At 31.6% G+C, this 110,915-nt stretch overlaps 4 protein-coding genes and 1 long non-coding RNA gene across 9 annotated transcripts; 2 read left to right on the top strand and 3 right to left on the bottom strand.

The window, feature by feature from the left end:
• Nucleotides 1–1,919: 1,919 nt before the first annotated feature.
• LOC134707272 (uncharacterized) lies at nucleotides 1,920–5,952 on the bottom strand. The gene is made up of 2 exons (XR_010105695.1): nucleotides 4,782–5,952; nucleotides 1,920–4,724 (listed from the first exon to the last, which is right to left on the bottom strand). It is a non-coding gene; the product is annotated as an uncharacterized LOC134707272 (long non-coding RNA).
• Nucleotides 5,953–9,017: 3,065 nt separating this feature from the next.
• On the bottom strand, nucleotides 9,018–71,389 carry LOC134707271 (transforming growth factor beta receptor type 3-like). Of its 4 annotated transcripts, none has more exons than XM_063566898.1 (17): nucleotides 71,300–71,389; nucleotides 70,363–70,535; nucleotides 45,338–45,559; nucleotides 42,887–42,990; nucleotides 28,164–28,344; nucleotides 27,534–27,657; nucleotides 26,268–26,463; nucleotides 23,704–23,878; nucleotides 23,193–23,344; nucleotides 22,697–22,846; nucleotides 17,967–18,194; nucleotides 16,133–16,301; nucleotides 15,533–15,611; nucleotides 14,772–14,964; nucleotides 14,199–14,343; nucleotides 13,263–13,427; nucleotides 9,018–12,561 (listed from the first exon to the last, which is right to left on the bottom strand). In XM_063566898.1, exons 2-17 carry the CDS (start codon nucleotides 70,427–70,429, stop codon nucleotides 12,467–12,469), a joined length of 2,445 nt encoding a protein of 814 aa, XP_063422968.1. In that variant the 5' UTR covers nucleotides 70,430–70,535; nucleotides 71,300–71,389; the 3' UTR covers nucleotides 9,018–12,466. The 4 variants fall into 4 exon arrangements, with proteins under 4 accessions (XP_063422968.1, XP_063422965.1, XP_063422966.1 ...); XM_063566895.1 differs by lacking the exon at nucleotides 71,300–71,389 and adding an exon at nucleotides 70,937–71,208; XM_063566896.1 differs by lacking the exon at nucleotides 71,300–71,389 and adding an exon at nucleotides 71,097–71,171.
• LOC134707270 (MATH and LRR domain-containing protein PFE0570w-like) lies at nucleotides 52,353–55,392 on the top strand. Its single transcript, XM_063566894.1, has 2 exons — nucleotides 52,353–53,426; nucleotides 55,115–55,392. The coding sequence occupies exon 1, from the start codon at nucleotides 52,387–52,389 to the stop codon at nucleotides 53,422–53,424; it is 1,038 nt and encodes a 345-aa protein (XP_063422964.1). The 5' UTR covers nucleotides 52,353–52,386; the 3' UTR covers nucleotides 53,425–53,426; nucleotides 55,115–55,392.
• Nucleotides 71,390–75,916: 4,527 nt separating the features above from the next.
• LOC134707269 (cyclin-dependent kinase 9-like) lies at nucleotides 75,917–80,970 on the top strand. Its single transcript, XM_063566893.1, has 4 exons — nucleotides 75,917–76,122; nucleotides 77,591–77,675; nucleotides 78,658–78,748; nucleotides 80,111–80,970. The coding sequence occupies exons 1-4, from the start codon at nucleotides 75,944–75,946 to the stop codon at nucleotides 80,953–80,955; spliced, it is 1,200 nt and encodes a 399-aa protein (XP_063422963.1). The 5' UTR covers nucleotides 75,917–75,943; the 3' UTR covers nucleotides 80,956–80,970.
• Nucleotides 80,971–88,418: 7,448 nt separating this feature from the next.
• Nucleotides 88,419–109,056, bottom strand: LOC134707268 (endoplasmic reticulum mannosyl-oligosaccharide 1,2-alpha-mannosidase-like). Of its 2 annotated transcripts, XM_063566890.1 has the most exons (12): nucleotides 108,962–109,056; nucleotides 104,005–104,164; nucleotides 102,610–102,861; nucleotides 101,850–102,032; nucleotides 100,205–100,283; nucleotides 99,007–99,198; nucleotides 98,278–98,426; nucleotides 97,363–97,551; nucleotides 94,572–94,759; nucleotides 93,057–93,180; nucleotides 92,412–92,606; nucleotides 88,419–91,566 (listed from the first exon to the last, which is right to left on the bottom strand). In XM_063566890.1, exons 2-12 carry the CDS (start codon nucleotides 104,095–104,097, stop codon nucleotides 91,234–91,236), a joined length of 1,977 nt encoding a protein of 658 aa, XP_063422960.1. In that variant the 5' UTR covers nucleotides 104,098–104,164; nucleotides 108,962–109,056; the 3' UTR covers nucleotides 88,419–91,233. The 2 variants fall into 2 exon arrangements, with proteins under 2 accessions (XP_063422960.1, XP_063422961.1); XM_063566891.1 differs by lacking the exon at nucleotides 101,850–102,032.
• Between the last annotated feature and the right edge of the window lie 1,859 nt (nucleotides 109,057–110,915).

Here is a 110,915-nt window from a genome sequence, read left to right as displayed (position 1 = left end):
TGCGTATTGTGGTCACCGGATTTCTACGAGATGAGTCACACTGAGGTCACCTTGCATACGGAAAATATATCGGGGGAATTGCTTGCTGTTGTTTTTTATTTGGTCGGGTTGTTGTCTCTTTGACACATTCCCCATTTCCATTCTCAATTTTAAACTTCTTCTAAATATGAATAAATTAAAGAATTTTCTTCAGAAAAAAGTATATGTACATAAGTTTTACAATGAAAACTATCCATTGAGTTATAAAAAACATATGCATTATTTTTTTTTGATTTGAGGTTTTTTATGACTTTCCCCCATGTCAGATTTGCTCTAAATGCTTTGGTTTTTTAGTTATAAGCCAAAAACTGCATTTTACCCCTATGTTCTATTTTTAGCCATGGGGGCCATCTTGGTTGGGTGGCCGGGTCACCTGACACAATTTTTAAACTAGATACCCTAATGATGATTTTGGCCCTGTTTGGTTAAATTTGACCCAGCAGTTTCAGAAAAGATTTTTGTCAAAGTTAACGACGACCAACGCAGGACGACGACCGACGCCAAGTGATGGGAAAAGCTCACTTGGCCCTTTGAGCCAGGTGAGCTAAAAAAGAAATCTTTAATTGCACAATATGGTGCAATAGATTTGTAAGATCTTGTCATTTATTTTGTGTCAGAAACTCCTATTATGTCAAAATTTTTATTGCAATCCAAATTCAGAGCTGTATCAAGCTTGAATGTTGTGCCCATACTTGCCCCAACTTTTCAGGATTTGACTTCTGCTGTTGTATAAAGCTGTGCCCTGAGGAGCACCTGGTTTGTGTGAGTTTTCTCATGAATCAGCTTATAAGTTTTCTTTGGTATTGTTTCACATTTTTTCATCCTATCAGGCTTTTAATAGGCCTCTATATTGTACTGTTTTTGCTTATTGTTGGAGCTCTAATGGTGACTAGTAGTTGTTAACATCCATATCTTTTAGTCTCTGGTAGATAGTTGTCTTATTGAAATCATTTCATTTTACATAATTTTTGTAGAGCTGAATAATCTATATGGAAATGAGATAAACTCATTCTAGGTTCCAGTTGATCAAAGGATTTCCATATAAAAATATCATTACTAAGATAGCAGGTTTCATAATCCATGTGTAAAAGAAAATGAGAAAACTAATGCATAATTGCTTAGTTTATCTCTGTACATGTATTATGTATAAGTTTCATAACATTTGGTTGAGGCAAACTAAAGTTAAAGACAGAAACGAAAAATTCAGTAATCTTCCAATTGTAGAGGGGCACAACTCTGGAACAGTAAAAGTGACATGACCAACATTTATACTTGATCTGTGTGTTGTGGTAATAAGCATTGTGTATAAGGTTTAGTCCTTGTTTTCAAAATTCCAATAGGGAACGTACTATATATAATTGTATAAATAAACCAATTTTTCAAGACGTTTCGACCATTGGCCTTCTTCAATTCTTTATTTTTCCTCTCAACTACATGGCTGACATTACATTTGTATTTCTTTTTCAATCATTCATGTAGTTGAGAGGAAAAACAAAGAACTGAAGAAGGCCAATGACCGAAACGTCTTGAAAAATTGTTTTATTTATACATTAAATAAGGTTTAGGCCAACAAAAGTCATAGAAAGGATACCAACTTTGGGTTTTATGGACATCAAACAGAGGGACAATGGTAAATTTTATTGCAAACCCTATCGTAGTTTTCCACAGATTCACCTGCAAGTTACATGTCCATTTAAACTTTTGTAAGGTAAATTAATCAATGAGTGATAGATTACTCCTAGAAAAAATTTAAATGTCCAAGTGAATAAACTACACAGAAAACAAAAGCTAGTATATTGATTCAATGGGACAGGTAAACCTGGTAATTGGAATCATTCAAAATGTACTCAATACATGTACTGGCAAATTAGAAATAACAATTATCATTCTTGTACTTTTTAATATTTTTTTATACATATCATTTCAATCTTTTTTGTTTATAAAGATACATGAAGAAAACAATGACACAATGACTTAAATGAATATAATACAATGATTACGACATGAGGTAATGACATTATATACTCTTAATGATGAAATAATCCCTGAAAAAGAGTATATATCATACTATTAAAACAATTCTACATTTGTCTCAAAATAATGAAAGAAAATAGAAAACTTGGCCAATGGTTTTAAGATTAATATGAAACAGCAAATAATAGCTGAGGGAGCCCAATTAGCAACATAAAAAATGCTGATCTTCTTCTTCATTCAAATATTTAAATGCCTCGTAATCATCAAATTAAACTTGAGCAACAGATTGATTTCTATCAGATGCAGAAATAATTTTACAAGTAAATCCTATTTATTAAAATGTTGAACAAAATAAAATTACATTTAGAAAAGTGTTTCAAACCCTCAGTTTATATATATTATATATATGTATGATTCATACCTATATTTCTGATGGTAGTTTATGAAGCATTAATGTGAAAAGTTGGCTTGATCAAAGACAAAACTTGACACAAATGTAGAACTGGTTTAACAATCAAAGACCTAGCCAACACTGAGAAACTACTACTATAACATAATGAAAGCTTAAGAAAACAATATCGTTCTTTGACACAACTTGCACATACAACAGAATTCATTGCAATTATTAAAAAAGAAATTCATGGTTTTACTGCATCAGAAAATATGTAGCAAAAACAACAACAAAAAGAAACTTGAGGCCCAAAGAAGCTTGTACTGCTCACCCGATGACTGTGCTTAGTACTTACTCAATCAGAGAAATATTTTCTAGAATGGGACCATAACTAAAACATTTATCTAAATTTGACTCATTTTTAATGTTTATAAAAGTTTTCATCTCACCTACCTGAAGTCAAATCTGTTTTAATGTGAAATTCAAATTGAGATTCAAGAATATTTATGCTTAAACTAGTTTATATTAGTAAGATTTCTTTAAAATTTCCTATGATCTATGATTTTAGGTGAGGCATTTTTATGAAAAACTTGATTTGAAAGAAAATCATTGGAAATCAATCTTGTAAAACTTAATAAAACTGAAAAATTATGTATAAATAGATTTTTTTTAAAATTCCAAAAAGTTTCTTACATACTAGTAATAGAAGTCACACAGCTGGTTTGTCAGTGTTTTCCATTGGATAAATTTTTGAAATTTTTAACACACAAAGGATGATTAAAGTTACTGATTTCAGAAAGGTAAATAAATTGAAAACGTTTATGGACAGATGTCAAGAGATAGCATTAACTCATTTTGGCTTTGTAACCAGAGCTAAAAATGTTTAAACTAAAAATAATATTTCTTACAGTAGCTATTTTCATGTAAGCAATTATACATAAGAAAAAGAAACAGGGTTAAGTGATTCAGAGTTTTAATTTTATCATGAAAATGCCCATTGTATTAAAAAATCAAATTTAAATTTGATTTGAATTGAAAAATTTCAATCCATTATTGTGTGCCTTATTTTAAATAATTTAAATATTTTTATTAGAGAGATTGTCCTTGAACAGTTCATAAATAGGACGGAACGATACTGTCTTAAATAATGGCTTTCAACTGGTTACATTATTTGAGGTAGATTATGAATGCATCTGTTTCTTTGAGCCATAGTGTACTCTGCAATTGGCTGAATATTATATGTATGCACTTTTAATACTGAATTAATGTCTTGAATTATTCTATGATTGGAATTTGATACTCAAAAATTTCAAAGCACAATATTAATGCTCTTTTTTAGAGATGTCTAAAAACATATAACACTGTGTTTCATTTTAGTAAACTTTTCCTCTATTAAAAATATCATTGTTATATAAATCTTTCATGATATCAATGTTCTAAAATTCTTTTTGATGCTACAAATTCACAAGAAATTGTCGATGGTGTTCTTTGTATAAATAACACTTCTTTCCGTTTTTAAACATGATTTTTTTTGTGTGTAATACTTGAATATTATAAACAGCCAATAGCAAATAAATTTTACCATACAATCAAATGTATAAATTTTATGAATGATTTGATAATAGGTTACAAACGACATTTGTAACAAGATATTGTGTAAGTCAATTTAATTTTCAATTTTTTCTTACCATTTACAATTTCAAAAATGAAAAATGACATGCAATTCAATGTTGTATGAATTAAAAAATATGATCTAATGCCACAGTCCTTATATACAATAAAGGAAACACAAAATTATGGCAGTGTTCTGAAATGCTTTACAAAATATTCAATGCCATTGCATTTTAAAGACAATAAGCAAAATATGAGGTTGGAAATTTAGCATAAATAATCATTGTACATTGCTTTTTCTTTTTCCTATCGTTCCAAAAACTTTAACAGGCTAAAGATATTGATGAAATTAAACCAAATTTTGGAAAATAAATATGACAATTGAGACATTAAGTCTCCTATGATTGATAAAATAACAGTAATATAATTTCCTGCCATGGTAACGTAAATAATCACACTGAAAATATATCCCTTATGTATAAAATGCATGTAGTTCTGTATTTCTTGTATGTGCTTGTGTAGCAATTCAAACAAAATAAACAACTATACAATACACTATATAATGTAACAAATGAGGTAGAAAGTCTGCTCGGTCACTTTTACAGGTTAAAGGAAATTAGTTTTTTCATTGTTCTTTAAATCATTCATGTTTCTAAACAATGTAACAATATATAAAATTGATCAAAACAGTAAGCAAACTACATACAACCTTGATGGTAGCACTGTGCTATCTTTTGAGTATGTAGGAAGAACAACTGCATACAACCTTGATGGTAGCACTGTGCTATCTTTTGAGTATGTAGGAAGAACAATTACATTACTACATACAACCTTGATGGTAGCACTGTGCTATCTTTTGAGTATGTAGGAAGAACAATTACATATTTAAGGAGCCAACTCTCAGAAAATAATTCTTTGAGTTATTTCACATTTTTAACATTGTTTAGAGACACAAAATTAAGTTATATTTCTTAACAAATAGAAAGTGAAACAAGCAAATAAGAATGAAAACATGACAACAAGTTAGACAACCTTTACAATAATATATATATATCATACAAATAATACATTCACCTCCAGGAATCATGTGAGGTCATCAATATTCTATCAACTACAGACACACGTTTTAGGAAGCTAGATTAAGATAAAATGTGTACCTTTTAATTATTACTAACATTCAGAATATTAAGTTATATAATTTAAAACTTGATTATTTTTCACAAAGTTATTTTGAACCTTAAATATTTCTTTTTCTTCCATGTATCACATATGTCATCTGAAATGAGTTCAATCTAATGCATAATAACATACCGTTATGGTGTGCATCAAAATTTACAATATACGAAAAAATGATAATGCATTGAACACGACCTCTATTTAGTTGGGAGATACCTGCTTCTAGTAAAAGGCTTCATGTGTATCGATGCTGCCTTATGAATGAATTCTCACACATCCTATTTTGTTTTTTCAAATAAAAAAAAGTAAATAATCAAAGAGCAGAATGCTCTGAGGGATACGATTGCCATAGTTTTCATTGACACATGTATAGCAGTTCTGCCAAATTTTCATTAAACAAATGCATGAGATTTGGCCAAAATTGAGAGATCAAAGAGGAAAAAAATAGATCCAAGAATACTGTTGCAAAAAAAGCATGAACATGCGTGAGTCTCAAGCATTTTTGGCCGGTAACCCTGGTACAGCTGGATAGTATTATTCTCTAACTAATTCAACTGCACATGCAAAATGTAACAATCTGAATAGTCTCTCAACTTAAAGAATAGCCAATCCCCGTTACAAGTGTATGAGCCATGTACTTATTGTGTTTTATCGAATTAAAGTTATCCTGTACCATTGTAAACTCGTACCACTAAAAAAAAAACTTGTACCAATGCAAACTCGTACCATTGCTAACTCGTACCAACTTATTTAAATGCATTCAAATGGTATTAAATGATGAATATACATGATATACATTACTTTTACTCAATACCTCTTAAGTCTGTAAAATGTATATAATTTGAAAGTACAATGACCAATTTGTAGCTTATGTTCCTTGAATATTGGATAGAAAATACTGTGGCAGATGTAGATAATTAAGGTATATACAGTTTCACCTGAAGAAAATTTTTCATGAATAATTAAATCTTAGGAGTTAGTCAAAATGATTGCCAAAATTATTTTTACTGTCTATAAATAAATCATGTAACAATGAAATTTAACTGATTCCTGTTAAGGGGGTCCGCATTTTCCCCGCAAAAAAAGCACATGCCTTTCAACAATTGTAAACATAGCATTCAATTTGTGATCATGGATTACAGCTTTAATTATCTTAAATTGGATATATACATATTCAACATGTTCAATTTTAATAAGGTACAGTTAAAGCAATGTTTTAACTTTCCTCTGGATTAAGTTCTACAGTGGCGGATCCAGAACTTTTCCTAAGGGGGAGCCCGCTGACTGACCTAAGAGGGGGCCCGCTCCAGTCATGCTTCAATGATACCCTTTATAATCAACCAAATTTTTTCCACAAAAAAAGGGGGGGCTGGATCCGCCTATGTTCTAGTTTGAAAGATCAGTTAAAACATTAATGTCTTTAGTCTTTAGTCATTAATGCTTTAAAACATTCTTTATTTTTGTCTAAGTTTTCATTTAACTCCTGTGTAAAATTCAAGTAATTCAACTTTATTTCTATTATTAGTTTACAAACAGAAACCCATAAAACATCATATTTTTTATATATTTTTCTGAATGTTACGACTTCCCAGTAGTACAAGTTAACTTTTTTGGTTCCAATGCCGTGGTTAACTTGCTTCCGTATCTTATCACCGTAATTCTAGGAAGAACCCTAAACTGGACCCCTGTTGTGTTCACTTATCGCTACACTGACCTTCGGTGCGAAGCTATATATAGAACGGCGGACCAGTTTAGGAGGAACCACATTTCTTACTCTTTAATTATTGAAGTTCCTATGGGTCAGAGGGCATGACTCCTTTCCGTTCACACTCCTCGGTTTACATTGAGATCGTCCTTAATATAATACGACGTTTACTGGCATTAACGACTGTCGAGTTAATTCTTCTTGACGAATACTTCGAAAAGGGAGACAACTCGAAACGATAACATGGAAGATTCCATTTCTGCTGAAGGGGTGTTATAGGTAATTTTTACGATGAAACATTTATTTTAATTTAAATTATGCATGTGATTTACAATTATGCAACAACAATAGCCCTCCATATGCAGACAGACATAGAAAGAATCCCATGAGTTTCAAATTAATCAATGAAGCGGGGAATCACTCAATCTGATACCCCTTGAAATCAGGAAAACTACACGCATGTGGGGTCTCACTAATTAGCGACAAAAAGCGTCAAGAAGCGACAAGAAGAAAAATAATAAGTGACAAAAAGCAACAAGAAGCTATTTAGCGACAAGAATACATTTTGTTATCACATACATTAAAATATTTTTTTAGGATTATATTGAAAGATGAAGAAATAAAAAAAAATCGATGAAGAGATTGTGTACTTTTTATTATCATATTGATAGATGTAGAAATTAAACATGTGTAAGAGCAAAGGAAATGTAAACGCTATAAAATGAAAATAAAAACAAAGATTTGTCACCTTCCTTTTGAAGGATTTAATGAAACAAAAACATGAAATATTTCCTTCCTAACTGTACAATTAATTTTTCCTGATAGGACCAGCATTAGCTGTGGCTTCACTCTAAGGTAATACACAATTAAGAGCAACAAATGAGATTAACTAGGTGCGTGTCCTTTGTTTTATTGCAACAATAACATTCATTAACACCTTCATCAATTACACGCACCAGAATATACAATTATTGTACCGAATAGTGAACACCTGTTGAAAACTCAAGATTGCCATCAGTTTCCTTTAATCTTCAATCTATATGCATAAACATGATAAATATCGTTAAATGAGACAATACACTAAATAAAATGATGAAAAATATTCACATTTTAATTATGTTTTCCTCTTGTTTGATTTCAGTTCTTAATTTGTATTTCACAATTTGTGTATGTATTTTCTGGACAATTATGCACAAATAATGCATTTTGCAAGTTAATTATATATTGTACAAAAATGGTTTTAAAAACATATAAAAAGACAAAATATATTATTGTTCTAAAACACAAGTAAAAGTAATACCATAAAACGACAGGGTAAAGGTAATACTTCCTGTGATACCCTATAAAATATCATGTAAATAAATGTAGCAACTGAATTAGATTTACAAGTTTCATTTTTTCCCCTATCAAAATTAACTTTCCTGTCGTTGAAATTGTTTTCTTTTGCATATTTTTTTAATATTTATTTCGAATAAGTAATATAAATAAAATAATGTTTTCTTGTCGCTAAATAGTTTCTTGTTGCTAATATTATTCTTCTTGTCGCTTCTTGACGCTTTTTGTCTCTACAATTCTTTTTGTCTCTAATTAGTGATACCACGCATGGAAACAAACCGCGACTTGCGATTTGGAACAAGAACGTTTATTAAATGATATGATGAATGGTTCTCCATTTCTTTATGAGAGTACAGTATCAAATATCAGTTTCATAACGGTAAAATATAGAAATACTCCACTTCAGTTCTTGTGACAGAAATAGAATTATCGATCGGCTTTCAGAGAACTCTCGCAAGTTATCAAAATTTAGGAATTCCCTCTGACGTGTTTCTAAATTTATAAAAACACTAAATATAAATACTGTTTAATTCTGATTTTCCGTATTGTTAAAAACACGCATATAAGTCAAGGAAAATATCACATATGAAGATTATGAGTAAAACATTACAGGAAAGTTGTTTATGTTCAATTGTTTTGCTTGTTTTTACCTTTTAAAGCAAGACAATCATAAGAATCTGAGATGTTGCTGAATGTTTAGAATAAAACGAATGACGTGAGGGAGTGTATCATAGGGTCAATGGTAAAAATCTACAGATTGCTTGACAGCAATCGTATCCCAAAAATTGGACAGAACAATATTTCAGAATTTCCACAATTTCTAAAAAAAATCAGCAAGATATGGCACAAAGAAAAAAACTTAAAATTAAAATTTTGTAGCACTTCAAAGGGTTTTAGCACTTATAGATACATATATACACAAAAAATAATAGTTTTCATTTCAGAGACAAGAAGTTTACAGTCAACTTTGAATATTAATTTTATAAAATATGACTATTATTATGCATAGATGTAAAATGTAGAAAAATTAACCAAAAGTAAATAGTGGTTAAATTTTTTAATTCTCAAAAAAAAACTAATTGTTTAGAAATCTTTCCTTTACAAATCCCAAAGCCAAATATAAGGCAATTCATTGTGTTGGCAAAATTGTTTAAAAAAAACAATAATTTAAACGCCAATGCCTGTGAAAATTAAAAAAAAACAAAACTTGCATGCATAATATATTTTCTTACATTCAACAGTACAAATCACACATGAAATTGTTTTATAACACATACACCAAGGCATAATACATGTATTATAGTATTCCCATATACATAATACATTTACAAATGTAGTCATGTATACATGTATTTATTCATATTATACACAATACATGCATAAAAGTACACGTTCACACAAAGCATATCATATGCATGAATGCATACAATGAGTAAAATTGAACAGTACACATGTATTTAATGTATTCAAACATATGAAAATACCATATTAAATGTATTAATACAAACATACAATATTAAAACATGAATAAGTGTACATTACATAATACATTAAGAAATGTATTAACTTGTACACCTATACATCATAAATGAATCGTCCTGAGTCAGTTCAACCTATAATAACAATAAAACACAACATAGTATTTACCGGGATTACAAGAGATTAGTATGTTATGGACTTTGGACTTTCATAGGTAATTAAAACATTTTATTCTCTGAACCAATATCAATTCTATGACACATATGTGTGACTTTTATTTTTATGTATACTTGTAAACCTAGCTTCCCTAAAGTCGTAATTCCTAAGAACTCTCATTAATAACTTTATGAACAGGGGCTGCATTCTCTATTATAGCATGCCCTTGCATGATTTCTTACTGGGACAGCATATGGATTGAAGGAAAAGTAAATTTCAATGGCATTTACAAATTACAAAGTCACATAAAATTTTTCATTGATATTTTTTTATAAAATGATGTCATATTCCAAGGCTAGGGAATAAATTATACATGACACCACTACCACAAAAGTTTAAAAATTCATAACACACTGATCAACAATAATTAACATTATTTGACAATAATATCACATTCTAAAGCAAAACTGATGACCAAAAAATCTAAAACAATTAATATATACAGCTAAATATTTACAGCTCCTCAAAAACATTACAAATCTTACAATCAGATCTGTATTAACAATTCTCAGAGTAAACAATGATAAACAATTATCCAAACCAAAACAAAGGTACCAGTAGAACAGAAAGGAAGTAAGGATTTCTTTTTTCTATTTTTAACAATACTTGTATTGTTGGCCAATGATGAATCAATAGATATTAGTTTGACTAAGGACTTCCAACTGTTTCAATCTTAAATATAGCATACTTGTTAGAAATAATTTGAAAGAAAAAAACACAATGGTAATATTAAAATGATTCCAAACAGAAAATAAACTTTTTAAATTTTTTAATTAAAAATGTGTTTTTTCAATATTTTGTTTTGGAAGTCCATCACATAAAAAGCACTTCACACTGAAATCAATTTCCAAATACTATACTGTTCTCTACAATACTGTTTTGTTTTACAGTTAGATATACAACACAGTCTTCTTAGTCAATATTTTGGCAATAGTTTTTTATTTGTCAAAATCAAACATTTCAGAGAGGTGTCTTTATATACATTATATAAACTAAGTTTTAATATATACTTCGAATGATAATGATGAGAACACAGAATTCCATCTAAAGTCAACATATTTAAGTAATATCAATCAACTGTAAAGCTGTGTTAATACAAAGATCACATATACTGAAACAACAATATATTTTGCCATGATGTCCACCAACAAATACAGTAAAAATATTCCCTGTTCTAAACGATACGCTCAAAATAAATATAACATGAGGTAATATCTAAACAATAGTGATATGGTTAGCACAACAACATAAAGCACCAAAATAATAGGCCATTCAGTTATACCTTGTAAGCATAACAAACAACCAATATAGTTCTTCCTGAAGAAAAATTAAAAAAAACCAAAAAAAAGCCCTATAATAAAAAAGCAAAACTGGGTTTAAAGCTTAACTTTTAGATTTGTGAACCTTTCGGAATACACATCACCATTTCCATGAGCTGCCAAATTTGAGCAGGCACATCATTGTTTTTAGTTATGTCTTGTTTTATTTTGTCATTCTCACCTCAAAGAGAAACCAAAGCTTATTTTAGTTATAAGAAATCTATCGCCCATTCATAATATAACTTGGCAAAAATTTGAACTACACACACCGTTTTTTAACATTTAGATAGTAAACTACTCATAACAAAAATGTCTCCTTAAACTATTCCCAATAAATGCAGATTTTGTTTTGAACCACTGGACATTTTTTAAAATAATAATAAAATGAGCATTGCCAAAAGATGAAAATGACATAATAATCTGAATTTAAGGCACATTGTGTTTTGATTTCAATATTAGGTTTAGTTACTTTTCCTAGTTCTTTATACTTCTTAAATAAATCATCATTTCTTCTCTTAAATAAGTTTTAATGAAGATCATCCTATTCTAATTTTAATGTCTGTCTCAGTCAACCAATCACAAATAATATACAAAAAAGTCTGTTGATGTGCATAATGCATGAGGTAAAATTATTTCTGATTTCTGTACAAAATGTTAAAAAAAACTTTACACAACTAGTTTTTCTGAAGCACTATAGTTTTCTGCAATAAAACAGATTTATTTTTTTCACTGATAGAAGTCTAAAAAAAATAATAAGTACATTAAGTTTGACAATGATCACATGCCATTTATCACTGCTAAAAAAATAGCAAAAAATTTAAAATAAAATATAAAATCTGAATTAGCTCTATATGCAATACTGCTTGTAGCACCAATTTATAAATATTTAAGCCATGCACTGCAAAAGAACTAAACTAGATGCCATTTTAAATTCTTTAAAAAAAAATAACTGTAAAATGACTTCAAATGAGTCAAAATAAAAATGGTCGTAATTTAACGTGTAAATTAAGCTAATATAATACAACATAAAGGTTGTGCAACAAAAAAAAAATATTGAGATATGTCAAACAGACTTTTAAATAAAGTAAACATACAATCTGAATACTTAATAAAAACATTATTTCTTCCTCCCTGGGAATGAACATCATGGACTACCCGTTTAAAGCTGCAGTAATTGTGCAGAGTATGTTTCAGTACATATGATACTTTGTATAACAGACACTACGTATTCACAGCAATAGGTGCTGTTGACATTGGCGTACTTTCACCACTACCATCAATACCCATTTTCCCTGTATCTATACGTTTTGAAGGACCTGAAAATGCAAAAACAAATATTTTACACAAGTTCCTATGGCATAAAAGCAGAAGTTTTCTGGTTGTATTGAGAATTCAATTCTTTTTTTATTTATTTCTTTGAGGTGTTAAAATGTTGATAGATGAATAAAAACCCTTCATACTTTTAAAAAATGTGTTCAGATTTCTGGAATAGTTTGAAACTTCTATGTAATGAAACTATTATGAAATAGTGACATTCAGTAAAAATTAAATAGCAATGCTTTGATCACACAATACTTTCCAAAGATATGATGACATGATCCTATTTTATTAATGTGTCGGAACAATATAATTTTTTTTCTGACAGATGCAAATATTTATTTTGTGGGTTGGATTTTAACCAAGATCTTGACTACAAACTTCTTTGCATGGTTTTCCTCCCTGTGCATGACGCACCTATAAGGAGTGGGTATTGACATTTAGAAGGCAGAAAAGATTTTTGATCATGTGCACAAGGAGACTTTAGTTATTAATTGTTTTTTGACTTTGACTTTCACTGTTGATGTTTCATTGTTGTACATAACACATCTTCAAGATGTGATGAATAACAGAGGTCAAATTCTAATACCTAACTCCAAGAGGTTTAAAAGCTAGAGGAGAAAAGATTGGCAAAGAATGAACAGACAGACAAGATGATAACTATTAGCCTTCTGACAATTAATCACCTTAATTAACCTACCTGTATGTGTATGGATGAACCATAAAGCTGCCATTAATAATACACCAATAAAAAATGCTGCAAACGCAATACAGATGACAGTCCCTGATTCTAGTCCATCGACAACGACACTTTGTTTGCCTCCCGCTTGTTTCTCTGTATCCTTTACTTCATCTTCAACACCAACTGTTATAAATAGACCAGACTCGGTTAAACAGCAATGCATATTACTATCAAAACTCAAATACAGCCAAGGGATTATAAAGTAAACTGGGTGTGAAGTCAGTCATTGCTGGTTTCAACCATATGGAAACTGTAGGAAATTTGCACTATGTTGAAATAGTTTTACAAGGCCTTACAACAAATATTATACATACAGAAAAGCCATTTTCTTAGATCGCCTAGAGAAATAGTTCAACTATGCTTCACAATTCATATTGTACATATGGTACTGCTATTTTCAATATTTTAACCGCTTTACTATGCTTTACAACTCTTTTTCTAATGCAACATTGTTTGATAAGTTCATTTTGACTGATAACATCACCGATTTTCATGGCATCAATTCACAATTGACAAATGACAAATCTTAAAAGTGTGTGTTACAAGTTGTTTTCTTAAAGTTTTATTATAATGGAGAAAAAAAGTTGTATTTAAAACTCCATCAGCATTTATTGGTGATTTGATGGTCACAAATACCCATTTAATGGCTCTGTCAACAAGTCACAAGTTAACTTAATTTGCCACCATCAAATCATAAATTGATGCTGCCTTTAGCTTAATATACCATACAGTTATCTTCTAATTATACATGTAGTACAGCCATTTTCAACATTTTAACAGTTTTACAACTAATATTGTACATTTTTACTGCCATACTCAATATTTTAACAATTTAACAAGGCTTTATAATTATAACTCATATTTTATATCAGTACTGTCATTATCAATATTTACCATTAAGCTTTGGTGGAATCTGTACTTTTCTACTACCAGTATTTACAACCTTCATTGGTCCTTTAGTTACATCAGGATGGTTAGGAACTCTGGGACTATATGGTGGTAGTCCATTTCTACAAACCTGATCTTTATTGTCAATACACTAAAAAGAAACGTCAGAAAACAAACTTGTATAATGGCATTGGTAAATATAAGCTTGATCTTACAGTGTATTGTATTCTCTGTGGTTAAGTTTTAAAGGTTACAATAAATCATTGAAGGTACAATGGCTCAGTTAATAAATACTCAACAGTGCCCAAAATATATTTTATCATAATGATTAACTATTTACTCATAGTTCAAGTTATATTACACTAATTACTCAACGTTCAAGCTCATTTTATTTTTTTTATTTTTTAGATAGTTAAAAACTTCCAACACAAGTGTGAACACTTCTAGCACCTCTAAAAAATGTTTTGTTTTTGATCATTTTTTAATTAACCCATTTTCATGAAGCTTGCAAAGTTTTGAGTGTATTTTCCATACTTTTTCAAAAGTTTTGGCAATGAACCATTCTACATTAGAACCTACCTGTGGTATGAATTCATTGTTTGTTGTTTGATAGTTCCTACACACTGTTAAGTGACAGCTGATATAAATATACTGGTTTAAATACTGGGACAAAATGTCTGCTGAAAAACTAAATCTCTGACTCTGGGTTACAGATCCCATCAATGGCTTCCCTCTCACAACTGGTTCCCAATTGGTATTTGAATTTTTACATCTGTAACCAAATAAACAATTGGATTTGCATATTTTCATTTACAAAATAGTAATTTAAATGATAGATCAATTAAGAAGATTTTATATGCCCTTCAGACACATCATAATCACAAGTTCAATTTCTGTATTCAATGAACCTTGAAACCCTTTTTTGACATATAAAAGTTCACATCATAATGGACATGTGAATAGCAAACCCAAAATCCTTGTTTTCATAAGTTTTCCAAGTTTCAAGTTGACTGACCACTACTTCATGGTAGACAAACTTACCAAGCATTCAAACAAATACAGGAAAAACAATGATCAGATGAACCAATGGTTTGAGGCAGATCAGACAAAATTTACCTATATTATAGTAAGTGAGGCACAAATATATATATAATATTGTTCTAACTAAAAGTTTTCTTGAATCATAGAAGTATTTGACAGAATGTGAAGGTATTATTCCTAAATGTGAATAATGAATTTATAAATCCAATGAAATCCCCCCTTAACCCCCTCTTTCTCCAATAATCAATATGAATTTACAGTATGTGAATCTCAACATATTTCATGAAAATAATACATACCCGTTTTGTATCAATGTCATAACAGGAGTCTGATCTTTCATTAGATGACAGGATTTAATCTGTACACGCATCGACTTATCTGTAAGAAAAAATCAAAAGTTGTATTAAAATCATGTTTAATACCAAAATGACATAGTTACAAATTCATTCAATATCAAAATAAGACTTTTTTCATTTCAATAGAGTTCAGCTGTAAAAAAAAAACTTTTTTTTCTTCTGAAATTAAATGACATCTCTGGAGACTTCATATCCTCACAGTTATAATACCATTTTAATATAAAATGTTTTATTTAGACATATTTTAGCTGTATCAAATATGATAGTATATCATTTACATAAGAGAGAAAGTAAATGTAATTTGCTTTATACATGATTCATTAATGATTACTTTTATGCAATGTTATTGGTTTTGACGTACTCATAATCACGATACTGGCCCACACCAACATTAATACACATTGTCGTTTGAAATAACAATAAGTGTTCAACAAGTTTACAAGTTTTTGAAAGCTCACATGCTGAAATTATAAATATATTCACTTTGAGAGATGCAATATTATACTAGAAAATAGACGAAATGATTTATCAGCCTATACTTGCCTCCTACAATAGCTGCATCCACAAACACTCTTGAGCCTAAGGAGATATTCATTGGAAACAGGTAGTTGGCATCCAAATATAGTGGTGATTTGAACAGTTGTAAACGAAACGATAGATCCATGTTGTGTTTAATTTTGGTTGATGGAGGTGTCATAGGTTTAATATTATCCTAAAATCAAAGCAGAATAATCTATATTAATTATAAACCAGATACAACAATACAAATCTCAATCCTTTTCTATCATCTTTTTTTGTTCTGGATCCTTGTGACCACTGTGTAGTTTCATCAGAAATTACCAGTACCCAAAGGCTGTTCCATTTAAACAAATTAAGTAGATATCATAAAAATAACTTTCATACTGACTGATCACCTTAAAAGTGGGAATAGTATTTTATCAGAAGACATGTTTTTAATGTTCAAGTTTTTAATTTATTGTTTTTAAAACTAGTAAACATTAGGTTGGATGAACAAGCTTTAACGACAAGACACAATACCCTGTAAATGAGAATTTCTTTCTTACAGATAAAATTCATATTTTATTACTATCAATTAAGAAAAATACAGTTAAGTAGTTTACAATAAATATCCAGAAATAAGTCACCACTTTCCAACCTGGTTCTACTGATTGTTTATCAGTATGATTTGAAATAGTACTGATTTAGCAATTTTCTTCCTACAGATTTAAAAGGTTAAATATTTTTGTACTCATATTGAAGTTTATTTCTGAGATTCATCAAAAGACCCCGATTTGAAACAATTACTTTCGATATTTCATTAGGGCCCAATTTGTTTATGTAAGTTTTGTCAACTGAACGCAAGTACTTAACTGTTTTAGTTTACTTAACCGCTTTAACTACCATAAAATATGAAAACTAATTTAAGCATCAAAAGTAATGTGTTTCTTTCCAAACTCAGTGAACAATTTTCTGATTGACATTCTAATTTTCTAAAAATATACTCCCAGAGTATTATCCCAAGAAATGCTTGTTTATAGAATACACATAAAATATGTTTATTTTCAGCACATTAAACGCACACCAGCCTGTGACCTAATCTGTTTGAGTAACATCCTGCTACATTGTAATTCTGATAATTCAATATCAAATACATACTTTCAAAAGGATATTGACCTAATTATAAGTTGCACAGTTTGTTTTAACCTAAATGTTTAAATGATTCTTCATAACCCAATTTTCTACTTATTATATGGACAAAATACCATTGCTTTTATTAATTGATGTTTGTTTCTTTTATTGTATCTTCCACATGGATCTTACTCAAATAAAATATCTTAAATAAAGTTATGAATCAACAAGAAAACTGAGTTCAAAGAACACATTGGGAGTATATTATTGTAGAAATTTTTGCTAAAATAATACAAATCACATGACCCCTACATCAATTTGACATTATATTTGATTATTATCACACTATACTTACACCATGTGACAGTAGTTTTATCACTGCAATAATGTAGACGACGTATAACATCACTTTTTATTGGAGAATCATCTGTCACATGACCCCCTAGACCTACTTTAGGTTAGATTAGATTACTATACTTACACCATGTGACAGTAGAGACTAGTTTAATCACTGCCTTGCTCTAAATGACAGCTTACATCACTTTTTATTGGAGAATCATCTGTCACATGACCCCCTAGACCTACTTTAGGTTAGATTAGATTACTATACTTACACCATGTGACAGTAGAGACTAGTTTTATCACTGCCCTGCTCTAAACGACAGCTAACATCACTTATTATTGAAGGATCATCATGTCACATGACCCCCTAGACCTACTAAAGGTTAGATGAGATTACTATACTTACACCAATGTGTGAAACTGTAGTTTTATCACTGCCTTGCTCTAAACGACAGCTTACATCACTTATTATTGGAGGATCATCGTGCCTATAATCCTCATCATCAATGTAAGTCTCTGTCACCTGATTCAATGAGCCTGACCCTGAGATATTCAATTCATCTTCATCAATGTTGTCATAGTGATATCCACTTCCTGCTTCTATTGCATCGACAGGTGAACGGTGGATTAAAAGCTGAAATGTTAAAGTTTATACTTTGTTTGAAACATTTATACACTGAATTGATTAACTCAAAGTTATAATAATAATCAAAGTACTTGTAAGACCAGAAGGGTAAAGATTGTGTTAATTTATCAGTGGGGAGTAAAATCAAATACAGTAGACTCCGGCCAATCGGATACCCAAAATGTCAGCTAAAAATATTCGATTGTCCGATATATTCAATTAGCCGATGAACGTATATTCCTCCAAGTTTGTTTTTTTAAATTGACAGACACAACCCTAAGATACCAATAGCTATTGTAGTTGCTTTATTAATGGAAATTTGTAACTAATCTCAATGTTTTTTTCAGGTACAAGTTCGGATAATTCGGTTGATTGAGTATAAAAGATCGATCAGTTGATTATAATGTATTTTGTATATCTGTCAGTCTATTGATTTTTTTTTAATTGTGTGTTGATTATCTGAATAAAATATGTACCTCTTAAATAATGAGACTTGTTGTTTTTGCGTGATTTGTTTCATTTGTGTGTTACAACAGGTAAAAGCTAAAAATAGCTATGAATTCTCCGAAGAAGGCCACAGGTAAATCTATTAATAGCTACGAATTCTCGGAAGAAGTTAATGTACGGTAAAACCTGGATCATACTAAGTTGAAATAAGTAGAGGATGAATAATAAATAAAGAAGAATGTAAATGATTCAATTTATTAAAGTTATAATCATTTATATATATGTATAACAACAAGTTTAACAATTACATAATAAGCACCAAGATATCTTTTAAGCACTACATAATTGGCTAACGTTCACAAGTTCTTTAGCACTAGATACAATAGTTTAGAGTCATAATGTTTATGGGATCCACTGAACAAACTCTGTAATTACTGATTGTCTTTTCAATGACTGTAGAAGGCTGTTAACTTGGTCCTCCACTTTATAATAATGTGAATATTCAGACACGTTGCTGAACTCCAAACCTTGACGAATAGTTGACAGAGCATTCAGGAGGTCTAATGATGTTGGACGTACAGCTGGATGTACTTCTTCGTCGTCGCTATCGGCGGGCTCGAAGTCACCTCTAGATTCGGCTCTTTCTGCAAATATCTTCTTGTGAAGGCATGCCAGTGGCTGGGAGGTCTAAGTCCATGTCTATGAATTGTTCGAATTCTGCATCGGTCATCTCGGGTGGTGTAAGAGTAGTTGTATCTTCTTCAATCTGCTCTTCTTGTAAGTTGTGGTCGGGTACAACAAAGCCACCTTTCTTGAAGCAGTTGATGATGGTAAGTGACGTGACACAACTCCAGGATTTCTTTAGCAGATGAACTGCATCTAACAATGTTAGTTTGCGAGCAAGAGCGTTTGCAGTGAGTTTAACCTCTGATGCTTCTACTATTCTTATCACCTTTCTGATCATGTTACTACGGTAGTAGGCTTTTAGGTTGCGAATAATACCTTGATCACATGGCTGAATGATTGATGTAGTGTTGGGTGGCAGAAACTTCAGCACGACGTGTTGGAGACCAGCACCAGCTGACTCGGGATGAGCACTGCAGTTGTCAACCAGTAATATGACATGACGACGTTGCCTCTTCATGTCATTATTAAATGCGTTTATCCATTCTTTGAAGAATACGGAAGTCATCCAGGCATTTTTGTTGGCTTCGTAAGTGACTGGTAAATGTTGTACACCTCTGAAACAGCGGGGCTGTTTACTTTTGCCAATGACAAGTAGAGGTCTTTTATCAGTTCTGGTCATGTTAGCTGCAACCATGACTGTGATACGATCTTTTGACTTTTTGCTGCCTGCAACATCATGAAATTTCTCAGTGAGTGTACCATCTGGTATTGCTCGGTAGTAGAGGACAGTCTCATCAGCGTTGTATATATCATCAGGGTTGTAGTTCATGAGTATTTCTGGAAGAACATTTTTAATCCAGTCATCTGCTGCTTCAGTGTCGGCGTCTTTTTTCTCCCCATGGCATTTCTTGTAGACTATGTTGTTGCGGCCCTTCCACCTTTCAAGCCAACCATTGGTGGCGACAAAATCATCTTTGCCAAGCTGTGTTGCAAGTTCATTGGCTTTCTCTTGTAGTATTGGGCCTGACAGTGGTATGTCTCGCTCTCTAGCATTCTTAAACTACTCTAGAAGAGCTTTCTCAACCTCGACATCTTTGCCACTGACTACTCTTTTGCGTTTTGTGTTAGAGTTGGACTCTATTGATTGACGTATTTCGTCTTTCTTGCCCTTTATTCTGGATACCTGGGCCTGTGATATGTTAAGCAATTTGCATATCTCTGTTTGTTTCTGCCCTTTTTCAAGTAACTTGACTACCTCAAACTTGTCGCCAAGTGAGAGGTCATTGCGTTTACGTTTGGCGATACTCATAGTTAGACTACACTTTTTAGAATAACAACAATCAGAAAAGAATTTATATTTAAGACAAATAACTGAGTACACCAAGCTTATAAAAAATTTCACAGCTTTGCATAATTATCAAGCTGAGAAATATTTCATATAAGGATCAAACAGGTCGCTTTCTTTAGAACTTTTTTTGAGTAATTATGATTTCAATTACGATGTTAACGAGCCCTAATTATGTTTTAATCAACATGATGATATATTTTTAACTTTAATTTAAAACATTCTTTTCTTTATTTTTTTTTATCTAACTGTAAAATAATTTAAAGATTTTATACGTTGGCAAAAGGATAAAGTTCACAAAATTATTTTTTCACTGTAAACCATGCCGACTATAAACTTCTAACTGTAATCGAACTTGGATCTAATTTTCTACAGTTTTTTATTTATGAAACACATTTTCAATTTCAAGTAATACAACTATTTTTATGATTATAAAATAAGACATCAAGATGAGTAAAATTAATTTGCTTTTCTATCTAATCTGTCGTGGTTCAAAATAAAAGGCTGAATATTATGTAAATTAGGAAAATGGCGTACTTGTGTACAAGTTACATAATTCTATTTCACCTGGGATATGCTATTGACACACAATTCCTTATTTTTACACGGGACTTCTGTATATATTTTAATAAATTGTTGAGAAAGAGGTACATTTCATTCATATTTATTAAACATTGATGAATATCACGCACAGTTTATCATTTCTATCGTATCCTTGTTTGTGAAGTAAATGATAACGATCACATTTGGATAAACACACAACAAACACATCTTAGGCGAAATATAATATCAGATTCATAAAATAAACAAGACAACAAGAAACATTATTTTTTATTTGACTATAAAAGATCGTCTTTATTAGTAAAAGGAAACATTTCTGTCCTGAAGTTTTCTTAAACTTCGTTATTTAACATGTTTAACTGCAACATATATAGTGAAAGCAGAATGCAATTTAGTGTCACAGGGTGACAGGAACATTTAATTAATTGTATAGTGAGAGTATACATATGATAACCGTGAGAGTGACGGAGGATTAATGATCTCATTAGAGGAATTAAAAATAATAATAATTTTAATTCTAGGATCTATATCTTATTTTAATAATAAGTAGCTCCCCAGACGATTAGGTGGTGTTTCAGTACAAAAATTGAAGAACAGTAGTGGACTTATTACGTTGTATAAACAACGGTTCTCCAAGATAGTGGAGGAATACTACAAAAACAGAACAGAATGGCGCAACTTCCGGCTTCATTTCCTGTCAAGAAAAATATGAAATTATTTCAAAATATTCGATTGTACATGGTTTTCACACATTTTTCCCGAATATTCCTATCCAATTAGCCGATATATTCTAATAACCGATATTCGATTATCCGATGTATTTTGACTGAAATGTATAGGGAATGGTTCGGTGTTTTGAAATAATATTACAATAGCCGATATATTCGTTTAACCGATATCCGATTAGGTGGAGTCTACTGTATTGTCAATAAAGCATTGAACTACAATTCTGGACAATGGTAGATAACTTCAAATTTTAAAGATGACTTTAACAGTGACAATTAATGACATCATTTATATTTTTAGAACAAATATTAGATTCCTGCAACTTTCAAAAGTTATGTAATTTTCTTAACAAGTTTAACATCTTTTTGTGACTTGAATATCTGAGCCCATATTACATAGTTAAATTTCTGGAAATGTTCATGGATAGGATGTATAGAATGTTATGATCAATGCACTATATTTTGTGTAAAAAAAAGGTAGTGATAAGCCTTGGAAAATTTAGATATCAAGTCAGTAACATAGGGTTTTAGTTGCATTTTATCCATTTTCACCCAAAAAATCATTTATCATATTTATTTATACCATAATTAATAAGGCTACTGCTAACAAAAGCTCCGTTTTGGATGATTATTGGCATAAACTATATATTTTTACAGATTTATTTATATTATCTACTCTTTTTTTGTATTCTTCCATACATTAGCAGTGATATAGTTATACATGCAAAAATATCACTATTAATCTACATTCATAAACTATTGATGACATTAAAGATATATTTCTGTGACATCTAAAATATACATACAGCATTGTGAAGAGTTGTCTGCCCATCCTGTACTGTTTTTCTGGTTTTACATTCTCCTACAGCAGACTCCCAGATAATATGTGATGCATTCTGGGTAGCAATGCATGTAGGACTTATCAATGACATTTGATATAGATCTAAACCATAAGTCTGCAAAATTGTAAATTTAGTGGTTAATTCCTTGTTATTATTCATTTAATTTTTGAGAACATTGCTTCAGTAGTAAAGAGTATGGTATTTCCTGAATCTCCTGTTTAAATGTCTAAAAGTAATCTGCTGGGTTCTCTATTTGAACCGTTCCTATAGACAAAATTATCTATAATATAACAGGATAATCATCTTTCATCTTTCAACTTCTTTTGTTACTTTTGATCCTTATTAAGTATACTAATTATTTAAATAATTTTCAAGTTCACATGATATTATGACTTTTTGTCTTTACCTTGATATTTTTTGAACAAAAACTTACGGATTGTCTGAAAATAAGCATTCTTACCTGGTATACAGTTTTACTTAAAGAAACTTTAATCACTCCTGGGCTTATACATTCAGTTTGTGCATTCCGATTCAAAATTTTCTTTGTAAATGGTATGTCATCAAAAGGGTCGTTCAAAATCTGAGATTTAATCTTTTCTTCATCATCAGTATCTACAATTAAAATACACATATATAGAATATAGGTCATCTAACTCATTAAAGGAAAGGATGTCAATAACAGTATTTATTTCAATTCAGCAGGCGAAAAAAGTGGCCTCATGATATATTACCCTTTGCTCTAGTATATACAATTGGCATTTATTATGAATGCTTGAAGTGTTTTAAGTTAATTCCTTCTATTCCCAAACCTATCACCATTAATCAAAGGAAACGTGTTTCTCAATGGTCATAAAAGTTAATTAACATGTTATTGAAAATATGAGTGACTTTTTGGATTTAATTATTATTAATTATTAAATTGCTGTATTGTTCCCATATGATACAACCATGGTTAATAAATCAAAACTCACCTGGTATGACCATTTTTATCTTATTAGCTGAATGTATAGCTGTATACATAGCCACTTGACCAACATATTTTTCGACCCACTTAAGGAATTTTTCTCCCGTTTCTTCTGTGAAATCTTCTATCCTCTCACTAACAGGATCCATCTTTATTCCTGATATATCTATTTTGCTGTTGGACTAAAAAATATATAAAGCGTTTGGTTATAAGACAAAACCAGATGCTCCGCAGGGCGTAGCTTTATACGACCGCAGAGGTTGAACCCTGAACGGTTGGGGCAAGTATGGACACAACATTCAAGCTGGATTCCGCTCTAAATTTGGATTGTGATTAAATAGTTGACACAGCATAGGTTTCTGACACAGAATGAATGTATTCAAATGAACTTAAAATTTTTGTTTTCTCTTCACTATGCTGTTGAATATTAATCCTCTCAAAAAAATGTTTGAAGAAATTTTCTTTTTATTTATGAAATTTCAAATGAGAAAAATTTAACCGAATTTTTTATTCACATCCCCCTTTCCCTTATTCCAAAACTAATTTCAATTAAAATATTCTAATGGAGTTTGCAACAATTACTACTCATTTAAATACATGATGTAAAAAAAACTGCTTGTTATCACTGAATGGTAAAGATTATTTAAATTTATCAGTTGGTAGTAAAAAGTGAATATACATTGTATATTGTATATAACAAAGATTTAAGTTGATTCTGGACAAAGAAAGATAACTCCAATTAAAAAAAATTCTTGCAGATATTTCTTGCTTACTATACTGGACAAAGAAAGATAACTCTTAATTAAAAAAAAAATTGCTATTTCACAATATTGTGAAATTAGATATTTCTTGCCATTGCACAATACTGTGCAATTGAAAAGACTTGCTATTGCACAATACTTAATATAATAATTTTAGATCCTGATTTGGACCAACTTGAAAACTGGGCCCATAATCAAAAATCTAAGTACATGTTTAGATTCAGCATATCAAAGAGGCCCAAGAATTTAATTTTTGTTAAAATCAAACTTAGTTTAATTTTGGACCCTTTGCACTTTAATTTAGACCAATTTTAAAACTGGACCAAAAATTAAGAATCTACATACACAGTTAGATTTGGCATATCAAAGAACCCCAATTATTCAATTTTTGATGAAATCAAACAATGTTTAATTTTGGACCCCGATTTGGGCCAACTTGAAAACTGGGCCAATAATCAAAAATCTAAGTACATTTTTAGATTCAGCATATCAAAGAACCCCAAGGTTTCAATTTTTGTTAAAATCAAACTAAGTTTAATTTTGGACCCTTTGGACCTTAATGTAGACCAATTTGAAAACGGGACCAAAAATTAAGAATCTACATACACAGTTAGATTCGGATTATTAAAGAACCCCAATTATTCAATTTTGATGAAATCAAACAAAGTTTAATTTTGGACCCTTTGGGCCCCTTTTTCCTTACCTGTTGGGACCAAAACTTCCAAAATCAATACCAACCTTCCTTTTATAGTCATAAACCTTGTGTTTAAATTTCATAGATTTCTATTTACTTATACTAAAGTTATGGTGCGAAAACCAAGAAAAATGCTTATTTGGGTCCCTTTTTGGCCCCTAATTCCTAAACTGTTTGGACCTAAACTCCCAAAATCAATACCAACCTTCCTTTTGTGGTCATAAACATTGTGTTTAAATTTCATTGATTTCTATTTACTTTAACTAAAGTTATTGTGCGAAAACCAAGAATAATGCTTATTTGGGCCCTTTTTTGGCCCCTAATTCCTAAACTGTTGAAAATAAAACTCCCAAAATCAATCCCAACCTTTATTTTGTGGTTATAAACCTTGTGTCAAAATTTCATAGATTTCTATTAACTTAAACTAAAGTTATAGTGCGAAAACCAAGAAAATGCTTATTTGGGCCCTTTTTGGCCCCTTATTCCTAAAATGTTGGGACCAAAACTCCCAAAATCAATACCAGCCTTCCTTTTATGGTCATAAACCTTGTGTTAAAATTTCATAGATTTCTATTCACTTTTACTAAAGTTAGAGTGCGAAAACTAAAAGTATTCGGACGACGACGACGACGACGACGACGACGACGACGACGCCAACGTGATAGCAATATACGACGAAAATTTTTTCAAAATTTGCGGTCGTATAAAAATGAAATAATAAAAAATATTTGAATCTATTAGAAAGTATCTTTTATATGAGATTACACAAAAATATACAAAAGAAAACCTCAACAAAAAGCACCTTTTCAGTAATTTGGAGAATGAAAAATCAGGGGGATTCAAAAAGTGAAAAAGATAGAAATAAATGTTGAGTTACAGATCTGATTTTTAACTACTGAGCAAACAAGAATGCACATGCTAAGGGGTATAATTATTGGACAACTGATAATTCAGCTGTTGTATTTTAGTATTTAACTATATGCAAAAGCTCATTAATGATACCCCCGCTTTTCCCTTTTATAAATTGTAAAGTATTGTACTGCTCAAAACACTAACATGTACTTACTGCTATTTCAGCATATACTTCTAACCTTTTAATCAGAAACTTGTACTTACTACTATTTCAGCATATCCTTCTAATCTTTTGGTTTTAACTCTCCAAGTGACATTCTTCCATGGAGATTTTAGGACAAGATAAAAATTTCTATGTGTTTTTCTTCTTCTTCCACTTTTGATTTCAAGCTCCACCTCCTCAATTTGTACCTGTTCTGTATTTTGATCTTCCTTTTCCAGTTCTATCACATAAGCAAGTCTGCAATGTAAACATGAGAACACATATCCTTTGGTTAATAGTGTTGTTGGTTTGCTGTCTCTCTGACATATCACATGTACTGACATCTACTTTTATACTTATTTGTATTCTGTATTTTCAGCAGTGGCAGAACATATGATTGGTATCACCTCCTTTATCCTAGGTTGGGAACACCCTTTGACCAAGGTGATCAATTCATATAAATTTAGATTTTTATAATTTTCAAATCAGATAAATGCCCTCATAGTTACCAATTATATGTAAATGCAAGCAAATAATTAGACTCTTAAACAAACAAAATTATTTTAAACACTGTGAATTTCAGAGAAACAATTCTTTTAAAATAACAATTTCATTTATTTGGAAAAGAAGTTGACGTTATATAAGACACATATGAATAATTTATATGATTATGTAACAATAAATATACATGAATTGTAAATATCAAACTATATGATATCAACTTTGTAATCGACATGTTTATTATGCAATTTCAGCTATATGACATATAATGATTTCAAATTGAATTCACTGCTTTCTGCTGAATTTTTACTTTCAGTTTCAAAATGTTAATTACATTCTATAAATTTTAACATTGGTAAAAAATTATCATTTAAGTGCAATAACTCCTATAAAGAGATGTAAGATATCTTTTTAGGTAACTGGAAAGTAGAGAGATTTTGACGTTCTGAGTATTTTCACTATGTCAGATTTTTCTTCAAAAGTGAAAGCTGGCAAAATCTTCTAAATTCATTGAAATGGTAGGCTCTGCATGACTAAAAGTTCTGAAGCATCTAAAACCATAATTGTCATACTGTCATAAACTTCAGTAAAGCAGTGAATAAAATAAGGTCATAGCGATGCTTTGATGAGAGAGGAACTCATTTTATCTTCTCCTTCATCTTAACTCTGAAGTAAAACTTAACATACACTAATGATCAAATAATTATTTATGAGACCTCTCTTAAAGATATATAGAAAGGGCTTATTCATTTACTTGTGTCTTTAAACCTTCATTTTAAAATAAGAAGAAAATTAAAAAAAAGTTTAGCACAGAATTTTAAACAAACCTTTCCATAATGTTTGACCTTGGAGGAACCATACATCCTGCAAAAGGTTTTGGCTTTTCATAAATGGCATCAACTGTCTTTGCTTGAGAATCTTTTACTTCACAAACACTTGTTGCTGTGTTATCTAAAAGTACAAAAATATAATATAGTGTCTAAATAAACTAACACAATCCTAGAAATAGTCAAAATATATATGGAACAAAGTTTGGGACCACGTGAAAACTTCAACTTATCCTAAATTTTGAGTCAACCGAGTTCGAGACAACAAGAGTTAACTGTATTGTATATACTGAGTTATTCAAAGGTGGCAAGTGAGAAACTCCCTACTTATGTTGGTTCAGGATGCCATTTGTTACAGGTGATTTTATTCTCATTATCCACTAGTTCTCATAAAAGTTATAGCAGTCCAATAGGAATGGGTCAGAATACCTTACATTTAAAATGTTGAAAAAGTCCATTCAAGATGATCAAGTCCAGATTACAAGAAACCATTTTTCTGTGCAAAGGCTGCATGTTGAAGACCGTACTTTGACCTATACTGTTTTACTTTTATAAATTGTGACTTGGATGAAGAGATATCTTATTGGCACTCATATCAAATCTTCTTACATCTAAATAAATGAGCATTACCTGGCCCTACGTGGAGTGTGATCTGGTTCCCTTTATCTAATTCTGCAAACGAGGTAACAGCTCCATATCTCTGTTTTACCCAATCCAGAAGCTTCTCTCTTTTCTCTGGTAATTGATTAATTCTTCTTACAATTCTACGACTATTACCTTTCACAAGTTTAACACTCGAGTATCCTGGAATCTGTAAAAATAAAAAAATAAAACCTAGTTCATTAATCTGAAACTAACTCATGAAAAATAAAATGTAAAGCCCCCTTCAGTACTGCAATGGCATACAAATTGTCATTGTGTAGACATTAATGCAATATAAGGACAAAATAGAAAGACTTATTCCACAGCCATTGCATAGAAAAGAAAAGAAAAGAAGCGACACATTCAGCCATTGCATAAATGACTTAGAGATTGATAATGGAAGGTCCATATATCTTTCTAACCACAATTAGAAAGATAATAATCAGCAGGGTCCACATTCTGAAATTTTTGGGGTATCTGAAATGTTAAGCCTGTTATTAACCTATTATAGACCTACTATAATTATTTTAGAAATAAATCTATGTTAGTCCTCCTCAGTTGTATTGTGTTCTAATGAGTACACAAGCAACAGCAAACTAACAATGTTTTGAAAGTAATTGACATGAATAAGTATATATGAAATCTAAAATTAGCCCTAAAAATCTAACCAGATGCTCCGCAGGACGTAGCTTTATACGGCCACAGAGGTTGAACCCTGAACGGTTGGGGCAAGTATGGACACAACATTCAAGCTGGATTCAGCTCTAAATTTGGATTGTGATTTAATAGTTGACACAGCATAGGTTTCTGACACAGAATGAATGTGTTCTAATGAACTTAAAATTTTTGTTTTCTCTTAGAGCAATTCACTATGCTGTTGAATATTAATCCTCTCAAAAAAATGTTTGAAGAAATTTTCTTTTTATTTATGAAATTTCAAATGAGAAAAATTTAACCCAATTTTTTAATCACATCCCCCTTTCCCTTATTCCAAAACTAATCTCAATTAAAATATTCTAATGGAGTTTGCAACAATAACTACTCATTTAAATACATCATAAAATATTAAGATGTAAAAAAACTGCTTGTTATCGCTGAATGGTAAAGATTATTTAAATTTATCAGTTGGTAGTAAAAAGTGAATATACATTGTATATTGTATATAAAAAAGATTTAAGTTGATTCTGGACAAAGAAAGATAACTCCAATTAAAAAAAATTCTTGCAATAAGATATTTCTTGCTTACTATTCTGGACAAAGAAAGATAACTCTAATTAAAAAAAAAATTGCTATTTCACAATATTGTGAAATTAGATATTTCTTGCCATTGCACAATACTGTGCAATTGAAAAGACTTGCTATTGCACAATACTTAATATACCTAGATATCATTGAGATGAAAGCCATCTCTGTGGGCCCCGCTGTCAATAACGTTGGGTATATAAATATATTATGACCCACCAAGTATAAAGTATGAAATATTAACGGTTCTCGAGAGGTAGAGCGGACACAATTTGTTAAGAACAACGAACGGATGGACAGACTGACAGACTGACCTTAGACCTAGGATGCATACATTATGACACATTCTCTGGTGTTGGTTTATATATATGTTAAGTTGAAAATGTTTGTCAGGTATAAAGTATGAAATAATAACAGCTGTCCACTCAAAATATAGTGTGGATCAAATTTGTTAGCGATGGACAGACCAACAGACAGACAGACCTTTGACTTAGGAAGTGGTACATACATCATGACACACCCTCTGGTGTTGGTTAAAATGGATGTCAAGTATAATATTTGAAATCATAATGGTTCTCAAGATATAGAGCGGACACAATCTTCAACACAGGACACAGGATTGTCAACTGAAACCAAAGTTTTTTTGATGTTGACCTTTGACCTAAGAAGTTGTACATACATCATGACACGCCCTCTGGTGGTGGTTAAAATGGATGTCAAGTATAAACTTTGAAATCATAACGGTTATCTAGATATGGAGCAGACAAGATCTTCACCACAGGACACGGGGTTGTCAACTCTAAGCCAAAGTTTTTGACCTTGACCTTTGACCTAGGAAGTTGTACATACATCATGACACACCCTCTGGTGTTGGTTAAAATGGATGTCAAGTATAATATTTGAAATCATAATGGTTATCTAGATATGGAGCGGACACGATCTTCACCACAGGACATGGGGTTGTCAACTAAAACCAAAGTTTTTGACTTTGACCTTTGACCTAGAAAGTTGTACATACAACATGACACACCCTCTGGTGTTGGTTGATAATCATGTTAAGTATTAAGTATGAAATCATAATGGTTCTCTAGATATAAAGCGGACACGAAAGTGTTACGGACGGACGGACAGACGGACGGACAGACGGACGGACGGACAGACGGACGGACGGACAGACTGATCACTATAGGGCGACCCGACTTTTAGTCGGGGCCCTAATAATTTTAGATCCTGATTTGGACCAACTTGAAAACTGGGCCCATAATCAAAAATCTAAGTACATGTTTAGATTCACCATATCAAAGAGGCCCAAGAATTTAATTTTTGATAAAATCAAACTTAGTTTAATTTTGGACCCTTTGGACCTTAATGTAGGCCAATTTGAAAACGGGACCAAAAATGAAGAATCTAAATACACAGTCAGATTTGGCATATCAAAGAACCCCATTTATTCAAGTTTTGATGAAATCAAATAAAGTTTAATTTTGGACCCAGATTTGGAACAACTTGAAAACTGGGCCCATAATCATGAATCTAAGTACATTTTTAGATTCAACATATCAAAGAACCCAACCGATTCATTTTTTGTCAAAATCAAACTAAGTTTAATTTTGGACCCTTTGGACCTTAATGTAGACCAATTTGAAAACATGACCAAAAGTTAAGAATCTACATACACAGTTAGATTCGGCATATCAAAGAACCCCAATTATTCAATTTTGATGAAATCAAACAAAGTTTAATTTTGGACCCTTTGGGCCCCTTTTTCCTAAACTGTTGGGACCAAAACTCCCAAAATCAATACCAACCTTCCTTTTATGGTCATAAACCTTGAGTTTAAATTTCATAGATTTCTATTTACTTATACTAACATTATGGTGCGAAAACCAAGAAAAATGCTTATTTGGGTCCCTTTTTGGCCCCTAATTCCTAAACTGTTGGGACCTAAACTCCCAAAATCAATACCAATCTTCCTTTTGTGGTCATAAACATTGTGTTTAAATTTCATTGATTTCTATTTACTTAACCTAAAGTTATTGTGCAAAAACCAAGAATAATGCTTATTTGGACCCTTTTTTGGCCCCTAATTCCTAAACTGTTGAAACCAAAACTCCCAAAATCAATCCCAACCTTTCTTTTGTGGTCATAAACCTTGTGTCAAAATTTCATAGATTTCTATTAACTTAAACTAAAGTTATAGTGCGAAAACCAAGAAAATGCTTATTTGGGCCCTTTTTGGCCCCTAATTCCTAAAATGTTGGGACCAAAACTCCCAAAATCAATACCAACCTTCCTTTTATGGTCATAAACCTTGTGTTAAAATTTCATAGATTTCTATTCACTTTTACTAAAGTTAGAGTGCGAAAACTAAAAGTATTCGGACGACGACGACACAGAGGACGACGCCAACGTGATAGCAATATACGACGAAAATTTTCTATTGTTAGTAAATGAAAGACAGATTTTTCACAACCAAAAATTTGACAGCAAAGGAAATCTTTTAAATTTTCCTTTTAGTTTTAGTTTAAACATATTTATTTATAGTGGATTGGGAAACAAGTTTTGCAACTTATATTAATCCCTTTCCACTTTGCGGGTGCGAGTGCTGCCTTGTAGCGGCATTAGCCTACTCTTTTTCGAAATCTACAAGGGTGTCTTTAACGTGCAAGAGATATGGCTCTCTCTTAACACGGGTCAGCCATTTATCGTCCCCGTCTGACGGACTATCATCATTTCCTCAAGACCATACTCGCGAATGGTGTCAAGGGAGAGCGGAAAATTGAGTTCATGAAATTTTCATCCCAAACGGGAATCAAACCAGGAACCTTTGTGATAGTAGTCCGATGCACTAACCACTACACCAATTTTCCTTACATTTGTTATACAAATATCATCAAAATATCAGAATTTATGGCAAAAATAATAAAACAGGTGTGACTTTTATTACATAATAAGTGATAAAATTTTAAAGCTTAATAGCTTCAAATAGCTAGCAAGCTATAAAACTTTTTTTACTGAGACTATTAAATAGAATATCAAGGGACAAAGTACACTTAAAAATGTAACCCAGGACATAAAATTATGCAGTAACATGTTCAGGGGTTATATTCTACACTACTGATCTCTACAGGAGTTTTTGGTTCTAAACTTTTTTACTGATTAACAAAGAAATTATGAAGCTTAGTTCCTTTTCAAACAAAGTAATGTACAATGAATTCCTGCACAATTCTAAATTAATAAGATATTGCATCATAATTTCACATCACAATTTTAAAAATTTTGACGTCAAAATTCAGACAGAACTAAATAAATGATCACAGATGACTATGAAGGCAGAAAAAAAACCAACAAATCATGTACTGAATTTCAAATTGAATGTGACCTGTAGTTAATGTTTCATAACTATGTGTAAAAATCTAAAAAGATTGGTTTAAACAGTACCCTAATTATCATTTGGAAACCACAAAAAAATCTTTATATTTTATGATCAATAAGGGGAATGGATAACTCTTTAATGCAAATGATCATAACAAGACAATGTTTCTAGAGTTGTACAACAAGTAAAGTACAGGAAAGAATATACATGAACAATGAAACAGACAACACCAAACTGAATTAAGGTAAGCATGATGTCTGAAATTTATCCAGTCTCAAAATAAAGATACTGTCAGCCACCAATACTTGCAAGTAATCTGTAAAGATTCAGATCACTTACACATATTTTAGGGATATTTTTCATTGCTTGGATTTATGTCTGCCACCCATGTCGTGAAAATTAAGAAATCTGAATTATCTCATTAGTGAGCAGGAGAATCCTTGAAATATGTTATTTATCATTTGGTTTCCATGTTCCATGAGTAAGCACAAGGTTAAACTCTTAATTAATAAAAAGCTGATTCTCCAAGTTACAGATTGATTAAATATCATACTAAACAAATCACATTGATTAACAAGAATTTGTCAGCTCATCACTTTAAACTGATGAATTCAAAACTCTCTTGAAATGCTTGACTCTTGAAAGAATTTTGTTACATTATTGTCAATCTTTTACTAACATCAAAACATGTAACATTTGTGTTTTATACATCTTATTAGTTTACAACTGTGAACATAACAATTATGCTAATATTTAGGATCATCTATTCCAAAAAGTGAAATGCAAACTTCAAATTTCTGTCCTTATTGTATGTTAGGTTAAGACAAAACAATGTTCTGATGTCCTTATTCTTGACAGCTACATTGTACAGGGTAAAAGTGAAAATCTTCCAAATCAAATTTAAACTCCATTTTGTCGTTTAAAATTACAACAAATTAAACTTGGAAAGCTTTGTTGAACTAATCATAAGTTATTGCACCAACATCGTTGGCAGCAGTTAGCAATCCAGCACCCCATACTTCAACAAAATAATATTGGGAATTTTCCTTCAGAAAACCCAGTTAAACAATCCTACCGCTGTGTTCCTAGTATTGTTTACATACATAGTGTTGCTTCTGAGTCTGACATTTAACTTAAATAGCACCGAGTTCAGATATTAAAATAAATGAAATTCATCAGCACAAAAAAAAACAATTTCAAACATTATGAACTATAAATATTTTGTTCTCCATTTATTAACTTTACTTCAGTAATCTTATGCTCATATTTCCGATGTTAAAAAGAGTTGGGAGAACATTAAATCTCAAAATGGTTTCATTGTTAATCATTTAATACTTTTGAAATTTTAATAAAATTAATGATATGCTTATATTTCCAATGTAGGAGATATTCCAGCTGCCAACCAATTATTATTAAATGAAAAAAACAGTCACCATCTTAAAAATAGTAAAAGTTGGCTAAAACCTAGTTGAAAGGTTATACAATATTCTCATGTTTAAGACACCATATGTTTATCTGTCTTGGACATCAATATATGTCAAACAGTCAGATTAAGCCATTTTCAAAGCAGCATTAATAGTTGAAAGTTTTCTCTAAGCAAAATAACATGATAGCCTGATTTTATTTACTAGGATTGTTACCTTGTGACCAAAAGAGATGTAAACAAGAGTGCATACACTGAAATGTTTCACCTGCCTCATTAATTATTACTTAATAGTATGTTGACATCCTCGCACTTGTAAATAGAAGTTCACTAGATGTATTTAACATTGATCCAGGAACTATAAAATGAAATGTTAAGGTCAGGCGAATCTTCTTAAACGGCCTGAACACCTTACACTGATTTCTAACAATAACATTTGCCAATCAATCACCCATAGTAATAATGAACTGACCTATTGATGATTGATTGTTATCTTAAAGCCACTTTTAAGCAATTTTATTGGTGGAAGAAGCTGCTTAGCCATTTTGGATGGAGAAAACCACCAACCTTTGGTAGGAAAACTGATAATCCTAGTCACTTTAGATTGGAGTTGAGTGCACCTGCTAGGGCAGTGTTTGAACTCATAACCTCAATGTTGACTGGCTTGTGATTACAAAAGTAGAACTACCTAGACCACTTGGCCACTGGGGCCCCTACATATTGATGAAAATAGAATTCTAATATGATGTTCTTAAAACGCTTTGAGTATACACCCATGGTAAAAAATAAATATATTGTTTGGGCTGTTCAGATCACTCCCACATTTTTCCTGAATGTGTAGATGACATAAGAATATAAGCATTTTAAGCAAAAGTTTTCACAACAAGAAAAAAACAAGAAGGTGTCCAAAGTACACGGATGCCCCACTGGCACTATCCTTTTCCATGTTCCATGGACAGTGAAATTGGGTAAAAAAGTGTACTAAGTTTCAAGTGGATTGGACTTCATCTTCATCAAAAACAACCTTGACCAAAAACTTTAACCTGAAACTCACACTTTCATTTTCTATATTCAGAGGACCGTAAAATTGGGGTCAAAAGTCTAATTTGGCTTTAAAATTAGAAAGATCATATCATAAGCAACAAGTGTACTAAGTGTCAAGTTGATTGGACTTCAGCTTCATCAAAAACTATCTTGACCAAAATCTTTAAACTGTGGACGATGAACGGACGGACAAACGAACAAGGCCACAGACCAGAAAACATAATGCCCCTCTATTATCGTACGTGGGGCATAATAAACAAACAATGATAAAATGTGTTATAAGCCATTGGAAGATCTAGAAATTTTCATAAGTAAGGGCCCACTGACTTCCTTAGAGGGGGCCGCTCCAGTCACGCTTCAATGATTCCTATATAAGCAACCAAATTTTTTCCTAAAAAGGGGGGCCTGGACCCCTTGCCTCTCCCCCCTAAATCTGCCTCTGTAAGCTATTTTATTTTTACATACAAGTAAAATTATCATTAAAACCTATCTAAATACATTATTGTAATAAGTAAAGCCTTTTTCAACTGAATTTTATAGTTTGTTCTTATGTTGCACTGTACCCCACTGTCCCATGTAGGAAGGGGGATCCTGCCACATTCTTTCTGTATTATATATGTGCCTGTTCCAAGTCAGGAGTCTGTAATTCAGTGATTGTTGTATGTTGCTGTGTTACACATTTGTTTTTCATTCATTTTTTTGTACATTAATTACGCCATTTGTTTTCTCGTTTGAATTGTTTTACATTTGTGGTTTTGGAGCCCTTTATAGCTGACTATGGGGCATTGCTCATTCCACAGATGGAATGCAAACCTGAAGTGACTGTCCACTTTTCCGGTAAGGGACTTATATTAAGAGGAAAAATCACAAAATAATACTTTTGAATGGAAACAAAACCATTCAATCAAACAATAGGAAACCATAACTAAATTTGTGCCATTCTAAAAAGTAAGAAACTTTTATTGTAATATACAATGGGTATAAATTTTTGTGGTTTAATGATACATAAGTAATAGTTCATAATTCATGACATTCCTGCCATAAACTCAAATAAATATGTATCTATAAGATGCCTGGAGGAAGTTTGTGTATATTTAATACCAAATAGTTTTTTTCTTTTTCCTTTGACATTTTTCATCCATTATGGCTATGTCCAGAAAAAAAAACAAAAAAAAACTATAAACATATTTGCATACTAATCATTTTCTATACAAAATAGGTTTAAAAAAAAATGTGTTGAAGTGTGACTGTCCTAACGGCACATATTTTTCCTCATTTTCATAAATACTCTTATCAAATTGAAATGTTTTGGGCAAATGGCTTATTTTCCCAAATTTTACAATTTGGATAAATTCAGGAAAATATTACTGATTACAATTTGATTCAAATTTTCTTACAACCAAGACTCAAAAGTACCGCTAGTAGAGCATTTAACCCAGTTCCTCTGTGTGAGGGATATGGATCCTGGCATGGAAGTTTGTTTCGTTGTATTATTTGTTTAATTATGCAGCCAGGAAAGTAGCATGGAGATTTTAAAAGACTACAGTTTGCCTGAAGTAGTTATGTTATGTCATAAGCGCTTAGAGTAATTTTAGTTTTATATAATGCGCTGTTATAAATACTGTATAATAATAATAATCATCACGGACTGTGTTGCTCACAAAAATTCTACCGCTCTGCAACATACCCTTCTTTTCCAGTGGTAGAAAAATTTCTTGCCCTTTATGCTGGTCATTTGAAATGAACAGAATTTTACTTGACCTCTCCTAAAAGCTTCCTATTTTTGACCATTTCAGCATTTGATTTAATTCACATAAACTTACTACTAAATGAATGGCAATGCTTAAATAGTTTGATATCTATCATGTTTTACAGATAATAACATCTTTTAAGTAGCAAAAGTTTCAAATGCAGACATTCTGAACATTATCAAAGAACATCCAGGGTGGTCGTTTTCCCGTAATCATCCCACTTGACAGATTGGTTCTACTGTAATTATCTCCCTTTTCAAATTGCTTAGTCTATCAATCATCTATAAGCGCTCAAGTTTTCTCTTAACTTCACAATTTTTTATCCATTATTAAATTTTGTTTCGTCTGTTTGATTCTTTTATAAATACATTTAATTAAAGGTAAAGCATGATAATAGTTATTGTAATTTAAGAGTTAAGGCAATAGGTATCCTTTTACAATTATCAGGTCTACTTTAATTTTTGACAAAAATAACAATAAAACTTTTGACAGTGTATTTTTTTTCTTTCAATGTAACACCCTACAATTTAATTCCTGTAAACATTGGTCCTATAGGTAATGATTTCCATTGAGCAGACGCACTGTAAAACCTCTATGTTGATGTCCCATCTTTAATTAACTGGAATGAAATCTTTGCACTTGAACTACTTCAAATATTTTCTGAGGGCATTTGTAGTAAAGTACCCTTTATAAAAAATGTGATGGGATTGGCCTCCAACATATCTTACAAAGACACAAAGGAGCCACACTGACAATTACCAAGGTCATCAAGACCATCATATTTTACAACTTAAGGTGTACTATTTTACTGATGATTAGCATACAAAAAAAAGTTACCTTTAAACATTATGACTGATTTTATCAGTAATCAAGGAAGATTTCAATCTTTCTGTTTATATCATATAACTATCATTCAAATACAAGCAAAACATTTGCTAAGAGGGCTGACAAAACAGGAGAAAAAAAGTGTTCATGATTTTTTCTTATTCCCATAGTAATATTATAATGTACCTTTACTAAAAATAAGGAAATATGTGTTATGATTGCCAGTGAGACAACTATATATAACTACTAAAAGCAACAGACAAATGTAAACATCTTTAGGGCACTGTACGGCCATCAACAATGATAAAAACTAATACTGTAAAGTAAGCTATAAAAGCCCTGGCATGAAAAATATAAAACAATTTTAAGGTGAAAACACTTGCATCATTTTTCTTAATTTTTGTTGTTCTCTGTAAAATACATGTAACTTTAATACATCATTATAGCCAGAGGCACTGAGTTAAAAAAATAGAGTGAAAAATACATTAATTTGTTTGTCAAGGTGATAGGTTGTTGTTAGGTCATGTTGGATTAATTACAAAAAAAATACATCTAACTTTCTGTGAACGCTTTAATTATTTAACAACAACAATAAAAGTCATTTTCACACATTATGCAGAGCTTCTTTTTTTTTACAGAAGTACTGAAAAAAGTGAAAAGTTGGATGGTTAAATTCACAAAATCAAAACTTGATGAGATCGTTTAGCAAAATAGAGTATCACCTCTGTACAACAGGAGGATACACACCCTTCAGGGTGGTATAAAGACAGATGTAAAACTTCCTGTGCCGAATTAATTTAAATCAATTCTAATACTTAATAGTAACAAAGCATGCAATATGTTCATAAATTAATTCTATAAAATATAAGTTGGTTTTAAAATCATGACAACTGCTCATTTATAATAAAGCTCTTTATAACGCCACAATATCCACATACAGAGCAGTTTAAAATTGATTTATTTTGTTTTCTCTAAGTTTTTCTCTCTTTTGTAATAATAGAAAGAAAAAAAAATCCATATTACTTTCATTCGAGGGAGCTTCTTACTCCTGAAAGTCAAGGTTATCTTTTAAAGTTATTCACTTGCTATTTGACCATATCCTTCTTATCAAGCTGATTCTTCCCTTGCAGAAGGAAGGCGATAAATAAAAGCTGAGGGCTAACAAATACACCTCTAACTTTACATTATATCATCTCAGTAAAATACAGGCATAAAAATAGATCTATAGATATGATGTTTGATTGAGAGTTTATGTTAATGCTACTTTTGGCACTTGTGGCTACATCATTGCAGCCAGTTTTGATTGGTGGAGGAAGCCAGAGTGCCAAGAAAGAACCAGCTAAAGTGCCTGGGAAAGGACCATCAAGAGTGCCTGATAGGACCAGCTAGAGTCCCTGGGAAAGGACCTTCTAGAGTGCCTGGAAAGGACTATCTAGAGTGTCTGGAAAGGACCAGCTAGAGTGCCTGGGAAAGGACCATCTAGAGTGCCTGGAAAGGACCAGCTAGAGTGCCTGGAAAGGACCAACTAGAGTGCCTGAGAAAGGACCAGCTAGAGTGCCTGGGAATGGACCAGCTAGAGTGGTTCGAAAAGACCAGCTAGAGTGCCTGGAAAGGACTATCTAGAGTGGTTCGAAAAGACCAGCTAGAGTGCCTGGTAAAGGACCATCTAGAGTGCATGGAAAGGACCAGCTAGAGTGCTTGGAACGGACCAACTAGAGTGCCTTGGAAAGGACCAACTAGAGTGTCTGGAAAGGACCAGCTAGAGTGTCTGGAAAGGACCAGCTAGAGTGCCTGGGAAAGGACCATCCAGAGTGTCTGGAACGGAACAGCTAGAGTGCCTGGGAAAGGACCATCTAGGGTGCCTGGAAAAGACCAACTAGAGTGCCTGGGAAAGGACCACCTTAAGTGCCTGGGAACAGACCAACTAGAGTGTCTGGAACGGACCAGCTAGAGTGTCTGGGAAAGGATCATCTAGAGTGCCTGTGAAAGGACCAGCCAGAGTGTCTGGAAAGGACCAACAAGAGTGCCTGGGAAAGAACCAGCAAAAGTGCCTGGGAAAGGACCATCTAGAGTGTCAGGAAAGGACCAACTAGAGTGCTTGGGAAATTACCATCTAGAGTGCCTGGAAAGGACCAGCTAGAGTGCCTGGAAAGGACCAACTAGAGTGCCTGGGAAAGGACCATCAGCAGGAAAAGTGTCATGGTTCGAAAAGACCAGCTAGAGTGCCTGGTAAAGGACCATCTAGAGTGCATGGAAAGGACCAACTAGAGTGCCTTGGAAAGGACCAACTAGAGTGTCTGGAAAGGACCAGCTAGAATGCCTGGAAAGGACCAAATAGAGTGCCTGGAAAGGACCAGCCAGAGTGTCTGGAAAGGACCATCTAGAGTGCCTGGGAAAGGACCATCAGCAGGAAAAGTGTCATCCTAGTCAGTTAAGATTAAAGTTGAACACACCTAGACATAATGCACAACTATGTTACAAATAAAAACATGTGATATAAGTCCATTCTCATCAAGACACATCTCTATTCTAATTACAAAATATTTACATGAAACTTATACAGAAATCAAAGTAAAAGTGTCCTCAAATTTGGCTGTGTTCATTTAGTAAAGATGAAATGTGGTTTGAAGATACAGTAGTACAGATGGACAATTACCTCACATGCTAAATACTATGTCCCAATGCTTAGGTTACAAATAAAACAGGGGAAAAGACATGCCTAGCACAGCATTAATATCTTGTCTTTTAATAAAAACAACCAGAATTTGGACAAGCCTGTATTAATGTACCTTTACAGATATTAGTATTATAACAAAAGCATTACTATAGCTACATGACACCATTTACAAATCCCTGAATTTTCAGCATTCTTGGCAAAGAACAAACTAGGGAGGTTCTTTATAAACAAAACAATTGTCTTACTGTCACTCTTAACATTACAACTTATTAAGCAGTGCCAAAAAGAATATATTTTACAAGTAATACAGTAATAATAGTATACAATATAACCATGATAACAAGGATAAGAGGAATTACCAAACTATTAGGCAGAAAAATCATCACATGACCTGACCATTGGCAAAATACTCAAAGGAATTACCAAATAATTAGGCAAAACACACACCACATGACTCATCTGGGAAAACAGACCATATTGGACTAAGTGTTTTGAATTAAAATTGGAATTATTTAGAAGCAATATTGTTTTAAATGGTTTTGCAACTCTGGCAAAGAATTCACTGTATAACATACAAAATACTCAATTTAATAATAACTTATAGCAATACATGTACCATTGACATCAAAATAACAACATTCTAGTATTTCAAATGCAACTTTACAGCCATACTCTTATCTCTCCTCACAAAGATTTTTTTTTACTTATTTCCCTTAAAAGACAATGCATTCTAAGTGATTGGTCAATTGCCACCAAATTACATGTTAAAACAAAATTTGACCTTCCTATCACGCCTGGGTTCAAATTGTAAAAAAAAAGAAAAAAAAAAGAAAATCTTCAGCATTTTGACCAACCAATGAAGCATAAAATTGGTTATACATTGTTGAAGCCTATTTCATGTCAACTTATCTAATATAACAGCACTGTTGATCAAATTGCCAAATTTTGTCTCAATCTGCTTCATGATGATAAAAAAAAAGTATTTATAACTGATAAAGACATGAAACCAATAAATTTCAGGAGATTCACAACGGCCAGGTTATCAACAAATTAAAAAAAAATGTGAATATACAAATATAAAATTATTAATTTTAGGTGTTTAAAGAGAACATTTAATAGCTCAATTTTCTTACAAATTTGATTAAATGGTAGGCGAAAATACCTTTAATGCAATAAACATTAAAAGTAAAATAAGTTTTGCTATCAATTTTACATTAAATGGAGAAGTCTTTGATGAAAAGCTGTAAACATGTAGACTCTTGACATTCACTCTCATATCAAAACTACTTTTAAAACCTGTGACTGAACACAAAAGGCTCTTTCTCAACAACAACAAAATCACAAAAATATCAATTTTCCCAGGCAATTACAGACAATGGGACAGCTCAAAGGCTAGCACAATAGTTGCATTTATAAATATATTGTTTTCTAAAGACTCTTATATTTATATACAAAATGCTCTACATGCTTGTTGAAGTCTGTTCTGGAACTTCAAAATAAAAACATCACAACCAACAGAAGGACACATCAGAATTGTTGAGGAAATTAAAAATCAATTATGATCTTTAAACTCATACATTTCCATTTAAGAAATTCTCAATTTCTTTCAAAAAGGTTTTAAATTTGTTCATTTTATTTAATGATTTGCTCACAGATAAAGTAAATATATGTTAAAGGACAATATCTAAAGAATTATGTTCATTTTATCTTTCCTGTAATTTAATGGATTTAATTCACTATTTCACTAACTTAATTTATTCACGGCTTCTGATATGTTTGAATTCCTACATTTTAATTTTCTTTTAAAGGCATTTTTATTGAATTATCCTTCAGATTCTCCACTATTTACTTTAATTGTAACAGAAATAATGAAAAAAGGCAACTATGTAAGGTTATCTGAACATACAAGGTATTACAGTATCGAAATCATTGTAACATTTTAGAACTACATGTACAATATTCAAAATGAGTATAAACTAATCAAATTTTAAAATGCAAGCTAAGAGTACTGTGTCATGCATAAATGATAATGATTCTTGGTTGTTTTGTTTATAGAATGAACATCAGTATGGCGTTCATTATCACTGAACTAGTATATATTTGTTTAGGGGCCAGCTGAAGGACGCCTCCGGGTGCGGGAATTTCTCGCTACATTGAAGACCTGTTGGTGACCTTCTGCTGTTGTTTTTTTTTATTTGGTCCGGTTGTTGTCTTTGACACATTCCCCATTTCCATTCTCAATTTAATCAAAATAAATATGACACAGATCTAGGGAAAACTATAGTATTAAAGAAGCTTTTAAAATAATTCTAATTTCTACTTAATCTTTCTTGAAACAAGTACTTGATCATTTAGACTTATAGAAAATCTTACCACAAATATGTGTTTCTTTCTGGCTGGAGCTAAAATCTCTGTTCTAACTCTCCATTTCACTGGGTTAATGGAGTTCAACACAATTATCAATGGCTCCCAAAGAACTGGAGAAAAAAAAATCAACAATTATAAGTCAACAAATATCAATTCTGATATCTATCTTATGAGGCTGATACAAATAATATAATGGTAAAAAAAGTATGAATTAATTTCAACTGACTTAAGGAGAAGATTATGACTCTGAAATTGAAACCATTTAGAAACTAGATTTAACCACAACACAACCATATAAGCTAGTATTAAGTCTGCATCTATAAGTGCAGATATACATCAAATGTGTAAACCCTGCCAATTTCTTTGTGCTTGTTCTCAAATGAATGGTGTTGGTAGCTGTCTGACATATGTTTTGTTGGTAGCTGTCTGACATATGTTTTGTTGGTAGCTGTCTGACATATGTTTTGTTGGTAGCTGTCTGACCTATGTTTTGTTGGTAGCTGTCTGACATATGTTTTGTTGGTAGCTGTCTGACATGTTTTGTTGGTAGCTGTCGGACATATGTTTTGTTGGTAGCTGTCGGACATATGTTTTGTTGGTAGCTGTCTGACATATGTTTTGTTGGTAGCTGTCTGACATATGTTTTGTTGGTAGCTGTCTGACATATGTTTTGTTGTTAGCTGTCTGACCTATGTTTTGTTGGTAGCTGTCTGACCTATGTTTTGTTGGTAGCTGTCTGACCTATGTGTTGTTGGTAGCTGTCTGACATATGTTTTGTTGGTAGCTGTCTGACATATGTTTTGTTGGTAGCTGTCTGACCTATGTTTTGTTGGTAGCTGTCTGACATATGTTTTGTTGGTAGCTATTTGACATATGTTTTGTTGTTAGCTGTCTGACATATGTTTTGTTGTTCTCTGTCGTATCAGGTCATTGATATTCTTGTTTGAATTGTTTTACATATTGTCATACAGGGGCATTTTATATAGCTTATAGCTTTATGGTATGATGAAGAAGTATGTGTTTTGCATGGTTGATGGCAGTGCAATGGGTAGCAATGATTTCACATCATTGTCCATTGTTCTGTGTGTATACTTTTATCTGACAATCATATCACATCTCCTTATTAAGGATACTTTTGAGCTTGTGTTGGCAGCCTGTATGTAGATGTTTCCCAGAAATGCATCCTTTGATTTTCATTCTTGTTGGTTTTCTGTCAAAGTAATATTTGCCAGATATTCTTTTACCCATGTCATCTGAAATGATCCATGTTTGTCCATAGTTCCATTTTCTTTTTTTTTATTTCAACAAAGAGAAAATGAAGTGTCAGATGTTTTTTAGTCATGTCAATCTGATAAAAAAAAAAAATCCAAATCAAGGTAATAAAAGATTTTGAGTAGGCAGCTATTTTCTGGGTAGTAGGGTTAGGGGAAACATACATATTCTTTTTTATAGCCCAACTCATTATAAGAAAAGCTTGGAAAAAAATGTTCTATTGCACTTAGCCATATATGACTGTTGCTCATGCTGTGCTGAATTACTTCTTCAGGACAGACTATGTCATTCTAGGTCAAATATGTCAATTAGACATGTTTATGACAAGTTGTTGACATCATAACTAACATTTTAGCACTAATGTGTTATCTCATTTCTTTATTTTATATAAGGTAAATGTAATTATAAAAGGAATGACAAATCCTATTTTTTTTGTAATTTCAAGGACACTGGTTGTTGCTATACTTATTTCAGTATTTCTAATAACATTCTAAACGGAGGAATGTTTTGAGCAGACTTGGTATTGTTTGACCCATAAACAAATGATAAAGTTGCAAAGTGTAAAAATTTTAATCCTTGCAAAATTATATTTTTTTTGATACCTTAACAGTTTGATAAATGTAAGCGTAGTCCCTTTACTGCAGAAATGGTAGTACATCTACTATAATCATAAATATGTAAACAGACTTAAAATTTTACAGCATTTGGAAATATTTACAACATAGTTCTGTTTGAAATTAAATATCAGCAACAATTTAACCCAATGATAAACTTTGCACACATCAACATATTAGTGTGAGACATCTTTTATCAAAATGTATTTTAGGGCAGGTTGTGCCAGGCTGGTGATCTTATTTCTAGATCTAAATCTCAATCCAAATTTCTTGGAAGTTTTTAAATTCTTGCTTTCAAATAACCCAAATATTGGAAAAGAGAATGCCTATTAAAAGCCAATATGAAGTTAAAATTTAAAAAAATATATATATATTATCCGACATGTCTGATGTCTTGTGAACATCTGAAGGATGTTTAAGATCAAAACTTTATGATTTTCAAATTCAAGGGTATAAAAAATAAGCCTTAGCATACCTTGTCATCCTTACTTATAAAATCTACAACAACTAATAAAATATACAACATTCAATGAAGAAGGTAAACACATTCTTAAATTTTTTTTCAAATTACCTTCATCATTTCTCGACTTGACAAAAAGGTGGACCTCTGCCACTTCATTTCTATACACTGCCACGCTCTTCTTCAGATTAATGACATGAACTTCCTGGTTGGTCTTGGTGGTCAAGTTGGTCACACATCCTACCCCAACGATCGGCTGTTTGTAAAATACGGAGATGTGTGGGTTAGTAAATGGAAGCTCTATCTGACAGGGTAAGGCAGGTGAAGTTTGACCTAGAAAATAAAATACAAATTTCATGTCATTCCAATATAACATTCTTGAAGTAGTACATAGTTGATTACAGAAGAAAGAAATAGTGGTCATTGAGCTAATTTTTTAACCTTGAAATAGAAAACCTAAGCTTGTTAAATGCTGGACGTTACATGTCACTTTCATGGTGCTAAATTATGTTGCAGTGTATTCTTAATGCAACATTTTAGTAAAGCTTTAGAGACATACATCAATGCACAATTCAAATTACTGTCATACACAAATATATTTGATAATAGAAAAGTAAACAGCCATGCTTTCTCAGTACATGTTTGTTAATCACTGTCTTTGCAAAAACACAAATGATAAGAGCCGTGTCAAGAAATACTAATGAAAAAAGTTCTATGCTGCCGTTTATTTTTTTAAACCTACATGCATACTTTTTGAATGAAATGGATACCCAGACTAACGACCTGTACACTTAAGATTGTACTATTTCAAAACAAAATATTCACCATGAATAAATTTGAGTAACAATAGGTAATAAGGCCAGTACAGTATTTATGTGCTCTGGTTCTGATGTTGACAAATTTAAAGGTTTCATAAAATAGGGTAAAAATGTTTTAATAAGTTTTAATATAGTTTAAGATTTATATGTAAATATATTTAGTAAGGAAGTTCTAATATGAAATTTGAAAATTAAAAAAAAATCTCTACTACTTTTAGCAAGATAAGTTGGTTAAGAAAATAATGGTGAGAATTCATATGTTTATTTTATAATTAAATTATTTCCCTCTTTCTTCTTTCTTTCTATGTCATGTAATGGAAGACACTATTTTGAGAAAAACATTACAAAATACTTGTTTAGATTGTTAACAACAAAGTATTTAATGTGTTTAAAACATTACATTGTTACCATATAGCAAAGACTTTGTGTTCATTGAGAAACAGGTAGTCATATTTGTTTATCAACAGGTCATAACCCAAAGTAAACAGAGACATAAGATGATATAGCTTTGATCCAAGGGCCTGTGAGGTGCACACTGAGAATAGTCTATCTAGGGTAACTGGTCATTTATAAATAGTATCAAAGTTATTTAGAATATACATGCCAGCTGAGGACCACCTCTGGGTGCGGGGTTTTCCCTCTGTGTTAAAGACCCATTGGTGTTATTCGGCTGTTGTCTACTTTTTGATCCAGTTGTTGTCTCTTTGACATATTCCCCATTTAATTTTCATTCTCAATTTTATGAATGGTAATTGTGAAATTACTGAAAGTATTTTAATCCTACCAAAAATGTACATGATAATGATCTAAGTATTTAAACAGAGGTAAGCTGATTTAAATTCTAAATGTAGTCCATAATACTTTACTTAGTACTGGCAGCTCCAAATAAACAAACATTTCCTATCATAGACAAATTTGTTTGGGACATTTCTCTTAATTTAAGTCTTTCATCTACTTTTTACATTATAATTGAATTGAAATATTGGCACTCATACCACATCTTCTTATATCTATGCCATGATTTATTATTCCTTATGTTTTTATAATCAGACCATAAAATTTCTATTAATTTGACATGCAAGAGCAGTGCTAAAACTATTGCCCTCAAAATCTCCCTTAGAAACAAAAAGAAATATTGTATGCGACTCTGATCCTTTCCTTACTGCATTATTAAACCAGTGTATGTTCTTTACATAAGGACGGTTAGACATAATATTACATTAAGGTCTGATAGAATATATTCTATCCTTAATGTTCAAATTACATGTGTAATAAGTTCCTCTCTTGATTTTAGAGGATAGATTTCTGTTAAGGGCATATGCATTCAATATACCCCTGAAGGCTTGGTTTCATTGTTTAAAAAAAATCTGTACTTATATTATTTATCTGCGATACACTGTGGTAAGCTAACATTGAAATATTCTACAGACATAGGAGGTAGCGTTTAAGGTTATATAAAATATAAAAAGATTGAAGTTATAGCCTTTTTAAAAAAAAAATCATTGTAAAATTATATAAATACATTGTACTACAGGAAAGTATGTTCTAAGTTACAAATATAATGAAAAGTCATCAAAATGTGGTCAAAAAATGGCATAGATTGTATTTCCTTAAAACGAATTACTAAGAAAATGTTTTTAGTTTTGCTTTGCAATATCTCAGAAGTTCTATAACAAGATTTTTTTCAAGCTACATGTAGATTTTACATGGATCTAGTGTCTATTAAATGTAATGGCAGACGGTAAAATAGACCATATTTCTATCAAGTTATTCTCTATTTTATTGAACAATAGATGACTTAGAGGCTTCCACGAGAGAACGGAAGTTCGTAACTACCAAAGGTCATTACGGTCACGTGACGCCACTGGTCAATTCTTATAAACAAATCTCCAAAGTTTTTTTACAATAATTACTAAATAAACAGTTTCGTATGTGTAGGAAAATAATATAATTAGTGCAGGAACTAACAGTGTTTCTTTTTAAGTGAAATTTACGCGTGGATGTATTTCTAAACGAAAGAATTAATTGGATTTATTTATGAAAACAGTTACGCTATAATGGCGACGGCCGAACGAGGCCACACAGTGGCGGATCCAGAGGGGGGGTTCCGGGGGTCCGCACCCCCCCTTTATTTTGGCCGATCAATGCATTTGAATCGGGACATATGTTTGCACCCCCCCTGCACCCCCCCTTTGCCCTGGGCTAGCACCCCCCCTTTCGAAAATTCCTGCATCCGCCACTGGCCACACGTCCGAGATGGACAATTCTCCTCGAGATGAGGAAATGATAAATGCAATAAAGAGAAGAACTCGTGAGATTTATCGAGTTAAAACTGGGAAAGCCAGCGAAACTCCACAAAGGCCTGTGCAACGAGATGTTGATGAAACAGGACCAAGTGATATTGTAGTCTCGATCATCCAGCCGCTTTATTTTTTAAAGTAGAGCGTCTGGATGACAAGTGATATAAAAATGGTAATTTATGACATTCGGAATAGTATCGGATTTTTTAGCTTGCATTTAAAGATTGTGTCCAAGACGAATAACCAAGAAGTTGGTTATTGACTTCGGAAGAAATTATATTACGATAATACTATTGAAAAGCCCGAGTGTACCGATTGTTGTTTAAAGCTATTTATATTTTTCTGTGACGACATACAAGTCGTGGAAAACACCAGACAGCATGGCTTCCATCACCGCAAAGGAAAATAACAGCACATCAAACTTTGGTAAGATATAATCATGATACAACAACATAAACTGTTACATAAATTTTAATACAACCTGAAACACCGAGTAGTTATATTCTTTCATGTATGTCCGTGCTACGCAAGCAAGTTAATAATATAATAATAAATGGCAATTTTTGTATTGACTGGGACCACTCGAACAGTCGTGTGTACGCTATAAATACATTTTGTGGTTGATTTGTATTATCTTTAACTTTATAAATACTTTATTGAAAGTGCTATGAAATATGAACTTCGTCCAGGATAAGTTTGTGGTATCTGTCTGCATTGTATGATGGAGTTCGCATTTTTTGATATGTGTAAAAAAAAAAAAGAGGGGGAGGAATGATGCGCAATGTTGTACACATTTAAAAGACGGAACGCAATCCAAAACCATTAGCAGAAGAAAATTAAACAAAGTATATCTAGAAGATGCACAGGCACTTGTCTCAGAAAAAAATTTCCTATATACCTTATTAAAACACGTGTTATAATAAGGTATATAGGAAATTTTTTTTCTGAGACAAGTGCCTGTGAGAAGATGCCAATTTGAACATACACCAAACGGTGTAAATGATTTGTGCTCGATTTTTTTTAAACAAATGCATTTAGCTTATACAAACATTTAAGAAGGGGGCTAAGAAGTGGGACACGTTGTTATAAAAAGTAATTTAAATATACTGTTAGTAAACAAAGTCTGGACTGGTCAACTGGACAATACTTTTTTTGCACTTTTAAAAGGCATTTTTTCCACAGTAAAAAAAAATCATAAAAGAATACATGCAATGTTGTCGGTGAATATATACCAATTGGATTTCTAAACCTTAAAATAAAACCATGGCATGAGGAAAACACTGAAAATTAGATTTTATGCAAAACAATAGACCCAGCATCAATGAAAGGAGGTCTCAATGAGGCAACAACCGGTGACTTATCTCTTACCAAAAGTAGAGATCAACATAATTAAGAAGACATACTGTTGACTTAAACAAAAGTTGAGAATAAAAGTACCAAAAGGTCAACATTATACAAATAAGAAGATGTGGTATGAACACAGGCACTTGTCTCAGAAAAAAAAAATCCTATATACCTTATTATAACATAGGAATTTTTTTTCTGAGACAAGTGCCTGTGGGTTTGAATACCAATGAAACAGTTATCCACCCAAGTTCAAACAAGGTGGATGTGAGCACTTATAGGCAACGGTATGGCCTTCAACAATAATAAAAGTTCATGCATGATTTTGATAGTGAATACAGACAGGGAATGTGTCAAAGAGACATCAACCCGACAAAAGAACAGGAAACAACCCAATGCCACCAATGGGTTGTGTCATCAACACAGCGAGATAATCTTGCATGTCGTAGCAGGATTCAGCTTGCACCAAGACATTTTAAAATGTATATTTATATAATGATGTTTTTCCAAACATTTTGTTTTTCATATATGCTATACTGGTGACAAAAAATTAATATGATTTTAACATTTACTTTCTTTTGTAGACAAACCAATGAAGATTTCTGGACACAGATATTATGTGTAAAATGTGAAGAATTAAAAAAAATGTATAATACTTGAATTTTCCTTGTATCATAAACAACTCCAATTTTATAAGAAAAAAAGATTCTAAGATTTGTTTTGAATTACTGAAGCTGCCAGCAATCATTATAATCACAGTATAAACATTATTCTGACAGCAACCATAAAGCGAAAAAAGGCACACAGACATTCATTAAGTAAATAAAACAAAAATCAAGAATCACATTGTTGTCAGATATGTCGGAAAAATTAAACAAATCAAAAATCATATAAGAAATTTTACAGTTTTCACGTTTGAATTGTATCTCATTGCATGTCTGGCCCTTCTCAGTTATTTATATGGTATGGAGTTTTCTTAATATTGAAGGCCCAGCAGTGATTATAGTTTGCGAACATCCATGTCATTTGAACTTTGATAGGTTGTTGCCTCATCAGCAATCATACCAATCTACTTATTTTATATAAAGGTTCACATGTACAGGATAATTTTTGTGAAGCTGCCCTTTAATACATGATGGATATTGGAATCAAATTCGTATTACGTGTGAACTCAGCATAATAGTTTGTAGTAGGAGAATACACTTTTCAGTTGGGGTTTTTTACAAGTTATGCAGTATGGGACAAATCCCATTCCATCTTTTCCATGTGATTGATTCAAACATGTATTCAAAGAGTATTAAATTGGGTTTCATGAATGACTGGTTAACTTATGTATTTCTTCATGGACACGGAGACTGACAAAGTGGTATTGTGTGAAGATTGGTCCCTAAATGTATTCTTCCCAAAAGGATAAGCCGATATAGATTATTGTGAAACATTCAGACTATTATCTCGTTTGCAATTTTAAGATCAGTTAACTTGTAAATAAAAAGTTGGCTCATTGTATGATCTCACTGATCTGCCAGTAATAAGTTGTTATGGAGGATTTTTTACATTGAAATCTTAGTATTTGTATGAGTTGTTTTTTTCTTTCCATAAACGTAACTTGATGTGTGCTTTTCGAGTTAGGTAAGTGCGTCAGATATCTGAAAGATTATATAAAAAGAAAAGCATAAATTATAACAAGGATTTACAGAAATAAGAATAACGAGACAAAACTAAGAAAAAAGGGGGAAAATAAAGAATACGGACTAATGTGGATACAATATAGATTAATATACCGATTGTTGGTTGCTTATAACGTCAAGTGGAAAATATTTCATAGAACATCTAGTGTATGCTATAATACAAACATATAGAAAAATGACATTTTATAGTATGAAGATGAGAGAATATTAAACGTGGTGTATTATAATATACAAAAAAGATTGATTTTGGGTTGCTTGGTTATCGTCTTGTGGTAAATATTGGTTATTAGGTATCAAATGTTCAGGACTGAAAAAATGACAATAAATATAAAGATGAGGTCCTAGATTATAGGCCGTTCGGGATACATGTCGGAGAAACTATAACTCGCCAGAAAATTAGGATATATTGTATGGCTTTATGTACAACGGTCCACCTATACGGATCCCTGGGCTCTCTTAGCGCATAGCGGAGCGTGATTCCCCCTATACACAACCAGTGGCTGATCCAGACCTTGTTATAATGAGGGCACTCTACAGTCATGCTACATTGTTTCTTAATATAATCAACCAAAGTTTTCCCACGAAAAAAAATTCTGTCTTAATTCTTATTTTTTTATGTTTTTTTTTTTTTTTTTACATGTGTCACAAAATTCAGGAAAAAAGACCACCGCTATTAATTACAGTTTTCGATCGTTCTTTTAAGTTTGCCCATCTGCAAGTTGGGAAAAAATAGGGTCAACTTCAAAATGTCAGTTTTTGATAATCACATAACTTTTATACATGTAACGTTACACTGTTTACTGTTTGTAATCATTGTTTTTAAATAGAATGGTGATACCGGAAGTGCTATTTATAGATATGTTCTATATTTAACTATTTGTTACGCCCCCTATAAATATCTGACCAGTCCGGTTAATCACCCCAGACGCTATATTTAAATATGCGTCTGGGTTATCGAGACTAGTGATATTGACAATATTGGAGAGGGGTCAACCGGAAATGACCTTACAATGCAAGCATTGTGGGATAAAATATCTAACATGGCCGATGTAAACAAACGGCAGATAGAATCCCATACAGAGATTATTGCCAATTTGGCTGCCAATATGCTTACCGTGCAAGACGCGGTTACCAACAAAAATGTCCAGAAAACTAAAACAAACAATAATACGCAAAAGGACAAAGCTGACAACGAGGTTAACCTCATAAACAATAACAATCAAAGTGATCTGTCAGATAATGGTCTGGAAGATATTTCCGACGATGACGATGATGAGTTAAACATCGATGATATTGTTGACGCAAATGACGATGCGGAGAATAAAGCTTTTCTAGATGAACTAGAGAAAATGTACGAAGAGCCTAAGAAATTTGGTGACAGTATAGATAATCAGATGGCAAAATTGGTAGATCAGGCTATAAATAAGCCAATGAAAACAGAAACACTAACAAAGTTAGAGGAACAGTATTTAGTTCCAGAAAACTGTAAACGCCTTCAGGTTCCCAAAGTTAACAAAGAAATTTGGAGAGGGTTCAAGAGTAAGAAACAAAGAGATCCAGATTTGGCACTACAAAATGTGCAAAAATGCATGACAACTACTCTTCTAATGGTAGTTAAGTCTTTAAATGTTATGAAATCTGGAGGGGACATGAATGAGGTTAAAAACACAACAAAAGACATGTTTAAAATGTTAACCCATGGTATATATACATCAAATAGAAAACGCAAACAGCTAATAACGCCAGGAATTCCTAGTAAATATAGAAGGGTAACAGAGGTGGACACACCAGTTACAGAGTACCTTTTCGGGGACAATTTAGATACAAAATTGGAAGACCTTGAAAAAGAAGACAGGAGGACAAATAAACTCAGCTTTAATGACTCTTTTTTAGAGGAACGCAAAGTGGAGAAACGTCCAGGACCTCCATGGCAAAAACCACCCTATTTTCAGCCAAAGCATTCAAAAACTTCTGGACAAGTACATGGACAGAAGGGCAACAAGAACAAGAAGATGAAGGCCGGATTTCACAACAAAGACAAACGTTAAGTGTAAGTGAAAATATAACAGTGATAAACACAGTAGACAATTTTACAGGAGGGAAATTAAAACTTTTTGTACAAAATTGGGAAAAGTTAACAAGTGATGCTTTTATATTAAATGCAGTGAAGGGATACAAGATTGAACTAGATGAAATCCCAAAACAAAATTTTAGACCATCTCCAATTGTTTTTAATGAACAAGAAAACAATTTGATTACAATGGAAGTTAATAAATTCTTGAAAAAAGGAATTATTAGGCTGGTAATGAAAACAGAAAAAGAGGAATATTTTTCAAATATATTTATTCGCCCTAAGAAAGACAATACAATTCGAATGATTTTGAACTTGAAAAACTTCAATGAAAGTGTGTCAAAAATTCATTTCAAAATGGAAACATTGGTACGAGCTTTAACAAACATACAACAAAATGATCATTTTGCATCGATTGATTTAAAAGACAGTTATTTTAGTGTACCAGTTCATGAACAGGACTGCAAATATTTAAAATTTATGTGGAATGATATCGCTTATCAATTTTGTGTATTACCACAAGGATTATCAACCAGTCTAAGAATTTTTACAAAATTACTTAAACCAGTATACTCTTTTTTGAGAAAAATGGGTCATATAAATGTTCCTTATATAGACGATAGCTTACTTATAGCACGCTCTTATGAAGACTGTCAGAACAATGTAAAACATACTGTGGAATTAGTTGATAGTTTAGGCTTTACAGTACACCCAAAGAAATCTGTCTTTACACCAACTAAAGAAATAACTTTTTTAGGATTTATAATTAATTCTGAAAATATGACAGTTAGATTGACACAAGAAAGGATTTTAAATTTACAAGATTTATGTGTTGATGCATTGCATTCGAAGGAAATAACTATTCGAAGTTTTGCTACAATTATAGGAAAAATGGTTGCCAGTGAACCAGGTGTACTATATGCTCAATTGTATTACAAAGATTTAGAAATATATAAAGAGAAAGTGTTAAAAAAGTTTTATGGGAATTATGATAGAAGTATTTGTTTACCAATTCATGTGAAAACAATATTTAATTGGTGGATAAAAAATCTTCCTTCTAGTTACAAACCAATAATTCAAAATGATCCTGATATTATAATGTTCAGTGATTCAAGTAAAACTGGCTGGGGTGGAATTAATAAAACCACTGGGAAGAAAACAGAAGGTTTTTGGTCAGCAGAAGAAAGAGAAATGCATATTAATGTTTTAGAATTAAAGGCAGCTTTCTTAACTTTACAATCATTGGCTGGGAATATTTCACAAAAGCATATTCGAATGAACTTAGATAATACAGTAGCTATTTCTTATATTGAAAATTTTGGAGGAAAAATTACAAATTTACATATTCTAGCAAAAGAAATATGGTTCTGGTGTTTAGAACGAAAATTATGGATTAGTGTGGCACATATAGCTGGAAAGCTAAATATAGAAGCCGATAAACTATCTAGAAAATTAAATGACGACATGGAATGGACATTAAAAACAGAATTATTTGAAAAATTACAGAGTACTGTAGGGACAATGCATATAGATTTATTCGCTAGTAGGCTTAATAATAGGACAACTCAGTATGTTTCATATAAGCCAGACCCACATGCAATAGCAATTGACGCTTTTACTATAAAGTGGACTAATAATAATTTTTATTATATCTTTCCTCCTTTCAGTGTCATAGGACAGGTGCTTCAGAAAATCATCAAGGACAAGTTAGACAAAGTAGTATTGATAGCACCACTTTGGCCAACACAAATATGGTTTCCGCAATTATTACATCAGATCAGTCAACAATCATACATCCTGCCGAAAAACAGTCTCTTTCTACCACAGGATCTGAAACGAATTCATCCAATTTCAAACCTCCGTCTGGGAGCTTTTATCTTGTCCGGGAAAACTTGGAAAATAAAGGACTTTCAACACTCACTGCCGACATCATTTTACAATCTTGGAGGCAATCCACAGGAAAACAATATGGGACTTATTTCAAAAGATGGATGTGTTTTTCAAATAAAAGACAAACTGATCCACTTGATCCATCTATAAACACTGTGCTGTCCTTCTTATCATCACTTTATGATAGTGGATTAAGTTACAGTGCAATCAACACAGCTAAATCAGCAATATCTTCAATTTGTTCTGTGACAAGTGGGATAGACATTGGAAAACATAAACTAGTAACTCGATATATGAGGGGAATTTTCAATGCTAGACCATCTCTTCCCAAATATACAGAAACATGGGATGTAAATATAGTTTTAGATTATTTGAAAACATTACCTGCAAATGAGGAATTAACTTTATTACAACTATCACAAAAGCTAGCATTATTGCTTATGCTGCTTAGTGCGCAACGCTGTCAAACTATTCATTTGATAAAACTGAATAATATTACTATTTCTAATGACAACATGAAAGTGTACATAGTAGACTTAGTTAAACAATCCAAACCAGGGAAGCACATTGGACCATTGGAATTTAATAGACATGATGATAATAAACTATGTGTTATTGTAGCAATGGAAGAATATTTGAAAAGAACTTCAAAACTCAGGGGACAGGAAAAATCCCTTTTCATTTCATGTGTTAAACCTTTTAAAACTGTAACAAAAAGTACAATATCACGTTGGATAAAACATTTATTAGGAAAAGCAGGAATTGATATAAAAGTGTATGGGACACATAGCTGTCGATCAGCTTCATCGTCTAGCGCAGCAGCACATGGGATTCCATTAAACAATATACTGAAAACAGCCGGTTGGAGCTCAGCACAAACTTTTTACAAATTTTATTTTAAACCTATTCAAACACAAACATTAAGTGATAGCTTATTGGAAAACAAATAATAACATTTATTATGTTTTTGTTATAAATGTATATACATGTACATATATATAGTTGGAATAATAGAATAGTACATAATTAGAATTTTTATTAGTATCCAGAATTGCCTACACATACATCCTGGTGTGAATGATCTAAAATGTAGAACTCTAAAGTCTTGTGGAAGCCTCTAAGTCATCTATTGTTCAATAAAATTTCCAAATTAATCGAAACTTGTTGAAGATTGATTATAATTTTATTGAGCAATAGATGACTTAGGGCTTACACGCCCACCCAAGCTGTTGGGCCAGCTCCCTCCCTACACTACAATTTAGATCATTCATTCTCTAAAGAATGACCTTTGGTAGTTACGAACTTCCGTTCTCTCGTGTAAGCCCTAAGTCATCTATTGCTCAATAAAATTATAATCAATCTTCAACAAGTTTCGATTAATTTGGAAATTTTATATACTATATATAATCATCGATATATGTTAAAAGCTACTTTTAATATTTCAAAGATAATATCAAGATCAAGTTCTAATATTTTTTTATTATTTGAATAATACTAATAGAAAATCCAATAGATTATTTTCTATTCATAGTTTAAGCCTAGTTATACTTACACAGGGTCATGTAAGCTATTTAATTTTCTACAGGTATTCTATACATCAAAATGATTATAGTATGTTCACCTTTATACATGTATTATTTAGATCAAATATATTATACCTTGAATACAATAAACATGTTTAAATTTAAATAAACAATGAATAAAATGATAATATATTGGTTAATTTTGTCATCAGCCATTTAGGAATGCCACAGAACTCATTATTAAGTGTTCTGGTTGTTTAATTTAATAACTATCATACACCTTTAAAAAAGTGCATAACATGAATCAATAGGTTGCAAAAAAATGATAATAATGAAATGTGATAATGAAAGATGACTTTTTAATATCCAGCAGTTAAAATTTCCACCCTTTTCAGTAAGAAACCATGTGCTGTGAATATGACTCCTACATCAGACTCAAACTATATCATGTATATGCTGTCAAGCCATTTTTATATATTAAAATTGAATGAAATTTTGTGTGAATATTATCATCAGGAAACCACAATCTAATTAAAAACCGATCTCTCATTGCTTCCATTTTCTGATATGTCGCGTAGGAGATCTAACGAAACCCGCTTTAAGGTCACATGTGAGTGAACTGGAAGTTATAAATTTATAATAATATGCAAATGAGTTGACGACCTATTAATAAGCCAATCAAAAAAGTTTATGAATTATTTCGACTGACAATTTCTTCGTAAATAAAATGAGTTACATCCCTTTACCTTACGATAAACTTTCAAGATCGTGGAAGACTCATTTTCATTGGTCGAAAAAGACACACCTAAGAGGTCACTCACATGTGACCTCAAAGTGGGTTGCGTTAGATCTCTCACGCGACGTATCAGAAAACGGGAGCAATGAGAGCTCGTATCTTAATTAGATTGAGGAAACCACTGAGGCTGTGTCATACCATTAGTATTGGCTGCAATGTATAAACATTTTAATTAAAAATGTTGATGATCAGGTTCTAGAAGAGTTTTTGGAAAGATTAGAACTTGTTCTAAATCTTTACTTAGGCACCACCCTCCCTAACAACAGGACAGGTTAGCTGCTGTTACTAAATGTATTCACACTAAAATATAGTTCCCTATAGTTCTCATGTATGTGCACATAATACACAAATAAACTGAAAAAAACTGGGTATATTATTGGAGCAGTTCATTCAAGAATGTATGTCATTAAGGTGTGTTGATGTACAGGCTTTTTTGAAAACATTTGGTTAGGTAAGTGGTATTGATTCAACTAGTATGATTGACAACTGTCATTATCACTAAACAATCAGAGACAAGGTGGACCTTTAATTACAATGCCCCACCTCCTAAACTGCCAATCAAATTGACCACATTACCTATCAACCTCAGTCTTACATAATTACAGACCACTACAATATGCATCTAATTCTTAATACACAAGTATTTGACCTCATAATTGATTACACAAATGTGTGTATTGTTTGTTTGATATTTATAAGGATGATAGATTTATTTATTGCCAATTACTTTTGATCTACATTACATAAAGTAATTCTGTAAATTATATCTGAAAGATAAATGATTAATGGATTAACATGATCTAAAAAAAAAATGAAATATGAATATAAATATGAATATATAAAAGGTATTTAAGTATGGCCTATAATTTACTTGATAAATTTCCAATAATCATCTGTAATTAATTTTACAATTAAGATTAGTTCACTTTTTTATCAGGAATTGGCTTGAAACAGTTTTAATTTTTTTTTTTTTTTAATTATAACAAACCATTGTTTATTAGTTTATTTCCCTCAATCATGTCAATCATTTTGTCTATTTTAGTCATTTGAATTTTTATTTGAAGTAAATATATATTTTTGCAATCAAGAAAGAATCCACATTTCAATAAAATTAGTTTTTTAATTAGTTTACGTTAAAAAATAAAATTGGTTGAAAAATACATCAAAATTTGATCAAAAGGCACTCTAAAACTTTAATTTTCAATGCCATATAACCTCTTGTTTCAACTTACAAAATGCCCCAAAACAACATTTTTAGATTATTTTTGTTGGCACGTTAAAAGCTTTTAGCTGATGGTCTAAATTTATGTCTTACAAGTAACATTTACTAGAAGAATTTTTGCAATTTTTTTGTTTTTTTTAAACATGTTTAGAACCGGCAACATAATTTCCATTAGATATAAACTGCAGTTTAAATAAAATTGTGCATATTAAGAGACCCATATTATTTGATTTGAGCTCATTTATCCTCATACTGGAAAAGGAAGTTTCCTTCTAAAGACCTGCTGTAAATACAATTTTCAGCAATAGTGCTTTCGTTATAAATGTTCATTTTTCCCCACTGTACCTTAATATGAAATAATTCAAACTTCTGTTCTAATCTTTCCATGAGTGATATCCATCACTTTGATTTTTTACTTTTGATGCCCATGTTAAACTATGGTTTTGTATGAAGTACACATTTTTTTTCACCTGAATAGGCTTTGACGAAATTTTATATGTTTGCTGTTGGCATTTTTCCACAAAATGTATCCTCACACTCATAAGACCTATTGCTCTTTTTTTATGTCTACACCTCAATTCACAGTTTCAGAATCTAATGCATTCTGGGTAATTTTTCCAACAGCTTTCACCAAAACGCTGTAATTGGTTTAACATGTGATAAACAATAGAAATTCAACCAACGACATAACCTAATTTTCATTTAAGTATACGAAAACAATGACATAACCCATAGTTCTTTAGATTCTGAAAAGGCCAATTATTATCAATCTGTAATTACAATAACCTGATTCATTTTATATAAATTAACTAGTGAAAATTTACCAACTACATTGTCCATGTATAAGTATGACAATTTGAACTTCTGACCAAACTCAGTCAGGTAGAGGGCAAAATAAGTCAATAAAAGGATAGAAGCCTAATTAAACCTCTATTTTACACACCAAACAGATGTCTTTTATGGTTTTTGTGTCCTCATTTACATTGAAGACACATAAAAATAGCTGTATGAATAAAAAGGTGATTTTTATTAGCAACCACATAAGTATATACAATGTATATATACATCTTACTGGACATTCAAGAATTTATTATATATACTTGTGAAAAAATACGAACATTGATGAAGACTATTGCAAAATATTTCAATTCTCTTCATTTCATTCCTTATCCTACTATTATTAAAACAACTATTCATGAATTGCATATACATTTGTGCCTAATAGGCAGGAATCCTACCTACCTAATAGAACCTTTGAACTTAAATCAAAGCGCTGTAAGCACTGTAGGCAGTTAACCAAAAACCAAGGCAAACATAATTATGAAAACTATGGCAATGTTGCTTAAACTTTTTTTTTAAAGATTTAAAAGAACAAACATTAAACATTCATATATAATTGTGCATTTATGTTCATTTTAGTCGACTGTTAGTAGTTCAAGTTGACTTTAGTACGAGCTTGTAAAAGTATGAATGGACTTGCTTCCCTGGAAAGAAAACTGAGTTTGTGTTTTACAGTACAAAAGTTATGAGACACTAATCAGACAAATGTTTACTACTACAGGGATCAATGGTGAGGTCTGACTGACCTGTCCATAGTAAATGTAAATGACTCCCACCTTCACCCCAAGTTTATGATGTCTAAGTTTGGAATAAAATGACAGGTGTTAGGGTCTAGCAAAGTGATATGCATATGTGTTGCCTATGAGATTGACATTATATGTCATTCAATCTTTTTGAAATGAAAAACAGGAATGAATATGGTTTAGGCGTTGGTATCTAAATCTTTTACAAGTTCTCAAAATACACACAAGAGGGTGTGGGGTGACCCTAGGGACTACCCCTATTTTTCATTTGATTTTTTAGATTGTCCCATGATGAATATATATGGTTTATGGGTGGGGATCTCGACCATTATCAAGTTTTCAAACAGGAAGGGTGGGGGACCCCAGTGACTTCCCCTATATTTCATTTGATTTGTTATATTGTCCAATACATACGTGAATATATATGGTTGAGGGGTGGGAATCTCATCTGTTTCTAAGTATCAAACAGGAGTGGGTAGGGTGACCCTAAGGACTCTCCCTATATTTCATTTGATTAGTTCTCATACATGAATATATATGGTTTAATTTAAAGGTGGGGATCTCGACTGTTTCCAATTTCTCAATCAGATGACTGCAGGGACTCCCCCTATATTTCATCTAATTTAGAGTTGGGGATCCCAACTGTTTCAAAGTTCTTAAACATGAGGGGTAGGATGACCACATGGGACTTCCCCATTATTTCATTTGATTTGTTATATAGTCTTATACATGAGTATATATGGTTAAGGGGTGATGATCTCGAATATTTCCAAGTTCTCAAACATTAAGGTGTACAGTGACCATAGGAACCCCCTTATAATTTATTTGATTTGTAATATTGTCCTATACATAAATATAAATATATTGTTTAAGATTGTGGATCTCGACCGTTATAAATTCTAAAACAGAAAGGGGTAGAGTGGCCATACGAACTCCACCTATATTTCATATGATTTGTTATATTGTCCATACATGAATATATATTGTTTAGGGGTGGGGATCTTGACCATTACCAAGTTTTTGTCATTTTGGTTTCTTGTGGATAGTTGTCTCATTGGCAATCATACCAGATCTTTTTTTATATAAGAAACTTCCATTTATTTTAACTGACCTATCAAAATTGAGAAGAAAAAAACAAAAAGGGTAAAACATAACATACATGTGAACCTCCCGACGGGAGTACAAAACTCCCGTTTTCAGGGGTCTCCTCCCGTCCTCCCGTTTAGGAGAAAAAACTCCCGTGTATGAAATATTTCTTGAATGAAAATTTTCAGACGCCATATATTTGATCATTTCTTACTACTGTACGGGTGTAATTGACACCTGTGTTAAATTTTACCTGTACATCAAAGAAGATGTATAATTAATTGGCTTCACTTGACAGCTGGGGTGTCAAACATACTGGTAATCAACGATGTTTACCTCTGGCTAACTGCCGTTGTGTTATAAAAACGATGTGTATTGGGAATATTGAAATTCATTTTAGTTACTTCCCTTTGTTTTATCCTGTTTTCAGTTATTTTGCTTTTAAAAATGTACATTGTAAAAAAACTATAAATGATTAATATTTTAATCAAATAATCATAAAAGGATGTTGATTAAATGAATTTAAATGTTTTGGGACAAATAAAAAAATATAAATTAATAAATTATTTTAGCAATCTAGACCTCCTTTTAAGGATTAAATTGAAGTTTATATTTCAAATCTGTTTAGCTTTTCAGTGACTGCAATATACAATATGTACATTTATGGATGTAATATATCTGGTGTATATGTTGAAGAATTGAATAAAGATAAAAAATAAAAACAAGACTTATAAAAGTTTTAGTTAGTTTAATTGGGATTATAAAACCTTGAGTTTGAGAATTGTAGATGTTTGAAATTATAAGATTTTATTGTGTCAGCAAGAAATAGCAAAACATTTAATGAATGGCTATTATTTATTTTGAATTTATTGAACCATAAAACTAATTTTTGACTCTTCACATTGAATCAAAAATTAGTTTTATGGTTCAATAAAATCAAAATAAATTATTGCCATTCATTATAAATAAATTTCTATAAAAAAAAAAGGTTCAAAGAACTTTTTATATTATTTATCTTGACAATAACAACGTACACATATGTTGGCGTATGAATACACAACGTCAAAGTGGGCGTGTCGCCATAAAAATTGACAACATTGAAAATAAAACTAATAATTTTAACCAATCAGAAGACAGTAAATACACAAAATTTATTTATTTTACAATGTCTAAGTCTTTTTAAGTTTTCTACAAATATGACTTTCATAATGCTTAAAAGCCATGCAGTACTACTGTTAGTGTGTTATTTTTTTAATTAATTTATGATGTTGCAAACAAACATGTAGAGCTTATTTCTTTCTTATTTGTCTATACATTTACCAAAGTTAAGGAGATGGAGACATGAATAAAAATCTATACAGATAAGATAGATAAATATAATGATTTATTTGCAAGCAGTGAACAATCATTTATCAAAAACAAAACAAAACAGATTCTTCTTAATATATTATTTTATTCAAATAGAAAGGCAATAAGGGTACTTTAAATATATTACAATTTGTAGAAAAAACACAATTTCTACTTCATATGGTTACATTTACGACAAAATTTATGTCGATAAAAAACCTCCTGATCTGAGTCCTAATCTCCTGACCAAAATTTCCAAATCTCCTGATCTGAGTTTCACAGTCCATCACATGTATGACATAATGTCCCCTCCAAATCAGTAGTAATTAAGTAGAAAGTCCTGCTGCAAAAGTGGAAGGTCACAGACCTCGAACCACCGCTAATTTGAACCCCTGCGTCCAAATTAAAAAGATACGAAAATTTCGTCTTCTAATTAAAAATTGCCGCCAACAGCGTGATCAGTTGAACTTATATTATAGACTACTGACGTATATATACGTAGTTGACTACGTATTGACGACAAACAATATTCGTACGAGTTTTGCAATTTGGGAAATCTTAACTACTTGTGTTTAGAGATTTTCGGTGATTTAATATTTCATACATTTGTTCTTTGACATCTTAGCCAAAAGCTCAGGGGATAATAAACTACATAAGGATTCCTAATGTGGTCTACTTCCTATGTGCAACTTCAAAACTTTTGGGAAAATCAACGATCATTTAAGGTTTTTCTGGTCATATTTTTTGTGATCCAGAATGAAAAGTATGAAAAAACTGTCCAATAAGTTATAAATAATATAGTAGACAGCTAGATAATAACAATGGCACGTATTTCAGCATTTATAGGGTAGCACACAAATCCAGGGCGCTTGCATAAGGCAGCTTAACTGCCTAAAAAAAAACATGATTAGAAAATAAATCAGAGTTGCTGCCCATTTCACCTTCAATAACTTTAATGTTAGTGCACCAGATGCACATATCAACAATTTAATCTTCCATGATGCAAAACAAATACAAATAATGAACATGTTGAAGAGATGATACAACTAATATTGCAATATAGCATTTTATCATGTTTATTAGTAAATTTTATGGAAATCAAATAACCAATCTGAATTCCATTCATTCAACAGGTTAAATAAAATTAGGTGCACAAGTTCAGTAAATTAAATTAGTTGACATATATATTTTCATCCTTTGACATATTTACTTCTGAGCTACAAACCTTATCTTAAAACTGAAATAACCTCTGAAATTATGAGGTCAAGGCCAAGGCCACTAAATTTTATAGATATAAGAATATGTGGTATGAGTGCCAAGAGACAACTCTCCGTCCACCAATACACCAGTTTCTGAGGAACAGACCATAAAACTAAGGCCGAAAGACATACATTATACTACTCACAACCAATTCAGATTCTAAACAGACATATTACAATGAGTGGATTCATATAAATCTATACCCTTTTTACTTTTTATTATATTTGTTATTTCTACATGTTTAAGATGTTTTGCTTTAACATATTTAACATTACTGCTTTTTTTTTTTATCAACATGACAATTTAAAAATCATTTCAAACATCTTGAGAAATTTGTTTGAACTTTTTACAAAGTTTGTCCTGTATTATCTCTACCAGCTGTGACTTATCAAAGATATCTTTCATACTTATATTGAAGTTATACAAGGAATGTCATGATCAATATAATATTGAACTTACTATAAACTGAGCATTCATAATCATATATGGAATTTTCAATTATTTCTCCATAAAATTACACAGTTAGGGAAAATATATGTTAATGAAGTGAAAAGCAAAGTCACACAAGCTGTGTAATTCTATACAAAGTCTAAAAATAGATAAAAATCAATACATTCTTTTTTTAATGCTCCATATTGCAAAAGATGCTTAATAAGATTTGTTTATTTTTAGATTTAAAATCCCTTTATTTTTTTCCCTAACTGTAGACTCTCTTTTTCGTACTGATCTAGAAAAAAATAAAAACACAAAAATAGTAAACTACGAGGAAATTTCAAAACAGAAAGTCCCCAATGAAATTGCAAAATCAAAAGCTCAATCACATCAAAGAATGGACAATTACTGTCACAAAATTATTAGACAGAATGTAGTCATCACAAGTTAGGGCTCACTTCACAAAAAATGATCATAAGTTCATGATCTGAATTACAAGTATTTTTGCCATTAATGTTTTTGGTAAAATGATCGCAGAACTACATGCTACAATTATAACATACCAAAACAATCTCAACAATACTATGAAAAAGATGCAGACTTCAGACTAAATAAACTTCTAAACCTTAAGGGTGCGAGAAGATATGATGTCTATATACTAGATGATGAAATTGCTTGAAACTTGCTTCAGTACTTGTTAAAGAGGATCGAAAGATACAAATGTAGCAAAGGGATAAACTGAACAACATAAAAAATAATGGGGAATTAATGTGTCCATGGGAATTATAATGTTATAAAAGTACATAACACAAGATCTGTAAAAGTGACACTACCCAATGTTGTTCTTGGTCAAAAGTTTGTGGTAATAAGCATTGTGTTGTATACATTTCATAACACTTAGTTGAGGCAAACTTAAGTTTAAGAACAAATCAGAAAAATTTACTATTTTTTCCATTTGTAAAGGGACATAACTCTAGAAAAGTGAAAGTGATGCCACCACAATTCAAACTTTATTTGTATTTTGTAATAATTAGCATTGTGCATAAGATTTATAACATTTGATGGAGGCAAAATAAAGTTAGAGACTAGAAATGAAAAATTTAGCAATATTTCCTTCGGTAGAAGGGCATAACTCTAGAACGGTAAAAGTGACGCCACTAGAAATCAATCACATTCTGTGTGTTGAGGTAATAAGCATTCTGTATAGGTTTCATAACATTTGGATGGGCCAAACTAAACAAATAGGAGAACAGAAATGAAAAATTCAGCAATATTTCAATTTGTAAAGGGGCATAACTCTAGAACAGTAAAAGTGATGCCACCAAATTTCAAACTTGGACTTTTTAAAGGTAATTAGCATTGTGTATAAGTTTCATAACATTTGGTTAATGCAAACTTAAGTTAGCGAACAGGGAAGTAAAATTGCTGAAAAAGGGGCATAACTCTAGAACGGTAAAAGTGACATCACCAAAATTCAAACTTGATCTGTGTTTTGTGGTATCACAGAATATGCCTTTTTTTAAACCAAACTGTACCTGTCATAAGTAGCAAGAGTACCACTTATATCTAGCATGACCTGCTAATTACCCTTCCTCAGCATCAAAGTTAAGTCCTATCCACCTTTTGGTGGTGTTTATGTCCACTAATCTTTGGTTTTCAATAGTAGCCTAATGTTTTGTGGATTACTGTTTTGTCTTTTTACCCCTATTGTTGTCCATAAATTAACTCATGTTTTTTTTAATTTGTCCTTCTCTTGGTATCTTTTCCGCCCTTTTCTTATGCTATCAAGGTTATAGTGCAAACACATGTGATGGTCTAATTATATATATAAGCACTTAATGGATCATATAACAGGGAGATTTTTAAATTGAAGAAACAGGCCTAAGAGACTACTTAAAACAAAATGTGTCATAAACGTAAAGCTCCAAATAGTCTAAATGGCTCATCTGGCATAGATATACCATATTGATTTGCCTATAAAATGAAGATAAAATAAACTATTTGCTTCCCCCTCAAATCAAATGGACCTCACCTTAGCAGCCATAAAAATATCAACAACCAATCAAATTATTTAATGATCTCAATTTATTCCTTGATTAATTTAGCTAGTATTTGTATAATAAACTCTATAAATTATTATTTTCAGGAAAATATCAAAAGCTCATAAAAATCCTTTTAATAAATAGGTATTAATACCAATGAGAAAGAATCCTTACAGAACTGAGAAAATCTTGACTTTCTTGCATTTATCTACAGTTTTATAAAACTTTCAACTTATATATTTGCATTAATATTTTTTATCAAAATAATAAAAATATAAATCCCTGATGAAAGGTCTACAAGTTACATCTCAACAACGATAAAAGCTGAAACCATGAAAATTAAACCTGACATAGAAAACAACAACTCTTAATTTTAAAAGAGTTCATAAACACTTTCATGTTAATGAGCGATCACTTTTTGACAGCTGCCCGTGGTACATCCCCAAATCAATAACTGATTTTTCTTTTAAAAATCCAATTTTCTAAAAATCTAAACATTCTAAAAATCCTTTATCATCATATCTAAGGAGTAGAGCTAGTTACCCCAATTACAGACCTGTAAACAAAGTGAAGGTGAATTCAATTGTTTGAGTAAATATAATGTGCATGCATCGCTAAATGTATAATTATTCGAAATTAATTTAGTCCTATTTTTTCAACTTTATTTCATTATTACATATAATATGCTACCACTCACAAGGAAATTTTGGTTGAAAAGTAGAGAATATGGTATATAAAGTACATTTCAAAAACAAATATCTGCATAGCCATACATTTGTAGGTGGATCCTGCCACCCCCTCTTATGTGGGATAAAAAAAAAAGGGAATCACTGAAGCATGACTGCAGTGGGCACCCTCATTATGGCAGTCAGTGGGACAACCCTTATAACAGTTCTGTATCAGCCACTGATTTGTGGTCAAGGATCGGCCAGAGTGTTGACTTCATTTTCCAAATTATGCACAAAACATCAGGTTTAACTCAATTCACCAACATCATATACATTTCTAATGATGCAATTGGTGAAAGTCCTCTTTAACTGAAACAATTAGACATTTTAAGTTTTTAACCTAAGTTTTCATAAAACATTCACAACAATGTAATTATGTATGATTATTTACTAAATGGTTCAGATGTTTCTGAGAATAGATGAAGATCTTTAAGATAAAATAGAAATACAAGTACAGTGTTACCTGCCTAATCCAACACCTGATCAGTATTCCAACATCCTACTTTAAACAACAAATTTTCATGGTCCCAAAATATGCCTATTCTTGCAGAAAAAAACTGAGTATTCCGACATTCTGCTAAATCCAACATTTTTTTCTGGTCCCCTATTGTGTTGGATTAGGCAAGTTCCACTGTAAACAATTGTTATTTGATTGGCAAATGGACTTTTACAATCCAATGGAGTATTGGTCCTTGCAGAGATAGTTTTTCTATTGCCAATAATTTTTGCTGCTAATATATATAATTTACTTCAAATTAAGAATTTGTAAGATAATGAGAAATATTATAATTGTTTGAAAAGACACCATATACATGTAGTGTCAATAACTCATACACGGAGTCAATTGACTGCTTCAGCTTGTTTAGTTTTCAATAGAACTTTTATTGCTGATCAAGTCAAAGGAGTAGTTAAGGGCGGATTTTGGCCTAAAATTTCAGGTTCATCTAAGGAAAACTTTTTTGGACACTTTTTAAAAACTTAAGTGTCTATTTCAATTGATTTGATTAGTTGATGTGAAAGATTTCAACTGATTTAATCATTAAAAACGCCATGATTCAAGCTTAAATATGAAAATTCTATCAAATATGCCAAAAAACGTCACTTTCCAGATGTTTTTTGTCAAAAATGACCGTGTTCATCCTCAACCTTTGTATATGTTTTGTATTACATTTGTATTATCAAATACAACTTATATTTCAATATTATGAATGAACACGAATGCAGCCACTTTCATTTTAGACGGAAACCGTCTAAAAATTAACCAAAATGCTAAAATTTTTAAGATTTCAGTAATTTCACGATATTTGTGCATTGCATTGTCAAAAACAGCTCATATTTTTGTAGCAGAAGCATTTTACTTTCCAAAATATAGCTTAAAGATTACATTTTCACAATTTTCTAAAACTGCTATATTTCGGGGCCAAAAAGGGGTCTAACTGAACCTACTCCTTTGTCATCTATCATTTCAATTTTCCACTTGTTCACATAAATGGTAAAAAAAAATCTATTGTATCTTGTCCAGCGTATCAAAAAAAGTCTCCATTAGCTAATATTTTACTAGGGTTTACATAAATTTTAATTCTTTTTCAACAAAATAGGTTTATATGAACTAATATATATTGTAATATGGCTAATTTTATTCTTGTATATAAAAGTAATCCAGTTTTTACTAAACTGCTTTATCAAAATAGCCATAATTAGAAATCTAACGTAAAAGTCCTTACTTCTGTAAAAAGTATACAGGAAAATAAAGTCCTTCTAACATCCTACAATTATTTTAACAAACACTCAAATTTTCAACTTGAGTAAAGACTTGACAAAACTTGAACTTCAAATACAATATTTTCCTCCTGTTTAATTTGAATGAAGAAATTAAAACTCAATATCTATCCCGAGATCACAAAGCAAACATTAAATAATCCTTACTAGTGTTGGTATCAACTTAAGACTTTTTAAAATATTAAATACTGCAGACAAATGCTAAAATTGGATGCACTGTGTGTCTCAAGTTCTAGTACATCTACTAATTCAGATAAATATATACATGTACATGTAAATCATTCATACAAGTACATACCTCTAAATTCATATATATTATAGATGCATTTGTATTATACGTTTTTGAATATTATTTAAAATATGAAATTCCTCATATTTCAGGTTTACATGTAGTTTTAAAGATATTCTAATTCACCATAGATCTTACATAAATAATATGAACCTTAGGGAGCTACCATTTGATTTTTATGGGGGGGATAGGATGAAATTTGAAAAAAATAGGCAGGACAGGAGTTTTGAGTAAAAAAAAACAGGCAGGATGAGACACTTGCAAAAAAAAAAGTCAGGATGACAGTTTATGTAAGTAAAATAAAAGCAGGACTAGATAGAGTGAAAAATAAAAATGCAGGACAGAGATTACAACTAAAAAAAGGCAGGACAAAATTTTTCATCCTAGCCACATCCCCCCCCCCCCCCATAAAAATCAAATGGTAGCTCCCTTAACAAATATACAAACCAAAATTACTTTTGCAACTTACTGTTTTATATTTTAGTCAATTTTTGATTATCTATATAATTTGACCATGTTTACAGAAGATTAGAGGAATTTAAACATGTTTAACAATATTGTTATCATCTGACTTTACCTATATTTACATTAAATATTTTATTATTATCATCATTTTGAAACTAAATTATGCTTCTAAATTTAAAGTATTTCATTCATAAAAAATACTTTTCCATTTTATTTTTCCTGTAAGCATGGTTAAAAGATTAAATGATTGGTTGCCTGCAAGTTTCTTTACAATTCCCACATGCCCTCTAGATATATATCTCATCAGTCACTACTAGAACAAAATAACTTGCAAATTTAAATGCCCTGATTTATACAAACTAAGAAAATATTTTCAATACACAGCAATCATCACCAATCAATGTCAATATCATAAATACAGCAACAAGGATCATCCAAACATCTTTCTTATATTATTGTTTATTTACACTTACCAACTTGTATTAAGCCAACACTAGTATATATTCCCAAAGCAAAAAGCAAAATATACAGCGTATGCATTATCTGGTTATCTCTTGTCCTCACATTGGTCAGGCTGGTCAGATAATCCAAACAAAGATGTGTATTCCTCGGTCAGAGCACCAACAAAACCCTTGACCTATTTAATCTGAGAAGAAAAAAATTGCGCTCATCAGCTAAATAATGATACTTGTTATGCTAATGTTGTTGCTTAAAAAACACAGCACAGCAAACTGTTTAATCCCTTTTAATTCTTGCAAAATTATTTTGTTATTGTATACAATCTAAAATCAAATTGTAGATTGAGTAAACAAACACATTCCTGAAATGTAGTTGACCTCAGTTTTGGCCAGGTTTACCCTGCAACACAAAAGGTCACAGGTTTATTTGGCCTTATTCCAAATCTATTTCAAACATTTTAAAATGACTCCTAAAATTATGATTATAATTTTTGCTTAATATCTATCAAATATTACATGTGTCAAACTATTGATTAGGTATAGTGATTGCCAAATATTAAATGTTGTGTGTTTGTGTATTGCAACTTACATGTGATAAACAGTACTGCGTTTGTTTACATATTATCATGTATCACTATCTGTCATTGGGCTATAAAAAGCTTACATCCATAAAATCAATTAATTAAATCCTCAAGTATTATTTCAATAAAATAACAAATGTAAACACAAATTTCCCACCAAAAAATTACGTTGTGTATTGAATGTTGTTTTACTTTGCATGTAATTGACACATTTCCCTATAAGGATATTCTACGTCACAAGCACCTGCCGAAAGCACCATCTGGCGATTTGCAAGATCAGTACCGACAACTTTTAAAGTTTTTCTGAAAATGATTTTCTAGTCGAGAACAAATTACTGATAATAAAATTATAAAATGCAATAAGTGGGTACCTCCGGTAATAGTGATACGATCTAGGATGAAGAGTGTGGAATACAATTAGTTAAGCATTGAATGATCTTGAATGCTTCTGACTGCTTTAATATAATGTTATTGGGGTGAAAAGGCGTTGACTCAAATTATTTATAAACTGAAAAACCAACATTCAATTCTTTGTATAGTGACATTGCTACAATACAAACAGGCATGACATTAACTTAATCGAACACTTCGTCTTTTTGGTGTTGTTTCTTTTCTTTTTTATATATATTACAGCTAATTTCCTAATGCATGTAAAGCAAAACTTTGGTTGGCTTGCTTGCTTTGTTTGTATAATTGTTTATGCTAGCTTTGAAAATAAGATTGACATCTTAAAACAATATATATAGACATTGTTTAACCTGTGTATATATAATATTTGAATTTAATTGGGTGTTATCCTAATGATTGTACAATATAAAAACAAAACAAGCAAGCTAACTAAAGTCTTGCTCTACATGCTTTTGGAAATTAGCTGTAATAATGTATTTATATTGTGTCATAGATCAAATTTATTCGTTCACGGTGGCATGATGCTTATACTTGTTTGGTTTTTGTGTGTGGGTTTGGTTTTTTTTTACAAAATTGAATCACATACGGCCATAGAAATAAATAAAAGAACTTTGAAATAGAATATAAATGTTCTAGCGTACCGGTTACAGTGCTGGCGATTTGGTGTCACGATATCTCCAATCCCGGCGAGGGAAGAGCAAAAAAATTGCAAAAGCAAATTTATAGATCTTACATTGTTGGGTTGATGTTTAGACGAGTTATAGTTATATATATAATTTATCATATTTTTATTTATTTTGAAACGAATAAAGATTTTTTTTAAGTACCTTTATATTAACCAGTGATACTGAGTTATCCTTTCATTTTTGCTGCACTGGGATATTCAACATGCATACTTGAGTGGTTGACGGTTTTTTGCTGTTTTTTGCTGTTTCTCAGTCATATTTGTTTTTCTATTATTATTTCACCCTTCACGATACACTTTTGAGTCCACAAACCCGAATCCGTTTTTGAACATTTTATTTGGATTCTGTTGGCTTGTTGAGAAGAACTTGACAACGGCCTGAAAGAAAAAGCCAATGCCATAATGCTTTAGAACTTGTGGTTAAGCGTGCGTTAACGTACGTGGAGACTGTTGTTTTGCGGTGTTTTTTTTTCTTGTGTTGGGCCGTTACACAATTATTCCATTGATTGTTTAACCCGGCCACATTCTTTATGTTTCCTGCCCAAAAAGACGTGAGCCTGTAGCCCGTGGTTGTCGTTGGTTCGTGTCTTTTCGTACATTGCCTTTAGATTTCTCAATTGAATTGACTCATAGTTTTCATGTCGAGTCAGTTTATAGCCGACCACACGATATTATGTATAGGGTTTTTCTCATTATTAAAGGCCGTACAATTGCCTATATAATTCCTTTGTTTTTCTTCTTTATTTAATCCAAAGATTTTATTCGGGAATCTCACAAACATGTTTACCATCAAACATCATACCATATCTTCTTTTTTATATTAACACTGCCGCATTTTTGCGCTTGTTACAAGTCAGGAGCCTCTGGCCTTTGTTAGTCTTGTATTATTTTAATTCATTAGAGTTCATTATCACTGAACTAGTATATATTTGTTTAGGGGCCAGCAGAAGGACGCCTCCTGGTGCGGGAATTTCTCGCTACATTGAAGACCTGTTGGTGACCTTCTGCTGTTGTTTTTTTTTTCTTTGGTCGGGTTGTTATCTCTTTGACACATTCCCCATTTCCATTCTCAATTTTAATTTCTTCAAACAAAAGGGCCGAAACAATCAAATGTGAAGGTACACGTACGAAAAGTTAGCTCTCGTGTAAGAATAAGAACGTATTTAAACCATAGATATATTAGAGCACTAACCAAAAGACCAGCAATCTTTCTACCTCCTCACTGAGACTACTATAACTACTATGTGTTATAGTAGTCTCAGCTCCTCATAAGGCAAGATAAACACTGTCAATCCCATAAAGAAGGGATCGATATGATCACGAAATAACACTCTCAACACACATATTAAAACCATGATCAAATTAATATAGAAAGGCTGTATTGCTGTTCTTAATTTTAACTTATCAGTGTCAAAATGCACATCACTGGTGCAGGAAACATTGCTTCCGTTTGATTGATTTCAGTGACATATTCCCCTGCATGGAAACTCTTTTCAATATGCATTTGAGTTATTGTGACTAGCCTGTATGGTATTAAATGATATTTTTTTTTCATGGAACCTAAAGAAAAAAGAAGATGTGCTATGATTGCCAAAGAGACAACACTTCACAAGTGACAAAATGACATAGAAATTAACAACTACAAGTCACCGCAACACCTTCAACAACGAGCCGTCAAAGTCCATACCGCATAGTCAGCTATAAAAGCCCGGAAAAAATGAACGAAAGACAAATATGCGAAGGCCGTACGGTGACCTATAGTTTTTTTTAAATGTCTGTGTCATTGGGGTGTCCATGCATGCTAATACTAATCTGGTGACCACTTTTAAATAATTTTAAACCATTTAAGTGGAATATGACAGCATTACATATAATTTATGAATACAATTTTGCGGATTGAAATTTGCATATTCTTTCATATTTGGATTACTGTTGTTCAGTATGGGGAAACTGTAACAAGTTTTTAGTTGACAGTTTACTAAAATTGCAAAAAAGGGCAGCTAGAATTATTTTAAACGAACACGATATTCGTAAACCATCCATTGAACTATTTAAGGAATCTGGAATGATTCCTGTTACTAAGAGAATATCTTACCACAAATCATTATTAATGTATAAATCAAAACACCAACTGGCACCAAAATATTTATCAAATCTTATTGTGCCTACAAGTAGTAAACAATCGTACAATACTCGACTTTCATCATCGGATAATTTTATTGTCCCTAAATCAAATACAGAATTATACAAATCAAGTTTTTCTTTTAGTGGTCCAAAATTGTGGAATTCATTGTCCAGTGAAATTAAAAAATCAAAAAGTATATCTGCATTTAAAATCTCTTACAAGTCATTTTATTTTGAAAAGTGTTAAATTTTTAAGTTAAGCCACAATGTATACCATAGGTGTTGTTGTTGTTGTTGTTGTTGTTGTTGTTGTTGTTGTTGTTGTTGTTATATTACTTTCTATACGTCTATTCTTTACATGTGTGTAATAGTAGATTAATTATGTTTTATTCATATTGTTAACATTGTATGTATATATAGAGAGCCTTATTGAAAATTGGTTTAATCAAAATAAGTTACTCTCTTAATTTAAATAAAGCTATAATTATTATTATTATTAGACCCCGATACCATTTCTATAGTGGCTGGATGCAGCCATCTCGCCTTTTCGCGTTTTCGCGTTTTCTCCTTTCACTTTCACGCGAAAGAAATTGAGAAATCGAGAAATTGAAATCGAGAAATCGAGAGAGAAATTGAGAAATCGCGAAATCGGAAAATCGGGAAATCGGGAAATCGAGATATCGAGAAAGCGAAAACGCGAAATCGAGAAATCAAAAAAGCAAAACCGCGAAAATGAAAACGCAAAAACGAAAACGCGAAAACGGGAAATGAAATAGATTTATCGATTTCGCGTTTTCGATTTCTCGATTTCTCCATCTCCCGATTTCCCCGATTTCTGGATTTCACCTTCTCGATTTCTCGATTTCCCGATTTCTCGATTTCTCGATTTCGCGTGAAAGTGAAAGGAGAAAACGCGAAAAGGCGAAATGGCCGCATCCGCCCACATACATTTCAATTTTAGTTTTCCATAATTATACTCATCAAAATGAAAATTAAAAACGAAAAGTCCGAAAGCCAAAGTAAAAGGTGTCAATGTATAAAAGCTACATGATCTTTTGTTTTAGATTTTAATAGATTTATTAACTTTTTAGTGTTAAAAGCTTTCTATTTTACTCTAAAACCAGATGTCAGTGCTCACATGCACGTGTTTCTATCCATTGGAAGGTCAATTATCTATATAGGGCCTTCCAATGGGTACCATGACAGCTACTTTTGCATATGTACTATTTCTGCACTATTTCTGTACTTAAAATCTGTAGTACTGGAAATTATTATGATTTAGTACTATTTCTTTACTTTAGAATTATTGTAATATTTAGGTACTTGTTTTTTTCTAGTACTTGGCCAAGTTTTTACTTAAAATATTGGTACAAAACTAATACCAATAATGATCACAGTATTCCATGTTTTAACATCATAACTTTATGAGATTTGAAGAAGAAAAACTTTCAAAATGCTGAAAATGTAACCATGCAACAAAAAATCTGTAGTACTAGAGACATATAATGTATTATATGTCTCTGGTAGTACTTAAATTTCAAGTACAAATCATGTACTGTAAAATACAGGTGCCTAAATATTGCAATAGTTTTAAAGTAACAAAATAGTACTGAATATTAGAAGCAGATTTCCAGTACTATAGATTTTTAGTACAGACATATAGTACCTATGCAAAAGTAGCTGTCTAGAAATAGCGTCAAGTGCTTGTGTGTGTGCCTTAGCGCGGAATTTTGTGTTTGTTCGGTAAGGCACTCCGTGGTTTACAATTTTGAGCAATCTGTCTTTCCGGCTAATAAATATGCAAGGGAAAGACCAAAAAGACCATCACTCTTTTTCTCGTTCGTCAGAGTCTGCTGAAGCAGCGTCTGGTGGTGCATTTAGAAGAGATACATCATATGATGATAATTTTAACTATCCATACTGTCAAGATATTAATAAATATGAAAAACTGTGTAAAATTGGACAAGGAACATTTGGGTGCGCAGTCTTCTTTTCTTCTATTTATTGTCATTTATCTAACAAGAATATATAAGACAACCCATAAATTAAGAATAGGTAACGCCCAAAAAAAATAAACTCTTCTTATTCTTGTTTTGAAATACAATATTCCTTCTACATACAATGATTACATCCTTGTCAACAGGTTATATACTCCCCCCCCCCCCCCCCCCCAAGAAAAAAAAGAGGAATATCCCTTCCATGAGGGACTGTCCCTTGGACAAGTTGTCTACTGTTGCATAGAGAAATAGAACTTATATTTCTTTATGTATTTTCTTTAATATAAAAAATATTTGTAATTAATATGCCTGTCTGTTTGTTTGTTTTTGTTTGGTATTTTAGTAACAATCCTATTGTTTGGATTTTAGACTAATTCTTTTAAAAAAAATATCAGAAAAGTTAATTGTTATTAAGTTGTTCCAAATATAATATTTTTTTCCCTTGAAGTTATAAAAACAGTACACAGGTTTGTGTTTACATATCAGTCAAGCAGCAAAAATCTCAAATGCTGTTTGACACTAACTTCGACATATATTACAAGTAAATACAATTAAAATAAACGTTTAATGTAAAATAAGTAAAAATTAAACTACATGGGGGGTCATTCATTGTTGCCCCTGAAATGTCATGTTTTGAAAATTTGCAAACTATATCAGGTAGAGAGAAATTTTGTTAAGGAAACTTTAAAGTCTTTAGTTAAACATGTTAAAAGAGAAACTCTTTCATTCATGTCATTAGTTAAAATGTTTTAAAAGATATATAATAAAAATAAGACATCATGGATGAATAGTCAACAGTGACCCCTTATAGGAGTTTAATATTGCCCTTGCTGGACTAATTTCACTCATTTTTAGTGAACTTTAATAGATAGAGAAAACTAGAAAACTATATCATGGTGAGTGAATGTTTTTGAAGGAGACTTTCAAGTCTTTAGTTAAAAATGAGAAAATTTACATCATGTACATGTCTTAGGAATTTAATAATTATAATTATTGCATGTCCTAAAAATCACCCTGTAATTGTTAACATCCCTTCAATAACTTTAAAAAATCCAAAATGTGTCTACCAGGTATGTTGTTCTCTCTCTACAAGGAATCAAAAATATGTTCAGATATTGTCTAGCTGTGGAATTGTAGCTCTTATTTTGCTTATAATATTTTTTGACAACGGTCAAATTATTGTCAAAAAATATCAAAAAGGATCAAATGAGAGTTCTATGATTACACAGCAAGAAATTGTCATGATTGCAAGATTTACTGTCATGATGAATAAATGTTACTTCAGAATTAAAATCATTTTTCTAAAATAAGGGTTGATTATATTAACATCTTTATATATCTACATCCTATTCATATTATTTAGGTTTGCCTCTGAATAATTTACTACATTACATGTACAAAGAAATACAGTAGGATGTACTTATTCATAACTTTTTTTTTTATTACAGAGAAGTTTTCAAGGCCAGAGACAAAAGCAATAGAAAGACAATGGTAGCAATGAAAAAAGTGTTGATGGAAAATGAAAAAGAAGGTGTAAGTTATTGTATTGTTAATGAAAAACAGGATTAAAAAGAGTATTATGCATACCTCTAAACTCAAGTATAAAAATGCACATTTGGATTTGTACAGAGCATATTATCGCATAATCTTAAGAAATTCATTTTTGGAGTTACTAGATATTAATCTGTTAATGTTAGCAGAAAATTAATTAAATATTCGCATACATATTTAATTGATACAAAATTAAAAAAGTATTTTATCAGTATCTTATGTTTGTGTAATTAATTGAATAAAATATATATGGTACTTGGTGTGTATTAAAGTGTTACACAGAGAATTACCACATTTTTTCAAATACTGTAGTATTATTCCATTCTTTCTTTATATGAAAAAAAGAAGATGTGGTATAATTGCCAATGAGACAACTCTCAACCAAGAGATCAAATAATATAGAAGCTAATAACTTTGGCCTTCAACAATAGAAAAAGCCATTCTTCATAGTCAACAATAAAAGGCTCTGTAAGGCAAGTACTAATACAATACAAGTATTGCTTGACAACTGTGATGATTTACCAACAATTACACCTTTGGTATCAACTGGAATCACCTCATCCATAGTATAATGCCAATCGTAATTGACCACAGTTGATATTTCTTGTATTACATAATTGAACTGACAATTTATTACACAGCTCTTCACTACACAATTTCTTGACCTCAAGAGCATACATATAGTTATATACCCCTGCTTTACAAAAGTGGGGGTATACTGTTTTACTTCTGTCTGTCTGTCTGTCTGTTTTGTTAGTTTGTCCATCCATCCATCTGTCTGTCTGTCTCATTTAAATATTTTTCGGCCTATTTTTCTCAGGATCTACATTACAAGGATTTCTGAAATTTGGTTTCAGGGTTTATATAAGTTAGCTTTATGGTGTGATGCGTTTTCAGATTCATAATTTTTGAGTGATTACAAATACATTTTACTTGAAGATTTTTTTTTTAATTTTTTTTTCAGTTCCCAATAACTGCTCTGAGAGAAATCAAAATCCTTCAGCTGCTTCGACATAATAATGTTGTTGATTTGATAGAAATATGTAGAACAAAAGGTTTGTTAGTTATTTAGGTAATGTAAAATATAAAACAACAACCTACAACAATTCACTGAGTTGAAGGGATACCTGAAATCTAACAGCTTATAACTTTAAAAAGTGATTGATTAATCATGTTTTAATAGCTGCTAATTTCCAGTTTCTTAAAACAACAATCATGATATTTTTTGAATGAATATGTTTCATAAATATGTCCAGGTTGAAAAATCTTCCTAAGAATGTTGAATCTGTAGATTTAACACTTATAAATCCTGACCAAGTAAGTTGCTTTTAATCTTATTTGTCTCTCCTGTCTTGTAAGTGAATCAAAGGGATCCTTCATTTTATGATTTTCATCATGTTTCTGTCTTTGTTTATGTTTAGGTTAAGTCAGTAAACTCTATACTGACAGGTTGCATGCTGCAAACAAGTTATAGGATTTATCACCATGATCTCATTAACCACATTTTCATGATTTAGCAATTGCTTGAACTGTTTTTTTTAATTTCTTTTTTCATGCGAAATATCCCTTATTTTGAGTACTAAACATTATAACTATATTTGGTGTATGGGATCATTGCAAGGTCTCAAGACTCATCAGTTAGTGTTCACTTGACCTTTAGCTCATTTCATGGTCAATATTTATATGTCTCATATCTTCAAAAAACCATAATAGTAAGAAATAACAACAGGGTCAAAAGTGCAAAGAATTTCAAGAGCTACTTCTTTTTATCTTCCAAAAAAATAATCAGATGTCATTGACACAAATTAATGGTTAATGACTATTTTAAAGTTTTTGAAAATTTTAACAGAAAGATAGAAAATGTAAGCAGTAAAAATTAACAAGATCAGCTTAAACGCCTTGATATGATTCAAACTATAGGATGACTCTTTATAGGAGTTATTGCCCTTAAATAATGATTTACAACTTTAGATTTTGCTTATTGTAATGAAAACTATAATAGATTTTGAGAAACAGTACACAGCAAAAATGTTGACTTATACAAAAGAATAACTTGAATGCAAATTTGACAGAACCTTTTAAGGTAGAATAACTGTATATCAAAATCTTGGATTGTAAGATAACATTACACAATCAGTCTAGTTCTTTACTTAAATCTCCAAATTTGAGACAGATAGGCAATTAATGTATAAGACTTTATTTGGATGAAGAAAAGTTATGATTAATTGCATTACCCGGTAGTGAGACTGTTTTATTTTTTTCAACTGTTTAATAGCTATATGCATATAATGGGGAATACATCTTAAAGAACAAATTTTACAAACAAAGATAAGCTATTATAATACACTAGTCTCCAAAAGAAGCCCTCTACTTTAGTGTTGTTTCTAGTTGTAATTGTTTTCCATTTTCTATTTCAGCAACACCATACAATAGGAATCGAGCAAGCTTTTATTTAATCTTTGAATTTTGTGAGCATGATCTGGCTGGTTTGCTGAGTAATGCTAATGTAAAATTTAACCTTGGCGAAATCAAAATGGTTATGAAACAACTTTTTGAAGGTTTATACTACATTCATGAAAGTAAAATATTACATCGCGACATGAAAGCTGCTAATATACTTATAACAAAAAGTGGAGTTTTAAAACTGGCAGACTTTGGATTAGCTAGAGCATTTAGTTATAGATTGCCACACGAAAAACAGAACAGATATACCAATCGTGTGGTCACTCTGTGGTATCGTCCTCCAGAATTACTGCTTGGAGCAAGGGATTATGGACCAGTGATTGATTTGTGGGGTGCTGGATGTATTATGGCAGAATTGTGGACACGGACTCCAATAATGCAGGGAAAGACTGAACAACATCAGCTACAATTGATAACACAATTATGTGGCTCTATATCAAAAGATGTTTGGCCAAATGTAGATCGACTTGACCTGTTTAATGAAATGGAGATGCCTCAAGGTCATAAAAGAAAGGTGAGGGACAGATTGAAACCTTATCTAAAAGATGCCCAAGCAATTGATCTGTTGGACAAACTTTTATCATTGGACCCTGCAAAAAGACCAAATGCAGATCTGGCTTTGAATCATGACTTTTTCTGGACAGACCCAGATGTAATAGACTTGGGTAAAATGCTTTCACAACACAGCACCTCAATGTTTGAGTACTTAGCTCCTTCAAGGAGACCAGGCCAACCAGTACCTCAACATAGACCAACTAGACCACCCAACGCAGAACATCATTTTGAAAAAATCTATTGAGTCTTTGTTCATCTGTAGGAACTGTGCTTTCTGATAAAATCAGTTACTAGGTTAAATTCATTTTGTCAAATTTTTGGTGCTACTTTATGAAATATGTTTTCTATGTATGATAGGCAAGAAAGTCTAATGATTTTCATGTGATTATAGGAAGAGCAGTATTTGTAAAAAAAATGATATTGTTATTATTCATATTTGTTTCAAGTATTTAATTTTGTTATCTTTTATATTTGTTCACAAAAAATAATTAAATTTTTGTATTCTAATGTGTTCCTTTTCTTATAAAACAACAAAATATAATGAAAGTAGTCTATTGCAAATATTCTATAACCATATATATTTTGAAAGAGCAGTTTAGTAAGTTTGAAGTTCTCTTTACTTCTGACCTGCTTGTTGTACCTAGTTTTGGCATATGTTACCCACTGTAAAAATAAACCACAGTCATCATTAATATATTATTATTGGTAATATGCTGATGAAATCATTGATGAAATAGATGGAGTGGGTAACAATAAATATGGAAATCCATTTCCATGAAATTACTGATAAGAGATACAGATAAATCCCAGAAAGCTAATGTACAGTATAAAAATAAGTCTAAGCTTTAAATGAAATGTCTTATTAATAAAGTTACCAAAAAAAAAAAACAGTTCAATTTACAAAACTTTTTCCTCTTTTATAAAACAGTTTTAACATCTTTGATAAATACTAAGAATATTATTTTTAATATCTTAGATTGAGTAAAACATATAACTATTCATCAGGTTTGTGATAATTTGTTTTTAGATATAAATGTACATGTGTATGCAGACAAGAAAGCGTGTTTATTTAACATTTGAACCTAAACTTGTGTACACACTGAGATACTTTTTCAGAATCTTGCTCCACTTTCAGCATCATTCTCGAGTGATTACAAGAGAGAAAAAAAAAATTTAGCTTTCCTCTAAACTATATGGGTAGATATGAGTTTATTTAAAGATTGAAAAAATTTAACAATATTCTCCTTTAAAGGTTTTGATATAATCAATCATTTACTTTCAAATATAAAAAAAGAAGATGTGGTATAACTGCCAATGAGACAACTCTCCACAAGAGACCAAATGACACAGAAATTAACAACTATAGGTCACCATATGGCCTTTAACAATGAGCAAAGCCCATTATGAAAGATGTTCACTTTGGTTGTTAGGAATGGGAAGTGGACTTCTGAACAAATGCTTACTTCTCCCTTTAAGGTACATTTTAAAAGTATAAAAAATAACCTGACCTTTTGTTGCTGATGTTCAAATTAATATTGGACTAGTTCTATTTATTGTTACACATGTATACATTTTTGTACAAAGCATATCCCAACCAGTAAATTCCAAGCATTAGAAAACAGAAAGTAGGTGACCTAAAATTGATTTTAATCAATTATTTTAGCTCTGGTTGATATTTGTCTGATTGCTCAGATTGGCATTCATACAGCATCTCCTTATTTTTATTGTCTCGCCTATGACAAAGTCAAAGAATGCAAATCATAGGAATTGCAATTATTCAACAGCAGGCAGTGACAGCTTGAACCATTTATAGCGGCTTGGCCTTATATTATAAAAGGTAGAAGACCTGGATGCTTTATACCAAGTACACAGATACCTTATGTTAGAAATTCTGTTGATCATATGTCCGTTATGCTTTACCTCATTTCATGGTTCAGCAACTGCTTGAAAAAAATACCGTTAGTTTGGTGTCATGCCAAATGCCAACTTATTTTAAGTAATATGATAAATCTATTTGGTGTATCCTTGTAAGGTCTACATGACCGTCAGACAGGGTTCATAGTGATCAAGGTCATGTGGTCTAGTTTGTGCCTCATATACCATAAGCAATAGGTCAATTATATTTGGTTTGGTTAATGGTTGTATGGTATACTTTTTTTGACTCCCCTGTTATTTGAAATTATAACCAATAGGTCATGACAACTATATTTGGTTAGGAGCATAATTGCATGGTGTTCATGTTGCCTGGCAGGGTTCATCTGCTAATGACATAGTTTTTATGGGTTAATTTTCAATTTTTATGCCCCACCTACGATAGTAGAGGGGCATTATGTTTTCTGGTCTGTGCCTCCATTCGTTTGTCCGTTCGTTCGTCCCGCTTCAGGTGAAAGTTTTTGGTCAAGGTAGTTTTTGATGAAGCTGAAGTTCAATCAACTTGAAACTTAGTACACTTATTGCTTATGATATGATCTTTCTAATTCTAAAGCCAAATAAGACATTTGACCCCAATTTCAGGGTCCACTGAACATAGAAAATGAAAGTGCGAGTTTCAGGTTAAAGTTTTTGGTCAAGGTAGTTTTTGATGAAGCTGAAGTCCAATCAACTTGAAACTTTGTACACTTATTGCTTATGATATGATCTTTCTAATTTTAAAGCCAAATTAGACTTTTGATCCCAATTTCATGGTCCACTGAACATAGAAAATGAAAGTGGGAGTTTCAGGTTAAAGTTTTTGGTCAAGGTAGTTTTTAATGAAGTTGAAGACCAAACAACTTGAAACTTAGTACACATGTTCCATATGGTATGATCTTTCTAATTTTAATGCCAAAATTTTTACCCAATTTCATGGTCCATTGAAAATGGAAAATGATAGTGCGAGTAGGGCATCCATGTACTTGGGACACATTCTTGTTATAGGACTACAATATTTTTGCATTCATATAATGTTATCACATTGTCAGCATCATTATTATTGGCTCAAGACATTTGGTTTCCAGACACAAACTTGAGTATAAATCTATTGATCTCTATGAAATTATTCCACAAGGCTATATACCACACCAGGAAGCTTTAAGAAGTGATTTGGGGTGTTATGATTGACTTTAGTCGTAAGTGTCCAAACTGTTAAGAAATATGGGACCAAAAACTACATTTTTCTTTTTTCTTGACAATAACTTGATGTGCATAGTTCTATACCTAAACAGGAATATGTCCATAATACACAGACCCACTAAAACTACCATTTCCTTTGTTCAGATGACCGTGAATTTGGATCAAAACTCTGATTTGGCATTAAAGTTAGAAAGATCATATTATAGGGAATATGTGTACTAAGTTTCAAGTTGATTGGACTTCAACTCCATCAAAAATATACCTCCACCAAAAACCTTAAACCTGAAGAGGGCACTACAATTTTTTATTTTCAGTGGACCCTGAAATTGAGGTAAAAACTCTGATTTGGCATTAAAATTAGAAAGATCATATCATAGGTAGCATGTAAACTGAGTTTCAAGTTGGTTGGATTTCACCTTCATAAAAATCTAATTTGACCAAAAATTTAAACCAGAAGTGGGACAGATGAATGGATGAAGAGACAGACAAATGGACGAACTGACGAACAGACAGCTGGATGAACGAACAACTGAACATACATAAACCTAAACATAATGCCTCTATAAATCTATCTGTAGGTATACAATTGAGGTCAAGATTTTGTGTATTCAGTTAAGTGTAAAATAAATTGTGTCTATTTATTTATGTTACAGGTCACAAGATAATGAACTAGTACTGGAGTTGAATCCAATCAATACTTACACGTTTGAGTGTAATTGTTTGAAAATCATGACAGTTGATAATAATACTGACTTAAAATTACATATGGGAAGAATTAGAGTATTAGCATTTCAAAAAAGTGTGGGATTCAACTAAGATATATCTATACACATCTAGACCCAAATTTTATTCAATAATTTACAACAGCATTAGATAAAAATTAAAAACTTTCAAATTTATATCAACTGATAAAATTGATGACCCATCATCATGTATATTACGTTTTATGTGCCATTTATGGACATTATGTTTTCTGATCTATGGGTCTGTTAGTCTATCCCTTAATCTGTCCTGCTTCGGGTTGAAGTTTTGGTCAAGTTAGTTTTTTACGAAGTCCACTGAACATAGAAAATGATAGTGTGATTGGAGCATCCGTGTACTATGAACACATTCTTGTTCACATTAATTCATTAAATAGTGAATTAAAAATTATGATTTACAAAGGAACTAAATGCAAGTGTGTATATCTAAAATAAAATAGTTCTTGTACCTATCTTTTCTTAATTTAAGAGAAAACCAGATGCTCAGCAGGGCGCAGCTTTATACGACCGCATATGTCAAACCCTGAACAGTTGGGGGAAATATGGACACAACATTTAAGCTTGATACAGCTCTGAATTTGGATTGTGATTAAAAAGTTGACACAAAATGGGTTTCTGACACAGAATGAATGTGGTTTAAGAACTTAACTTAAAAACTTAAAAATTTTAAAACAGACATTTACCTATTATGGTCCAATATCCAAAATCTAAATACATGGTTAGATTCAGTATATCATAGAACTCCAAGAATTCAATTTTATCAAATACTGTTCAATTTTAGACCCTTAGACCTCGATCAATGGGGGAACAATTTGATAACCGGGCCCAAATATTAAAAATCTAAATACATGGTTAGATTCAGCATATTGAAGAACCCCATATATTCAATTTTTGTTGAAGTCAAACAAAGTTTAATTTTGGACCCCGATTTGGACCAACTTGAAAACTGGGCCAATAATAAATAAATAGTTGACACAGCATAGGTTTCTGACACAGAATGAATATGTTCTAATGAACTTAAAATTTGTATTTTCTCTTAGAGCAATTCACTATGCTGTTCAATATTAATCCTCTCAAAAAAATGTTTGAAGAAATTTTCTTTTTACTTATGAAATTTCAAATGAGAAAAATTGAACCCAATTTTTTAATCACATCCCCCTTTCCCTTATTCCAAAACTAATCTCAATTAAAATATTCTAATGGAGTTTGCAACAATAACTACTCATTTAAATACATCATAAAATATTAAGATGTAAAAAACTGCTTGTTATCACTGAATGGTAAAGATTATTTAAATTTATCAGTTGGTAGTAAAAAGTGAATATACATTGTATATTGTATATAACAAAGATTTAAGTTGATTCTGGACAAAGAAAGATAACTCCAGTTAAAAAAAAAATCTTGCAATAAGATATTTCTTGCTTACTATTTTGGACAAAGAAAGATAACTCTAATTAAAAAAAAATTTGCTATTTCACAATATTGTGAAATTGGATATTTCTTGCCATTGCACAATACTGTGCAATTGAAAATACTTGCTATTGCACAACACTTAATATAATAATTTTAGATCCTGATTTGGACCAACTTGAAAACTGGGCCCATAATCAAAAATCTAAGTACATGTCTAGATTCAGCATATCAAAGAGGCCCAAGAATTTAATTTTTGTTAAAATCAAACTTAGTTTAATTTTGGACCCTTTGGACCTTAAGGTAGGCCATTTTGAAAACGGGACCAAAAATGAAGAATCTACATACACAGTTAGATTTGGCATATCAAAGAACCCCATTTATTCAATTTTTGATGAAATCAAAAATGTTTAATTTTGGACCCAGATTTGGACCAACTTGAAAACTGGGCCAATAATCAAGAATCTAAGTACATTTTTAGATTCAACATATCAAAGAACCCAACCGATTCATTTTTTGTCAAAATCAAACTAAGTTTAATTTTGGACCCTTTGGACCTTAATCATTAATGTAGACCAATTTGAAAACATGACCAAAAGTTAAGAATCTACATACACAGTTAGATTCGGCATATCAAAGAACCCCAATTATTCAATTTTGATGAAATCAAACAAAGTTTAATTTTGGACCCTTTGGGCCCCTTTTTCCTAAACTGTTGGGACCAAAACTCCTAAAATCAATACCAACCTTCCTTTTATGGTCATTAACCTTGTGTTTAAATTTCATAGATTTCTATTTACTTATACTAACGTTATGGTGCGAAAACCAAGAAAAATGCTTATTTGGGTCCCTTTTTGGTCCCTAATTCCTAAACTGTTTGGACCTAAACTCCCAAAATCAATACCAATCTTCCTTTTGTGGTCATAAACATTATGTTTAAATTTCATTGATTTCTATTTACTTAAACTAAAGTTATTGTGCGAAAACCAAGAATAATGCTTATTTGGGCCCTTTTTTGGCCCCTAATTCCTAAACTGTTGAAACCAAAACTCCCAAAATCAATCCCAACCTTTCTTTTGTGGTCATCAACCTTGTGTCAAAATTTCATAGATTTCTATTAACTTAAACTAAAGTTATAGTGCGAAAACCAAGAAAATGCTTATTTGGGCCCTTTTTGGCCCCTAATTCCTAAAATGTTGGGACCTTAACTCCCAAAATCAATACCAACCTTCCTTTTATGGTCATAAACCTTGTGTTAAAATTTCATAGATTTCTATTCACTTTTACTTAAGTTAGAGTGCGAAAACTAAAAGTATTCGGACGACGACGACGACGACGACGCCAACGTGATAGCAATATACGACGAAAATTTTTTCAAAATTTGCGGTCGTATAAAAATCTAAGTACATTTTTAGATCCAGCATATCAAAGAATGCCAAGGATTAAATTTTTGTCAAAATCAAACTAAGTTCAATTTTGGACCCTTTGGACCTTAATGTAGACCAATTTGAAAACAGGACCAAAAATTAAGAATCTACATACACAGTTAGATTCGGCTTATCAAAGAACGCCAATTATTCAATTTTTATGAAATCCAACAAAAGTTTAATTTGGACCCTTTGGGCCCTTATTCCTAAACCGGTTGGGATAAAAACTCTTAAAATTAATACCAACCTTCCTTTTATGGTCATAAACCTTGTGTTTGAATTTCATAGATTTCTATTTACTTATACTAAAGTTATGGTGCGAAAACAAAGAAAAATGCTTATTTGGGCACCTTTTTGGCCCCTTTTTTCTAAACTGTTGGGACCTCAACTCCCAAAATCAATACCAACCTTCTTTTTGTGGTCGTAAACCTTGTGTTTAAATTTCATTGATTTCTATTTACTTAAACTAAAGTTATTGTGCAAATAACAAGAATAATGCTTATTTGGGCCCTTTTTTGGCCCCTAATTCCTACACTGTTGGAACCAAAACTCCCAAAATCAATCCTAACCTCCCTTTTGTGGTCATAAACCTTGTGTCAAAATTTCATGGATTTTTATTTACTTAAACGAAAGTTATTGTGTGAAAACCAAGAAAATGCTTATTTGGGCCCTTTTTGGCCCCTTATTCCTAAAATGTTGGGATAAAAACTCCCAAAATTAATCCCAACCTTCCTTTTGTGGTCATAAACCTTGTGTTAAAATTTCATAGATTTCTATTCACTTTTACTTAAGTTGGAGTGTGAAAACTAAAAGTATTCGGTGAAAACGACGCAGACCACGACGCCAACGTGATAGCAATATACGACGAAAAAAATTTCAATTTTTGCAGTCGTATAAAAACTAATGTCTTCAACTTCTGCACCATCTAAAATTCCAGAGTGATCACAAAGATCCACCTAACATGGCTGAATAAAAAATTTCAACAAAATATAAGTAAACTCATCTATTTTTCTCAATTTTATTCATTGCTTAAAGTAAACAAAAACAACATGTGTGATTATAAAATTACCTGATCACATGAACGAATTCAATCAACCTTTCTCCCAATAATTGACCCAATTTCTAATATAAAATTACCAAATAATTCCCATCTTATTTTCAAATCAGGCACTTATCATTTGTAATAAATAAAAAATAGATGTTGTTTTGCTTTTACAAAAAATAAAAAAGTGATGAAAAATTAAAAAAAATCAGTTCTTTAATTACAAATGCCCAAGTTTTGCCTCCCAAATTTTTCAAGGTGAGATGGTCAAAACAATAACTAGAATACAAGATAGATAATATAAAAACTTCACACATTATTATAAGCAATAATTTAATTCAATTCTTTTAGTGGCTATATTGATATAATTTGAATATAACATCAGACATTCATACTCTTGCAAAAAAGCACTTCAACAATGTGCTATATAAACCAAAACCTAAAAGTTTGATTCAATGGGTCACAATAAAGTTGAAAAACATTTGTTTAAATTTTAATATATACAACTATAATTAACATTTTTCTCATGTACATAAAAACTGTAAAAAAATATAATCAACAAGTTGAATAGGTACAACTTATTAAGTAGAATAGAGAACAACACTGTTTAAAAATAATTTATTTTACTAAACCTGCAACCATATAAATAAAAGACAAAGCATACATATAAGACAATGAAGTGGTACATGAGCTGAGCTCACTAATTTAACTCAAAAAATGATGAAAGCAAATATTTTCTCTAGGAATTTGTCAAATCCTGATTATTAAACAAATATAAGTGTACATTGTTCATAAGTAAAACAGATTCTGGAAAATGATGGATTTGTGGTAAAAGCACGGTCGTCAATATAACATGAAAGCCAAGATGGCTATATTGTAATGAGATTTATGAATATGAATCTTGCTTCGTACTTGGTAGTCACTCTGATCGTATTTCTATGTGCTAAATTACGTTTCAAGTTAAAAGTTTGTAAGAGAGCGGTTGTCTTACCTAGACTAGTAATATTATGACTCCAGTCTTTGCCCTTTATTGTAAATTATGGGTTCTTGTAGAAGCAGAAAATTTGTATGGACCAGCCTCGGAACAAACCTACAACCTTCCGCACTTGGGGTGAGCACATCATGACAAGACTTGAGGCTTGTCTGAGAAATCAAAGTCACTTGATTACCCTTATGGCATTGGGATGGGTATCTCTACCAACTATATAGAAGGTTTTATCTCATCAACTTATTTCTAGACAAAAAAAATGAATGAAGATACTACAGTTGGTTGATAATAAGGCTGAATTTAATATCTATATACTGTGGATTCATTTATTTTCGTGGGTACCAATTTTCGTGGATTATGGGAAACTTGCAAGTTCGTGGATATTTAATTTCGTGGTTTTGCCGAAGTCTACATACAAGCCTATAGGAAATTTGTTATTCGTTGAACATTTAATTTCGTGGTTCACCAGTACCCACGAAAGCCACGAAAAATTGGTATCCCACGAATAATAATGAATCCACAGTAGATCCAAAACATCTAAAAAAAAACATATGTAAAAATAATACATAACTTTAATAGATCATATTGTATTTTACTGGAATGAAAACAATTGTAATACCAGTGCAGTTAATTTGAAATAATTGACATTGTGCACCAAATCTGTCAATGCCTGTATTTTTCTCATATATCTATTTATACACTACACACTTGCTTTTATATACACTCTGTTTAACACACATTTCATTGAATTGCTGAAACACACTGTACATATAGCACTTAATGGAACATACACAATGTAGCTGTCAAACACAATTATACAAATGTGCATTAACATTCACACTTTAACTTGCTTGTACATGCACTGTTATGTATTTTAATACACATAAAATCAATATTTGCATACATGCAGTTGTAAATGAATTTTAAACATAAATTTTAAATTTAAATTTGTATGCACACTATAATACAGCATTTATAAACATTTTTTAACATGTTTCACAATCACACTGTCTACATTAGTGTACATTATTTTATATATAAAATTTAATACAGCAAAATAAGAAGATCACAGAAACCAAAATTCTAAATATAATTGATAGTTTTTGGATAGCAAGTAATTCTGACACATTAAGTATGAATACCTTCATCCTTCTAGTCGAGTCTATGACATTTATATCACGAAAGCAGGACAAAGCCAACCTAGATTCTGTCGATGGCAGTGGCAAATCCATCGACATCATCAAAATTTAAGTTCAATTGACAGATAATTTATGATTAAGAGATAAAGTCTAACGGAAACTTTTGGAAAAATTTCAGTATTTTGGTGGTAAATGGACCTTATGAATTGTTATAACTTTGACAGATGCTGTTTATCTTCAAGTACAAGAAAAGGAATCTTAAGACAAATTTTGATTTTTTTTGGGGTATTATTCTGATTAATGTAATCACTTTTTAGTCAACACACTTTTATACTGACAACAGCAATCACAGGGTTCCACAGAACCATTTTAGAATTTATTATCTAATGTGTTACTTTAACTATGCTGTTTACTTTTTCATAAGACCATAATTTGTTACCCGTACATACATCAGATAATTAATTTTGTTATATCAACAAAAACTAATTTTCAAACTCTTTTAGGCAAGTTTGACCTTATAACAGACTTGGATATTCTATTAAGGCCTCTCCAAATATATTAAAACTTCTTTAACTTTTTTGAAGTTTAATTCCAATTGATAGAGCACATTTCATTATTAAAATCATCTGCAAAATTTCTGACAATCACTGAGAATAAATAGGTAATGCATGTCCTTCTGTGTTAAAGACATATTTATCAAGCGATAAATAATCAATGCTATCTTCAAACAGTAAATAGAAGTATTTCAATGTCTCAGCTAGGAAGAAACTTTCTAGTTTGTCTCTGAATCCTGGATTTCCTATACTTCTGACATTATTTATTGAAGAGAAGCCAGCCCCTTCAACTTTGGTATATTTCATGAATGCCTGGAAAATTTGCCATCCCCAGTCTTGGTAGATTTTATCACCAGTTATTCGATGAAGATAAAACAAACTTTCAACTGTTTCAGGTCGCAGCAGGTTGTGAGAATCAGCAGGCTGAAAAGAAATGAAATCACAGCTGTTAAAAATTAAAAAGAAATAATATTTTTGTATGAAACTTTCTTTTTAAAACTAGGATCTCATAATAAAATGTAAACACCTTTCATGAATGGCTTTACGTCTAATGGCAAATATTTCCTACCTTTCATGAATGGAGAGTTGTTTCATTGGCACTCATACCACATCTTCTTATACATATATTCATGAAGTTTTTGACAAATCTTTACAAAGACATCAAGTTAAAATATTGCATATTAAACTGAGTAAAGAATGGAAAAGGAATATAATTTTTTTTATCAACAGAAAATTGTTGATTTTCTTAATTCCTTTTCAAATAATTTTGATTGAAATATGGGTTTAATACTACTTGTTTATTTTCCAAAAGTGTGGTACAGTAAATGTCTTGAACATTTGCTTGGTTAAAATGTGAACTGACAAACCCTGCTCATTTTGGTTGATAATAGGAATAAATAAGTGTTTAAATTCATTCTATATAAAACAAGATGTGGTATGTTTGCCAATGAGACAACTATCAAACAAAGCACAAATGAAGTGAATGTAAGTAATTATAGCAATTATAGTACGTATATATATATATATTAGTTGGAAAAGCCATTCAATGCACCATTTTTAAAAAGAAAACTTGGTCAATGTGATGCATATGTATATGCTATTTGAATGATATTGGCTACTTGGAACCTTTATGCTTTAAGTAAAGCAAAATTAGGAATGCTAGCAAAATAACACTTATAAAATGTCTATCATCATAATACCTATACATTTACATAAATTTGATTATTAAAATTATGTAAAAGCAATTCTCTATTTCATTAAAAAGTTACCTTTACAAACAGGTCATCTTTACTCTTCTTGGCCTGATTGAAAAATACAATTTCAGGACTTAGTTTTGTTGGCATTTTATTATACATTTCATAACATGTTCTCATCATCTCTTTAGCAAGATTCATGTGTTCTTCAGGCATTCCATTTATATATCCTAAGGCAAGTGTTCCTGGCAAGAAACACACTAAATGATCCTGAAAGTAGAATTTATCTTTTACATCAAACACTACTAGAAATATTTTTAGAGCTTTTATACAATTGCATGTGTAATTTAAGTTACCTTATTTCTACCTTTACTTGAAACAAAGTTGCTCCAGAAAGAAAATCTGTACTGAAGGGTCTGTTAATTTAAAACTTTGTTTTCCCTCATTTACACAGCCATGTATTGTTCAAAATTATCATTGTAGGTTTTTATTACACAGTGCTTTTAATCAGTATACGCAATGTAATTTTAAACATACAGTTTAAAAACTTTTCAGAACTTTTGTAACATCACAAACAAATTTTCAAATAGAGACATTATTTAGGCAATAGGATAAAAAACACCATGTTCAGATACAAATATAAAAAGGTTATATAAAATAAATAATAGAATTTCTGTTTCTATAAAATCAGTACATTTGTACAAACATTCCATCACTTACCATTTTAGGACTAAAGGATCTGCCTCCTAGCAGTTCACCTATATAAGTAAGTTTATTTGGTTCTGATTGTCTGACTAGCTGTGACCTCATACCATCTACAGCTTCTTTATAGTCATCTATGTACCTATAATATAAAGGATCTTCATTCAAATATCCGACAGTAATTCAAAATTAACACTGGAATGGGTTGATCTAGTATTCTAATGCAACTTTTTTCATTGCCTAAAATTGACAGTCAATCCATAATTGACATGTTTGGGCTGCAATTTTTAAATACTTGAACTTTTCAATGTTAGATTATTATTGTTCTAAAATAAAACACAACCGATCTCAAATATGCCTATTGTATTGAGACTTTATTTACATCTGAACCATACAGGTAAAGAAACAACCTTCCATTTGAACTTTCATTTGTATTACTTCATGATGTTTATGGGCCAAAATCATTCATACAGAATTTTGATTTAGTTTAAGTTTATACATTTTTGCAAGCTTTTATGTACAATTTCTTTTTGTTATGCATAAGATCAGGAATAACCATACTTTAGTTGAAGAGTTGCCCCATTGTGTGAAAATAAATGGAGAATGAGTCTATGGGCCACAGATGCCTGATCTTGTAACTTTTCATGAGTCGACTTCCACAAACAGATGGAGAATTCAAGTAGTAAATTAAAATCATTTTGTGATAATAAACATTGTGAATAAATTTGATAACATTTGGTTGTGGCAAACTAAAGTTAGAGTCAATGCTCAAATGTTCAGCCATTTCATTAACAAATGTTTGCTGACAATGTGACCAATTTTTCCATCACAAGCTACATCGTTAGAATATTAATCAATCCAAACCATATCAAATCGCAAAGTTTGTATTCCAAATGTCACAAATATATTTATTTCCAGTTAAAAACAATTAAGATATTCATTTTTTTCAAATGAACATAAGAGGGATAAATTCTATGACTTGACCTGATAAGACCAAATATGCTGGTGACCTCTACCATCTGTGTGCACTTCTCATGGTACTCTCAGTATATAGGTTCAATAAAATCTGGGTTTTGTTATACTAAGCATTGTCTAAGTTTTATAACATTTGGCAAACTAAAGTTATTGTAAGTACAAACATCTTGCTTAATATTAAAATGAGCTTGAAAATATGGGAGATAGTTGGACAAATTATGTGTCATATGTTGGAAGAATGGTGGGACATGGATAAAACAATATGCCTCCTGACACTTTGTCTTTGGGGAAAAGAAAGCCATAAATGTAATTCATTCTGACAATATTTGTCTTGATGCTTCTCTATTCAAGAATCAGACCTTGAACTTCATCAAATAATGAGAAGAATTCTAACATATATACTTAGACAATTTTACAGCCATGTGATTAATATTTTTTTGTTAACATGTATTTCATATGGTATTTGATTTATTTTAAAAACACTTGTATTTAATTGAAAGTTACAAACTTTGAAATGAATCTGAATTATTGTGAGTGAAGAATTAAACTAATACATACATGCTGTTTGTCTTTCCAGTCTGTAGCCACTGCTTTAATAAGTATTCATAATAACTGTCTCCTCTGGCACCCAGTGTTATTGTGGCAGAGTTACGAAAATGACCTGTGTTGGCATTTATAAATATTGGAACCAACCCATTCTTCTTAGGTAAATTATGAACATGATTGGATACTGTATCAACAGCTTTCTACAACATAGAAAACAAGTATAGTGCCAGGGTATTCACTATTCACAATTGTATCAATAAATTGTACCATGACGACTGATATTACATCAGAATGATTATGCATGTATTAATCTTATAATAAATTCTTAGTAATGTTTTGGATTTATCTAAAGTAAAAGGAAAAGGGTCAGTTTTAAACAATAAAAAAAATCTTGAAGATCTTGTTTAAAAATTGAGATTACTTGATGGTGAACAGTTATGAACTGATACAAATATTGAATAATGTTATTGTGTGTCTGAAAATTCCATAAAGGAATAATTCAGTTGTTATGTGTGTCTATATGTGTGTACTGGTATGTGTTATTCAATGCTTTTCATAAAATTTCCACAAAAATCAAATACATGTGCATAAAATTATTTATAATACATGTACAATATTCATACCTTTCCATTTATTTAAGCATATAAGCACATGGAATAAAAAGTATGGACAAACAAGCTATTTTTCAAGCCACTTGTTGTGCAAAATTCATAATTAACCTTAACCAAAAAATTATAAAATAACACTTTAAAAGAAAGCTTTCAGAAAATGAAAGAAAATTGGTGCCACAGGACTTGCTTTCTTCCTGCATATCAAAATAAGTAAATAAAACATCCTTTTATAAAATTTAATTATCTTGAGTTATCTCCTCTTACATTGCTAAGTTGGATTGAATCAAACAAAAAATATTCAGTGGTTGTTAATTCAGACATTAAGATAAGGTCAGATAAAAATGTTTATTGCAATAAGCAAAATTATGCAATAGCACATTTAAATATACCCTGGTCAGCAACATGAAATTTTTATTAATACATAGCCATAGATATACGAAACTGCAGAGAACAATATGAACATTTTGTTAATGAAAAATACAATTAGATGCACATATATAACTACATTAATATCAGACATTATAATATAATGAGTTAAAACATTTTCTATATGTTATAATTAAATTGCATTCCTATCTCAAAATTTGCATATTTAATTAATGATTTAGACTGATTCAGTTCTGCTATTCTATAATCTAAGCCTGATCTTCCTTAACTATGAATAAGGCATTTTGAGAGATATGTTTTTAAATTTTAATTAATACAAATACAGTCAACTCATGCTGTCTTGAAACTGACAGGACAGTGGTTAACAAGTTCAACTGAACTATCAATCAAGGGGAGACAACTTTAATTTGCACTAGATAAAACCAGTATTGGGTATCCTGGTGATCTGATCTTATATTGTAATTATAGATCATTGGTCTTAATAACCTTTTAGCTCACCTGGCCCAAAGGGCCAAGTGAGCTTTTCCCATCACTTGGCGTACTGCGTCCGGCGTCTGTCGTCCGTAGTTAACTTTTACAAAAATCTTCTCCTCTGAAACTACTGGGCCAAATTTAACTAAACATGGCCACAATCATTATTAGGGTATCTAGTTTAAAAATTGTGTCCGGTGACCCGGCCAACCAAGCAAGATGGCAGCCATGGCTAAAAATAGAACATATGGGGTAAAATGTAGTTTTTGGCTTATAATTCAAAAAACAAAGCATTTAGAGCAAATTTGACATGGAGTAAAATTATTTATCAGGTCAAGATCTATCTGTCCTGAAATTTTTAGATGAATCAGACAACTCGTTGATAGGTTGCCCCTAAATTGGTAATTTTAAGGAAATTATGCCGTTTTTTGTTATTATCTTGAATATTATTATAGATAGAGAAAAACTGTAACAGCAATAATGTACAGCAATTTAAGACCTAAAAAGAAGTCAACATGACCAAAATGGTCAATTGACCCCCTTAGGAGTTATTGTCCTTTATAATCAATTTTTAACAATTTTCATAAAATTTGTATGTAAATTTTTACTATCATTTTCCACTGAAACTACTGGGCCAAGTTCATTATAGATAGGGATAATTGTAAGCAGCAAGAATGTTCAGTAAAATAAGATGTACAAACACATCACCATCACCAAAACACAATTTTGTCATGAATCTGTCTGCTTCCTTTGTTTAATATTCACATAGCCCAAGGTGAGCGACACAGGCTCTTTAGAGCCTCTAGTTTTTTTTGTTTGAGAGTGTGCTTGAATTTCTATAAATGTTGTAAACTGTATTTTTCGAATTTGTATCAATAGCAAATTCAGAATTTATTGGGTGCATTTATAATTGCACTTTTTAAAGAATGACAAAACTGCATGTTTATTACTACCATTTCAGGAAAACTGCATACAGATATCATTTATCAGGATGCAAGTTTCTATTATTGTGATGCTCATTCAGTCACAGTATTCATGTTAATTTAAAACTCACAATAATTCCTAAATTTACCTTATTCCATTGCATTGTGGGGAAGCTTTATTTTTACACATATTTTATTACCTTATTTGTGCTACTATTTACCTTTTGTTGGCATGTCTCCACAAATCAAGAAAAAAGAAAATGTGATACACAACACTCTTGAATATATATTTCAGAACCACACAACATCAGGTTTATTTCCAAATTATATGATCAGGCCAGTGGACAACTTTTAGCACAAATGTGTCAACTTACTAAAGTTCACCTATAAACTTATATTTTTGAGGATTACCTCATATTTTTTGTCTCCAGTAATACGACTTAAATCACGAAATTCCAGCTGTATTGTTGTAACTTCTGAAGTGCTGCTGTCCGGTCCCCACCGTGGGGCATGAGCTTTTCCTGTCAGAAGATTGATGTCAGAGTAAGGAACTTTTGACGGAGAATTAAAACAGGGAAGCATTCTGTTTCCTATGTCAGTCTGAAAGTAATATAATACATGAATATTCATAAAACCTCCATAAATTATAGAAAACCTGCCTAATTTATCACAAAACAATAATAAACAAAAATTTAAATGACCATAACAACCAAGGACAACCACTGAAATACAGTGCCCTGACTTAGGAAAGATGCCAAGAATATGGTGTGGTTAAACATTTTGTTAGCATACAACCTCATCCTAATCTTGGACAGTGGTGTACAGCACAATATTATAAGTTATATGGTTCGCTACTGACCCCCTACAGATCCATAGAGGGTTAGTAAAATCCATAAGGGGTGAGGCCGGAGGCCGAGTCCCAAATGAATTTTATTCACCCTCTATGGATCCGTAGGGGGTCAGTAGTTAACCGTATAACGAATTTATTGGATGCTGGACTTTTTCTGCTGTGTTTTGTTGAAAATATAAATGAAACACAACAACATTAATGGATGATGTCCCCATTAACACGTCATTAACCCCCTATGAAACTTACTAAGAGGGGGGGGGGGGGGGGGGGGGGTAGGAGGGGTCCTGATCCCGAAATCCTGGGCTAAAAATAACGAAATCCTGATGTCCCGAAATTCGAATAAAGAATTCCCGGATCAAACTTACACCTGTAAACAAGGAAAATGTTAGAAGTAAGTGTTGCTTTTTACACATTGTAGACGCATGACAAAATTTCTCCATTAAAATTTTGAGTAGTTTCATATTGAATTTACTTACTGCCTTTTCTTTAAACACATTATCCTTGGTCAGGTGGAAGGCACTCAGTAAACCTCCTAGGATTCTAATTGTTGTCTCGAAAAGATTCACATCTCTATCATGTGTGAAAACCAGGTCATTTTGTATCCAGGTTCTAGCATCTTCGTATTCTGTGGATAGAATATATCTTCTTAAAAATTGGGAAGTAGTTTATAATAAAAAATTACATAAAAACTTTTTAGTGTAAACCAGGAAACTTTTAAAACATGTATTTTTTTTCTGTAATTTGTCTGAATCTATATTGATATTAATGCTGTTTTGAATTTGAGGTGTCCTGTTAATTTTAAGTATATAATCTCGAAACTTTATTTTGTTCATGTACCAATAATAAGGGACCAGTTAAGCATATGTTATTGTTATTTGACATCACCTTTAATCCATTATGTTTTGAGCATTTTTCTTCAAATATATAGGGATTAATGCTAGTCGAAAGTCTTAAGATCTCGAAGACAGTGACACTCACTAGGGTCTCTTTCTATATATAGGTATTTACAGACATGTCCCTGGCTTGGTTGTTCTTGGTACCACGTTGTTAAAAATCAAAAAGTTTCATTTAGAATATTTTGTTAGAAACAGATTTTTCTTCTTCATTTTTTTGTTTTTATAATGTCAAACAAATTGTAATGCTGGAATGGACATATAGTAATTAAAAACATTTATATAATCAATAAATATCTAAATATGAACAACCTGTCTTTAGTCCCATAATAATTGCTGTATCAATGCCATCAACAATGGTCAGACCAAGTTGGAACCATTCAGAATGGGTTTTACTGATTGGATGGAATTCATCATGACCCCATGCATACTTCTTATAGGCTGACCATGACATTTTGAAAGCATCTATTACTGCAGTCTGCCTAGAGCTATGTTTCCTGTAAGCTGTAAAACAACATGCTTATTACCTATAACCAATGCAAATTTTCAAGTCATCAGTTTTCCTAAAAATACAATTAAATATGTGATAAAATGACATTATATATTTTACTTAAAACTTTTAATACAACTTCAGAGAAGTAATAACTATTTCAGAATAACTTAAAGTATTCAAAGAAATACAGCTATTAAACTTTAGTAACAGAAAACTTGAAAATTCTCAAGTACATTTCTATGAATTCTGCTCATTGGTCACCGTGTTGTAAAAAGGAATATATTCTTTTCTGTTCATTTTGCTACAGTAATTTGAAACTTAAAACTACCTACAGTTATCAATTCACTTATCAGAGGAGAGTTTTATCTTTCTCAATTAATGATTAGTGCTATCCCTTATCCATTATGAATAATCTATATACTTCTGTAACAGAAACAACAAGAATGTGTCCAAATAACACGGATGCCCCACTGGCACTATCATTTTCCATGTTCCATAGACCGTAAAATTGGGTCAAAAGTCTAATTTGGCTTTAAAATTAGAAAGATCATATCATAAGCAGCAAGTGTACTAAGTTTCAAGTTGATTGGACTTCAGCTTCATCAAAAACTACCTTGACCAAAAACTTTAACCTGCGGACGAACGAAAGGAGCCACAGATCAGAAAACATAATGCCCCTCTACTATCTTAGCTGGGGCATAAAAAGTTGTATATGTAATACAGTCAAACCTGAATTAAGCAAAAACCTGTGTTATAAGACCATTAATTGTAGGTCACTCTGTAGTACATTTCATATAGATTGAACCTTTATTTAAAGACCACTGGTATATTGAAATCACTTGTGTATGCTCCCTATGCTGGTCACTTTAAACAGGTTACATTGTATGATTGTTTTACAAGCATAGAATAAAACACTCACATTAGCCTTGACATCACAATAATAGTTAATAATTTTGAGTTTCTACACAATCTATCAAATCATCATCAATACTTTGCATTGTCATTTCTAAAACTTACGACTAAAATAATCATACACAGCTGAAGTTTCTTTCTGCTCTACTTTGAAATCATTATCAACAGTTTTGAGTGGATGGTTCTGAAATAACATTTATTACAAATACAATTAAGACATAGACACTCTTTAGTAAACAAGTCAGTATCAAAACCAAAAATGCTTTTATTTTATATGATTGAGCAATAATATTTAAGACAACTTACAAGCTGTTCATCTACTCTAGTATTGAGCATTTCTATTTGAAACAACTTACAAGCTGTCCATCTACCCTAGTATTGAGCATTTCTATTTGAAACAACTTACAAGCTGTCCTACTCTAGTATTGAGCATTACTCTTTGAGACAACTTTCAAGGTGCCCCTCTACTCTAGTATTGAGCATTACTATTTGAGACACCTTATGAGCTGTCTGTCTACCCTTGTTTTGAGCATTACTATTTGAGACAACTTTCAAGGTGCCCCTCTACTCTAGTATTGAGCATTACTATTTGAGACAACTCATGAGCGTCCATCTACCCTAATATTAAGCATTACTATTTGAGACAACTTACAAGCGGTCAGTCTACCCTAGTATTGAGCTTTACTATTTGAGACAACTTTCAAGGTGCCCCTCTACTCTAGTATTGAGCATTACTATTTGAGACAACTCATGAGCGTCCATCTACCCTAATATTAAGCATTACTATTTGAGACAACTTACAAGCGGTGCGTCTACCCTAGTATTGAGCTTTACTATTTGAGACACCTTATGAGCTGTCTGTCTACCCTTGTTTTGAGCATTACTATTTGAGGCAATCTATGAGCTGCCTGTCTACCCTAGTATTGAGCTTTACCATTTGAGACATTTTACGATCTGTTCATCTACCCTAGTATTGAGCATTACTATTTGAGACATTTTACCAGCTGTTCGTCTACCTTAGTATTGAGATTTACTATTTGAGACAATCTATGAGCTGCCTGTCTACCCTAGTATTGAGCATTACTATTTAAGACAACTTACGAGCTGTCTGTCTACCATAGTATTGAGCATTACTATGTGAGACATTCTACAAGCTGTCCGTCTACCCTAGTATTGAGCATTACTATTTGAGACAATCTATGAGCTGCCTGTCTACCCTAGTATTGATCTTTACTATTTGAGACATTTTACAAGCTGTTCATCTACCCTAGTATTGAACATTACTATTTGAGACATTTTACAAGCTGTTCGTCTACTCTAGTATTGAGCATAACTATTTGAGACAAATTACAAGCTGTCCATCTACCCTAGTATTGAACATTACTTTTTGAGACATTCTATGAGCTGTCTGTCTACCCTTGTATTGAGCACTAGTATTTGAGACATTTAACGAGCTGTCAATCTACTCTAGTATTGAGCTTTACTATTTGAGACAATTTACAAGCGGTCTGTCTACTCTAGTATTGAGCATTACTATTTGAGACAACTTAAAAGATGTCCGTCTACCCTAGTATTGAGCTTTACTATTTGAGACATTTTACGAGCTGTCTGTCTACTCTAGTATTGAGCATTACTATTTGAGACAACTTACAAGCGGCCGTCTACCCTAGTATTGAGAACTAATATTTGAGACAACTTATGAGATGCCCATCTACTCTAGTATTGACCAATTATATTTCTGACAACTTACAAGCTGCCCGTCTACATTGTCATCTTTATCACTTTCCTCGTCCTCATTGCCATGATCTAGCCTGGCATCATTACTTAAGGCTTGTTCCTTTTGATCATCAGGTGGCAATAAGACATTATCCTCTCCATGACCCCTAGCTTTTACCGGAGGTGCTACATTACCATTTTGATTTTTCACTTTTTTCTATAAAAAAGTTTAATAAATCACATGCACCTTAGTACTAAGCTTGCACAAATTGACCTTTTCATTCATTTCATATGTTAAACATGTACAATTAAGGGGAAACAATTTTTCACACTATCCTCCCTGTGCTGTCAAACTGTTACACAGAGAAGTATAGTTGCTTACATCTACATGTATATGGTTTGATCCCTGGTGGATAGTTGTCCCATTGGTAATCATATCACATCTCCATATTTTAGATGCATGTTTGTATACAAGTTTTTGAACTCTTCTTAGTCAAACATGTGTTAATTAAATTATACAGATATTCATATATGAATAAAAAGAGATGTATGTATAAATCAGTGACAAAGTCATACTACACTCCCCCTATGTAGCTACAAAAAAGAAATAAAGAATTAACTTTTTGCAAGTCCCGCTCCTTATGTTGCCTTGTTGAGCCCTGTTCATTTTTTTTTTACTAAAATGAAAAAAATAGATATAAACTCAAGTTCCATTCATAATTACAGCCTGTTTTGAGTTATAATTACAGTCAAAACATTTCTATCGAAAAACAATTCTCATATTAAAGGTTTACCATGAGATCATCAATCTGATGTTTAGCATGTTTCCTTTTCAGACTAGCAATAAAATCAGCCTTTTCTTTGTCTTTTTCTAACACCAGTTTCTGAATTGAATCTTTTTCATCACGCTTGTCTTTAACAACCTGATCTGTGTTAGTAGGGTGAGACTGGCGTAGGTTTGGAATTATATAAATAGCTGATATTCCACATAGAAGGAGGACGAGGAATATCAAACTTCTCTGTAAACTGGATAATCTCTTCCAGATCTGAAAAATATATAAAAGGTGGTCAAGTAGGTCTATAGTGATCTACATTTATATAAATAAAAAGATGTGGAATGAGTGCCAAAATGAGACAACTCTCCATCCAAGTAACAAAGTATAAAATGTTAACAATTATAGGTCATTTTGATAAATATAAAAATTATCTATGAATTTCATATTAAAGTGTAATCATTATTTCTAGATAGAACTTGAACTATAATATGAGATTATATTTTAATATTATATAAGTTAGATATTAAGTTATCTACGTTCATATCCGTAGATATGGATATTTTAACACCCTGAAGTACCCCAGTACACCATGAGGTGTAGCCGTACAGGGTACTGAAGGGTGTTAAAATATCCATATCTACAGATATAAACATAGATAATGAATTTATCTCCGGTCTTAGTCTGAATCGGGCGAGTTTTATGGAAATTCGGGTACAAAGTGTAATTTGAAAACAACGTTTTTTTTTCATTATCTAAAAAAGTTTTATAGAAATTTGGAAATTTTACATATTTTTTACGTGGTGTAGGGTACTTCCTATGGTAGAATCCTACAGGTAGTCAAATATAACACATTTTTAATCTAAAGACAGAGAAACTGGATTCAGTCAAATTTGGCTCTCAATGTCGTGAGTGTTACGTCATAGATGGTGTGACGTCAACATGGGTCATTTGTCAGTAGTCCCATTCCTTGAAAATGTGGCAGTCAAGTGATGCATTTAATGAAATGAGTATAAATGATTGACATAATACATTTTAATAGGACAAAATCGTTAATAAATTAAATATTTAATTACAAACATCATAGATAATCTACATAATTCAATGTTTTACAAGGAGCAATCATGGAACTAAGGAAAACTTGCGTGAAATTCCCCGGGATAATGGTTAGCAACGTCCAGGGATATGGGTTAGCAATACCTAGGGGCTATGGGTTTTGTAACAACGTGCGTTAACCAATCAAAATCCTATAAATATACTAAGACGGGGATGAAAGTTATTGTCAGAGTTACAATTTTGTGTCATGGATGGTCAATATCCTTTCTTATCCATTGTGGTCTACAGACACAGAAATAAAAATATTAACATTTGTGTCTACCATTTTCCAATTGCTGGATTAAAAACACATGTTATTACCCTGTAAACTGACTGTTTCTTTTTATTGTCATAGTCATCTCCATCAGGAAATCCAAGTGTTATTGATAAACCTTCATTCTTGTTACCTATCATTTCCTTCTCTGGGTAAATGTTATCTCCACATTACTTGTCATGGACCTGGATATGTACAGCTGGTACTCTGTTAACAGAAATAACAACAAAATCAATGTTACTTGTCATGGACCTGAATATGTACAGCTGTAACTCTGTAAACAGAAATAACAACAAAATCAATGTTACTTGTCATGGACCTGAATATGTACAGCTGTAACTCTGTAAACAGAAATAACAACAAAATCAATGTTACTTGTCATGGACCTGAATATGTACAGCTGTAACTCTGTAAACAGAAATAACAACAAAATCAATGTTACTTGTCATGGACCTGGATATGTACAGCTGGTACTCTGTTAACAGAAATAACAACAAAATCAATGTTACTTGTCATGGACCTGAATATGTACAGCTGTAACTCTGTAAACAGAAAAAACAACAAAATCAATGCTACTTGTAAAATAAAGGAAGGAGCAAAATAATCTGAAATATTACTAGTTATGGTAGTTTTCTTTTTTATCAGATTTTGAGGTTGGAAAGTGATCAAATATATATGTTTGAATTAAAAAAAAATCATACAGACTTTTATGTCATTTTGGTTTTTTGTGGATAGTTGTCTCATTGGCAATCATACCACATCTTCTTTTTTATATTTGTCCCCTTTCATAGGTAATGCATGCCTCATTTTAAAGAGGGTTGTAAAGGGTTATTTTTCGTGCAACGTTTTCAGCCTTTTTATCCCATGTTTTTTCGTGTTTTGACTTTACAAATGTATATTACTCTTTTTTTCGTGTTTGGTTCGACGTGCATGCCTCGTGTTCTCCTTTATTTATTTTCCAAGTTTCGTGTCTGTACTCTTAATTTCTCATGCTTGTCCCGCATTTTATTAACTAGAGGCTCCAAAGAGCCTGTGTCGCTCACCTTGGTCTTTGTGAATATTAAACAAAGGACACAGATGGATTTATGTCAAAATTGTGTTTTGGTGATGGGGATGTGTTTGTACATCTTACTTTTCTAAACTTTCTTGCTGCTTACAATTATCTCTATCTATAATGAACTTGGCCCAATAGCTTCAGTGGAAAATGTTAGTGAAAATTGACTAAAAAGGGCAATAACTCCTTAGGGGGTCAATTGACCATTTTGGTCATGTTGACTTATTTTTAGGTCTTACTTTGCTGTACATTATTGCTGTTTACAGTTTATCTCTACCTATAATAATAATCAAGATAATAACAAACCAGATGCTCCGCAGGGCGTAGCTTTATACGACCGCAGAGGTTGAACCCTGAACGGTTGGGGCAAGTATGGACATAACATTCAAGCTGGATTCAGCTCTAAATTTGGATTGTGATTAAATAGTTGACACAGCATAGGTTTCTGACACAGAATGAATGTGTTCTAATGAAATTAAAATTTTTGTTTTCTCTTAGAGCAATTCACTATGCTGTTGAATATTATTCCTCTCAAAAAAATGTTTGAAGAAATTTTCTTTTTATTTATGAAATTTCAAATGAGAAAATTGAACCCAATTTTTTTAATCACATCCCCCTTTCCCTTATTCCAAAACTAATCTCAATTAAAATTTCTAATGGAGTTTGCAACAATTACTACTCATTTAAATACATCATAAAATATTAAGATGTAAAAAAACTGCTTGTTATCACTGAATGGTAAAGATTATTTTAATTTATCAGTTGGTAGTAAAAAGTGAATATACATTGTATATTGTATATATAACAAAGATTTAAGTTGATTCTGGACAAAGAAAGATAACTCCAAATAAAAAAAATTCTTACAATTAGATATTTCTTGCTTACTATTCTGGACAAAGAAAGATAACTCTAATTAAAAACAAAATTGCTATTTCACAATATTTTGCAATAAGATATTTCTTGCCATTGCGCAATACTGTGCAATTGAAAAGACTTGCTATTGCACAAAACTTAATATAATAATTTTAGGTCCTGATTTGGACCAACTTGAAAACTGGGCCCATAATCAAAAATTTAAGTACATGTTTGGATTCAGCATATCAAAGAACCCCAAGATTTCAATTTTTTTTAAAATCAAACTAAGTTTAATTTTGGACCCTTTGGACTTTAATGTAGACCAATTTGAAAAAAAGACCAAAAATGAGGAATCTACATACACAGTTAGATTTGGCATATCAAAGAACCCCATTTATTCAATTTTTGATGAAATCAAACAAAGTTTAATTTTGGACCCCGATTTGGACCAACTTGAAAACTGGGCCGATAATCAAGAATCTAAGTACATTTTTAGATTCAGCATATCAAAGAACCCAACCGATTAATTTTTTGTCAAAATCAAACTAAGTTTAATTTTGGACCTTTTGGACCTTAATGTAGACCAATTTGAAAACGGGACCAAAAGTTAAAAATCTACATACACAGTTAGATTCGGCATATCAAAGAACCCCAATTATTCAATTTTGATGAAATCAAACATAGTTTAATTTTGGACCCTTTGGGCCCCTTATTCCTAAACTGTTGGGACCAAAACTCCCAAAATCATTACCAACCTTCCTTTTATGGTAATAAACCTTGTGTTTAAATTTCACAGATTTCTATTTACTTATACTAAAGTTATGGTGCGAAAACCAAGAAAAATGCTTATTTGGGTCCCTTTTTGGCCCCTAATTCCTAAACTGTTGGGACCTAAACTCCCAAAATCAATACCAACCTTCCTTTTGTGGTCATAAACATTGTGTTTAAATTTCATTATTTTCTATTTACTTAAACTAAAGTTATTGTGCGAAAACCAAGAATAATGCTTATTTGGGCCCTTTTTTGGCCCCTAATTCCTACACTGTTGAAACCAAAACTCCCAAAATCAATCCCAACCTTTCTTTTGTGGTCATAAACCTTGTGTAAAAATTTCATAGATTTCTATTAACTTAAACTAAAGTTATAGTGCGAAAACCAAGAAAATGCTTATTTGGGCCCTTTTTGGCCCCTAATTCCTAAAATGTTGGGACCAAAACTCCCAAAATCAATACCAACCTTCCTTTTGTGGTCATAAACCTTGTTATAAAATTTTATAGATTTATATTCACTTTTACTAAAGTTAGAGTGCGAAAACTAAAAGTATTCGGACGACGACGACGCAGACGACGACGCCAACGTGATAGCAATATACGACGAAATTTTTTTCAAAATTTGCGGTTGTATAAAAAGAGCAAAGTTTCCTTAAAATTACCAATTCAGGGGCAGTAACCTTACAACGGGTTGTCTGATTCATCTGAAAATTTCAGGGCAGATAGATCTTGACCTGATAAACACTTTCACCCCATGTCAGATTTGCTCTAAATGCTTTGGTTTTTGAGTTATATGCCAAAAACTGCATTTAACCCCATATGTTCTATTTTTAGCCGTGGTGGCCATCTTGGTTGGTATGTCGGGTCACCGGACACAATTTTTAAACTAGATACCCCAATGATGATTGTGGCTAAGTTTGGTTAAATTTGGCCCAGTGGTAAATTGGGACGACGGACGACAGACACCAAGTGATGAGAAAAGCTCACTTGGCCCTTTGGGCCAGGTGAGCTAAAAAGAAAAACAGGACTAAATTTATAGTCAGTCCAGAGATTGTTTTAAATAATGTGATCCCAGAATATTTAAAATTACTATCAAATTGATTATTATGAATATTTTTTTTTATTTCAAATCAGTTCCAACTAGTGGACACTAAAGGTGACTGCAGGGTCATCATGTCCATTAATTTATATAATGACTAGATGATCTCCAAGAATGGGGTGGGTCTTTTCACCACCGAACACCGCCGAACACCCAAAAAGGCATCAACCACTAAGAAAATCAGTGATTTTATACAATAAAACGATAAAATCAATCAAATTACATATTATTTAACTTTTTTTTAATTTTTATGAGCATCATTTTTCTGAAATAGTCGATAATCAATATACAGAAAACCTACCGGATTCATCACTATTTTCCGGATTTCATTGTGTGTGAAGAATCATTTGACATCTATTACCTCAGACTTTTATACTTATATATCAAATATCTAAATTTGTAAAGTGTTTAAACATTGTCTCTTTTCTTATTATTGGTATAACTATTTTATAAAAGAATAAGTAAAATGAAGAAAACAAATATTTGAGGTATCCAGTGGTTGACGTTTGAGTTAATATTATAGACTTTCTTTGTCTGTTCAATGTTGATATTTGGTCTCTTAATCTTAAATTTGTAGAATTGATAGCTTAAAATATTGTTTTTATGTCTCTTTTATACATATATATTAATGTTAAAACAAAAAAAAAGATGTAAAAATTAATTTTTTGGTTGTTCGGTGGTGTTCGGCGGTGTGCGGTGGTGTTTGGTGGTGAAAAGACCTACCGCCAAGAATGGCTGATTAATAAATTACTTTACTTTTTCCACTACAAATATTTACGATTTTATTTCCTCATGCTTTGTTTTTTCCGATTCTTATTTTCTGTGCAATGGTTTTCCGATTTTTATTTCTCGTGTTTAGAACCCCCTTTACCACCCTCATTAAACCTTATGCATCTACTTAAAACCGAAATCGGGTGAATGGACCCTAGGCGAACAGGTATTAGGGCGAACTGAGTCAGCTTCATGTGTAGTGCGAATATATAAATACAGGCCCACAGCACATGCAAAAGAAGTTTTTATATATTATTAAACCCGTTCCTCTGATTACACAAATAACCTTTAGTGCTCCAGATAGTGGAGGGTTCTACAAAAAAAAATGTGTTTGGAAAAGTTGTCTCATGCAAGGTTTGTATTCTGTTCCTTGGCCCATGGTCAAACAACCATGACAATTACCACTTGGAAGTGTATTCAAAATTGTTAGCTTATCACCCTTAAATGAATTATACCTAGGCTGTTCAATTTCAGATTAGTCAAATAGTGGTATTGAACTCAGGACAAAGTGGTACGTGTTTTGTTTTCGATGGTCATTAGATGATGTCGTAATAATGGGGTTGCATTTTTTGTATTTATAAAAATAAAATAATTATTCATATATGTATAGTGATAGAATTACTCACGATTGCTTAATTGTAATATTAAGTCTCAAAATATAATTTCTGGGTTTATTTTTATTTTACGACAGTTGAAGAAACTACAAAATACCAAAGGACAAAATTAGTAAATGTGTAGTATACCACAACGAACTTAAAAGAGGGACGAAAGATACCAAAGGGACAGTCAAACTCATAAATCTAAAACAAACTGACAACGCCATGGCTAAGAATGAAAAAGACAAACAAAAAACAATAGTACACATGACACAACATAGAAAACTAAAGAATAAACACCTCGAACCCCACCAAAAACTAGGGGTCATCTCAGGTGCTCCGGAAGGGTAAGCAGATCCTGCTCCACATGATTATCTCTATCTATAATAATATTCAAGATAATGACAATATGAACTTAATGTGACAATGAATAAAAAAAATAAAATACTTAATTTATTAAATAAAGGTAACTCATTAAACAATTAGTTGGCGGATCCATAACTTTTATAAGGGTCCCACTCCAGTCATGTTTTAGTGATTCCCAATATATAATCAACCAAAATGTTCTTCCAAAAGTGAGGAGGTATATATATAGCCAGTTAAGGTCGCACAGGCACTCGTCTCAGATCCCCCCCCCATTATACCTTTATATAACATAAAGGTATACAGGTGGTTTTTTTCTGAGACGAGTTCCTGTGGAAGGTCGTTATTATATAAACTTCCATCGTCCATCCGCCTATGACAATAAAATGTAAATCTTCCCGAATGCCTTCAAAAACTATTAATACAATTATAGTAAAAATACAAACAAATAAAGTACACAACACTGGTCCAGAACCAGTTACCGTCCGAATTTTTTTTGATTTACATATGTCCATTACTACGTATTACCTGGGACTAGTATACTAGTTAGCCAGTTATTAGGCGATTTGACTTCTGGTATGTCTTAATTTTTAACCAAAGTTTCGATTGTTAATGGAAAGAACATCATCAATAAATCTCAATATGAAATTAAATGATCTGACTTGATTTTTGACAAGTGTCTTTAAAGGACTCCGACTGATGTGAAAATAAAAAGAGGTCAGCAATGAGATGTAAATGTAATAAAAAAATCAAACCAAAGTTTAAATTATTTTCAGTAAATAATTTGATAGACTGTTCCCAGACTAAATACTTACCATATGAACTTGTTTGGGAAACTGTCCACTAAATACTGAAAGGGGAACTAGTTACGAAATATATAAACAAAATATTCTTTTTTATCAATCATTAATGAAAGTGAATTAGTGAAATGATGATTCGCTTTAAGTAGCCAGTATGGTTCAATTGTTGTCAAAATAAGCTAAGAAACATCGATGATGAATTATTCACTTGCATAGGATTGTTCGACCTCATTAAGATAAGATAAGATAATTTTTATTAACCTGCCCAAAATTTGAGCTATACAATCAAATGAATGAATTACAAAATAAAGCACAGAAAATGTTTAGTATGATTAAAGTACATTAAGAAAAAAAACAAAAAAAAAACCAACACATTAATACACATTTACACTAATAAACCTGATCTAAACCAAGTTATTGACAACATAGTTTTTATGGGTGCCACTGTGACCTGGAGAAATTACATAATTCTTTATACTTCTAGGTCTATGGGAGACAACTCCTAATCAATTTTATTTCCTATATATATATCTATTTATATTTTTTTTTCTTTAATAAAGAGATTTTCTACCATTTTCACGGTCCATTGAACATAGAAAATGATGGTGCGGATGGGCATGATCATCCATGTACCGTTTGGACACATTCTT

The sequence above is a fragment of the Mytilus trossulus genome, chromosome 2 (assembly GCF_036588685.1).
Source record: "Mytilus trossulus isolate FHL-02 chromosome 2, PNRI_Mtr1.1.1.hap1, whole genome shotgun sequence".
Lineage (NCBI taxonomy): Eukaryota > Metazoa > Mollusca > Bivalvia > Mytilida > Mytilidae > Mytilus > Mytilus trossulus.
The sequence above is the reverse complement of the archived record's forward strand: the minus strand, read 5'-3'. Positions and strand labels throughout refer to the sequence as shown.

Excerpts from the sequence above, each read along its gene's own strand:
- LOC134707269 (XM_063566893.1), top strand. The coding sequence starts at position 75,944 with ATGCAAGGGAAAGACCAAAAAGACCATCACTCTTTTTCTCGTTCGTCA. Across the intron at positions 76,123-77,590 it reads ATTGGACAAGGAACATTTGG|AGAAGTTTTCAAGGCCAGAG; the intron begins GTGCGCAGTCTT and ends TTTTTATTACAG. Across the intron at positions 77,676-78,657 it reads TGGAAAATGAAAAAGAAGGT|TTCCCAATAACTGCTCTGAG; the intron begins GTAAGTTATTGT and ends TTTTTTTTTCAG.
- LOC134707270 (XM_063566894.1), top strand. The coding sequence starts at position 52,387 with ATGCAAGCATTGTGGGATAAAATATCTAACATGGCCGATGTAAACAAA.
- LOC134707268 (XM_063566890.1), bottom strand. The coding sequence starts at position 104,097 with ATGATAGGTAACAAGAATGAAGGTTTATCAATAACACTTGGATTTCCT. Across the intron at positions 102,033-102,609 it reads ATCAGATTGATGATCTCATG|AAAAAAGTGAAAAATCAAAA; the intron begins GTAAACCTTTAA and ends ACTTTTTTATAG. Across the intron at positions 100,284-101,849 it reads ACAATGTAGACGGGCAGCTT|AACCATCCACTCAAAACTGT; the intron begins GTAAGTTGTCAG and ends ATGTTATTTCAG.
- LOC134707271 (XM_063566898.1), bottom strand. The coding sequence starts at position 70,429 with ATGCATACGCTGTATATTTTGCTTTTTGCTTTGGGAATATATACTAGT. Across the intron at positions 22,847-23,192 it reads TAAGTAAAACTGTATACCAG|ACTTATGGTTTAGATCTATA; the intron begins GTAAGAATGCTT and ends ACAATTTTGCAG. Across the intron at positions 12,562-13,262 it reads GTTCATCCATACACATACAG|GTCCTTCAAAACGTATAGAT; the intron begins GTAGGTTAATTA and ends TTGCATTTTCAG.